This window comes from Hemicordylus capensis, chromosome 3 (genome assembly GCF_027244095.1).
Source record: "Hemicordylus capensis ecotype Gifberg chromosome 3, rHemCap1.1.pri, whole genome shotgun sequence".
NCBI classification, from domain to species: Eukaryota; Metazoa; Chordata; class Lepidosauria; order Squamata; family Cordylidae; genus Hemicordylus; species Hemicordylus capensis.
Window position 1 is genome coordinate 127,511,726 of NC_069659.1, and position 144,179 is coordinate 127,655,904.

General features: G+C 42.7%; 1 pseudogene; it reads right to left on the bottom strand.

Moving 5' to 3' along the window:
• Positions 1–23,265: 23,265 nt before the first annotated feature.
• On the bottom strand, positions 23,266–80,247 carry LOC128350510 (uncharacterized; annotated as a pseudogene).
• Between the last annotated feature and the right edge of the window lie 63,932 nt (positions 80,248–144,179).

Consider the following 144,179-nt stretch of genomic DNA (forward strand, 5'->3'; position numbering starts at 1 on the left):
GCAGAGCTAAAGACGCTAGGTCGTAAGACCAGGGAAAAAATGACCATCAATCATGCGCTGCGCCCCCGCCGTGATGTAGATAGGCTATACCTCCCTGACAGTTCAGGTGGAAGAGGAATGCTGCAAGTCCATCAAACTGCAGAGGAGGAGAAAAGAGACCTTGAAGAATATATCGAGGACAGTGAAGAAGATGCACCTCAAGTGGTCAAGAAATTATTAAACACCAATGAAACAAAGCAGGCCTACAAGAAAGAACAAGTCAAGAACCGAGCAGAAAAATGGAAAAAGAAGGCACTGAATGGTCAATATTTGCACAATATAAATGGAAAATCAGACATCAGCAAGACCTGGCAATGGCTTAAGAATGGCAACTTGAAGAAAGAAACAGAGGGTTTAATACTGGCTGCACAAGAACAGGCACTAAGAACAAATGCAATCAGAGCAAAAGTAGAAAAGTCAACAACAAACAGCAAGTGCCGCTTTTGTAAAGAAGCAGATGAAACAGTGGACCACCTAATCAGCTGTTGTAAAAAGATCGCACAGACTGTCTACAAATGAAGGCATGACAAGGTAGTAGGGATGATACACTGGAACATCTGCAAAAAATACAAGTTACCTGTACCCAATTGGTGGGACCATAAAATTGAAAAAGTTGAAGAAAATGAAGATGTAAAAATATTATGGGACTTCCGACTACAAACAGACAAACATCTGCCACACAATACACCAGATATAACTGTAGTCGAGAAGAAAGAAAAACAAGTTAAAATAATTGACATACCATAGCAATACCAGGGGATAGCAGAGCAGAAGAAAAAGAAATAGAAAAAATCACAAAATACAAAGATCTGTAAATTGAAATTGAAAGGCTGTGGCAGAAGAAGACCAAAATGATCCCAGTAGTAATTGGTGCCCTAGGTTCAATTCCAAAACACCTTGAAGAGCACCTCAACACCATATGGGCCACAGAAATCACCATCAGCCAATTACAAAAAGCCTATATTCTGTGACAATATCTATAATAATAACAGCAATAATATTGTTCTAAAAATGCAGCCATCCCAGGTCCTTGGGAAGGACTCGATGTCTGGATAAAGCAAACCAGTCAATAGCACATGTCTGACTGTGTTAATAATAATAATAATAATAATAATAATAATAATAATAATAGACCTAGTAAATAGCTTGAAAGCAGACAAATTATTCTGCCTCACACCATTTTAGGTTTTATTCCGGAAATGCTGATTCCATCTCCATGTTATGCTGTCACTATATATGTATATAATTCACATGTCATTTAAACAAAGGATCACAATGGAAGTAAGAGGCTATTAAGCAATGCGTGAAGGAGCGCGTTAAGCAATGCATTGGAGGAGGGATCCCCAAATCCCATTGTTTGCCTGGTTAAGCTTTATTGTTATGCTATGTTCTCCCTTTTGTACTCATCTTCCCTCCATCTGCTGCTCAGCTAGGCCAAACTGAAACAGCAGTGTCAATTCAAGGGTCACAGAGGTCAGCAGTGACACCAGATTTAAGTGTTATTTGCTCTGATGCCATGACAAGATGGATATAGCATGGCCTGACTAAAGTGATGTATGTTAAATTTGTTGCAAATTACTGGCCTGATGGATCCATTGATGACCCATTGCAGCTGTCAGGATGTCTCTATCAGTGTCTCACTTTCGCTCTCCCCTGATGCTTGCTTCCCATCCCCCTCCACTGCCATCAGGAGCATGCTGCTTTTGCAAGCAAGCACTGAGCACCTCAGGGTGGAATATAAAAAGATATACTGCTGTGGTAGGTGGGTGTGCAATTGCAAGCCTGCCAGGGGAGGGATCTAAAGAAACTTCCCCAAATGTAAGCAAGTGTTTCAAAAAGTAAGTGTAGGCTTTGACATATACCATGTTACCATTCCTTTTTCAAATACCCTCATAGGATTGTTACTTCTTGTGGATGCCAGACAGCTGCTATTCATGCCAGGGGGTGCCTAGAGGGTCTTGCTTATTTGCACAGTTAGTAAGGCCCTGAACTTACAGGGGCCTTGTGCAGGCTGCAGCACAGCAACAGAGACTCTTCTAGTTCCAGCAGAGCTGGAACAATATTGATTCATTATGGAGGACCCTGTACAAGCTAGAGACAGTCTTGGTGGGGTGACTAAACATTGTCAAGATTGACTGGCATAAGCTTAAAATAATGTGATTCATTGTAGGGTCCCCTGCAAACGATTCTTGCCCTGGGCCCTGTAAAAGCTAGAGATGGCTCCAGTTGATGTTATTTGTAGACAGGGCTTGGAAAATATGTGGAATGCTTAAATGACACCATCAAGATCTTAAGGAGTCCAGGCAACATACTTTGGTGCTGGCTTTGCATAAAACCAAGTATTAAATCGTGCTTAGTTTAACCAGTTCATTATCCAACCATGTACTGAAGACTATCAATCCCTGATACCCATGCTTGTGTCTCTGTTTCCCCACATGGAGGCACATTTTTACAGTCATTAACCACGGAAGAATTACCATGGTTTTGTGATTAGAATGCTCTGGAAAAGATATATATTAATATATTTAATATATTAAGCTTATACAATATAAAGACATAAATAAAATTAGACCTAGGCATAAAAGCCACATAGTCAAATTCTACTAGTGTCACATTCAACATCTATTGAAAGGGGGAATCTTCATGAATAAAAAACATGAACTTTGCTCTTAAAGTTATAAACATTTTATAATAGTAGTAGTCTCCTTGTTGAGTAATGGTGCTTCTTACTGAATTACTGTGCTCCGTTTCACAGGCAGATCAGCAGACACAGCTGATACAATAGTCCAGTGGCTGCTGTGTATCATCTGGTTTGAGCAACTCGCCCAAACCAGAGTTAAAGGAGGAGGCTCCTCCCACTACTAGAACTCAATTGGCTGGTGCAGGTTTCTGTCATAGATCAGATGAAATCCACACAGCCAGTTCCGCCCCAGATTGCAGATAGATCGATCTTTCTGTCTGTCTGTCTGTCTGTCTGTATGTATGTATGTATGTATGTATTTAACATTTATATCCCGCTCTTTCTCTGAGGCGCTCAGAGCAGTGTATATGGTTATTTTTATCATCTGGGAGCATGCTGGGATTCTCAGATGGAAACTGCAGGTCCATTGAACCTGAGTTAAAAGGTACATCTGAAGGCGCCCAATATATAATGAGAGTTTCTCCTCTAAAAACAGACAGCTGTCTCTGATAAGGATCTTGGAGATGTTCTCACCTATAATAAGATTTTCAGGAGAGCTTGTATTTACACATGTGGAAGGGTACATCAGTAAGTGATAGCACAAGGGGGGGGGGGATTTGCTTACAGCAAAGTACCAAGTAGTGGGAGAAAAGGGCAGATGGGCCAGTGAGTCACAATGCAATATGGTGTCTAGCATGTGGCCAACTTCACCCATTGTGGAACCAATTATGTCATCAGGCAATGATGATGCTCTTGGTCTCTACCTCAAGCACAGGTACCATAGAGCTATGCCTCATCCTCTCATTCCCTGCAGTTGCTCAAAGGCAATTGTTTGTAAGTTCATAGCTCCATCTCCCACCCCTCAATGTCCAAGCAGAGCATTCTACATGATGCCTAAATATGCTTACTAGGCAGAATGCCCCATTGACCAGAATGGACTTACTTCTGTGTAATCATGGATAGGATTGTGCTGTCATTGTCAAAAGATGACTGTGATCCTAAGCATACCTATTTGGAAGTAAGTATCACTATGAGTCACTGACTTATTTCTGAGTCATAATGTTAAGAACAGTTCTAGACTTGTTCCTTATTGGTCATTTAAGCCTTTCCAGCTTTGCTATTTATCAGTCAGTCCACCTATCCATCTAAAACCCACCCACCAGATTATTTAGAGAAGGGTATCACTTTTCAGTGGCAGTTTTCAGTTCTGTGTGCATTATTGAATAGGACTAAGAATAATCCAGACCCCATGAGAATGTATTAAACACCTTTAGGAAGGCTACTAGTCAATGATGACACAAACAATGGTTGTATTAAAATTTATCATAGCAATTACAATGATGAATAATATTTCTTTTTTAAATCAGAAAGAATCCTGTGCTAGCAAAAAAGGAAAAAAATCACAAAGCAATGACATAAACCAATAAACAGCTTTCCCTCAAAACATAGTCCAAATACATGACTTTACATAAAACATGGCTACTATTGTGTACTTTGCTGTTTAATTTAGCAACCTCTTTTGTCATGCTACTATGGTCAGGTCATCAAATGTGTTCATACATACTCACTTCTATCTGCTTAGATTTGTGGTTAGACCCCCTACAGAAATAGCTGTGGGCTCCAGGAAAGGAAGTACTAGGGGAATTACCAACCCATTCCCACTTTCATTTCTAGCCAGCCTTCCCTTAGCACTGATTGCAAGACAGATTTTTATATGAACATATGAAGTGCCTTGATACTGATTAAGACCTTTGGTCCATCTCGTTCAGTACTGTGTAGAACAACAGGAAGCAGCTCTCTAGGGTCTCGAGCAGTGGTCTTTCCCAGCCCTGCTACCTCAGATATTTTTTACTGAAGATGCTGAGGATTGAACTTTCAACTTCTGTTTGCAAAGCATGTGCTCTAGACATGCCCCCTTACTCTTCCTCTATTCCCAATCTATAAGAAACAAACAGAAGGGGTGAACAGAAGTTCCTGATTGCTGGATTGTTCTCCTGCAGGCCCATATAATAATCAGATATGTGCCTAATTCAGAGACTATGAGTGCAAGCTTACAACTCCAAAAGTGGGGAGGAAGTCCCACTCCACTGCTGTCACTCAACCCTCCTGTCAGCCGCTCACAATTAGGGCTCCATTTGTCTGAAGGGGGGAGTGCCAAAACCTTGATAGCTGGCACTTCTGCTAGTGGCAACCTGGATTGCCCAAGGTTGCTGCTCATGGAAGGGTCAGCCATCATGGTTACAGTGCTCCCCCTTCAGACAAATGGAGCTGTAACAATGAGCAGCCAGCAGGAGGGGTGAGTCACAGCGGTGGAGTAGGACTTCCTCCTCACTTTCAGAGTTTCACAGCGCTCATGGTGTCTGAATTAGGCTATAGTGTTATCCAGCTATTAGATATGGGCAATCCAGGACTCAGAAACATCTGCTTTCTCCCTAAATTTCTGCCCACTCAGACTTCCAGTTGTGCCTAGGCCTAATCTAAGGTTTCCCCCACCCCTTGAGGGGTAAGGTTTTTTTCATGCTTTCTAAAGCTCTCCACTTGCAGAAAACTGCTTCCTGCTTTTTCTTACCAAATTGTAGCATTCATTCAAATGCTAATTACAGGATAAAGTTTTCTTTATGGCAAAGTTCACAAGCAAATGCAGACAGATCTGGCCGTAGCTACCACAAGTAAAACTCATTTCTGTAGTTCATTGTTTCGGGGACTGCTAGTCAGGAGCCATGGCTAATGCCCTATGGTTAAATGTGACCAAACCCTTACCTCACCAATTATCCCATAAGGTAGCCTTATGAAGGGAATTTGTTTTTTCAGAGTAACCGACTGCTTCAGTAGCATAACAAGTTAAAGCCAAAATACCTGAGATTTAAGCATATAGGAGCCTCAATATTATGTGGTTATATTAATTTAAGTGGACTTAAATCCTCATGTTTCAGTGGTACTCAATTGTGGCTACAGCGGCACAAGTGGCAACTTACTCTCAAATGTACTTTCATGTATTACACAAAGGATGCTTGCATATTGGTGCTCTGCCAAAAGGAATTATTAAAGAACTATTAGGAATAACAGGTTTTTAAAGTTGGCCCAGTGGAAAAAAATATATACCAAAAATTAAGGGCAGCCCATCCATGAGGCAAGCTGAAGCAGTCAGCTCAGGCAAGTTATTGGGGCACCAGAGAGAAAACAATACGCCATTCTGCCCTCTGCTTTTAAAAGGGGGGGGGGAATAAGAGGGAGACAACATTGGTGCCCTGCCTCAGGTGCAGATATCTTGAGCCGTTACTGCCAAAATGAGCAGTGAGCTAAACCTGTCTTTAGTATTAATCAAAACTTCCTGACAACTGTCTTTTAAGGCATGAGAGCTAGAGAGGAGACATGAAGAAAAATGTGACAGTAAGAAAAGTTCAAGTTGAGAAAACTTGTCTTGGCCTGTGGTCTGAAGGCATTCTCAAACCATTCACAAGACCAGTGTGTGCATTGATATCCACCACCAGGGATGGTAAAAACAGCTTAATGCTGTGGAGAAAAGTCAAATCAATCTATCCTCACTAACCCATAGACAGCCGCATTTGAAACCATCCCAGGCAGAATCTCTATAATCCCACAGTCAGCTCTTCAAACTAGAATGAACTTTGAAATATGTTCTCTCTTCCCCACCCCCCACCCTCCATTCCTCTAGTCTCTTTCATGCACAGCAACTTCTCTCTGGATAGTAGGTATAGTTAGTATTTTCATTTGCTGCCTAAGTAGCAAATTACCCTGTAAACAGCCCACAAGCGCGGCTCTGTAATTGAATTGCAACTGTTGACTTTGGACATTTGGTATATTTGCTGCAAGAAGTAAATTTTCAAAACTTCATCTTGATGCAGTCAGACAAAATGAAAGGTAATATTCTTTATCTGCCGCAGATTGCTGCAGATGAACTGCTTTCATATGAGCTTAAATAAGATTTAGAGTTATTCCATCCTTCAGCTGGCCACAATTGAAAGTGATCAGGATCAATATTGCTGCCCCTTCATGCAGCCCGGTGCTGTGCATTACAATAGAGGGAGATGGGTGTATTAAAAAATTTTCCTGTGTCAAATTAATTTCCATGTTATCCCCAAATTCAATTAGATGGGAACCCTGTGTAACTAAAAAAGTGTCCAACATCCCTTAGTGACAAATTACGGTGCTTAGTGTGCATATCATGGCGAAGTGTTGAGCCTTGCTAATCTTCTCACTAATTCTCAATTACCGTAAAATGAAGCCATAAATCACACAGACAAGGAATCGATGGGAATGTTGTTTTCAGGGTGATTGGCAGCCTCCCCAAAGGTTTCCTGTAAGTTGGTTTAAGGTTACCATTCTCTAAGCGGGGGAAGGAGCGGCTCGTCTTGCTCAATCTCTATGATATAGGCCCATTGGGCCTTTGGGGGAGAGTGTGGAGGGACAGCACCAATTTCTGCCCATCAGACATCCAATTTTTCTCCTTTTCATACCTGCTGTAGTAAATGAGAAACAAATTAAATTTCACTCCACTATCTCCACAGAAACCATTTAAATTTTTCATGGAAACTAAATTGTCCCTAGACAAATAGCCCCCTGATTCTATGAAAATATACTGGAGCGCAGGGGGGACAGAAATAAATTTGTGTCACTCTGGATATGCCATTCTCTGTAATGTCATTCACTGCCGACCAATAAATGAGTCCCTCCCGGAACACAATGGTGAAGCATTGCGCTCGGGTGGATTTGCATTGTTCCTCCACTCTTGAGCGGTCTAATATTCTCCCTGTTATTAATTTGCAGCCTGGGTTTTACATTCATGAGGCCAAGATTGAAATGTAAATGAGGCACAAAATAAGTAGTCAGCAGTAGCCCTGGTCGAGCTGCCTGTGTCATAGACTCATGGACTTACATGAAAATAGTTATCACTCAGAGAGATTAGCAGCTCAGAACATCAATCACAGGTGCAAGGAAACAATGAATAAAATCGCCCAGACATGTGGAAGGAAATTACAAGAGCTTTAAAGTGGAAAGGGAATATGTAATGGTGCTACCTGTTGTTGAAGCACTAAGATGGCTGTAATAAAAGAAACCCTATTCCTTCTCCCTCTCCCTCTCCTTCAGCTTGATCACTCATATTCAAATTGTGCAATTTTTGTCATCTCTATTTATCATCTAAATGAGCTGCACTTCTCGGGCTAGAGGCATAGGTGGCTACTGGCTATACTCCCAAGAATGCTGTGAGGTTGAACCTGTTTTTAAAGCATGAGGGCCAAATAGATCTTTTGAGATACTATAAATAAATAAAGGGAATGGATGCCCAGGTACAGGACAAGCTACAATGTTTGTGAGCTCTGTGACTTCCTGCTTCACAGCAGCCAAGGGATTCACTGATAACTATTTTTCATATAGCATGGTGCAGCTAAACCCAAACATTCAGTGTGCACATATTTACACATATATGTTTCCTTTTCAGAGCAATTTGTGACTTTCATAACTTACATTTATGTTACAGCCCCATTGAAATTCCTCCTAACATAATTAAAGGTACAGAGATTCCCTTTCTATGGAAAACTGAAAGTTTCAGCAGTCATGTCAGAGTCGGGATTCTAGAGCTGGCAGCCCTGAAATCCTTGGCCCCTTCATACCTCAGTTCCCTGGCTCCTGCCCTCTTCCCCAAATCTACTCCTCCTTCATCTAACCCCTCCTTGGATTCCTGTTTCTGAGTTCATTTTCTGCAACATTTATTGAATTGTAACCTGCTTGGATGCCTTGGCGGAAGGCAGTATATACTGTACATGCAATAAATACATTGATGGCAAATAATGCTACTCTCCCAGTTCACCTCAGCCTTGAACTAGCTATATGATTTGAAGCAAGCCGCTATTATCTCACCCCTCACACACAACCGTTAAAAGAGAGATAAATGTCCTGCTGCACTACCCTACAGAAGAGGGCTAGGCAAGGACCATGAGCAGCTGTACCCATATCCAGACATCCTGTTCCTGCCTTCTGTAGCTGTTTATAGTGTGCACGGTAACAGCAGCAACTGGCAAGCTTTGCCCCACTCCATCGATGCATAACACACCTCCTCAGTGACCACAAGTCTGAGGAGACAGACACTGTACTTCAGGGAGAGATCTTTCCCATGAGTAGGAACACTGGACACCAAGCCAATCCTTAAACATTTTCCAGTCTAGGATCACTGAAGTCAGTTGCTGGGGTTGAGGCTTTGCGGTGTCAACTTTTAATTTCAAAAATGGTGGTATCTGGGTAGAACCAAAGGTAATGCCTTGTGGACTCCAGGCCAGAGAGATTTAGAGGGGAGATCTGCTTATCCACCCAGCAGCAGAAGTGCACAAGAAAGGAGATCCATGCTAATCAGTATTGTCTGGAGACATGGAATTAAAGTTCTAAGTAAAATAGTTTATTTCAGAAATACCTCAGAGGGATAAGAAAGGCCTACACACCTAGCTGATTGCTACAACAGGAAGAGGAAGTATGAAGAGGAAGAATGCAACCTGAGACTATGGCTGCATTCGCATGTAATGGGGGACCAGAGTTGCAAGGACCTGTGGATTCCTTACCGTTATGTCCAAATGTGTGCAACTCCAGTCCCATCCGTTGCATGACCCGAGGTTGTACACCAGAGATTCCAATTTGAACCCTCCATTTATAGTGCGTTTTGCTGCTCCAAACTGAGGGTAAATGGAGCCTCCCTTCTGTCCAAATGCAGCACTGGGGCTGTATTGGCCAGAATGGGAGTTAAGGGAGGAAGCTCTTCCCTCTCTCCCTCCCTGATTGGCTGTGCGGGCTGTCCTTCAAGCAAGAAGAAAGCCTGCACAGCCAGTTCCTCCTCCTCCTCTCTGTAGTCTCACAGTCTGCAGAGAGGACGCTTTCCCTGTTGTCCGAATAAGGACAGGAGAGTGTGGGGTTGGGGGGAGAACCCCACGGTTCCATGTGATGTGTGAATGCAGCCTATCAGTCTAACAAAGAGGAAGTAGAGGAGGGAAAGCGTAGTCAGAGAGGGAATTCATTTACTCACTGCTCACACACTCATTACTTACTACCTCTAGTGCCCCTAGTGGCCAATAAGGTTGCTGGTGCTAAGAGTTGATGCCATCAGGCGCTGCATCTCCAACAGGGCCTAGAGGACTCTAGCAGGAAAAGAGTGAGTAGCAAACATCTTCTGTTTGTTCTGTCACTGATGCTTTATGATAAGGCAGGAAGGCTGAAGTCCAAACTAGAGGAAATTTGTTGATGTCTCTGTGTTTATTTTGGGTTTTGTTTTAAAGGAAAAGTAGCAACAGCTCTGCTTCAGTTCTAGAACAGGATGAAAGGGCTGCACAGGGAAGTGGGTGTACAAATTACCCCTGCAGCTGCCTTTGCTCTGCCACCTCTCATTCCCAGGGACTTTCCTGCAGCAGGGTGTGAAAGAGTTTGCCGGAGTTGGACTCAACACTCCCTGCCTGGAAAGGGCTCTGAGTCCTGAGTAGTGACGAAGCTCAGTCCCTGCCATTACAGCTCTTGTTCAAGCTTTGGGTTCTCTGACCCAGGGAGATTGTCAAGATTACTAAGACAATGTATGCACATGAGGCAATTTGAACACTTGAAATGGGCTGTATAAATGCTAAGTATTGTGTGGTGCCTAATGGCTAGTCTCGGAGCCTCACGAAGTGGCCCATTTTTCTATTCTTGGGATTGATACTGTGAGGGTTAATGGGCAGGCATTTCAAAGGCACCTTGAATCATTGGATAGGGAAACTCCACACATGCCAGGTAGAATACCAGATATAACCTTAATATGTGCAATGCACAATGGGTGCTGCGGTCAAATAATCTCTCAAGAGCAAAGACTGAGAGAAACAGAAAGGAGCAATATCATTCCTGAGCTATTGTGTCTTAGAGATGCAAGAAATCCTCTCTTTTTCACAATAGGATGCTGCCCTTTTTTTTTTCTTTATTCATTGATGAAGCACAATAAAATTACATTTTGTGGGGCCAGCACTAAAAATGAGATATCTGGAAATCTGTCCAGTGTTAACCTTATCCTAATCTTTGCTATCACCATTTAGTAGGGATAATGCATGCATCTAATAATGTGAAGGAAGCTTTACAAAAAGAAAACGATATCTGGCAGAAGCAAAAACCAATGTCCATTACTTTAAGCCACTCAGCCATACATTTGCAAAGCAGAATAAGCACCAGTGCACGATGGTGCAGCACAAACATGGTTGTCCAGCATCGCCTCCATATATTTGACACCTAAATGCACCCAATTCATGCAATTTGTGCAGCCCTCAATTTGACAGATAAGAATTACATCACTTATGCATGCAAGTATTTACAGGTGTATGCACCACTTTTTTATTTTTTTTAGAGCAAAGCACTGAAGGTGGTTCACAACAATAGTAGAATTAAACAAGATAATCAACTACACACACACATATATATACACAGACACACACACATCATAGACACACATCATAGACATACATACATACATTTTTTTTTTATTTACTTACACAGAGAGAGGGAGCAGTATGGGCTTAATTTAGGCATTACATCAAACACATGGAGGCTTCTGGAGATGGTCAAGGCTCATTACAGAGCCTGACCATGCAGTGGGTTTTCCTAGACTATGTTCTCACAACCAGCATGATTATGGCTAAATCCATAAGCCCCACATGCTCCTGAGGAGCATGTTGTGAGAACCCAGGCAATCCTGGTTAACTAGGTTAGCTATTCTGTTTGAATGTGGGTTAACACAGCAATTTAACTGGTATTGCCTGGAAATTCTTATTTCTCACAACATGTTCCACAGGAGTGCATGGGGCTCGCCAATTGTGGTTAACTGGTATCTGATCAAGTCCAGGTAGTTTTGGAAGATACTAATTATCTAGACCCATTTCAAACTGGCTTTCGAGCCAGCAATAGGACTGAGACAGCCTTGGTCAGCCTGATGGATGGTTTTTTCAAGGAATCAACAAGGAGTGTGACACTGTTGGTTCTCTTGATTTCTCTGCAGCTTTTAATACCATCAACCATGGTATCCTTCTGGATCATCTGAGGGATTTGGGAGTATGGTAGATTCTCGGGTATCTCTTGGGTAGATTCCAGATAGTGTCACTTGAAGACAACAGCTCTGTGAAATGGGAGCTATTGTATGGTATCCCTCAGGGCTCCATCCAATGCTTTTTAACATCTACATTAAACCCCTGGTTGAGATCATCAGGGGATTTGGAGCAGGGTGTTATCAATACACTAATGTCTATTTCTCCATGACATCATCATCAGGAAATGGCATAGTCCTACATGCCTGCCTACAGGCGGTAATGGGATAGATGAGGGATGATAAAATTAAAGCTAAATCCAAATAAGATAGAAATACTTATGGTAAGGGGTCATAATTAGAGGGATGTAAAAGAACATCCTGTTCTGGATGGGGTTGCATTCCCCTCAAAAGAACAAGTACATAGTTTGGGAGTGCTTCTGGACCCAGATCTCACCCTGGTGTCTCAGACTGAAGCTATAGACAGGGGTGCTTTCTAGGTTGATACAACAGCTACAGCCATTCCTTGAAGATAATGATCTCAAAACTGTGGTTCACTCACTGGTAACTTCTAGGCTTGACTACAGCAGTGCACTCTACATTAGGGATGTGCACAAACCGAGTTCTTGCTCTCTCCTTCTCTCTCTCTCTTTCTCTCTCTCTTTCCCGCTCCATTTCATTCCCTCTCTTGCCGCCACCCCCACCCCCACCAGTCCACCAGAGTGCACCACTTCAGCTTGGAACAAGCATCTGTTTTGGAACAGGCATAATATGGTCTCTCCAAGAAACCCTAGAGACCAATCTGGCTGCTGCATTTTGAATTAACTGACGTTTTTGAACTACATACAAAGGCAACCCACATAGAGTAGGGATGTGCATGAACCAAGGTTCGTGCACAGGTTTGGCACCAACTCAGTTTGGGCAAGGTCTGAACCGGTTCAGTGCCACCAGGGGTGGGAATGGTGAGCGGGATCTTTTAGAAGGAGGAGAGCAAGTCCTTACCAAGAACCCGTGTATGGCACTGGCACACACATGGTATCCATACATGCACAAACACCATGTGCATGCCGGCACAGCGCAGGATGCTTGCATGGAGTGCCATCGCAGCAGGTAGCTGCATGAGGCAGCAAAGGGCCTGTTCTCCTTCTTTTTAAAGATCCCACTTCCCCCCCAGGTGGCATCAGACTAGTATGGTTCTTACCCAAACCGGTTCAGCACCAAACCTGTGCACAAACCTCAGTTCATGCACATCCCTGCTCTACTTGCAACTGCCTTTGTATGTAGTTCAAAAACTTCCGTTACTTCAAAATGCAGCAGCCAGATTGGTTTCTGGGGTTTATTGCAGAGTCCATTTTAGGCCTCTTCTAAAACAGTTGCACTGGCTGCCAATATGTTTCTGCACAAAATACAAAGTGCTGGTAGGACCTTTGAAGCCCGAAACGGCTTAGGACCAGGTTACCTGGGAAAGTGCCTTCTTCAGCGTGACCCCCACTGCTCATTAAGGTCATCAAGAGAGGTCTGTCTCCAGTGGCCACCAGCTCATCTGGCAGCAACTTGGGATCACGCCTTCTCTGTAGCTGCTCCTGGGCTGTGGAATACACTCCCTATACATATACAAAGCTTAAGATCTTTGTCAGCTTTTAAAAGAGCCCCAAACCAAATCTTTTTAGTCTTGCTTTTAGTGATTTTTAATGGCTTTAATTTTTAATTGTTTTAATGGGTTTTATTTGCTTTTATTTGTGTGAACCACCTAGAACTGTTTGAGTGAAGCACTGAACTGATATTTATCCTGACCATGATGTTCTGACTCTGCTACCCTCCAAAATAAGAAATCTAGACAGGGAAACAGTACAGGCTTAGGACAGATGGTATGCATACCATAGGATCTGGATGAACCTCAGAGCCTCAAATAAACGGCTCATACAAAAGAAAATATTGTATCACAACCTTTCTGTCCTGGATACACAGGCCAAAATCAGGCACAATGAGTTATCAAGGGGTTTGAAAGACCTCCAGCAATGTGCAATTGTTGACGAGGGAATAGCTGCAATGCAATCTATATTCCAAGCAGGAGACCCCTGCTGCCTTACCCTCCTCCTTTCTTCCTGTTTCCATTGTCTTTCCTCTTAGTGTCTGAGAATATCTTTTTAATTGCTTATCAAATGGATAGTTATTGTATCATAAAATCTTCAAAGCAATTTTCCAGTCCTGTTCAGTTGTGGAGCTGAACTTTTAGACGATGATAGATCACAATGGATTATGCTAATCACCCTGTTAATAGCTCTCGCCGTGTTAACTTGGAGCATTAAAACAAACTGGTCTTTACAACAGCTTGGGAAATGTTTTATAAGACATGTGAGCTATGAGCAGCCATGACACGGCCAGTAAATAATAGCGGGAGCTGGGGAGACTAAACAAATACTTCGTTAAATTATTGATGCATTAATCAAAAATACAGTTGTTAAGCAATATCATTAGTTCAGTACTAATTGTTTTATGGATTTGTGATGAATGACTTATCTGCATACAGAATGAACCTTGGTCAATTCTCACAGCATGCCTTCCCCCAGCCCAAACTGTATTTTAAAAATATAATAATCCTAAATTTAAATTACATCTTGATTTTTCTAGATACAGATTTCTCTTCTTAAATATATTTCTAAATGGTGTACAACTATGCAAACATTACAAAGTTTTTGTTTGAATAAAGCTGTAATAAAGCAAGATTTCATTTACATTGTATTAGAAATAGGATACTTTTTTCTTAGAGTAAATAATTCAGTTTCTATTGATGGGGGAGGGGGGGCAGATAGAGAGATTTACATTGGTGACCACCAATACCATCATCCAGAGATAACAAAGTAATTATTATACAAAATGGGAAACATTTTTTTTTAACAAAAACTGTAGTCTTTTAACATTAAAAATAACTCTGGGACTATTCATGTCCACTTAATTGACAGCTGTTCTAACCTGTGACTAGGGATGTCACAGTTCAGAGTTCACAATCGAACTGGACCACTGAGAACTGGGCCATTTCGAGTGGTTTGATTGCAAACCACATCAAACCACTTTGAGCTGGTTCATCGAACTGACCAGCCCAGCCAACCAGTTCACGTGAACCGGTTTGCATTTCCACGGTTTGGTCCAAATTCGGACTGAACCACCCCAACCAGTTCATGCAAAACCCTGTCTGTGATGTTAATAATATATGCAATGAAAAACAGAATGGTTTAAAAATAAAAGAACATGGAAAAACCATATTCAGAGCTCTGATGTTCCATATGCCACTTTGTCTTTTCTGCCTCACATAAGCATACAGAGCCAGATAATTAGTTCAATGCTATTACTCTTTTCAATTTGCCTTTACATACACACACACACTCCTCCCTCTCTCTCTCTCTCTCTCTCTCTCTCTCTCTCTCTCTCTCTCTCTCTCTCTCCAGGCAGTATTTTTGTCATAAGTGAGACACTTGAAGGACACATGATCATTGAGAGGTCAGGGCTCCATCCAAGATGGGGTGCAAAGCAGAGCAGACAATAATAATCCCTGCTGAAGCCTTTTGGTGCTCCACACATATGACAGTGTTTCTAATCCAGGTGGCTGCTTCACATGTCCGCCATAAGCCCCACCCCATCTGGCTGTCCTCCAAGGCCCTGGATGCCTTCCCAGAAGCCCCAGCCCTGCCCCCAGTCACCAATCCAATCACACTGTCCCAAAGGCACAGTGGGTGGCGGCAACAGCTCTGAGCACTCTCCTAGGTCTGCAGGACCTTTGATAGTGCTTTGGAATCCCACCCAGGGAGGTGGGGGAAGTGTCTGAGAGAGCGGCAGACTCCTTTGTCATGAACCCTGTCACTTTTTGTGATCTTCTGGAGAGGTCGGGTTACGGTTGCCACCAACCCATCTGGTAGCAACTCAGGACTGGGCTTTCTCTGTGGCTGCCCCAGGGCAGTGGAATATGCTCCCTGCTAAAATAAGAGCATCTTCTTCTCTGTTTGTTTTAGGGAAGACCTTCAAGACTTTCCTGTTCTTACAAGCTTTTAATTAGAATTAATTTTAATAACTTGTTTTATATTGTTTTATTGTGTTTTATGTATTTTAATCTGTGATTTTTAATATTAAAATGTGTACACCACCTAAAGATGTTATATTATATTTTATTTATATCAGGCAGTATAAAAATATGATAAATAAATAAATCATCATCATCATCTTAATCCCGTCCCTGCCACATGCTGCTTAGGCAGGTTGCAACTCAGCAAACCTGTATGTAGATCACCCCTCTGGGAGACAACCAAGCAGAAAGGGGCTATTCAGGACTGCACAGGCAGACAAACTGTGCAATCAGCAAGCCCCATCTGAACCCTGGGATTGGATTAGCCAAATGCACAGACCCCGGGATATCCTGAACAGCACCTCACCCAGCATCTGACATCCTACTAGGGCAGTATCAGTGGACAGGATGGGCAAGGAAGCTGCCTGGATGGAGGGGTCTGTTGCCTGTCTGTTCACTATCAACAATCCCAGGGAACCTCCTCTAACCAAAGGCATCCTTGGAGTAGGGCATGCCAGAAGCAACCTGCCCAGTACATCACAGTCCTGTCCCTCCCATCACATTTGTGCACTCACAGATATCCCCCCTGTTCCCCAAGTTGACAAGCAACATCCCATGCCACTGGGCCCACAGGCACTAGAGATTGCTGCTGTCTCATGGGCAGCCAGGTCCCCCTGCTGGCATCTGTCAGTGAAACATGGGCATGGCATGCTTTGCTTGTAGCTTGAGTGTAGGTGTTGGGGCAGGTGGGTGAAATGGCCCTTGGAACTCAAAATGGTTCCAAGGTGGTTCTCCATCTCCTGGATATCTTGGAGGGATGAGTCCAAGATGCACCTGGAGACACCATTTGTCATCCAACTACCTCAGGGCAGGAGGATCTTGGGCTGGGGCTGCAACTGCAAGGGGAGGATGAGCACCTTCAACTGAAGTAGCTGTCGCCTTAACCTAGGCCACTGCACCAGGCGCAGGGCGTTCTGCTAGGTGGCCTGGTGCCCTGGCAGCTGCAGTGCCAGGAGTGGGCCCAGAAGTGTGAGCACCTTAGGGGGTGGAGCCGCTCTGGGAAGAGCAGAGGGTTCCAAGTTCCCTCCCTGGCATCTCCAGGATAGGACTGAGAGAGATTTCTGCCTGCAACCTTGAAGAAGCTGCTACCAGTTTGTGAAGACAATACTGATCTAGATAGACCAATGGTCTGACTCAGTAGATGGCAGCTTCCTGTGTTCCTATGTTCCTTAGGAATGTTGGTAACTGACGTCACACTAGTTGTGATGGGAGGCCAGAATTACAAGTATGCGTCCCAGAGATGGGGTGTCTCAGATTGGAAGGAGTTCTTGGATTTCAAGAAGCTGCTGCCAATCAGGAGGGTTGGGAGGGTCACTCCCAGACCAGCGACTTTCTGCACACAAAGAGGATGCTCTACAACTGAGGTACAACCCTTCCCCAGAGAAAAGCAGCATAGAAATGATACAAATATAACAACAGGTGTTTGCCTTTCTAGTCTGAGGAAGAGTACGATAAAAAGGCTCCACAAATGCTGTTTTATGATAACACAATGATTTAAAAGAGCTTACAGGACAGAATTGGCGGGGGTGGGGGGAGCATGTATTTTTTTTTAAAAAACCCAATGAAGTAAGTTATCACTTCCCATTACACTCTGGAGATGGAGCCTGTGATGTCTTTAGGAGCTCAGTCTAAATAAAGCCCTATCCTCTCGTCTCTTTCACATTATGAATAAAAACATGAAATTAGTTTTATGTCAGAAGAACAACCCTTAAGACACTTGTAACTTATAATTATAATTTCTAAGCTGTTTGGCTTGTCAGTATCAAGGAATTCACAGCTTAAGACTTCCAGGGCTTTATAGGCTGCGACATGCTGCACTGGCTCTGAAAATTAACTATGAATCGCTCATCTGCATCCTGATTTATTAACTACAGTGGAAAACAGAAAGTTAGAAATGTACTGTACATTCGCCGAGAGCTAGCATAGAGGAAGCACTTAGTTGTGCTTAGCAGCAAGTTTGCTGCTTGATGAATGGGTTTTTCTTTACTCTGAGAAAGAAAAAATAAATATAATTACTCAACGATCCACATTAGTTAGAAGGGGTGTTGCTGTATTTCACTCAAGACTGTAGTTGGTCAACAATGATTTCAGAATTTCCATAATTTTTTTTTCATTGTGAAAGTAAGGAAATTAGCCATGATCTTCTGTAAAGGACCAGATTTGGGGGGGGGGGGACATTGTATCATATGGTTTAGCTTTCTAGGATGGTGATTATCATCATTATTAGAGTTTGCTACTATTAGCATCATCTCATACTGCGTGGGAGGAGGCAATGGTAAACCCCTCCTGTATTCTACCAAAAGAAAACCACAGGTTTCTGTGGGTGCCAGGAGTCGAAATCTTCTTGACTTGACGGCACACTTTACCTTTACTTTTATGACCCACCATAATCTCCCCAGCCAGCTGAGAGTGGCCTCTACATAGATCCCTCTATATGATAGTTTTGAATAGTGAGGATACATACATAGAAGTGTTCTCATGGCTTTTCCAGAAGTTTAGAAGTCTTTTCTCCCAGACTGGTCTAACAAAACCTTAGCCTCAATATTTTCTGCAAGCAATGCAAAGTCCTTTTATTGAAGGAAGAATCTTGGGGAGGATCTGCAAAGGTTTTCTATGTAATTCTTTTAATAACTAATTTTAATGTAAACATTTTATAGTCAAAACATTTTGTTAGTAACTGCTTTTAAATGTTATTACCCACACTGAAATGATAAATAAATATTTGTATACAGATAGTTCAGTTATTTTTCCTTATGGAAGAAATCCACAAATACTTGTTTGGTTGATTGATTGATTGATTGATTGATTGATTGAGATAAAATGCTTGTTTAACTTTTGGATGTGGCAAGGGAATAAACCAGATTAAAATATTTTCTTACACATACACACATGCACACGCACAGTCAGTGATTCTTTTACCCTTACACAGAAATATTTCAGTTCATCTGTTCTGCATGTACAAGTTTCGGTATCAGATTAGCTCAGCTGTTGCTATGAACCTGGATACAGTTCCCCTCAAATGCAGGATACAGATAGTACATGTACTATTGCACATGTGTTAAATATAATGTGTGAATAATTATACATGCATACAGATCTGTATGTATGTACACTGTACGCACATTGTAAACCATAATGTATGAAGAGAACTTCGGTAACAATTACCCATATTTTGAATATAGGTATAAAACAACAATCTGGTAAAGGTACAGTGTGCCGTCGAGTCGACATCAACTCCTGGTGACCACAGAGCCCTGTGGTTGTCTTTGGTAGAACACAGGAGGGGTTTACCATTGTCTCCTTCCATGCAGTGTAAGATGATGCTTTTCAGGATCTTCCTATATTGCTGCTGCCCAGAAGGTCTTTAATTTCACATAAAAATAAGTAGTGATACCTATATGAGTGGGAGGGAGGGGGTGTATAGCCGTTAAGATAATTTTTCACCTAGATCTGAAGTGCCAGCTACTAACTTGTGATAGTTCATTTATTTTGAATGTAAATTTAATTGATAATTAGTAAGTGTTCTTTTAAACACAAGTAATAGTGTGGTTTAGAGGGTTGTTTTTTTAGAGTGGTTTAGATGTTAAATGTTTTCACCTGCTTCTATTCCCAATGCCCATTTCCAGCTTATATATACTGTTTTGGGTCAAGTATTCAAAAGAAAAATAACCTGACACTTTCTGTTATCTTGCAGTATCAGAGTAATGCCTACAGAACTATACTGAATACTTAGCGCATATCTCTCTCTTTCTTTCTTTCTCTCTCTCTCTCTGTGTAAGCACAGGCACACACACACACACACACACATACACACACACTCCCTCCAGAGAAGCAGATGTTTGACTTGACTCATGTAAAAGACAAAAATTGAGTTATAGCTCCAGAGTGCAAGATTTGCAATGTTTGCTACAGTTTATTAACGTTAACCAAATAAAAATGACATTAGTGAAAAAGATCTACATGAGACTTCAGAACTCCCAAGATTAGGCCAGATGGTCACTTCTAACTGATCTAATCTTGTAAACTCTGTTGAGAGACAGGCTATTGATTGAATTTCTGACTTTAAATGCAGGCCCCATATCTACACATGTCCAAACTGATATCACTTCTTTGAAATCCAATACAAGGTGTAGATTGGGAGATGATGTTAGTTGCTCCCTATTAAAACTGTCAATTCCATCTGTTGTCTACCATATTAAGATGCTACGTGTGGCTTTTAAGTAGATAAGTATTAGATTTAGATGCTTTATATGAAGGTTTTTTTGAGGTGAAGAACATGGATACATCTTTAATTACACAATACAGTGGAACAAGAGGCACACACACTCATACACACACACACACACACACACATGATATGTAGTTGCCAGATTTTTTTTTAAATGACACAATATCTAGCATCTAATGTCCAGAGTTAAATGAAGGTGTTGTGTTCTGAAACAAGGAACTCACGCCCAATTAAAATAAATGGTAATTTTGTCATTGACCTCAATGTCACATGTATCATGCCATTATTAAGGGGCTGTGATCTTCCAGAATATGGAACAAGCCCTAGATGTAGCATTGGAAAGAAAGGCCATGGATTTAGAATTGCATCTAACAACAGACATCTATAGTGTGAAATAGCAGAGATATCAGACGTCCTTAAAAAAACATTGCTATTGAAATTCTCTGTGGAGCCCAAGCATCGGATGATTAAAATGTAAAGGTATTATTATCCTGCCATACACATGGATCATCTCTGGGTACTTCTGTGACCCTCTGAACATCTGCCAAACTGCCATTCTCTGATGACATTCCCTGAAGTCCTGCTTCAGACGGCTGATGACAGCACCATCAAAGCAGCAATTTTGGAACTCTGTAGTCCTGAATGACCACCAATAACTTTGGTAAATATGGCTGCTCCCTAGTGACAGGCAGACAAATGTCTGGTAGAAAATGAACACCCTTTTGGTGTGTGTAAACTAAAATAGACAGTTTGCTAAAGGTTGAAGGAGAAGATAGGGAGAGAAATAGAGAGCTTTTTCCAGAAGAGCCAATATGACACCAAACAGCTGTTGCTATTTAAATTTCATCAACAAAGGAAGGGGGCCATATGGACCAGTGCTAGAGCAGGAAACAGATAATGAAGAGGGCAAGGTACACTGAAAATCAAGCTTTAAAGGAGATAGTTTTATGTAACTGATGTAACTTACAGGACTTAAGTTTTATATTAACTACTGCAGAACACTGTGAGGAATGTTGTTCTTAGACTTAATATGAATGCCAATATACAATCATAAGAGGATATCTACACTACAAATTTATGTCGGCTTTAGCCAGTTTGACTATCATGGTTTCCAGTTAAAGAATTCTGAGATTTGTAGTTTTGTTAGGGTTCTGAAAATTCTTTGTTATAGATATTCATGATCCCGTTGCCTGCACATAGAATTACAGTTCCCAGGGGAGAGACAATTAACATTAAACCAGTTTAAGTCTATGGAGTAGATGGGGACACCAGGATCCCTGGTGGCAATACCTTAAATACAAGAATTCTGCACTGCTGAAGCCTTCAACATAAGCACACCCTGCTGCCACACTTGTGTCTTCACAAGAATTAATTGTGGCATGAAAAGAGGAATGCTGGCATCACTGTGGAGAGAAATATTCACATCATGCACTATTTAAAATCAATATGATAAAACTGGAAATTACTATCATCCTACATACTAAACTGAAAGTTCTACTGCATTAACTCCTCAAACTGAGTTCTTGCAAATCTCACAACTAATTTCTTTCTTTTCTTTCCCACCAACTGTCTTGGATTTTTAAATTTAAATAATCTGTCACGTGAACACAAACAAATCAAAAAGAAAAGTAGAACAAATGATTAAAAAGTAGATTTATTTTTTTTCTTAACCATACCATGCAGAAATATACAATTTCAAAAGACTAGCAATAGAGACAGTTAAAGAAACTCAAAATAAAATAATTCAATTTTCAAAAGTAACTTGAAACTCTATTGATTTCATGCTAATACTACATAATAAATAATTTGAAGATGGTATCATTTCAACATATATTATTTAACAGTGGTATAGTCCCCCCAACTTGAGAAATGTTTACTACTGAGAAGTCCCACTGAACGTAGTAGCACTGATTTGTTTTTTAAGTGTACAACCTTAGTATTTATTAAAACCAGTAAACAAAATATACAACTTTATAGGAAATACATAGCCTTCAGAATAATATATCACAATCTCACCAAAATACAAAAACTCAAACATTTAAATGTTCAAAATTGATCCAAAGAGGAAACAAAACAAATCAGATCCAATCCGATCCTTCCTCATTCAAAGCTATTAATCCTGTTTTCATAATACTGTTGACATTCCAAATGCATTCTCACAATGTTCCCATAGATATGCATTAACAAGAAGGTTTATAATTTCCATCCCCATGTTGACAGGTAGAGATCTAAGGCTGACAGTTATAATCTATCCAGTTAGATGCTGAGTAGCAGTGCTTTAATACAGTACTCTAAGAAACTGGCCTTCTAATTCACATTCATGCATAAATTTGATGTTTTAATTTGTATTTTACTGTAAGCCACCCAGAGACGTAAGTTTTGAGTGGTATATAAATATGCTCAGTCAATCAATCAATCAATCAATCAAATCATGTTCGGGCATTTCTGCAGTCTAATGGTGATTTAATAGTAATTCCATCTTCCCAGGGAACCCTGGGAATTTTTTTTGTTCTGTGAGAGGGTGCTAGGAATCTCTAATTGTCAGCATCATAAATCTTCAACTCACAGGATGCTCCAGGGAAAACCATGACTATTAAAGTGATGTTTCCAATGCTTCTGGGGGAAACCATGACTATTAAAATGATCTAAAACCAATATTTTTATATAGTGCAGATATGCCCATAGGTTTCATTAAAATCGATGTGCAGCCTTACGGTCCAGGTTTATGCACCACTGCCCTGGTACAACACAGAGATTTGCGAGTAAGAAATTAAGAATCTCAGTTCTTCTGGTACATGCACATTCAGTTTGGGCACCTTCTCAGTGCTTCAGAGGGACCCCCAATTCAATTTGATAGCTAGCAGGGCAGCCCAGTTACCTTCAGGCCAATTTAAATGGATCACTTCGAATCAGGCCAAAGCTTTTACACACATGCACCGTTGCCACTCCCCTGACCCCTGCTTAGTATTTACTAGGGTGTTTAGTATTTACTATTTACTAGAGGAAAGACTCATTTATTTTATCTCCTGGTCAGCAAAGGAGCATTGGCTGCAGCAGCACAGCTCAGTTTCTAAAAGGATTTCCTGGACTCTTCCCCCGCCCCCTGCCCCCCGCCATCTTCCTGCAGCACAGGGTATGTGGAGAAATGTACTTCTTTTCAGAGGCTACTGCATAAATTTCCCAACATACCATGCACGTTTCCCAGGACTGCAGAGAAAAGAAGCATTGCGGGAGTCTTTTAAAAAACTGCAGCCATGCCACAGCAGCCACTGCTCCCTTACGATTGGGAGCAAAAAGAAATGGAATCTCCTGATCCAGCCCAATAAATACTAAACAAGGTCAGAGGAGTGGTGAAGGAAGGAGGAAGGCCAACATTTTGTCTCCAGTCATGATTCCACCCAATTCAACCTGAAATAGGCTTTGGTTTTATTTGGGTCTAATTAGATGAAAATGGGCGGAATCAGTGTGGCCCCCATCCAGACACTGAAGCGTTGCACACTCCTATTGGACACGATTTTGTCCTGGAGCCGTAACCCAATGTCCAGGCAGTAGGAGTAGTAGCGATAGCACTATAGAGCCAGTTCTTACCCCTCATCATTGCTGTCATATATTGCAACAGGTTATACCTTCTTGCATAGGACTGAAAGAAACGAGGAGAAGGTGGGGAAGCCAGACTCCTTGAATCTGAGTTTTCTGACTTATCACAACTGGAGAGGCTACCCAGCCCTGCCCTTAGGTAGCTATATTTAATACTAGGAAATGAGAGAAGGATGGATCTAGCTTTAGCCGCACCTGCACAAGTGCCGCTATAACCAGGAGCATAGGTATAATTGGGGGGAGGGGACAAATGGCCTTCCCATCACCAAACTTGGGGACTGCCTGCAGCCTGCCCACCATGTTCTCTGTCCTTGTGCAGTGCCCCTGCACCGGGAGTCTGATTTTGCCATGCTGCATCATATCTAATCCGGTACTTGTCCCCTAACCACCCGCCACTTCCTCCAACCCTTGCACTGGGCTCGTGCCACTCAGTCCCAGAGCCGGCCATGCCATCAAGTCAATATGGAGCTTCCCCATCCCAGCAAGAACAGGTGGATCTTTAAAGCAGGCCTGTTCTTGCACTGGCACAGTAACGTTATAAGGCTACTTCAACACAGCAGGTGAGGAACTGGGGTTGAGCATGGAATTCAGCTCCAAAAGATTGGCACTACTGGCAAAGGTAGGCTGGCAGTAGCAAGCAGGCAGGTGGGTGGTGCCATGGGGAGGGGCAAAAGGGGGCCACCAGTCCACCAAGTCAGGCAGCGGGGGCGGGAATCCCATCCTCAAATCTTTGTGGGGCTGCTTTTGTATGTGGTCCAGAAACTGCAAGTAGTGCAAGATGTGGCAGCCAGGTTGGTCTCTAGGTCATCTCAAAGAGACCACATTAATTTTATATTAAAAGAACTGCACTGTCTACCAACACATTTCTGGGCAAAATACAAAGCCTATAAAACCCTAAACAACTTAAGTCCAGGGTATTTAAAGGAATGCCTTCTTTGTTAAGAGCCACACCACCTGTTGAGATAATCTGAGGAGGTCTGTCTGCAGTTACTACCCGCTCCTCAGAGATGGGCCTTCTCCATCATAATTCCAGGGCTTTGGAATACGCTCCCTGCTGAAATAAGAGCCTCCCCCTCCCTGACAACTTTTTTAGAAGCTGTTAACCATTTGTTCACCCAGACTTTTGATTGATTGATTAAGTGCTATCAAGTCAGTGTCAACTCTTAGCAACCACATAGATAGGTTATCTCCAGGATTATCTGTCTTCAGCTTGGCCTTTAAGGATGCTCAGTGGTGCATTCATTGCTGTCGTAATCGAGTCCATCCACCTTGCTGCTGGTCAGTCTTTTCTTCTCTTGCCTTCAACATTCCCCAGCATTACAGACTTCTCAAGGGAGCTGGGTCTTCGCATAATGTGTCCAAAGTATGATAGTTTGAGCCTGGTCATTTGTGCCTTGAGTGAAAATTCTGGTTTGATTTGCTCTAGGATCCATTTGTTTGTTTTCCTGGCTGTCCATGGTATCCTCAAAAGTCTTCTCCAGCCCCAAGGTTCAAAAGCATCAATGCTTTTTCTATCTTGCTTCTTCATAGTCCAGCTTTCGCATCCATAGAGTGCCACAGGGGAAACCATTGTCTAAACTATTCTAACCTTTGTAGGTGTAGACACATCACAACATCTAAATATCCTTTCCAAGGCCTTCATTGCAGTCCTACCAAGTGCTAATCTGAGGCATATTTCTTGACTGCTGGATCCTTAACTGTTGATGGTCGATCCTAAAAGCCAGAAGCTATCCAACACTTCAATATCTTCATTGTCAATTCTGAGGTTGGTTGCTGTTCCATTGTCATTAACTTAGTCTTCTTTACATTTAATTGTAGTCCCATTTTTTCACTGTGCTCCTTGACTTTCATTACTAGAGCTTGCAGTTCATCCTCATTCTCAGCTATCAGAGTGGTGTCTTCAGCGTAGCACAGGTTATTGATGTTTCTTCCTCCAACTTTAAAACCAGGCTCATCTTCCAATCCAGCTTCTCTCAGTATATGTTCAGCATATAAATTGAATAAAGAAGGAGAAAGTATACAGCCTTGTCTTACTCCTTTGCTGATCTGGAACCAGTCTGTTTCACCATGTTCTATTTGGACTGTGGATTCCTGCCCTGTGTATAGGTTTCTCATGAGAACAATGAGATGTTCTGAGATTTATTTATTATTTATTTATTTATTTATTTGATTTATATACCGCCCTTCCAAAATGGCTCAGGGCGGTTCACAATTAAAACAACTTATAAAACAGTAAAAAGCTAAAACAAATTAAAACAATAAAACAGCTAACAATTTAAAACATTTTAAAACAAAAATAAAACATTATCCCCAGACCCCAGCTCAAGAAAACATAGACTCAGTATAGAGGAAAAGGGCCACAACTTTGTTAATTATTACACACAGCATGGCAGACTGGAACACCAGGTGAATTAATCACCCTTAAAGAACAGTGCGGGCCAATAGAAGCAGGTCAGAACTCTGAAATCCTACCCAGCACCCTACTGGGGCGGAGACATCCTGGCTCGGGAATGGGCAGGTACATCCCACCCAATTCCTTCAAAGCCAACCCCCCCTTCTGTAAGAGAGGGTCTGGATACTTCTAGGCATTCGTCCACCCCGGACCGCACAGCCCAAAGGTTAGAGAAGTCCTGAAGCAGGGTTCATGGCAATCATTCTCCCCGTGCCGCACAGGCTACAAAGGAGCGATTAACCAATCACCCCTTTTACATATCCAAGGGTGCTCACCGATGTTCTAACCCTCAAATTGCCACCCCGCCCGCACTGTTCCTGCCATTGTGGTTGACCTAACTCTAAATACGCACCCAGGACACAGAACGGAGTAGGCGAAAAAAACCCCAACAGTGGCCAATGCGTTGGGAGCAAAAAATTCCTACTCGGCCCCCTCAGGCGGCCAGTCGCTAGACCCGCTCTGCACCGGGGAGGGAGGGAGGGGAAAGCCGCTTCTCCTGTGATTGCCTGACCCCAACTGAAGAGAGAATGGAAAATGGAGGATGGGGCCGGGATTGGTCAATCCTGGCCGAAGCCCCGCCCCTTGACCAAAGAGGTCAAACGGAACCCTTCCTGGGCTTCGCGCAGGACAGGCTGTGAAAAACTCCCTCCCATCTGCACAAGGCGGGGGGGGTTATTAAGTCATTAAAAACACTAAATCAAGTTAAAAATTAAAAAATTAAAAGATTAAAATATATATATATACATACATATACACATATATACATATACATACATACACACAAACACACATACACATATATATACATATATATATACACACACACATATATATATATATATATACATATATACACATACACACATATATACATTTTAAAAGCCCTGAAAGGCCAGGCCAAACAAATATGTTTTAAGGGCCCTCCTGAAGGCCAACAGAGAACTCGAATTACGGAATTCCGCAGGGAGCGCATTCCACAGCTCCGGAGCAGCCACAGAGAAGGCCCGCCTCCGAGTCGCCACCAGACGAGCCGGTGGCAACTGGAGACGAACCTCCCCAGATGACCTTAATGTGCGGTGGGAATCGTGCAGAAGAAGGCGCTCTCCAAGGTAACTTGGACCTAAGCCGTTCAGAGCTTTAAAGGTAATCACCAGCACTTTGTATCTTGCCCGGAAACATATCGGCAGCCAGTGTAATTGTTTCAAAATAGGCGTAATATGGTCTCTCTGGGTTACCCCAGAGACCAATCTGGCTGCCGCATTCTGAACTAACTGAAGTTTCCGAACAACGTACAAAGGCAGCCCCACGTAGAGCGCATTGCAATAGTCAAGCCGGGAGGTTACCAGCTGGTGCACCACTGTTTTGAGGTCATCCTCCTCAAGGAATGGACGCAGCTGTCGAATCAGCCGAAGCTGATAGAAAGCACTCCTGGCCACGGCCTCCACCTGAGAGACCAGGGTGAGGCCTGGGTCCAGGAGTACTCCCAAGCTGCGCACCTGCTCCCTTCGGGGGAGTGTAACCCCATCCAGCACAGGGAGATCTAACTCACTCCTCAGATTCTGAGCCCCCACAATGAGCACCTCCGTCTTGCTTGGATTCAGCTTCAATTTGTTCTCCCTCATCCAGCCCATTACTGCCTGTAGGCAGGCATTTAAAGACTGAGTGCCATTTCCTGAAGATGAAAAGGAGAAGTAGATTTGGGTGTCATCAGCATACTGATAACACCCAGCACCAAATCCCCTGATGACTTCACCCAGCGGTTTCATGTAGATATTAAAAAGCATTGGTGACAGAATGGAGCCCTGAGGGACTCCATATAACAGCTCCTGCTTTGAGGAGCGACTGTCACCAAGCTCCACCATCTGGGATCTGCCCGAGAGATAGGAACGGAACCACCGCAAAGCGGTGCCCCCTATTCCCAACCCCTCCAGGCGACCCAGAAGGATACCATGCACATCTTCCTAAAGATATTCCACAACTTGACATGGTCGACGCAATTGAAGGCGTTTCTGTAGTCAATAAAGCACATATTGACTTCTTTCTGGTATTCTTTGGCTTTCTCAATTATCCAGCATGCATCAGCAATGATGTCTCTTGTTCCTTGGCCTTTTCTGAAACCAGCTTGAACATCTGGCATTTCCCTTTCCACGTAGAGCTCTAATCTGCATTGGATGATCCTGAGCATTATTTTGCTAGCTTGTGAAATGAAGGCTATTGTGCGATGGTTTGTGCAATCTGTTAAGTCTCCTTTCTTTGGTATGGGTATGTAGACTGACCTCTTCCCATCTGTTGGCCACTGTTTTGTTCTCCAAATTTGCTGGCATAGTTTAGTTAGAGCCTTGACTGATTCTTCTTCTGTTGCCTGCCATATTTCTGTAGCTATTCCATCAGTTCCTGTAGCCTTCTGAATTGGTAATGACCGGAGTGCTGATCTAACTTCATCTTCACATACTAGAGGTTCTTGCAAGTAGAGAAAATCTTCTAGAGTATCTTGGATGTTGACATCCCTGCTGTACAGATTTTCAGTATACTCTTTCCATCTCTGTTTGATCTTCTCTGAGTCAGTTACTATCTGTCCTTTGGCATCTCTTAACATACCAATTCAAGGTTGGAACCTCCCTCTGAGTTCTGAGATCTTTTGGAAAATTTGCCTTGTCTTTCTGTGTCTGTTTCCATACTCAAGGTCTTTACATATGTCAATGCAGTATTGCTCCTTGTCTCTTCTAACAGCTTTCTGAAATTCCCTATTAAGTTCCTTCCTACAGTCTTTATCTTTCTTGACTTTGGCTTCTCTCCTCTTCTGGGCAATTTCCACTGTCTGTTCTGACATCCATTTTGCTTTCTTCTGTTTCTTGGTCTTTGGCAGTCTCTTTTCACATTCATCCTTAACCACTTCTTTGATTTCATCCCACAGTTCTTCTGGTTCCCTATCAGTGAGGTTCAGAACTTCAAAGTGGTTCCTGATGTTGTCTTTGAAAATGGTGAGTACATTCTCAAGATCATATTGTGGAAGCTGGATAGCTTAGTTTTTCATCTTTAGCTTGACTTGGAACTTCCACATGAGCAGTTCGTGATCGGTTTCATGATCGGCCCCCAAACATGTCTTTGCTGTTATAACTGAAACTCTTCCACCTCGTTGCAACAATAATGTAATTAATTTGATTTCTTTGTACTCCATCAGGTGATGTCCATGTGTATAGGCGCCACTTTTGGTTGTTTGAAGAATGTGTTAGCAATGAAGAGATTATTGGCTTGGTAGAAACTAAGATGTTTGTTCTCCTGCTTCTTTTCTGTTTCCTAGGCCATATAGACCAACTGTGTTTTCCTCCTTACCTTTTCCAACTTTGGCATTCCAGTCTCCAATCATCAGGATCACACCTTGCTTTCATGTTCTGACAATTTCAGACTCAACTTGAGCATAAAACTTATCAACTTCCTCTTCTTCTGCATCGGTCCTTGGGGCATAGACTTGAAGAACTGTCATGTTAAAGGGTTGTCCATGAAATCTAATTGATATTAGTCAGTCACTGACCGCATTGTACCCAAGTGCTGTCATTGCTATATCATTCCTGACTATGTAAACAACACTGTTCCTCCTTTGGTTTTCATGTCCTGAGTAGTAAACGGTATGATTTTCTAACTGGAAGTGTCCCATTTCAGTCCATTTTAATTCACTGATGCCCAAGTTGTCAATCTGTAGTCGATCCATTTCATCTTTCACTGTGTGGAGCTTTCTCATATTCATGCTTCTTATATTCCACATTCCCATTGTAATTCTGTCTTTGCCGCTTCGGAGTTTCTTTTCAGCAACATCAGCTGCTAGACGTCCAAAAGGCTTTAATCTAACCGCATCATCAACACCGTCGGTACTCTGAGAGATCCTCAGCTCTTCTTCAGTAGCATGTTGAGTACCATCCGACCTGAGGGGCCCATTATCCGGCACTATATTTGTTGGAAGTGAAGGACTTTGCTCTGTCTCTTGTCTCAAAGACAGTGGAGGATAGACTAGTGAGTCAGAGGGCTAGAGGGTCAAGACATTGGTCATCCCTTCTCTACTGCTCTGACACTATCCCTTTGGAATGTAGATTGCTACTTTTAGGGACTAACTTCCTTCCTTCCTGCTTTGCACTTCCTCTCTCCCTTCTCTTCCTGTTCCTTTTGCCTTGCAACATGCAAGCTCCTCTCCCCTGCACCATGTGTGCAGAGATGCAGAATCCATCTGCATCCAGCTAGCTAGCTAGATTAGAGATCCTAACTCCTCACTTTCCTATCCAGAATGGAGTTCTCTAATAAATATCATTTATATTCATTTGAAACTATGAACTGGCTCCAAGTTACTTTACTCTTAGCATACACACATGCCTAACTAAATTCCGCTGTGTTGTGCCTCTGTGCACTCTGCTATAATGAAAAAAAGTTTCTCTTACCAGAGAGAATTCCCAACAATATCGACAATCATTTCATTTTGTTTATCCATGTGGTTTTCTTGGTAAAATACAGGAGTGGTTTACCATCACCTTCTCCCATGCAGTATGAAATGATGCCTTTGTCATTGTCACTGAAGTGATTGTCTGCCTCCAGCACCGTCCTGTATTGCTGCTGCCCAATATAGGTGCCTGCTTGCTTTAGTTGGGCAGCTGGGATGACCTTTGCGCTTTGGGTAACCCTACTGGGAGTATATCTCCCAGCGTACTTCGCTCATCCCTCCCAGGAAAACACACACACACACACACCAGCCACGATAAGGCTACATAGCAGGACTTGGGGGGACAAGAGACTTAACTTAAAAGTCTAAAGACAACAAAAATTATATGTGTTGTTTTATTGTAAACTATGCAGAGATGTGAGTTTGGGGCAGTATATAAATATGTTCAAATAAATAAATAAATAAATAAATAAATAAATAAATATCTTGTCCTAGGGCTGCCTTCCATCTCACTAGACTTCTGCATCTAACTATTTGTATAGCTGAAGCTAAAACTGATCTTTAGGACTGAGCAGCTCAACACATGAGTTAATTTCTGTATTATTTTTGCGTGAAAGTTTATTCTGTGAAAATCTGACTTAATTTCTGACAATATGAAGTTCTGTTTTTTATATTTATACTTTATTGCGCTTTCTGATCTTCTTTGGATATACATTTTTAATTTTGTTTGATTTCTTTGTGTCATTTCTTTGAAAAAACGCAATTAAAATATCATTTTAAAAAAGAAATGCAGCATCCAGCCACTTCTTACCTACAGTGAAGCTCATATAGGTCACTAATAGTATGGAGCATATGCAGTATACAGTCTATCCAGATTTGAAGGGGTAGCTTTGCTGTGGTGGGACAAACTTACTGTTCATGACCCCACCCTCCTGGTAGCACATATCAACAGATTGCTACATAAGCATTTTTGCACTCATCCTGAAAAGAGGTTTTGTATTGAATTTGGTGGTTTTTGTTTGTTTTTTAAATAAGATGGCCAGAATCAGTAGGGCACTGCATAATTCTACAAATCATAGGCATTGTTTCTATAGGTGCCCATGGCATCTGCTCAACTTTGGTACACGTGGCAATGTAGCAAAAATAATACTCTTTGTTGTGTTTCCCTATTACCAAGATCTTACAGTTTGAATGGCAATAAAATGCAAGGATGGGTTTTCTTGGGTGAATATGTCTGGTCCACCTGCACTTGATGAGCAAAAACTGAGCTTTGAATACCATTAAAACAATCATCTCTATCAGCCCTTAAGTTGCATACAGAAGTGTCCCTTTGTGAAGTGGCTGCACTGGCTTGAATCTAGGAAAATCACCAAGAGCTATATCTTTTCATGGTTCCTTTAATTTATGGAAGGATAAAATATCACTCAAAAGGTAGCATTGCTTCCTTTCCTAGTTTGTTCTTTTAATTTATCACGATTGAGAATATCTAATTTGCACTTTACAGTCTGAGCGCATGCAATGTGATCTGCATACACAATTCTACACAGGCTGGTTATTCACTTTAGATGGAAATAAGTTCCTTATGAAGACAAGATGCTAATTAAAGCATGGGTGATAATGATAACAAAATTAAGATAATTAACCCTGAAATTAGAAGCAATTACATAGAGAGTGCACTTATCTACAACAAATCGCATGGAGGTGAACATGGCGTCTAAATGGATCTTGCATTTTTTTAAAAAAAAATCCATAGTTTTATATTTTGCAAGAGCTTAAAGTTATTATCACGAGCAGCCTGGCCTAGGTTAGGGTGCTCATGTGGAGCACCAGGATCACTCCAGATGCTCCTGCCCTGCCTAACCCTACTTTTTGCCCTGGCCTTTAGCCAGGGTTAAGGGCACAGGTGCACCCTTAACCCTGGCACTGGAGTTGTGTGTAATGCTTGGGCTGCACGCAAGCCAGGTGGCAAGAGCCGGATCCCTCAATTCACCATGCTCCTGGAGCAGTGCATTGAGGGATGCTGGAGTGGATGCCTCCTCTGGCTCCCTTGGGGGCTGCCTCTTCTGACTCCCTTGACCTAGGCCACCCAGATGTCCATTGTGCTGGTGCAGCGGCCTCCAAAATAGCCACAGTGCCAGTAGAAAGGCCCGAATGGTCCGAAGAACAGCTGAATGGGCCGGATTTGGACGGATGGGAGGCCAGCGGGTGGAGGAAGCCATGGACCTGTAATTTTATTTTTAAAGCTTACAAACTCCCCACCACCCCCAGACTGAACTGGAGTGGGGTTCAGGGGGTACTGGACCGAACTGGCCCAGCCCAGTTCAGGTCCGGACTCGAACCAGACTGGACCAGCCAGTTCCGTGCACACCCCTAGCTGAAAAGCAATATATAAATAATAATAATAGTAATAGTATTAGTAATTTACCTTCTCCTCTAGAATCCCAGGTGTGAGCATGCACATCCCCCTAAAATAGCCTTGCCACCCATACTTTATTTCCAAAAACAGTTCTTTATTTGGCATTAACATGTAGGTTGTGCCGTCGAGTCGGTATCAACTCCTAACCGGGGTGGAGCCACCATTGGGAGAACGGGTTCAAAGAACCCAGGCCACCACCAATCAGGGGCCCCGCTTGTGCCCCAGACACACACCCCATGTCTGATGTCAGACACGGGGGGCATGATTTCACTCCCAAATGGGGCCACATGGCCCCATTTGGGAGCACAACTGGCCAGCGCTCCATTCGCAGCATGGCCAGAGCTACTCTTCCTGCCTTTGAACGGTAGGGAGAGTCACTCCGGCTGCACTGTGAATGCAGCGCTGGCTGATTGAGCTCCCAAATACTGCCCTGCGGCCCCGTTTGGAAGTGAAATCACACACCCCGTGTCTGATGTCAGATGCGGGGTGTGTGGCTAACCGCTCTCTGCATCGGACATCAGGGGGCAAGGCTGGGAGAGCTGTGGTGGAGGCAGCACCCAGACCACCACTTGGTTCCCTCCGTGGCTGCTCCTAGTGATCACATTCTATGTGGTTTTCTTGGTAGAAAATAGCAGTGATTTACCAGTGCCTCCTCCCGTGCAGTATGCGATGATGCCTTTCAGCACCTCCCTATATTGCTGTTGCCCAATATAGGCGCAGTCTGAGAAGCACACTGGAGGGAATTTGAATTAACAGCCTCTTGCACTCTAGGCAAACTGCTTCCCCACTGCACCACCGCAGCTGATAGCATTAGCATGTACCTGTTCTTTATTGACTTAATAAAGAACACAGTTTCTTCTATATTTTCAGCACTCTAAACAAAATGAGTTCATTTAGTTGTCTAAAGTGCATGATAATGCTTTGAAAGCTCATTGCAATGTATGCAAAATAGACTCTTTAGTTTCACACTGTGGAGTGTGTGAGGTGAAGGATGTCCAGCATGCAGCTAGAGAAGGTCACGTTCACAACATTGGAATGAGGGGCCAAAATCAAGCCATACCCAAGTTTCTAATTAATGAAAGTTCATCAGAAGCCAATAGGGTATCTCTTTTTATCATCTCTTGTTGTTTTACCAGTTAAAAGAAAGTAAAAGAAATTTGAGGGACTCTCTCGGGTGACAAAGCTACCCTCACTTTATATGAAAAATGTTAAGCATGATCCCCACCATTAAGGTCATCTGAGGAGGTCCGTCTCCAGTTACCACCAGTTCGTCTGGTGGCAACTCAGAGGTGGACCTTCTCTTTAGCTGCTCCTGGGCAGTGGAATACACTCCCGGCAGAAATCTGCAATTTGAATTATTTGCTGGCTTTCAGTAAAGCCTGGCCTTCCAGGGTTTTAAATAGTTGTAATTGGTTTTAATGTTGTAACCTGTTTTTCAGGGTTTTTTAATTGTTGTGATCATTTAATTGCTGTTTTATGATGTTTTAATTGTTAATTGTTTTATACTGTTTTATAATTTTTGTTTCGTTAGCTGATTTTAATGGTTTTATTTTTAATTGTAAACTGCCCTGAGCCATTTTGGAAAGGCAGTATAAAAATAAAATAAATAAATAAATAAACAAACAAACAAACTAGTCTTTCTTCTATGCTGCTAATATTTTTATATTACTGAGCCTGGATGTTTGCATCAAGCTTCCTTGTTTTATTTATTCATTTAAACCTTTGTGTCCCACCTTTCTAGCAAGCTAGAACGTAGGAAAATAGGAAGCTGCCTTAAATCGAGTCAGACCCTTGGTTCATCTAGCTCAGTATTGTCTACACAGACTGGCAGCAGCTTCTCCAAGATTGCAGGCAGGAATCTCTCTCAGCCTTATCTTGGAGACCCCAGTGGGGGAACTTGGGACCTTCTGCATGCAAGTGCTCTTCCCAGGGTGGTCCCATCCTAAGGGGAATATCTTATAGTGCTCACATCTAGTCTCCTATTCAGATGCAAACCAGGGTGGACCCTGTTTTGGAGACAATGCATTCTTGCTATCACAAGACCAGCTCTCCTCCCAAGCTATTCAAGGCAACTTACAATACCAATACAATACTGGTCTTGTAGTAGCAAGCATGACTTGTCTGGTTAGCTAAGCAGGGTCTGCCCTGGTTGCATATGAATGGAAGACTACATGTGTGAGCACTGGAAGATATTCCCCTCAGGGGATGGAGCTGCTCTGGGAAGAGCATCTAGGTTCCAAGTTCCCTCCCTCGTATCTCCAAGATAGGGCTGAGAAAGACTCCTGCCTGCAACCCTGGAGAAGCCACTGCCAGTCTGTGTAGACAATACTGAGTTAGATGGACCAATGGTCTGACTCAGTATATGGCAGTTTCCTATGTGCCTATGTTCCTGTGTTCCACTGAAATCACTGAGTGATCTTTACTAAAGGCTCATAAATTTCAAAAGAACTCATTTATGGCTAACCTAGTCTGAATGCTACTCATGAATTCTTAGAAAAGCAGTATCTTTTCTAGTCTGAATGCTACTCATGAATTCTTAGAAAAGCAGTATCTATATATTTAATTCTCTTAGCGGGGCATGTGTGCCCAGGATTTGGCAGCGGAACTCTCGCGACACGCTGCGAGAGTTCCAGCATTAATAATGGAGGCAGCCTGGCCCGGCTGAGTGAGGAGGGAGGAGAGGGGGAAGAAAGCAGTGGTGGGTGGGTGGAGAAAAGGGGTGGCAGGTGGATGGGGGGGAGAGAAAAGTGGCAGCGGCAGCCGGATGGGGGAGGAGAAAAAACGGCGGCGGCGGGTGGGTGGACGGGAGGGAGAAAAAAGCCACGGTGGGGGGGGGGCGGCAGAAAGGAAAGGCTGGTGGGTGGGAAGAAAGCGGTGGTGGGCGGGCAGGAGAAAGTGGCGACTGGCGGGTGGGCTTGGGGGGAAGGAGGCCAGGGGAGGGACTAGAGGTGCAGAAGGTCTGCGCCTGGTTCAGCTAGTATAAACATATTAGATAAATGTAATACATTAATACATTACACTACTAATAAATTATTGTTCATGTTCTGACAAACACATGTAATTTTATTAGGATCTTATAGTGAAGCTATTCTTACATGATGCCTAACCCAGGCTTGCGCATGAAACTGCACATGAGAACCACCATGATTGGTCCCTATCCCAGCGGAGCAGCACCACCTAGCCTGGCTTCTAAGCCTAGCTGTTAGCCGAGATTAAGGGAGCAAACACTACTTTAACCCTGTCTGCCTGCTTATGTGCAAGCACGGTGTGCTTCTAGCCCAGCCGCACACAGAGATGGGCTCCTAGGAGCCCCATCTCTCAGGGGAATCCCCCAATGCATTGCGTGTGTTACATGGTGCATTGTGGGATTCCCGGAGACCAGGATACGTCATCCCGGCCTCCAGAGCTTTATGCTGCACCATGCAGCGCTGCTGTCTGTGTTCCCAGGAACATGAAATCACTCATCTGGGGGGAAGGTGAGTTTAAGCAGCATTCCCACCCGCTGGCCACCCCGCTTGTTCTTTATTTTGGGGCTCTTCATTCAGGTGGCAAACCTATCCTAAAATTGTTGGGAATTCTCTCTGGTAAAAGAATCCCTTTTTCATTATAGCAGAGTGCACAGAGGCACAACACAGAGGAATTTAGTAGGCATGCGTGTATGCAGAGACTAAAGTAACCTGGAGCCAGTTCATAGTTTCAAATCAATATATATGGCATTTGTTAAAGAACTCCATTCTAGATAGGAAAGTGAGGAGTTAGGATCTCTAATCTAGCTAGCTAGCTGGATGCAGATGGATTCTGCATCTCTGCACACATGGTGCAGGGAGAGGAGCTTGCATGTTGCAAGGTAGAAGGAACAGGAAGAGAAGGGAGAGAGGAAGTGGCAGGAAGGAAGTTATTCCCTAAGAGTAGCAATCTACATTCCAAAGGGATAGTGTCAGAGCAGTAGAGAAGGGATGACCAATGTCTTGACCCCCTAGCCCTCTGACTCACTAGTCTGTCCTCCTATGTCACTGAGACAAGAGACAGCGCAAAGTCCTTCACTTGCAACAAAAATACCTTATGACAATCTGTTAACTTATTACTGATATCATCTATATTCTCAGCTTGGCACAGATCAAACTGCAGATGTGCATGAAAAAGCAAATGGCTGAGTGGATGCTGGCTCACATGAGTAAAAGATAAGCCGCAAGACTTTTCCCAAGCTTGCCATTTTAAAAATCCTAGTTAAGAAAGCTGTTGCTTTGTTCTGCCTGTTGTTTACTGGTTCTGGTTCCAAGGTGTTTAAGCTCGCATTTAGAAATTTGGAATCCTGGATCATTCCAAATGTGCATTACTGAACCAGTTATTACATGCAAATAAGCAAGGGGCTGGACTTCCTCTCTCCTCCTCTGGGAGGAGTAGCAATATTAACCACATCTGTTGTGTCACTGCATGCAAGGAAATGGTCTGTCACGAGTTTGTGGGGATAATTTTTTATCTTTATTTTTCTGGACATCTTCATAGAGTGTTCTTTGGTTTGTAACTGCCTGTGGTCACGCTCACCTCTTGTTACCCTTGCCTCTCCCTCTGTTATTCTCCCTGCAACACACCAAATTTTTATTGTATGCTTCTCAGGGAAGAAATCACATTTTGCTCGTGTTGCCTGTTAAAGTTCCATCACCATAAACTGTATGCCAGTGGCACTCAATAATTATAATCATAATCATAGCTTAAACCTTGAAGTAAGCAAGGCTTAAGCAAGTTTAGAAATAAGACTTAATAGATTAGTAGTAGTAGTATGTTTATCAAATATATGTAAACATGGACTGTACATATTTCTATGAAGACAGTGTGTTGCTGATTAATGATCTGTGTTTAAAAAGCAAACTAGTTGATAGCATACATTATAATGAATTTCCTGTTAAATACCTATTTCCATACCTATTTGTCAGTTGGGCAAATGTATTGTTGATGCCACAGACTGAATTTACAGATTAAATTAGGAATTTTCAGAAGGAAACATTGTTGACAAAACCCAAAAATCCTGTGGCTTGTTCTTTGTTGAGTTCCCATACACTGCCCAGGTTTTGTCTCCACATAAATGAAGCCAATGGAATTTACCTACAGCAGATCTTACTGCAGAAAACTTTTCAGCTCCTGGGTTGCTGTCACTAAATTGGACAGAATATGCATCAAGAGGGCAAACTACATTTGTAATTTATAATTAAGAATAATCTTTTCTTGCATTTGAAAAAAATCAGTAGAAACATGGAGCTCCGTAACATGTTGGGAACTGCAATACCCTTTTGGCGAAGACAAGCTCTAAATAAATACACAAAGCTGGTTTTGATTTTTTTTTTTTAAGAAAACTTATTTTTGAATTTGTGCTCCAAGACAGATATAAACCTAACATCTCTGGGGCTATCAGAGCGTAATTATTCCCCACCTTCTCAATTACAGTCTTCCCAGATATCAAAAATATGGTTCAGATATCAATATACATCGGTCTAAAATTTAATAAGCTTTTATCCCCTTGCTATTAGCATTAAGCTGGATCTCCTGGGCTAGTTTGGGGTTAATTGCCAAAAGATTTTATGGTACATCTAATTGGTTCAGTCATCTTTCTATGCCATAAACCCTAACAGAGAGCCAATAGGCCCTGAACTCAGACACAAGGCCAATAGCCTACCTGTTATTTAGTATGTGTTAGACGTAGGCATTTTCCTTTTCTTTTTCTTTTTTTCTACTTCACTCCATGTGAAAAGAGTTAACCACACAGAAAAGGTACCACCCCTCCACTTTGCAAAATGGTGAAATTAAATTTTCCATACAGCTACCAGGGGACGGCAGTAAATTACCCTGGTAAGAGAGTTTACATTGATTCTGAGGAGGAGGAGGGAAAAAAGCACTTGTCCATATGTAACAACGATAACCTTTTAGTAGATTTGGAAAACAAATCTGACACCCCATTAAAAGGCAAATGATTTTTTCTCTACTCAAGAAAAAGAAACTTTTAAAACACAGAAGGCTATTAATAAATAATGGAGCTTTTAAAAATAAGGAAGACTGACATGAAAGCTAAGGCTATAAACTGTATCAGAAGTAGGATTTTGACTTGTGTGGTATATTTGTCAAAGATGTAACATGGGATACAATTTTTATTAGCTGTACAAAAGATATTTTATTGAATGTCACATTGTAATTTGATTTTAAAAGAAAGACAGAGAAATTACATTTTCTAAGGTATATAATACTGCAAAAACATGCTAGCTTTACTAACCACTAGCCACAAAAAAGAAATAATTAGGTCTCTCCCTTCTAACGCTCTTTTGCCAGGAACATTTGTTTCCTTATTTCAATTGGATATATTTCCATGAACGTTAACTTCCAATATAAGTAAAGGGAGTTCCTTTTCCATTATAAGTGAATAGATAAAGCATTAAACATTTTTAAAAAGTTTTGTATTTAAAAAAAAATAGCAATAAACAACCAATCAGTGAGGAGGTAATTTTTTTCACCTAATCCTTAGTCAGAATTTTAACAAAATCAAATCCTTAGAGTTTTAACAAAAGTTATACAATTAAGATGTTAACTATAAAACCTATTTGCATATTGCAAATTAAAACAAATGCCTGAAATCCTTTTAGTTTGTAGTCCTTAAATTCCAACTACAAATATCTGTATACCATGTTTGTTTACCTTTCAGAGTACATGTTTTGAATCATAAGAGCAGTCTGTATGGAGTGGCTGTACAGATTTTTTGCTGAGATGATAGTGTCACAGTGACCTTTTTTCCATCTTAGGGATCCTTATAGCTCTCCAGTCCAAGTGATTTTTCTTTATATTTCACAGGGGCACAATTTTCATTTGCATGATTGCATACTCTAAATAAAGATCCTTGGGCTAGAAAGAGTAATTACATTGTGCATGTGTACACACAGACACACACATGCACGCACCACAACACAGATATTTTTAAAAGATTTGTTAATTTAAAATTCAACCACTGCAAGTTCAATTGCTCTAATGTAAGGGCCATAAGAAAAAAAGCATCATGTTGGTTATGCAACATCATCCTTAATATGCACCACTGCAATACCACTCAACAGGAACCTGGTGGGATGACAATCTATGAAGCGATAGCTTGCCACTGTGGGCCGGTTTGGACAATACTATTTCAACCCATGCAATTAAAAGGAGGATGTGCCAAGAGTGCACCCATTGTGACATCTTCCATGGACATCCTAATGCCCTCCTGGCATGCAGTACATGTTTAGTACATGTGCTAGTATTCTATGGGTCATGACTAGAGTTGTTCTTTGGAAAACCAGCTCTCCATGTGATAAAGGAATACTCTGGGAGGGCATCTGGAAAGTATCATCCAAATGGCCCTGTGTAAATGTAACCATTTGGTAATCCTGCATTCTGTATCAGGTAAGAAGAAGTTATCGCACACTGGGTGCAGATGTGTGGAAAAGAGTCATCTCTACCCACACTCTCTTATCTGAAAGAAACCATTATGTATAATAATGAATAATAAATAAATAAATAAATAAATAAATAAATAAATAAATAAATAAATAAAGGTTTCCACGGCAGCACATGCTCAGCAAGCCAGTTGGCTGAGAATTGATGCAAGCATAGTGGCCATAGAGACTACCAAGACCTGGATGCCTGCAGTCTCTTTTTAAAGAAACTTATTTTGAAATTATATTATGATTACAGACTGGGAAAACAGATAATGATAAAGAAAAACAATAATTTCCAATTACAATACTATTATATGTGAATCAGATTTGCTTAATAGAGAGAGAGAGAGAGGCGCTTCCTTATCTGTTTCAGTAATCAAATTCAAGCATACATAAGTTCCAGTACTGAAATTTGGTCCATTATATATAACACAACAGTACTAAAATTCCGTCAGTAACAAAAAACCAACCACTCTTCTTTAATAAGCTGTTAATTTTATGAGATACATTAAATCCCACACTTTTTGTAGCAATTCAGACTTTGTAAGGTGAGTCTGAACCTTCCAAAGCCTAGCATAAACTATTGCTGAGCAACTAGTACTTTTAAAATTAACTCCTGAGATCTTACTAGTACTGTATGCTTTACAAAATTCAATAGATTCACATGCCAGAGGTCCAATGGCAACTATATGGCAACCACTTCTTGGATTTCTCTCAATGCCATTCTAAAAAAAACACAAATTAGCCTCTTATAGAGGACCAACACCTATTAGAAAAGTCGTCTTTACTCCGATAACAGTCAAAGCAATTTCTTTTATCCAAATTATATATATTTGACATTATCAAGGTTATAAGGTGCTATGGTATCACCATTTTGTAACCAGTCTCCTTTAAAATTGAAGCTTATTATGTATGGAGATCTTTTTGTGAGAATAAAAGACCATGCTATTATCGAAATAGTTCACTGTAAATCTTTCCCCCACTTTCTCAAATAAATTTGCAACCAACATATTCAATCCCTCCCCCACAAAATAGTGACTGACAGCCAGACTAAGTTACTCAATGATATTGAGATGATATAAGGACTTAATTTCAATAGGACTTTCATCAGGTAATTTAGTCAGACTGTCAGTCAATATATTTTAGATAAAATTTTCTTTTTATCTAAGCCTGTAACTATTTCTCAAATTCTGTTGCCTCTAAGGATAGTATGTTTTCTCTAGTGCATATATAGCAGGTTTTCTTGAAAATATTGCTCAAAATGCTCACTTTATGTCTTTGTCTACCCATCAGCATAAGGTACTACTGCCTCATTACCATAGAGATCTTTCTATCAATATATCTTATATTGTTCCCATGATGTAAAGTTCCTAAATTGTTGCTTGAGATTAAACCACGTTTTCTGTGTAACAGAAGCAAGCTGAGATATGTTTGTTTGTTTTTGTTTGTTTGTTTGTTTGTTTGTTTGTTTGTTTGTTTAAAGATTTAATATACCGCCCAATCCACAGACTCGGGGCAGTTTACAAATAAGAACAGCATCTGAGATTAAAAAATAATAATAATTAAAGGGCAAACTCCTGGCAGAAAAGAAATGTCTTCAATAAGGTTTTAAAGGCTGAAAGGGAGGAGGCAGACCGAATCGGGTGTGTGTGTGTGTGAAGAGAATTCCAAAGTGAAGGGGCAGCAACAGAGAAAGCCCTTCCATGGGCCCTAGTACTATGGACCTTTCTGAGACCAGGGACCGAAAGAAGGGCAACCTGAGAAGATCTCACAGGATGGGACAGGAATGGCCAGGAGAGGCAGTCCTGCAGGTAAGCAGGTGGTAAGCCCTGAAGGGTTAAAGCCCTGAAGAAATAAGATATCAGCTTATATTATTCAAAAAAAAAAGTTATATTATTCAAAAAAAGCCTTTGTGTCTTTGTTTTTTCTTACTGTATGCTCATTCTAAGTGAATAAATGATTGATCTCCATATCCTTGTAACAAATCAAGAAATCAAACCATCTTGGCAGCAAAATAATAGAGCTAGATACTAGGATCACAATAGCCACATTTCTCCTACTAATGTCTGATCTGACTATTCCTTCTTTTGTATTAGATCATGTAATCATTTTTGCCACTATCCTGAAATCTTATCCAATGGTGTATTACACGGTAAGAAAATAAATTTTAGTAAGATTGCGATTTAATGGCATTATTTATTTAATGCATTTATATACTGCTGCTGCTACTACTACTGCTATGACACCTTTCTGCCAATGTGTTCAGTCAATCCACGCATCCATCTATCTGTCCTAAAAAGATTAAATTGCGGGGGGGGGCGGAGATATTGTCTTGAACTTTTTTGCAATATCCTCACTTGTTAATTGCATGCTAAAATATTGAATTTGTCATTTTGTAAAATTAAGCTTATCTAAAATCTAAAAAGGCTTTACTTCTACCGGAATCCCAGTGTGTAAGCAGTGTAAAGTCACTAAGTGGAACTGGTGAAAAAGAAATCCAGCAATATGAATTTAATATTTAGGGCTGTTTTAAAATTAATGATGTCACAAAAATGTATCACATGTCATTCAGCAGATGAAATTTATTGCTAAATTCACTTCAGAAACATTCAATGTGTGTTCTTAGTTCTTGCAGTTATATGATCCCAGTGTTGGGATCCTCCTGGATACTCATGCTTGAAACTTGAGCCGTCGCTGCCAGTGCCATTCCTTCCTTCCCTCCTTCCTTCTCTCTGTTCAACTGGAACCAGAACAAGTCTGTAGCCAGCAAAAAACTATCTCCTAGATCAAGCCTGATTGGGACCTGACCAATAATTAAGCCTGACTGGGGATATTTAGAGGGCTCAGGAGTATCATGGCACCTGCTCTGGCCTAATGGTGCAAAAAAGCTTCTTTGGATGGTATTAATGGTCTCCCTGCAGTGCCCTCCTTTGACCAGCAGTAGCGCACAAGCTGAATCTCTGTTTGAGTTGTCGAAGGCCTGCTTCAGGCTTCTTCAAGACCTGCTTCAGGCTCAAGTCCTGACACCTTCCTGCCTTCCACGGGCAATACGCTTTCAAAAGATGCACATCGTAAGAATAGCTGGAAGTGCACTGCTGCCGAGCAGAATTTCCCCCTTCATTATAACGAAAGACATGCCAACTATCTTTCAGGAAGCTCCTATTAGGTGAGAGCTCGATTGAGGCCTAAAGACTCCTTTTGTCGTCTGTGTGATGCCTTTAAAAAAAACTTCGCGTGATAAAATCAGCAAGGACAGGACCATTGTCATTGCTCATTTCATGACCTCAGGCATTGCCACACTGCCTCAGACTGTCTTGGCACCATTAGTCCCTAGACTGTTTCTGCTGATTTTAAAGAGGCTTTTGTTGGTAATCAGTACAGACTTTGGAATCCCAGGACACCCATAGTAGTCACACTGAGCTCAAATCAGAAGGAGAACAGGCAGTAACAAGCACTGAGGCCCATGCTGACCCTTAGCAGCTATTTATTTGCCATAATAACTGAGCAAATAACTTTCCAAATGAAAAGGCATATTTTTGGAACTGATAATAAATCAATCTTTAAAGAACAAGAAATACTTATTAGCTTTATGCTCTGCCAAGTTGTAAAAAAAAAAAAAAAGGCAAGCCAAATAAGTACCCCGGCTACAGAGCCAGACAGCTTTCCCATCTATAGAGATTTAAAGGGGCCGCACATCAAAAGAGGGCATTTTAATAGTGTTCACATGACTGAGGAACACTACTTCATTTTTGAAAGCGATATGCTCCAGCTTAATGAAATCTTAAACTTTGGGGGGAAGGAACTCAAAACAACCTGTAGCAATTAGTAAAAACAAGAATGTGTCAGTTCTTAAGAGTGTACAAGAAATAACAAACGACACAGCTCTGGTGGTGTGATTTTTTTTTTTTTTTTTAAGATAAGGACAAAAAATAGCAAAAGCTCTGTTCTTATTTCAAAAGAAGTTAGAATGTGATTAATAACAGAATTAAAGGGGGAAAACATGGAGCAGTAAAAGAGAACACTGCCCTGTTCCATGCAAGATAAAACAGCTTGGCTAAGCAAAACCTGCCATGGAAAAGAGGCCTTTGATCCAACTAACTCCTATAGAGGAAACATTTTTAATGATTCCACTAGGATTAGGCCCGTACCTTATGATACAGATGGTGTTTAATGGGAAGGAATATATTTGCTTGTGTAAAAGGTAAAATGCGTGCTTTGCATGTTGAAGGACCCACGTTCAGCTGCTGGCATATCCGATCAAAGGTTTCTCATGTGTTGGGGGTGAGAAGGGCTTTAGCTCAAGTCCCTAGAGAACCACAAGGTGAGTTCAGATATCATGGCGGTAAGTGAGTAGAAGAAACCCACCAGCTTCTAGTGAGTGCACACTCATCAGTACTTTTGCCCCTTTCTGTGTTTTCTGAACCCAGAAATATCAGGTGGAAAATGTCGGGTCCCCCCTGCCATCTGGAATTATCTGCCCAGCTTTAAGTGTAGGTTACAAATGTTCGGCAAATATCAGGGGGGAGAGGAAACCTGACATTGTCAGCATATGAAAGCATATATTCTACTGTTTATAGAATCAAATATCTGAACATTTAAGAACATAAGAAGAGCCCTGCTGGATCAGGCCCAAGGCCCATCTAGTCCAGCATCCTGTTTCGCACAGTGGCCCACCAGATGCCACTGGAAACCACAGGCAGAAGTTGAGGGCGTGCCCTCTCTCTTGCCATTACTGCCCTGCAACTGGTACTCAGAGGCATCCTGCCTTGGAGGCTGGAGATGGCCTATAGCCCTCCAACTAGTAGCCGTTGATAGACCTCTCCTCCATAAAGTTATCAAAACCCTTCTTAAAGCCATCCAGGTTTTTGGCTGTCACCATATCTTGTGGCAGAGATGAGATCACGCATTGTGTGAAAAATTACTTCCATTTGTTGGTCCTAGATCTCCTGGCAATCAGTTTCATGGAGTGACCCCTGGTTCTAGTGTTGTGTGAGAGGGAGAAGAATTTCTCTCTCTCCACTTTCTCCACACCATGCATGATTTTATAGAGCTCTATCTGTATTTATTCTTGCTGTTGCTTTTTTTAAATATGCTGGCCTTGGGCCGAAATAAACAAATAATATAGACCTCTATCATGTCTTCCCGCAGTCATCTTTTTTCTAAACTAAAAAGCCCCAGGTGTTGTAGTCTTGCCTCATAAGAAAGGTGCTCTAGGCCCCTGATCATCTTGGTTGCCCTCTTCTGTACCTTTTCCAGTTCTACGATGTCCTTTTTAAGATGTGGTGACCAGAATTGTACGCAGTACTCCAAGTGTGGTCGCACCATAGTTTTGTATAAGGGCATTATAATATTAGCCGTTTTATTTTCAGCCGTTCCTAATGATTCCTAGCATGGAATTTGCCTTTTTCACAGCTGCTGCACATTGAGTCGACACTTTCAATGAGCTGTCCACCACAACCCCAAGATTCCTCTCCTAGTCAGTCACCAACAGTTCAGATCCCATCAGCATATACTTGAAGTTAGGGGGTTTTGTTCCAATGTACATCACCTTACACTTGCTAACACTGAACCATTTCAACGCATTTGCCATTTTGTCACCCACTCCCCCTCTCTGGAGAGATCCTTTCGGAGCTCCTCACAGTCCGTTTTGGATTTCACTACCCAAAAGAGTTTGGTATCATCTGCAAATCTGGCCACATCGCTGCTTACCCCTGCTTCTAGATCATTTATGAATAAATTAAAAAGCACCGGTCCCAGTAGAGATCCCTGGGAGACCCCACTTCTTACTTCCCTCCATTGCGAAAACTCTCCATTTATACCTACCCTCTGTTTCCTGTCTTTCAACCAGTTAGCAATCCACACATGCACTTGTCCCCTTATCCCATGACCACTAAGTTTCCTCAGGAGTCTTTGATGAGGAACTTTGTCAAAAGCTTTTTGGAAGCCCAGGTAACTATGTCAACTGGATCACCTTGATCCATACACTTGTTGACACTCTCAAAGAGCTCCAAAAAGTTGATGAGGCAAGATTTACCTTTGCGGAAGCCATGCTGGCTCACTCCCAGAAGGGCCTGTTCTTCTAGGTGCTTTACAGTTTTACCCTTGAGGATGTTTTCCATCAATTTGCCTAGAACGGACATTAGGCTAACTGGCCTGTAATTTCCCGGATCGCCTCTGGATCCCTTTTTGAAAATCTGTTACATTTGCTACTCTCCAGTCCTCTGGTACAGAGCCCAATTTCAGGGATAAGCTGAAAATTTTAGCAAGGAGGTCGGTAATTTCACATTTGAGTTCTTTGAGGACTCTTGGATGGATGCCATCCAGCCCTGGTGATTTGTCAGCTTTCCGTTTTTCCAGACAGTTTAGAACATCATCTCTTGTCACTTCTATCTGACTCAGCTTTCTAGCCTACATCCCTAAAAAGCCTGATTCAGGAACAGGTATATACTCAGTATCCTCTGCCGTGAAGACAGATGCAAAGAACTCATTCAGCTTCTCTGCAACCTCCATATCCATATCTGCAACCTCCATATTTGTCTATTACATTGTTGTAATAGACAGTTCTGAGCAAGCTCAGGGGTTCCCAGTGTTGAATCCCTAGATGTTGTTGGACTATAGCTACCATCATCTCCAGCTACAATGGCATTCAAAGGTTGAGAATTCCTGAGCTAAGTGGTCCAGTATTTAAAGGCAGCATCATATCTCTAGCCATATTGGTACAAGACACTCTGGGGGACAGTCTAGGTTTTCTAAGGATGAGATGATTTGTTTTATGGGGCACAACTGATAATATTTCAGCTTTCCTATTTCCACTCTGCCTACACAATTAGACAGAATTTGAGGAGCAAGATCACACAAGGAGTTTCTGGTTACACCAAAGCCTTGGGCTCCATGGTAAAAAGGGAATAGCAATTATTTCTTTCTTACTTCTATAGTCCAACCTTCCTCCAAGGACTTCAGAACTGTAATAACGTTTGCCTTGAAACAACACTGTGAAGTAGGTTAGGTAGGAAGATAATGACTTGTCAAAGACAGCCAGTGAGCGCCATGGCTGAGCAATGCAGGGATCATCTGAAGCTGAGTTCCCCACATCCAAATTGAATACTCAAAACACTGAATCATTCCAGGTTACTGAAAATCTGGACTGCTAAGGAAGCATTAGCTTAAAGGTAAAGAACCATAATTGAAACTCTAAACTTTTGTTTAAATATCTGTATTGTGGAATAAAAAGTGTGTGTCTGTGTTTTTAGATCACACAGGGAAAATTAAAAATATGTATATTTTAATTAAATATCAATTAATTAATTATTTAATTTAATTAATATTGTTTTAATTGTTTTAATGTTATTTTAGAATATTGTTTTTAAATTTTTAAATTGTTGTATTTTAAATTTCTCATTTGTGTTTTTAACTAATGTTTTACTTTCTGTTTTTATCTTGTAAACCGCCCAGAGATGTGAGTTTGGGGTGGTATAAAAATATGTTAAATAAATAAATAAAATTAGTTTCTGCCACCATGAAGAAGAGATGCACGTGCACTGGTATGGGCACCAGGCAGTGCTCCCCCTAAGGTGCATGTGTGCGCATACTCGCATGGTTTTTGATGTCTGCTCAGTCAATTTTAGATCGTGCTTAGGTTAAATCAGGAAGGTCCTACTCTGAATATATGTGCACGCACACTGCCTTGATATGGTTGCCCAGAACAACTCATTCCGCACACAGATGAAAAAAATTAGAGAGAACACTTGCACCAGGATAACTTGTGTGCACAGATGTTCCCAGTTGTTTCAGTGGAAGGTAACAGTATCATTTGCTGCATGTGCACATGAACATGTGCACAGACTGGCTCCTTTCATTAAAAGCAATGGGCAAACTATTTGGCTCAGGGAAGCAGCATGCATGAGAGCTTCTGCATCCAGAAGTATCATTCAGGTTTTGACTTAAAAAATTAAACTGACATGGCTTCCCTTCACCAAAGAACCCTCGAGATTGAGACAGAACTCTCAGGACTCCTTGGCTGGGAATTAGGAGAGTTAAATCAATTTCTAAGTGATCTACATTCATACTGTTGATGTACACCAAGATATATGTGATAATATTTTATGTTTTGCAATAGACGACTCTGTTCTGAACTCATGGGAAAACATTCTCCACATGATTGGCCTAGTATTTAATATTGAAGTCATTAAAAGTGAGTGACCAGCATATATCTACCATTTGTGTCCATTTGCAACAATATGTGGGACCTCCTGCTGAGGTCCACATACCAACCTGCACCTCTTCTACCACAGTCAACAAAGGCTCTCCACCACAGTCTTATTCTGATCCAGCAAGTGCCTAGAGACAGAGCATCATGTTATCAAAAATACAGTAGGACAAATGTATTAAGCTTTTCAATTAAAGTCTAAAATTGAATGTGATCATCATGCAATAGAATAAAATATCGGAATGAATAAAGAAAATAGCTAACATGAAATCTGACACACACACACACACACACACACACACACACACACACACACACACTTAATGAGAATAAAACCATACCAAATGAAAATATTTTTTATTTTGACTGTAAATGTCAATAAATAAAAAATACCAGTCTAGTGCAAGTTGTCTACTGCAAGTATATCATTCCATGATGTATATCTCAGCATTTAAGTAATCACATAGCAATTGAAACAGCATTTCTTCTATTACACCATAATCCATCTTTAGATCCTCAGACCCTAATAGGATAGCAAAGAAAACCAGTTAAAAGCTATGATAACAAGGGAAGCATAAAAAGATCAGCAGCTTAGAAGACATGGAACAAAGTCGTATGGCAAGTAGAGAAAAGCCATACACTTTAAAAAAAAAAAAACCAGTAAGACCAAAGAAAGACATTTAATGAAAGCTGGTAGATTATTCTCTCCAGCACTCCCAGTAGCATCAACACTGTAAGACCAAAGCTTTACAAGTGAATTAACAACCCACATTTTTCTTCCAAGATAACTTTTCTTTCTTTCTTTTTAAATTATGGGCGGCTTCTCACAATCACTGGTAAGTACTTACAAAGTGGGTAGGAGAGCAACTGGAGATCCCATGGCATGTGGGCCCCCATGTGGTGTATGTCATGTGAACCCACTCAAGTCCAGCTGGCAATCAGCCAACCAGACATGTTACCAACTTCAACCCAAATTCTGTAACTAAGGTTTGAAGTCAGCTTAACCTAATTGGTAACATGTCTGGTTGGTCAGTTACCAGCCAGACCTGAGTGAATTCACACAACATGCCACCCAAGAGTGACTGAAGACCTCCAGTTCCTCTCCTACTGACTTTGTAAGTACTTACTGGCAATCAGGAGAAGTGCACTATGGGTGCTCCTGCCATGATGTTTTCTATACACCTTGCATGGTTAGGAAACTCTCTTTTTAGCCTACTTTCCAATAGGCTTATGAGATCACCCGGCATTCTCTGTGTGTGTCCGTGTGTCCACCCCTCCCTCGCATCAACTTTGCAACACCTGGACCAATATGAACTAAATCGGGTACAGCTGTAGGGACACATAAGGTTGCCCAAATGGCATAGTGTGTGATGATGTCATCCACTCCAATTCGAGATGGAGGCCACGTGAACATCTGAGGCACAAGCGGGCTAATTTCTGGACTGTGTAACCAATTTAAATGAAATTAGGTACAGTTGCAGTGAGTGACACACAGGGACACCTCAATGGCATAGCCTGTGATGATGTCATCCACCCTGATTCAAGAAGCCGGACACGTAAACCTTAACTTTTGAGGCGCAAGTGGGCTAACTTGTGAACCACCTAACCAGTTTGAATCAAATTTGCTACAGCTGTAGGGGCACATGGGGACACCTCAATGGCATAGTTTGTGATGATGTCATCTACCCCAAACCAAGATGGCATATGGGTGAATGTTTGAGGCGCAAGTGCGCTAACTTGTGAGCTGTCTAACTGATTTGAACCAAATTAGGTACAGTTGTAGCAAGTGACACACAGAGACACTTCAATGGCATAGTTTGTGATGATGTCATCCACACTGATTCAAGATGGTGGATGTATAAAATTGTGAGGCACAAGTGGGCTAATCTGTGAACCACTTAACAGATTTGAACCAAATTTGCTACAGCTGTAGGGACACATAGGGATGCCCTAATAGCTTGATGTGTGATGATATCATCTACCCCAATCCAAGTTGGCAGATGCATGAACATTTGAGGCACAAGTGGGCTAACTTGTGGACTGCCTAACCCACTTGAACCAAATTGGGTACAATTGTAGTGAGTGACACACAGGGACACCTCTGTGGTGCAGTTTGTGATGATGTTATCCACTCTGATTCAAGATGGTAGAACCATAAACAAGGCATAAATGAGCTAACTTGTGAACTGCTTAACTGATTTGAACCAAATTTGCTACAGCTGTAGGGACACATAGGGATGCCTCAATGGTGAAGATTGTGGCAATATCATCAACCTCAGTTCAAGATGGAGGACACGTAAACTTTTGAGGTGCAAGGGCACTAACTTTTGGACAGTCAACGCGATTTGAACCAAATTTTCTACAGCTGAATGGACACATAGGAATGCCCCAGTGGTGTAGTTTGTAATGATATCACCCACCCAATACAAGATGGCAGATTTGAGGCACAAGTGCACTAACTTGAGGACTGTCTAACCAGTTTGAACCAAATTTGGCACAGCTGTAGTGAGTGACGCATAGGGACACCTCAATAGTGAAGTTTGTAATGATGACATCTACCCTGATCCAAGTTGGCGAACACATGAACATTTGAAGTGCAAGAGATCTAACTTCTGGACCTCGCAGGGACGGAGCCACCATTGGGTAAACGGTTCAAAGAACCTGGGTCACACTCAATCAGGGGCCACGAGCGTGGCCCCAGACAGGCCCCCCGCGTCTGATGTCAGATGCGTGGACGTTATTTTGGTCCCAAATGCGGCCGCGTGGACCAGTTTGGAGCCGAAATCGGCCTGTGCTGCGTTGGCAGTGTGGCCGGAGCAACTCTCCCTGCCTTAAAGGCAGGGAGAACCGCTCCTAGTCCCTCTGCCAATGCAGCGGGGCCAATTGATCTCCTGCCCAAATGGGGCCACGTGGCCCCATTTAGGAGAGAGATTGGCCTGCGCTGCATTGGCAGCTTGGCCAGAATGGCTCTCCCTGCCTTTAAGGCAGGAAGAGTTGTTCTGGCATGCTCTGCTCAAAGCAGCATAGGCTGATCTCCTTTCCAAATGGGGCCACATGGCCCTGTTTGGAAGGGAAACCATGCCCCCACGTCTGACGTCAGATGCAAGGGCATGGCTAGCCAGGCGCGTCTGGTGTCAGATGCAGGGGCAGGTCCAGGGGGCCACCGTGGCCACACATGGGCCGCCACCAGCCTGGCTCTGCTCCTGGGACCTCGATTTGCACCAAATTTAGTCCAGATGTAGAGACAGTGAAAGGGAAGTAGGCTGATTAGTTCTTACTAGAACAACTTGTTTTCTTATACTTATCATTGGGTTTCACTAAACAACCTTCTGTCACCAGTATTCTCTCATATATATATATATATATATATATATATATATATATATATATATATATATATATATACATACATACACACACACATATCTATATCTCCCTCCCTCTCTCCCTATCTCCTTTTATATCCATCTATACATGCATGCAGCTTACATTCTGCAGAGATACATTCCAGCTGTCCTCTCCCATGATCCAAAACTGGATCCAGTGCAATGCAGTGCAGGAAGCATGATCCCACAGACCTATCCATTTGATTGCATGAGTAGCCTGGCCTGCTGTCTGCTTCTATGACAAGGTTCATCTCTCAGATTTTGAGGAACACATCCCATTTGCAACTATCTCTGCTAATCAAGGTTTCTTGTGGTATCTTTACAAAGTGAGTGAGACTCAAGCATCTTTACTTATAAGTATAGTGGCTGACATATGGAGTGAGGGTTTGCCAGAGCAATGAAAGAACAGTCTAACAGAACTTCCCAACTAATGCACTGGAGCTTCCCCAGACGGGAAGCGGGAATTTTTGATGCCCTCCTCTTCCCCAGGAAGTCCTCTGTGTCACTAGAAATATGTCCCTGATAGTTGCACAGCCCTAGGGACATACTTTGGGATGGCACATCCTGTTGAAGAGGAGAGAGTAAAAAATTGCCACTTCCCCAGTATTCTGATGCAGTTAGTTGGGAAGTTTGGTTAGGCTGCTCCCTCAGTATAGCCTTGCTCTGCATGTCAGCCAGTATTTTGAAAGGTAAAGACAATTTAACTTGCAGCATGGGCAGCCATTTGCTGTTACTTACTAATGCAGCCTTGTGTAACTTGCTAGAGGAATGCTACCATAATTCCTGTCTCAACAGCTGCTGAAATGAAACCAAGAGCATATTCACAACCTAGAAGTCAGAATTCAACTATGACTTCTGGGATCTGCTGGCCACAGCTAGACCTCTTTAAAAAAAATCATAGCACTTCCAAGAAAAACAAATTAAAGGAGTGACAAGCACAGGGCATTTAAAGGACAGTATGGAATACTCTCATCTATATATGACTTAAACTTGGCCTCTTATTCCCATAACTGACGACAGCAATAACAACAAAATGTTGAAGACCAAACCTTTTAATCTGAGGTGGGTTACTGGCCTTTATTATATAGCCTTTTTATTGATCTAATGGGAATACATTATTTGACACAAAACAACTTGGGATCCACAGATTAGATTTATAGTCACCACCCTCAAGTTGAGATATTACTGATGTATTAGAAGTCTGCAGTTACCGTTTGTTAATGTGTATTTAGTAAGAACTGCATGCGCCCTGAACAGACTAGACAATTCCCAACACTGAAAGGTTATAATGTAAATATATTCATTGATATAGCCCCGGTATAGAACAATAAATGGTGTGCAATGCACCACTATTGGCCCCACAAAGCTTGTGAACTCCTCCCTACCCACCTACTTCCCAGGCAAATGGAATGGGATAAGCTTTAAGGTGGTTATGCATATTACATTTGTTGCAAGATAAACCAGTGTTACACCATTGTTTCCTGCAGCAAACACATAACATGTGAACATCTTGTTTAGATCAGCTTGATGCTGCAGGAGAAAAAGAACCTGATGAAGAAGTTATGTTGACTTCTGTTCATTGTCAACAGAGAGATTTAAGGATGGATATCTGGGAAAGAATCATGAAGGTCTTAGGATTAATTTGTAGCGTGAACAACTGATGTTAACTGTTGTTTTAATATCATGAGTTTTGGCCAATGTAAATTGTGATTACATATACTAGTTTTACTGTGTTTTAATTCTTTTAACATTCACCCCAAATCTAAAATTCAACACACAGCAACATACATGTGACATGCCTCTGGGAAACCTGGCCTGACCAGGGGTTTTAAATCTGCACGTACATTTGGATATGACATCCACACTTTACATGTTTTGCAGGGATACAAATATTACAATGTATAGAGCTGCCTTTAGTATGAGTAAAGCATGATTCAAGGAGCTGATGAGACATTAAAGCCCTACACAATCTGGGTCCAAAGTACTTGAAGGTCTAAGGCATGGCCCCCGCACAAATCTGCCTGCCCAATAAGAACATGTAGACCTTTTCTGCAAGTTCTGACACCTTTCAGGTTCATCCCAGGGTCAAACAGGAGATGGCCTTTTCTGTTGTTGCCCCCACAATTTGGAACCCCTCCACACAAGATCTGCATGATATCTTCTCTGCGAGTCTTTAAGTCTTTAAGCATTAAACTAAAGGCTTCCTTTTCCCCCAATGACCTTCGAATGAATTTGCAAGGTGGGTTTTATTTTCCATTTATGAATATTTTTCTGTGTCTCTGTTTTTAATCTCTAGTGTATTTTTAATTGTTCATTGTTTTGGAGTTTGATACCTTTTTTGATACATTTAGTGGAGAACTAATCTCATGTTTTCAGAGAAAATAAATAAGCACAAAGTTGTTGTGTTGTTTTTGCACTTATCAGCCATATACCTACATTTGATCATCTGTTTTTCACATATTGCCTTCACTCTTCATTTTTCTAGTAGCCATAAGGCTGATATTTTTAGTCACATTGTTCTTAGTACATCTTTTTCTAAGCTTGTATCCAATTTTAATAATATGTATGTTAGATTTATGTTAGAAGACAGTAATAGTAAATAATAGTGGAAGAACTGAAGCTTAACATCAGGCATCTCAATCATATCCAGATTTTTGGACTCCACTCTTTTTAAAATATAAATGTAAAGCTAGTGATTTTGATATTTGAGAAGTTCTAAAGCAAGTAGTGTAAATGTTGCCAACTGACTGTTTCCCACCATTGATGTAAGTTGAACAATGTATCAGTACTTAGAATCTGTATTTATTTACTGTGTAATACATAAGATTGGAGCAAGCCAATGGGAATCTGAGCAGCCAAAAGAGGAGCATGTAATTTAGTGTCTTCTGTTAACTGAGACGTGATCCAGAAGTGCAGATCCATCAAAATGGTTTGAAAACTAATCCTGAAAACTTTATCCATATATTTAAGGAAGTTTGTCATTTCTCTTTTCACTGTGCTGTCTCATGTTGCATCAGCAAACGTAACTTAATATAAACTTAAGTAAGACTGTGATGAATTAGACATTTTGGAAAGGAAGCTATTCAATCTCTTTATCAGTTATGTTGTTTGTATTACACAGCCTGATGACAACCCATTGAAAACAGACTTGGGAGATGGGCAATGAGGAAAGGAAATACACCAGTCTTGGGAGGCAGCATACCAAGGGCTGAATCGGATGTTACATTTCCCTATTGAATAATTGCTACTGCAAGTGACTACCATGCCTAGATGCCTGTGAAAACACAAATGGCTGCAGTGCATCAGCTTCAATGTATGTATGAACCCTTTTCTGTACATTTTAAATCACCTTTGAATTCAACTTTGGCTACCAGCTGGATATATTTATAAGAAGTTTGATTAACAGAATGTTTTGAATTTTCACCATATGTCTGGAGACAACTATTTTCCCTTTGAAAAGTACTGATTGCTTCTATTTATTTACTTTTTTTAATCTTGGGGACCAACTTGAGATTTTACCCTTAACTGCCAGCCCAATCCCTCCCCAGGACCTTACAGTCTGAGAAGGTGGGGTCCCTCAGTCATTTGATTCTGCAAATGGGCAATGCTAATTTACTTGTGGAGGATTTTCAGGGCAATAAAGACTAAAGGTCTGAGGACAATTAGGTTACTCTGCAAATGGCAGCAGGTGACAATGTGGTTTCAAGTAGAGGCCATCATATTATAATGTAGAAAGAGTAGTGGGTTAATAAAGACATACTGGGCAGTTGGTTGAGGATCAAGCCACTGCAGGTGTGCAGCTTAACAGGGTGTTAATTGGATAGTAGGTAACATAAATAAGAATCACAGTGGGTGTATGCAACTCATTTGACATGGAATAACAGTGTAAATGGTCAGCTTAGTATGCCAGACAATGATTTTCTCCCTCTGGACTTCATTGCTAGTACTTATGTTTAGGCTGCAATCCTTTGAATTCCCTGGAACTTACTTGCAAATGAAAATGCAGAGGATTCAGCTGTTGGGATAATTAGCTATATGTTGCAGACTCCTTCCAGTCATAGATTGTGTCATTTCTGATGATGCATTTACATGCTGAGTCAATGCAAATGACAGACCACTAGCATCCAAATAACTGTGTCTAAGCTAGATCAAATCATCTCAATGGCCTGCCATCCAGAAAGATCACTCACTGAAGGTCAATATCCTCATAATGGATGGGCAATAGGCCCTGGCAAGCATCTCCAGTTTCTCAGTGCAACCAATGGAGTAGGCACCAGTTTTTGGCAACATGTTAGCATGCAGTGGGATTATAACTCCACTTCAAGGATGTGGTGGCTGAACAACTCCAGGCAGTTTTGGATGATAGTATACTGATTATCTGGATCCATTTCAAACTGGCTTTAGGGCAGGCTGCGGGGTGGAGACAGCCTTGGTTGGCCTGATGGATGATGTCCAATTAGGAATCGACAGAGGGAGTGTGACTCTTGGTTCTTTGGGGCCTTTCTGTGGCTTTCAATACTATCAACCATGGTATCTTTCTGGAGCACCTGAGGAATTTGAGAATAGGTGGTACTGCATTGCAGTGGTTCCACTGCAGTGGTTCTGATCTACTCTATCTCTCCAGTAGATTCCAGATGGTGTTGCTAGGAGATAGTTGTTCTCTGAAATGAGACCTATTATATGGTGTCCCTCAGGACTCCATTCTGTCTGATGCTTTTTAACTTCTACATGAAACCTCTGGGTGTGATAATCAGGGCTGTTATCAATATGCTGATGACACATGCTGATGATATTGGAGGGCTGTTATCAATATGCTGATGATACCCAAATCTATTTCTCCATGACATCATCATCAGGAAATGGCATAGCCCCCCTAAATGCCTGTCAGGCAGTAATGGACTGGATGAGGGGTAATAAATTGAAGCTGAATCCAAGGAAGACAGAGGTAATCATGGTGAAGGATCATACTACAAAAGACATGATAGATCTTCCTGTTCTGGATGGGATTGCACTCCCCTCGAAGGAACAGATACATAGCTTGGGAGTGCTTCTGGACCCAGGCCTCAACCTGGTTTCTCAGGTTGAGGCTATGGCCAGGAGAGTTTTCTATCAACTTTGATTGATATGACAGCTGCATCCATTCTTTAAGGATAATGATATCAGGACTGTGGTGCACTCTCTGGTAATCTCTAGACTTGACTACTGCAATGCACTCTACGTGGGGCTGCCTATGTATATGGATTGGAAACTTCATTTGGTTCAAAATGCAGTGGCTAGACTAGTCCCTGGGGTGTCTCAAAGAGACCATATTATGCCTGTCAGTTGCATTGACTGTCAGTAGGTTTCCCAACAAAATACAAAGTGCTGGTAATTACTTTTAAAGCCCTAAATGGCTTAGGACCAGTTACCTGGGAGAGCGCCTCCTTCTACATGGTCTCCACTGCACATTATGATCATCGAGAGAAGTCCGTTTCCATATAATGCCAGCTCATCTGGTGGTGATTCGGGAGTGGGCCTTCTCTGTAGTCACTCCTAGGCTGTGGAACGTTCTCTCTACCAACATTCGTGGTTTAACATCTTAAGAGCCCTTAAGGGCCCTTAAGACACATTTTTTTATCCAGACTTTTAGTAATTGCTAAGTTTCAAATTTTTAATTGTTTAGATTTTTAATTGCTGTAATTTTTGAATGTGTTAGATTTTTATTTCTTGCTTTAATAGCTGTTCTTGCTTGTTTTTGTTTTTATGAACTGCTTGGAGCCTCTGAAGTCAGGCAGTATATGAATAAAATAGGTAGGTAGATAGATAGATAGATAGATAGATAGATAGATAGATAGATAGATAGGAAAAGGAAGAGGCGCCTCTGCAAAGTTCGAATAGCATTCTCCAGTGGGCTGCCACTTTCTGTGATCCCTATGAGAAACATGGGTGTCTTTCCTGAAGTCCAGTAGATAAACAGCAAACTTTAAACCTCGAAATATATCCAATTACCCATTATTCAATTGCACACTACTGTTTCAAGTTCATTGTTACAAGCTAGAGTGGATATCCATCAGGCTTTCAAAGAGGGGCATTGGAGTGGCCTGGCTTTAACATTTCCCTGTCCCCACGTTGTGGCATCACTATGTAACCTGAAGCCTTGAGATTGTTCAGCAGACAATGGGCCCATTCACATAACTGTTAGGGGGTGGGCTAGAGGCCAGGCAAGCTCCTTACCCATCAGCAGCACATGAGTAGCACCTCCGTTTGAGTCTGCAAACCTGGCAACCAGACTATCACAGCTGGCATTGGGTCTGTTGTTGCACATGGCAGCTGCAAGTCCCGCTCCTCCATGGAAGGACCTCCAAGGGTGGGTATGCCTTCCCAGCATGCTTTGTGCCACCCACAAACTGGAAAAACTTCATTACAGTGGCTGCCCTCCTTTTGAACATGAAGGAGCAGGAGGTGGATGCAGGCCTACAAAGCTGTTGAACTTCAGGATTATAGAATGTGTTTTGCAGGGTAGCACATCCATTGATGGTGACCTCTGTATGCTCAGCTCTCTATGGTTTCTATGTGTGGGAGGACATGCTGAGTGCTGATAGCTGGGTAGAAGAGGGGCAAGAGTTCTCACAGTCAGGAAAACAGGGTAGGAGGCTTCTTCTCCATCCTTGGTTAAAAAAAATTGGATAGCCTTACTGAGAGCAACCTGGGCTGGAAGAAATTGCATGGGTTCTGACAATCATGCAATTCAGGGTTGCCCACCTTCTACCCCAATTTTAACAGTCCTAGGAATGTAGCTTTCTGTGCAATCTCAACCCCAACATACACATGGAAAACTAAAGTGAGCATAGGTCTATTGTTGCATGGGTACATAGATGTGTGTCACTCTTTGAAACCAATCTATTTAAAACTAACTCCTTCGAAAATGAATACTGGTTTTAGAAATGGTGAATACACTCGTTTCTACCATATACCCTTAACATGTAATTCTAAACCTCATCTCTCCAAACTTATGAGGTTGCTGAACCACAGCAGCATAAAGTCATTCCTCTTTGAATACTTAGTAAAAACCACCCCTGTCAATCTACTGTAGCACAACTATTCCACAGACAACCAGACTAGGTTAACAATTCAACCATTCTGCCCCACTTATGGTTAGAGCTTTCATGTGGCTATTGAAAAGTATTGCTGGGCACTCTATACAAAAAGCTTATTATTATAAAAATACATTTGGTAAAAGTGTAGCAGCTAATGGCAACATAAAAAGGGATTAGGCTAAATATTAAGCATTGAAGAAAGTACCTCTTTAAGTCCTTTAGGGTATTTTGCATATAAAAAATCTTCCATGCAATATTTATTTTGGCTGTAGTTTGGAGCACACAAGACGGCTGTTTCTCCATCCTATTACTATATTTCTGATTTCAAGAGAAATCCTGTTTGCAAAACTTGACTTCAAGGGCATCATAAACTATAAACTGAAAGAACAATATTTTTATATACATGTGAGGTAAAAGGAATCCTTAATCCCAGATTTAAGGGGACTAGAGATAGAAAAGAAATAATAGTCCAGCTAACTCCCTTCACCCTGCCTGCTGAAGACTGAGAAACCATTCTTGCACTTTCTTCAGGCCACCTTCATAGCACAAGTAAGGAAACTTTTGAACTCTTTGCATCTTGGGACATTACACCAGAGAAATTAACAGGAGGAACTTATTACAGTAGGTTCTTACCAAAACTAATTTTTAAAAAATGAAAATGAGGAGACACTTTTTTGTATCAGTAAGTTATAGGAAGTGAGCTTTTATTTATTATTATTTATTACATTTATAAACTGCCCCATCCAGAGGCTCTGGGCGGTGTACAACAACTTTCTAAAAAGACATAAAACCCACAATTTAAACACAATGCTAAAAACAATATTAAAACAATTCAAAAATGATTAAAACCATTTAAAACCAATTAAAATACTTTTTAAAACAACAACACTTTACAAGCCTTGGAAGTCCAGGCCAAACAAATAGGTTTTTAGGGCTCTCTTAAACGCCGACAGCGAGCCTAAACTGCGGATATGGGAGCACATTCCATAGACTAGGAGAAGCTACAGAAAAGGCCCAGTTCCGAGTCGACACCAGACGTACCAGTGGTAACTGGAGACGGACCTCTCCAGATGACCTCAATGAGTGATGGGGATCATACTGAAGAAGGCGCTCTCTAAGGTAACCCGGTCCCAAGCTGTTCAGAGCTTTAAAGGTAATAACCAGCACTTTGGTAATAACCAGCATGCCCGGAAACATATCGGCAGCCAGTGCAGTAGTTTTAAGACAAGCATAATATGGTCTACGTACAAAGTTCTCCAGGTTACCCCAGAGACCAATCTGGGAGCCACATTTTGAACTAGCTGAAGTTTCTGAACTACGTACAAAGGCAGCCCCATGTAGAGCGCATTGCAGTAGTCAAGCCTGGAGGTTACCAGCTGATGCACCACTGTTTTGAGGTCATCCTCTTCAAGGAATGGACACAGCTGTCAAATCAGCCGAAGCTGATAGAAAGCGCTCCTGGCCATAGCCTCTACCTGAGATACCATGGTGAGGCCTGGATTAAAGAACACTCCCAAGCTGCATACCTGTTCCTTCTAGGGGAGGGTAACCTCATCCAGCACAGGAAGATCTAACTCATCCCTTAAATTCCGATCCCCCACAATGAGCAAATCCACCTTGTTTGGATTCAGCTTCAATTTGTTCTCCCTCATTCAACCCATTACTGACTGTAGGCAGGCATTTAGGGAGTGAATGCCATTCCTGATGATGATATGAGGAGGAGGAGGAGGAGGAGGAGGAATAGATTTGGGTGTCATCAGCATACTGATAACACCCTGCACCAAATCTCCTTATGACCTCACCCAGTGGTTTCATGTAAATATTAAAAAGCTTTGGTGACAGAATGGAGCCCTGAGGGACTCCATATATTAGCTCCCATTTTAAAGAGGAATTGTCACCAAGCTCCACCATCTGGAATCTCCCTGAGAGATAGGAGCAGAAGCACTGCAAAGCAGTGCCTCCTATCCCCAATTCCCCCAGGCGATCCAGAAGGATACTATGGTCGATGGTATTGAACGCCGCCGAGAGATCCAAAAGAACCAACAGAGTTACACTCCCTCTGTCAATTCCCCGGTAAGAGTCATCTATCAGGCTGACCAAGGCAGACTCAACCCCATATCCCATTCTAAAGCCAGTTTGAAATGGGCCTAGAATAATCGGTTTCCTCCAAAACTGCCTGGAGCTAGTTATTAGCCACCACTCTCTCAATCACCTTGCCCAACCATGGGAGACTGGAGACCGGCCTATAACTGTCCATCACTGAGGGATCTAGGGAAAGCTTCTGAAGAAGTGGTCTAATCATTGCCTCCTTCAAACAAGGAGGCATCCTACCCTCACTCAGCGATGAGTTAATGATATTAAGTAAGCCATCTCCAACAATCTCCTACAATCTTTTGAACATGTTATCTGTTGGGTATTCAGAGCAAAAATAAAGACAAATTATATGCTCAGATGTCCCTTCTTGTTCTGAACATTTGATGTGTGTAAAGCAAATATAGAATGTACAATAAAGGAAAAAACTAACATTTACCACATCATGAAAAACAATATGAAATTAATGTTTTCCAGGATATGTTAGGTGATCCGCCAGCGCTCCCCCCAGCTATGCCCACGCACTGACAGGGCATCTCCCAGCTGCGGGCACATCCCTTTAAAGCAGAGGAGAGCAGCTCCTCCTCCGATCGCTGCCATTGCCATAATGTACATATGCATAGAGGCCATATGTGTGTAGGCATCACGCAGGGGCAGCTGGGAGACACCCCGCTGGCATGCAGGCATAGCTGGGAGGAGTGCCGGGATTACAGCAATAATGGCGATCAGAAGAGGAGCAGGTATGGAGCTGCTCTCCTCTGCTTTAAAGGGGCTGTGTAAGCTCTCATTTTTGAAGAGATGTGTCCGCAATTCAGACACTTCATAACACTTCATAATTTCATGAGGAGAGGTCTATCAATGGCTACTAGTTGGAGGGCCACGTCCAACCTCAAAGGCAGGATGCCTCTGAATACCAGTTGCAGGGGAGTAACAGTAGGAGAGAGGGCATGCCCTCAACTCCTGCCTGTAGGCTTCCAGCGGCATGGCCACTGTGTGTAACAGGATGCTGGACTAGATGGGCCTTGGGCCTGATCCAGCAGGGCTGTTCTTATGTTCTTTCTGAATTGCATTTCGAGCACATCCCAACCCCCCTCAGCCTCCTTGCTACCCCTCTGCCCTTCCTGTGTGTTTTTCACTTTGCCAGCCCCACCCCTTGCCTCAGTGGCCCAGACGTTGCCTTGCACCAGCTTCACCATCAGGCATGCTCTACCCTCCAGCACCAGTGGTCACTCTCCCTCCTGCTGCTACTTCAGCACCAAATTTGGTTCAACAATGAAGAGAAGCCAGTGGGACACTATAGCTGCTGGCTGCAACTGTAAACAATGGTGTGCGCCACCTGAAGGGCAGAAGGTGCTAGAAGATGAGGTCAGCACAGGGGGAAGAGCAGCAGCATCTGGGCTGGTGAAGCGGGGGGGGGGGCAGGCAATATCAGCACCAGTTCAGGGTATGGGGGGCAGTGATGGAGGCAGGGTGGCGCATTGCCTTCACTTTTAGGGGCACAAGCCAATGAGCTGACCCTGTTCATTCCCCAAAAATATTCTTAATACTTATTGATCTGCCATCTCTGTATTTAGACACAATTTTTAAAACCTCTTTTTTGTGCACTCTAGCATTCTCCAACTAGCCACTCCAGTATTATTTCATTTCCCTTTTTCTGATATTGTCAGTTTGTGGGCAGAGCTTGTCTCTGTTTAATCTTTATGCCTCATAAGTGATACAAGTATGGATGTGCAACAAAATCTTTAACCTTTAGCCTCATAAGCAATACAAATATAGACCAGCAACAAAATGTTGCAGTATATTGCTGGTGTGCATAGTTTACTTGAGCCTGTGGTTAAACATGGTGAAAAAACAAAAGTTAGTAACCCAGACAGGAGTCCCTGCTCTATCTTCCTGTGCAAATTTTAGTTTTTCTGTTTTTGGTGGGGGTGGTATTGTGTGGGAGAGTACTGGTGCTAGTCCCAGGACCTTTCCATCCATTCCTAAAACCTTTACGAGTTAATGTTATGAAGCAGGGCTCTTTTGTTTTGTGTAACGGCTACAGAGTGGGCTAAGGCATGATTCTTCTGTTAAGTCTTATTGTGTCTTAGAATGTTCCCACAAAGCTGAACAGTTGTGAGGAAATTTCCTCAAAACCTCCCCACCAGCACCTGGAAGGGCAATACTTCACAACACCAAGATATGAACTGTGCCAAACTCCTTTCCCTTCAGAAATAGAACCGGGTTACCTGACTAGTGAAAGAACCACAAAGTTTCAGCATTTTCTTTATACTATTAAGCAGCTTTTCCACTCAGAAGCATACCTTCTGGCCCAGGTATTTGTAGGGGGGCGGTATTTAATAGTGGGGCTTCTGTTTTAATTAGTCCTGGGTGAGATTGTTTCAGAATGTGTCTGGGCTTACCTGTAGATGGAGAGACAGGGAGTGTGGCCACTGACGGTGGGGCAGCAATTCCGGTGGTGGTGGGGAACAGGAGAAGTAATGTTGGCAGATCAGCAGACCTTTACAGGGGAAGGGAAGTTAGAAATTTAATAGCTGCTTCCTCTTCTGGCTGTCCTGCAAGCTCTTTGACCTTGGAGAGCAGTACCAACCTCCCACAGACCCTCCGCTTGCTCCTCTGTAATGCCAGGTCGGTCCAGACCAGAACAAATCAGAAATAATAAGTGATTTGATTCTGGATGAAGGTGCCGACCTGGTATCTATTACAGAGACCTGGCTGGGGGAGGCTGGGGGCCCAGTGTGATCCCAGCTTCTGCCTCCAGTGTACTCTGTTGAGGAGTGGAAGTGGAACTGGGGACGGGGAGGTGGAGGTGGAGTGGCTGTGGTCTATAAGAATAATATCTCCCTTACCAGGATCCCTGTTAGAGTGTCGGACCATATCGAGTATGTGTACTTAAGTTTGGTGACCAGGGATAGACTGGGACTTCTGTTGAGGTACTGATTGCCCCGCTGCTCAACGGAGTCCCTAACTGAGCTGACGGACTTGGTCTCAGGCTTGGTGTTGGAGTCCCCCAGGCTTGTGATGCTGGGGGACTTCAATGTTCATTTTGGGACTAATTTGTCCGGGGCGGTTCAGGAGTTCATAGCAGCCTATGGGCCTATCCCAAGTGGTCTCGGACTCACATTGCTGGTCACACGCTTTATTTGGTCTTTCACTCTGATCAGGGTGGTGTTCTGTGGGTGGGGACTCCAGAGATTTCCCCATTGTCATGGATGGACCACCATCTGCTTAAGGTTGGACTCACAATTACTTCCCAGCTTCACAGGAGTGAAGGACCTAATAGAATGGTCCACCCAAGAAGGTTATTGGATCCCATAGGATTTCAAGAAGCTTTGGAGGGATTTAGTGTTGATCTGCCAGTGATCCTGTTGATGCCCTGGTGGAGAATTGGAACAGCAAACTCACCGGGGTGGTAGACATGATCGCTCCTAAGCGTCCTCTCCAACCCGCTTCAAAACTGGCCTCTTGGTATACGGAAGAACTACGAGGTCTGAAGCGGTGAAGTAGACGACTGGCGTGCAAGTGGAGAAAGACTCGGCTTGAATACAACAGATTGCATCACAGAGCTCATTTGAAGACGTATGCTCAGGTGATGCGTGCGGCAAAGAAGCAATTCTTTTCAGCCCGTATTGCATCCGCAAGCTCATGTGCGGCGGAGTTGTTCAGGGTTGTGAGAAGGCTAGTATGTGCCCCTCCTCCCTTGAATCCAAATCTGGAACCATCAATTACCCACTGTGATGTGTTTAACAAATTCTTTGTGGGGGAAAATCTCTCATATCCAGGCCGACTTAGACTCCATCTCCACAATTGCTTCAGTGTATTATTATTATTATTATTATTATTATTATTATTAAGAAGAAGAAGAAGTTTATTTGGTCATTGACCAGCAAATTATTATTATTATTATTATTTTACATTTATATCCCGCTCTTCCTCCAAGGAGCCCAGAGTGGTGTACTACATACTTGAGTTAGGCTGAGAGAGAAGTGACTGGCCCAGAGTCACCCAGCTAGTTTCATGGCTGAATGGGGATTTGAACTCGGGTCTCCCCGGTCCTAGTCCAGCACTCTAACCACTACACCACGCTGGGGTGTCCAGCAACTCCTCTTATGTGATTAGTCTGGATCAGTTCCAGTTTGTGACTCCTGAGGATGTGGACAAGCTGATTGGAATTGTGCGGCCTACCACCTGTTCTCTTGACCCTTGCCCAGCATGGCTTATACTATCTGGCAGTGGGGTTGTTGTAGAGGGCCTGCTGGAGATGATAAATGCATCTGAGGGAAGGTAGGATGCCTCCTTGTCTTAAGGTGGCAATTATTAGACCACTTCTGAAGAAGCCTACCTTGGAATCCTCAGAATTGAGCAACTACAGGCCTGTCTCCAACCTTCCGTGGCTGGGCAAGGTAATTGAGAGGGTGTTGGCCTCCCAGCTCCAGACAGTCTTGGAGGAAACTGATTATCTTGACCCATTTCAAACTGTCTTTTGGGGTGGCTATGGGGTGGAGACTGCCTTGGTCGGCCTGATGGATAATCTCCAATTGGGAATTGACAGAGGAACTGCGACTCTGTTGGTCTTTTTGGACCTCTCAGCAGCTTTCAATACTATTGACCATAGTATCCTTCTGGAGCATCTGAGGGGGTTGGGAGTGGGAAGCAGTGCTCTGCAACTTCCAATACTACCTCTTGGGCAGGTTCCAGATGGTGTCCCTTGGAGACTGCTCTTCTTCAAAATCTGAGCTTTTGTATGGTGTCCCTCAGGGCTCCATATTGTCTCCAATGTTGTTTAACATTTACATGAAACCACTGGGACTGATCATCAGGAGATTTGGTGCAGGGCGCTATCAATATGCTGATGACACCCAAATCTTTTTCTCCATGTCAGCAGCATCAGGAGAGGACATAACCTCCCTAAATGACTGCCTAGAGGCAGTAATGGGCTGGATGAGGGATAACAAACTGAGGCTGAATCCAGATAAGACAGAGATACTCATTGTGTGGGGTCGAAACTTGAGAGACAATTTTGATCTGCCTGTTCTGGATTGGGTCACACTTCCCCAGAAGGAATAGTTATGCAGTCTAGGGGTGCTTCTGGATCCAAGCCTCTCCCCCGTGTTCCAGGCTGAGGCAGTGGCCAGAAGTGCTTTCTATCAGCTTTGGTTGATATGTCAGCTGCGTCCGTTTCTTGAGATGAACAACCTCAAAACAGTGGTACATCTGCTGGTAACCTCCCGACTGGATTACTGCAATGCGCTCTATGTGGGGCTGCCCTTGTATGTAGTCCAGAAACTACAGCTGGTCCAGAATGTGGCAGCCAGGTTGGTCTCTGGGTCATCTTGGACAGACCATATTACTCCCGTACTGAAGGAGTTACACTGGCTGCCAATATGTTTCCAGGCAAAATACAAGGTGCTGGTTATAACCTATAAAGCCCTAAACAGCTTGGGCCCTGGGTATTTAAGAGAGCGTCTTCTTTGCTATGAATCACACCGCCCATTGAGATCATCTGGAGAGGTCTGTCTTCATTTGCCAGTGGCTTGTTTGGTGGCTACTCAGGGACGGGCCTTCTCCACTGCTGCCCCGAGGCTTTGGAATGCACTCCCTAGTATAATAAGAGCCATCCCATCTCTGACAGCTTTTAAAAAGTCTTTAAAGATGCACCTGTTCACCCAGGCTTTTCATTAATATTGTTTTAAAGGGTTTTAATGGTTTTCAGGGTTTTTTAATCGTTCTGGTTGTTTAATTGCTGTTTTATGATGTTTTAATTATTAACTATTGTTCTACACTGTTTTATAATCACTATTTTAATCGTTAATTGATTTTAATGACTTTGTTTTAATTGTAAACCACCCTGAGCCTTTTTGGAAAGGTGGTATAAAAACTGAATGAATGAATGAATGAATGAATGAATGAATGAATGAATAAATGTGGAAGGGGTTGTTCAAGCTGAGAAACCTCCTGCTCTTTTCATGGAAACCCTCCTTTCCCCCCTCCTCACCACTAAGTTCTGTTAGCGCCACCCACCTGATTGACTTAACTGTCTGAGCTCACAAACATTCTTCCCATTTACTAATAGGGGGTTGGTCCCCTTAGGCCTTTTCTTCCGATTTGTGTGAAACCGATGTATCTGTGGGTCACCCCGAGTCTGCTAGGTACCTCCCATTTGGCTGCAGATGCTCTGACTCTCCATCCATAAGGATTGTAACATTTCCAGCTCTTTGGAAATTGTGTGTGTGTGTGTGTGTGTGTGTGTGTACACACACACACACACACACAAATGAGTAAGTAAGTGAGTAAATAATATAGCTTGCAACTGAATAAACAAAAGCTATTTCCATTATCAGAGGAAGAAATCATCTTTAATATTTTCTTTTTCTTTTTCATTCCCTATTACAATATATAAGAGCCAAACAGCTTCAAAAATAAAAAATAAAAATGTGCAATTCATGCTAACCTTACCAATTAAACTTCTCAGGCACACAGAGATTAGGGGCCCAATGTTGTGCTCAGCAGTGCTGTAGGACATTATAGATATTCCATTCTTATTCCCTTTGAGCAACAAACCCAAGATATATCTCAGATCCATGTACTGACTTTCCCCATTGCCCATGCTCTTTCCACCAATTCTGCTGAACCCCGGAGGTGCAATTTGAGCTTAAGTTTCAGGGCACAAGAACTCTGTTCCATCACTGGTGCTGTTGTGACTGCTGTGCCCAGTGGCATAATGGGGGGAAACGGCGCCCAGGGCAAGCTCTGCCCCTGAAATTGCGCACTCCCACCACCACTACCCCGCCCCCCCAGGCCCCCACATACCTGTGCCGGCGCCCCCTGAGCGCGGCGGTGGCGGGTGGCGGCAGATTGCGCGGCGTTGGTGGGCGGTGGCGGATCGCCGAGTGCGGTGGTGGCGGCGGATCGCTGAGTGCGGTGGTGGCGGCAGATCGCCAAGTGCGACGGTGGCGGGTGGCGATCCTGCCAAGTGCGGCGGTGGCGGCGGATCGCCGAGTGCAGCAGAGCGACGCCGAGGCCTGCCGTCTGGCCTGGCGTTGCTTCCCCACTGCACAGGTGTGCCTGCGCGGTTCAGGTGCACCTGTGCAGTTGGGAAGCGACGCCAGGCCAGACGGCAGGCCTCGGCGTCGCTCTGCTGCACTCGGCGATCCGCCGCCACCACTGCACTTGGCGATCCGCTGCCACCGCCGCACTCGGCGATCCGCTGCCGCCACCGCCGCGCGATCCAGGGGGGTCGGCGGGGCATGCCACTTTTTGGCATCCCCCCCACGTAGCCCACCAGAGTGGCGCCCAGGGCACGTGCCCTGCCTGCCCCCTCTATCGTTACGCCCCTGGCTGTGCCCAATTGCACCAATACCCAGTTAGGGAACCAGACAACCAGAAGCTGCAGTTCTGGGTCCTGTTAAAACCACTTTCCTGGCCATAACACTAGTATCACCCAGACAAATACTACTCTTATGCAGCTGCCATTCATTTCAATGGGAGTTGCACAGGAGAAATTTCCATTGGATTGTACCTCACACCTTTGGCTGTGATTAATCTGGCAGTTAAACCAACCACAGCTTGCAGCTATTGGTCGAAATAGCTTATTAAATAAAAGTGCAGTGAACACAGGCATGTTTATCTTGAAATGCAAAGCTAACCTAATTGGTATAAGAGTACAATGAGAAGAATTTAGAATAAGGAGTTCTTTTAGCTTCTGGGTTTTTTAGAAAATAGGCAATAAAGAAGTCGGGACTTAAATTCTTTACAAACCATCCATGGACATCATGAATGTAACATCCAAGACATTTCCTTATTGTGTTTTAAGCCCTTCAGCACTAAAATTTCTCAGTGCACAAGTCAGGTTTTAAATAAATGTAACAATATTGTTTTCTTAAATGGGTATGCTACAAGTACAAGAAAAAACTACTGAGTAGGATTAACATGGAGAGAGCCTGTGTTAACACAGTATATTACACTTTAAAACACAAAATTAAGGGCATTGCTGTCTAGTTTTTTATCATTAGCAGCCCAATAGCCTATTTATTTTGGGAAAGAGTGATTGAATACCAGCTGCCAGGTAATAAGGTTTTTCCTAGTCTGTTATAGGAATTAAATTATTAGCAATCAGTGGGGTTCTTGATAGCCATGTATTATGTGCTCGGTGCACTAGCTGTCCCTTAAATCAAGATGTATCTTTTAATCAGAAGTATTTCCTATTTATAAAGGCTTCAGAGCTGGCATAATTCAAGCTGGTTTTTAAAAGAAAAAGAAAAACTCCTTTTGAGTTTAGTGCATCCAGAGATACAACAAAATATTGGTGGTAAATTCTAAAACAAAAGCCTAGAAAGAAAGGCCAGTCAAATGTGCCCTTCAGTCACTTCCTTGTTACAAGGAATAAGAACATTTTTAGATATCCTAGAAAGAAACTTAGAATCTTGCTTGTTGGTGCTCCTAGGCCTCAGTCCGACACATTGACCATGGAGAGGGAGTGTCTATTTAATACAGCTCTCCCTTAGGGCTGTTTCTACTATTAGGCAGGGTGAAACATTGATTATTACACTTTTCTCACCATGGGGGGTGCCATTTGGATTTTCTGCCTTAGGCACCAAAACGTCTTAAGCCGTCTCTGCTTTCCCACAGTGCATCTGTTCGTATCTGCCACAGACGAGCCATGATTGTTTCCTGGTAAGGTGCGCACAGACATGCTGGATTTAAACATCTATTTCTCTGTCATAGTGTCAGAATGCAGGTTCATCACCTGGGCCTTGGATGGTTGCCATGGTTTCTTAGGGGAGCATGTAAAATCGGCCAAAGTGAGTAATTAAGGATGGGCATCCTTCCAATAGACAGGTGAAGAAGGGGGGGCACCTATGGATAGGGCTGCTGTGAGGAAGGTGCATAATAGGCTGATGGGTAAGGACAAGTAGGGGGTTATTTTGGGCTGGTGTGTATATAGACACCCCAGAATGTTCCTTCCCTATACCACATTGTTTTTCTCAGTCCAAACTTGATTAGTAGAACAAAGAGATATTCATTCAGGCTGAAGTCTCATTTTTATTTTCAAGGTGGTTAATTAAGTCGCTGGTTCAAATTTCATGTATTCAGCCATGAATATATCAGTAAGTGGCCTCGAGGCAAACCACTACCTCCTCCTGAGCCACCCCCTCTGATCTGTTATTTGGAGATAATAATCCTGACCTAACTTCTAGGGATGTTTTAAGGATATCTAAGCTTCTGAAAGCAAAATGTTTGGAAGACTCAAAAGACTCTAAAAAGTAAAGATGTTTAACCTGGCATTTTCATGTGGTGAAATTTCTTCTGGAAAAGTATTCATTCAACCCTTGGGGGGGAGGGGGCATTATTTTCCATCCATTTTGTCACCAAGAACTGAAAACAACCATGAATTTACCATATCCCTGGAGAATTGATTTCCAATGGGATAAATAACTGATCTCACCATGTCGGACCACTTTCAGGTTTTGTACACATGAACAGCAGGAAAAATCACCTCATGATAACTTTATCATGGCAAAAATTAATGTGAGAATTGGTACTCATCCAGATAGTACATGGAAGCAGCAAAAACACTTGAGTGTCAGCTGTTATCAGCTATTCAAAGATTTGCTGTTTGTATCATCTCATATAAAAAGAGCTGAGAGTTTCCAGGGCTTGTAAACAGAATTTTAATGTTAAAAGGTTTTACCAGGTACAAACAAACTTTTAACCCTGCAGGTGGTGCTGATTGCATACATAACTGCACAAGAGATTTTCAGAACCTTTCTTTCCTCTCACTCGGATCCCCTAGGACTCTTTGAGTCAAGGGCTGCTTCATACATGATGTTTGTCAGATATACCCCTAGAATTCTTTAAGTATACACATCGAAGTGTAAAGTGTGGATGAAACAAGCACATATTTGGGAACACCCAGAGGCTGTTCTCATGAGCAGCCAAGGCCAGGCTTGGCTGCCCATGAGAACCTCCTGGAGGCACTTGGTTCCTGGAGGCACCTCGGTGGCAAACCTGCCTAGGGAGCCCGCCTCTTAAACAAGGTTAAGGGAGTGAGCGCTCCCTTAACCCCATTCAAGTGATTGTCTGTCAGCACCGGCTGCTTTCAGCCAGCACTGCAACACTCAAAGGTGCCCGCCTGTTGCTAGGGGGATCCCCACAACATACCACACACTCATGCACTGCATTGTGGGATTTCCAGGGGCTGGGACAATGAGTCCTGGGCTCAGTGCGATCAGCCCTGCTCTGCACTGCATGGAGCAGGGCTGATCATGTGGGAGCCCAAAGCACGCTCCCACCAGAACAACAGTGATTGTCTGGGGGGAAGGCAAGGCTTGGGAAGCCTTCTGCCCACCCAGTAGGTCGTGTGAATGGCCTTCCAGTGTTGCTACCATGTAATGTGTGGAATGGCTCTGAGTTTTTCAAGAGAATGAATGGATATGGTTTTTGTCCATTTAGTTCTGGATTTTCAGGGGTAACTGGTTCTCCATATGTACCCAAATAGATCTACCTAAATATAACATGGTTGATGACAGGTTCAGCTAATCAAGCACTGACAAGTCACTTGATGTCCTGCAAAATACATATGCAGGGGCAAGAGAGGCAAAGGGGAAATGAGTCTGGAAAATAATCTGAATTTTCATACAGCTAGAGCAGAAGGGGTAAACTTCCCCACTAGACACCTATCACAACTTTAATGGGTAGGGGGGAGAAAATCACTAATTTCTCAACTGCTAGCATTTCATTTTCTCCTATTAAAATTCTTGACTTGGAAAGCAAATGCTTGGCTTTTCTGCCGCATGCCCCAGATGCCCTCTTTGAAAGTCCCCCTGCATGATATTCACTTTAATAGGTCTAATTATAAAGAAATGCACTTTTTCAATCAGTACCAAAGTACCAGTAGGTTTTCTTCTTTAACACGCCAACCAGCTGTTTTGAAACATACATCTCTAATCTCTTTCCCTCCACATGTTCAAACAGATGAAAGTAATTTTGTGCTCAACTGTCTATAAGTAATTAGGCTGGGATGTAAAGGAGTCTTTATATATATCAGTTCAGAAAGAGCTACACTCTTAGCATACAGAATAATTATTGGCAATCTTCTTCATCTGTAAGGTATACCTAATGCATTTTACATGAGTCCCCATTATTAACATAACCTGACTATCAAAGCTCTATTGAATCTGGTGTCTTTTTCATGTAACTGACTGAAATCCCCCAGAAATATAATAATTTGGTAACAGTGGTGCTGATGATTTGTTTCAGCTGTAATTTGTTATTTTTCTCCCCCCCACCTTCCCAGCTTTGTTGTTTTCCTAGGAAAGACCTGGTAAGCCAGCGAGGCTCCAATATACATAAACAAGTGTTCAGCTTTCGCTACAAGATGGATGTTAATATTCAATAAGGGTCCTAGAATGCTGCCTTTTCTCAGATTCCCAGGCTAAATTCCCTTAATATTATTAATTAGGAGGTCACAAAAAGAATACATTAATGGGAAACAAATTGGCATGTACCCTAAAGATAGGCTCTACCAGCTTCAGAAAGTCGTGGAGAAGCATCTTGCAGGGTCTAGGACCCTGAAGGAATTTTTTTTTCCTTCCCCTGTCAAGACATCCTGATGTCAGATGCTTGAACTCTGCTTAGAGATTATCGTTAATTACTTGGAAGTCACAAGGGCAGGGGCAGCTTGTTATCTCCAACCCAGTTCTAAAAGGGGTTGGAGTATGTCATGCTAAGGAAGAGGTAGCCTGGGATAGAGTTGCCCTACTTGTCTTATGATGAACCTAGCAGTGGGAGCCAGACCATCTTGGGAAGCAGGAGGGTTTCCCAGAGAGTGGCTCTGACCCAGCTAATGAGTCACAGGAGCCTGGAGTGGACTCCCAAGCTGCTAATTATATTGGGCAATATTTTACACAGGGCTACATTCTGTCACTTCTCAGATGCTTTAATGCCCAAACAAAAATCAAATTCTGTTGTTGGATTCCCCTACTAAAAAGTCTTGGAGTCATTGTTTTAAGGGAGGTTATGGCTCCACTTTGGATTTCAGTTGAGGTGAGGGGCAAAGAGATTTCAATGGGGAGGCAAGTTCCTCAACGAGATATATCTTGGATATATCCAAAATATATAAAAATTTAAATTATATACAAAGCTTCTTGGATATATACAAGTTTAAATTACAGCTGAGTATTTGATCTCCTGTAGTTATTTTTTGTACCTCATAATATCAATAGCAATGTTATCAATGGCCACATTCTCATGACCAGAATGAATTCAATTAAAGAGTTAACCAGGATCAGCACACTCTGTGGAGTGTGAATGAGAACTTGGGATTTCTGAACAATCCTTGGGATTTCTGAACAATTCACAGTAACCAGTCACTGTGGTTAACCAGCATGTAACTAGGATTGGATCCTGGTTAGTAATCCCTATTAAATACTGGTTAACCACAGAGCTTGGAATTGAAATTGCCTGGAAATTCCAGGTTCTCACAACATGTTCCACAGGAGCACATGGATCTTGCCAATTGCAGGTAACTCTTGCTCATTGATCATTCTGGCCATAAGAACACAGCCAACATATACCAAACTGCTACATTTTTACAAAGCAAACAGATTCTTTGACCCCATACTGAGTCCTGAATTTAAATTGTCCCCTGAAACTGCTATTAGCCACAGAGGACGTAATTTATGAGCACAAAACTTGTTTACTTAGGTTTTCCCCATCAAAGCTAATACAGTAGCAGTTTCAGGAGTCACCCTTTAAGCCAGGGAATCAGTGTAGGGGGGGGAGAGATTAAACCCCCTTCCCTATGCCATGAGCCCACTCCAAATTCCCCACCCTCCATCCTGCCATGGCTGGTTTTTTTAATATGGAAAAAGACGTTAGGAGTTGCAGTCTATGTGCGATTATAACTCACAACATTACCAGCTACAGTGGCCTTTGCCTGGGAATTGTGGGAGTTGTAATCAACAATATCTGAGAATCCTAGTTACAGGAAACACTGCCCCCATGTCTTGTCTAGTTGGTCCTCAGTTGCCCAGAAATATAGGCCCTCCTGAGGGATAATACATGTTTTCTGAAACATAGGGGAATTATTTCTTCTGCCCATCCAAAATGGTGCCCCTGTATGGCCACAAATATTTTCGCCAATCTACCCTAGATGTTCACTCCAGTCTGCATGTGTAGTTCCGGTATATGTAGGCTACCCCAGTCATTTCAGCTAGTGGAGTAGATCTATGTATCTAAAGGGATGAGTACAGAAACTTGCTTCTGCTATTGGAATGAATGAGGAAGCTTTGCCTGAAAGAGAATGTTGAGTTTATATCTCCACATATCTATGAAAAATAACTGGATTAGAGTGTGTTTGATTCATTCATTTACTTATTTGGATTTATAGAGTGCCCTGAACGAAAGCCTCAAAGTGGATAATAGTACAATTGGAAAATGAATATATCCCATTACAGTTCCATTAGAATCCAATGAAAACAAAACAAATGCCTATCCTGTCTCCCCGTTTCATTCACAAAAGTTTGCTTAAACAGAAAAGTCTTACAACAACTTTAAAAGATGTTCAGGTTTGGAGAAATTTCAGGAGAGGAAACAAACACCCATCTCAATATGTTAACCCCTGCTAACTTGGCAAAGAGGCACCTTTTAACGTGGTGATTCTCTTTGTTTAGCAGGGGGAAAGTAACTGGTCCTCTCCACCCCCAGCACAGTACCTCCAGTGACTGTTGCTGGTTTCTATCTTGTGTTTCTTTTTAGATTGTGAGCCCTTTGGGGACAGGGAGCCATCTTATTTGTTTATTATTTCTCTGTGTAAACCGCCCTGAGCCATTTTTGGAAGAGTGGTATAGAAATTGAATGAATGAATGAATGAATGAATGAATATACTTGCAACCTGTGGGAACTCCATTGTAACTGCAGTCACCTGGCACAATTCTACTATTGCTGTGACCAGGAACTGGTTTTATCCATAGTGCAGATTTATTTCCTATTAGAAACCAGGGCCATGCAGATGGCTAGTGTGCATGCACGGTGGCCTCCAAAATGGCCACCACCAGCACAAAGAGGCCAGGAATGGGCCGGAAATGGGCCGAACCAGGCCATTTGAGACCAGGGGAGGCCAGCAGGGGAGGGGGACCAGTGGAGACCATCTCGTAGCTGTGGCAGCACCCTCAGAGGCATTGAGTGTTTTTTTTTAAATTCTATATTAGAACCCCCCAAACTGGGTTGAATTTGAGCAGACCTAGGGGGTCTGTTCACGGGGGCAAAAACAAACATGCCCAGTTCAGTTTGAGTCCAATTTGGACTCAAACCAGACCAGGCAAACCAGTTTTGTGCACACCCCTAGTTGTCATTAGGTGTACACCCCTAGTCATCATCATTGTTAGGTATGTACAGTAGCTAAATCTTTGAATTCAGCCAACCTGATCTTAAACATTTATACTAGTGTATCCTTTAGCACAGGGATTCTCAAAATTGGGTCCTCAGGTGTTATTGGACTTCAACTCCCATAATCCCCAGCCTCAGTGGCCTTTGGTTGGGGATTATGGAAGTCCAATAACACCTGAGGACCCAAGTTTGAGAATCACTGCTTTAGCATATGCTTTATCCTAAACATTTATTTATTAAAGTAGCAAGCCTGAAAATCAAGCCATGGAGCCTCCTTAGATACTGATCTCATTGGACCGAAAAATCAGGTCTGAGGTGATGCAAGCCTTATTGTGACTTAAAAAAAAAAAATCAAAAACTATTCCAATGAAAAATGTCTCCAATATCAGTAGGTACTGGTATTGTATCAAAGGATGAGGGGGATTACCTCTTAATGAAGATTCAGCTTCTTTGAAGAAATCAGTTGCCTTCTGAGCAGCCACAGAGGCAGTGCTTCAACGTGCTGCCTTTCTTTTCCAGGTCTTGCGCTATAATGTGTTAGAGAGATTTGGAAGAATGATCATTTATCTACCCCACCCTCAGCAAAAGTGCACAAGTAAGGAGAGCACTGCTAATTAATATTGTATGGAGACATGGAGTTAAAGTTCTTAGGGAAGTAGGAAATACATCAGAGAGATAGAAAAGGTCTATATGCCTAGCTGTTTGCTACAACAGGAAAGGAGAAGGACGGAGAGGAAGTCTCTATTTCAGGATTCAGGATGAAACCTGAGCCTATCCATCTAACAAAGGGGAAGTGGAGTAAAGAAAGCATAGTTTGGGCCCATGATACCTGATGGACCGCCTGCTCCCAAGGGTTGCTGCCCACTTGACGAGGTCATCTGAGGGGGCTCTGCTCCGGGTGCTGACAATGAGGGAGGCTCGGTTGTCATGCATGGGGGACAGGGCCTTCTCTGTTGGTGCCCCCAGACTCTAGAATGCTCTTCCGGTGGCTCTTCGCTCCTTGGTCTCCATCACAGCTTTTAGAAAGCATGTTAAATCATGGCTTTTTACCCAGGCTTTTATCTGATTATCTCTGCTGCTGCTCTTTGTACTCTGTATTGCTTTTTTGCTTTTGTTTTAAATTTTTAATCAGATTTGTTTTATATTTTTAGCTTAATATTTTAATTGTGTCTTTACAATCTTGTTTTAAAATTTTGCTGCAAACCGCCTTGGGATTGTTTTTAATGAAAGGCGGTATATAAATTAAATAAATAAATAAATAAATAAATAGTCAGAGAGGGAATTCCCTTGCTCACTATCTCTACCCCTGGTGTCCCTAGTGGCTAATAGGGTTGCTGGGGCTTAGAGTTGATGCCATCAGGAGCTGCGTCTCCTACATGATGCACCAGAAAAAGAAGCAATGTCATGAGGTTGTTTCCTTTTCCTGGTGTATTACTGGATTGGAGGTGGGGGGAGGGAATGGTTATGCCTTGTAACCAGGGATGTGCATGAACCGGTTTTAACCCTGGCTGGCTCCAAGGTTCGACGGGGGTGGGGTGGGGTGGCTTTAAGGGCAGGGGAGGATGCACTTCCTCTCCCCACCCACTGCCACATTTTCCCCACCGCTGCGTGATTCCCCAAAAGCCTGTTGGGGCAGCAGCGTACCTCCCTGCCACCCTGTCCTGATGTTGACTGGATATAACCGGGAGTACTAGCTGTGTCTGCGTGCAATGGATGCATGACACATGCAGGTGCAGCTAGTACTTCTGGTTATATCCGGTCAACAACAGGATGAGGCGGCAGGGAGGTATATTACCCCGGATATTTTAGAGAATCGCGTGCCAGCAGGGGAGGGTGCATCCTCCCCCGCCCTTAAAGCAACCCCCTCCCCATCGAACCAGCCCCTGCCAGTTCTGTGCATATCCCTCCCTGTAACTATAAGGCATGGCCATTTCTCCTCCAGTAATTATTTTTCTTCAGAGAAATCAAATTTGCATTAAAGGGTAACACACATAGACCCATCCCAATGCACTGAGCCAATTATTGGTTTGATGTGATCCAGACCATTATGTGCATGATGCAAGTATGGCCTGGATTGTTATCAGGATCGGGCCAATAATTTGGCCCATTGCACAACCCAATAAACATCACCATTTCTTTTCTATTGTACTGGTATATCACATGCAGAAAAGTTTTAGTTCCATTGGTTCACCTGAATTATTATAAGGGCAACATGAGGATCTACTATAGCAATAAGAAATTATTTTTAAATACAAATTGATAATACATAATTGCTGTAGTTAAATGTGTAAAAACCAAGTCTGTTTGGGATTCATGCCTCCTTACATCTTTCTTTTTGTTAGAGGTTGTTGATTTTTACCCACAATAGGTAAAACAGCAGAGCACTAAGGAATGAGCATACACTCCAGTTACAGAGTAGGTAGCAGAGGATGGTTTGGATATTGCAGCTATTTAGATAAAACACATGGAGATCCTTGTGTGACTAAACACTAAACATTTATTGGTTAAATACACTTAGACAGGAAAGACCTATATCTAATCTAAAGGACTACATAATGGATAGGTAAGGAGAGAGAGAGAGATGTGTTTCCATCTGCTCTCTAGGAAGAAAGGAAGGATTGTGACTCAGCACAGGAAGTGCTGCAGAGTCAGTTCAGGGGTCATAGAGTAGGGACAGATAGGGAGACCCTTACTCACTGTCTCTACCCCCAATGCCCCTAGTGGTCATTAGGACAGTTGATGCAAAAGGTTGATGCACTGGAAGTTCATCTCCAACAGATATGTGGGGATTGGTTGTGCTCTATTATTTCACATGCCCAGACACTGAGTCCTGACACTGAACTCGATTCATGGCTGGCTAATTCCATTTCCAGCAAAGCCCAAGGGGCTTTTACACATAGCAGGCTGTGGGTTTACTGGGAGGCTTTACTGTGAACTTGAAGTTGTTCCCCCTAAACGATGCAAATAGTGGATTTTTTTACCCCGGATATAAACCAGGCTACGCTCTAATGCACAGTGAAAAACCCGAATTGTGTGTGAGCTGTTCCCCAATAGCTCGCAGGGACTTTGAGGTAAACCTGGCCAATATGTGAACGCACCCCTCCATTCCGGAGGAGATGGGAGTTTAAACACCCCGTGTGAAAAACTTTCAGGTACTGAAGGAGACGATGAATGGTCTCACAAAAAATGGGACATCCAAATTGGGACAATTATTAATAAACCATGTAATTGATAATATGCACAAGAACATAGGAAGCCTGCTGCATATATTTATTTTTTTACTTACTTAACTTATTTTTTAACACATTTGTATAGTTAGTTAGTTATTCGATTTCTATACCGCCCTTCCAAAAATGGCTCAGGGCGGTTTACAAAGAGAAATAATAAATAAAAATAAGATGGAACCCTGTCCCCAAAGGGCTCATGATCTAAAAGAAACATAAGACAGACACCAGCAACAGTCACTGGAAGTACTATGCTGGGGGTTGATAGGGCCAACAAGCAAGTCTCTGGGCAGTTTACAACAAAACAATAAAAACAACACATAAAAAGACTAAAACATTACAACAATTTAAAATTTGAAACATCTACAACAACCTCCCTGCCAGATAGTATTAGCTATGTCGGGCTGTGAGTCCAACCTTAACCAGATGGTGGTCCATCCATGACAATGGGGAAATCCCAGAAATCCCCACCCACAGAACACCAAAGTGATCAGAGTGAAAGACCAGATCAAATGTGTGACCTGTAATGTGCATCGGTCCCGAGACCCTTTGGGATAGGCCCATAGTTGTCATGGCTGCTATGAACTCCTGAGCCGCCCCAGACAGATTGGTCCCAAGATGAACATTGAAGTCCCCTAGTACCACAAGCCTGGGGGACTCCAACGCCAAACCAGAGACCAAGTCCACCAGCTCAGTCAGGGACTCCATCGGGCAGTGGGGCAATCAGTACACCAACAGAAGTCCCAGTCTATCCCTGATCCCCAAACTTAGATACACACATGCAATACGGTCAGACACTTCAACAGGGATCCTGGTCAGGGAGAGGTTATTCTTATAGATCACAGCCACTCCACCTCCCTGCTCACGTCCCTGTACCTGCTCCTCAACAGAGTACCCTGGAGGGAGAAGCTGGGACCAAACTGGGCTACCAGCCTCCCCTAACCAAGTCTCTGTCATACATACCAGGTCTGCCCCTTAATCCAGAATCAAATCATGGCTGGTTTCTGACTTATTCTGGGCAGACCTGGCATTACAGAAGAGCAACGTGAGGGTCTGTGGGAGGTTGGCACTGCTCCCCAAGGTCAACGAGCTGTCAGGACATCTGGAAGGGGAAACAGCTAATAGATTTCTGACTTCCCTTCCCCTGTAATGACTCACTGACCTGCCAACTTTACTTCTTCTATTCCCCACCACCGCCAGACTAGCCACCCCACAGTCAGTGGACGCACCCCCATCTCCCCATCCCCAGACAAACCAAAACACGTAGGACCTAAAACAACCAACAGAATCCACAAAATACCACCCGGCCCTCACCCTCGTTGCCCCTTGGCATCAGGCCAAGGCCTAGCTTGTTCAGTGTCCTGTTTCTCAGAGTGATCAAACAGGTGCTTCTGGAAGCCCACAAGCAGCAAATGGGCATAACTCTCTTCCATCTTTGTTCCCCTGTACAATTTCATCAGCATTCTTTTTGTGTGGTGTTTACATTAAGAGACTGTACCAGAAAAAAAAACTGAGGTACCGTGGGGCAAAGTGCGTTTATGGGTGGGTGAGCTGTGCCACACATATTAGATTTCTGAAACAGAAAGGTGGGGCAGGTGAGAGGGCAAGTCACTTGTCTGGGGGGAGCGCTTGCCCACCCACGCCTCCAGCTGAAGCCTCCCTTCGTCTCCATTGCAGAGAACTGCACATGTGCAAGAATATTGGTGTGGTTATGCATGCATACGATCTCATCAAGATTTTTCTATGCTGTTATTTGTCAATGTGTGCATGCCCATCAATAATGTGGATGGAGAAAATATGCAGATGAACTTAAGGAAATGAATGCTAGAACGAAGTGAACACGCTCCAATTTCAGAATTATGTTCACAAAAACTGCAGGTAGGTGATTAAGGGGAAAAACCAAAAGTAACAATAGGATACCTTTATTGGATCAGCTAGAATGTCAGCAAGTAGTGAATAAGCATTTGTGTTCCTCTGAAGTATTCTTTCATCTGGAGGAACTTGAAAGCTTACTCACTCCTTGCTGAGATTTTTGTTGATCCTAATGCAGTTATTATCCTACTGTTACTTTCAAAATTAATGTTAGACATATTCCTAGCAAAACCAGAGTTTTGGAAGAGTGGAATACCAGGCAGAGTAGACCCACAGAACAGTAAAGGAATGGAGTGGGGGAAATCTGCTCATCCCTAACCAAATATCATTACAGCCAACATATCCACCACAGACCAGAGTAAGTGTTTCAGAAATGCTGTCCTGCATAAAAGTAAAAAGGAAGCACTATTACTCCCCCGCCCCCCGCGCGCGCGCTTTTACCAGTGAGGACAAAAGTTTCATTAAAGCTTAATCTCCAGATGCATACATGGTTGTGATCCACCACATGGGAGGGAAAGAATGCTGTGCAATAAAAATAGTTTCTGAGTGCACCACACATGCACTTTCCCATTAGAAACCAATTAATCTACATCTGCCAGAAAGTTCCTCAAATCATCTGATATGATACATACTACCTAATGTATTCATGGCAATAGTATATAAGCAGCCTGCAGGGAGACAAAACAATAATAAAGAAGAAGAATATTGGAAGAAGCAATGGGTGGGAACTGAAATTGTTGCAATCATTTGGCCATGATAGGGCAAATGTGTGTGTTGTCCATCTCAATATTCCATCCCTGCTAATAACAAAAGTGAATTACATCCAGATTATTTAGGGCAGTGGTTCCCAACAGTGGGGCTTCCAGGGGTTACTTAGAGTCTTTCTGCCTAACCACACTGCAGTCATGCTATTTGTTCCCCATTTGAGAATTGCAAGCTTGAAGCGGATGCGTCATCAGTGATGTCTCTGCTACAGAAGAGGAGGAGGAGGGTGGAGGCCCTCTTCCTCTGCTTTTGATTGGCTGGCTCTGTGGTGAAGCTCAGCCTGACTGATAGACTTGAAAAATTATCACTGAGTACTCCCATTGAAATTTATAGGACTTGTCCCATCAATTTCAATAAGATTGCTAATGAGTAATTTAGTGAGAATGTAAGCCAGTGGCTGGAGTAGTCTGTCTTCTTAACTGTAACACATTTGTTTTAATGTATGCATATGTACTTACACACACACAAATTTAAATGTTACAGTTATGAGATGGGCTACTCGAGTTACTGGCTTACATCCAGATTAAGTTACTCATGAGTAATTTAAGGAGGAAGTGTCCAGCAATCCCTCTTGCAGTATTAGATAGGATCAGTTTCAATCTGTGACTCTTGAGGATATAGACAAGCTGCTTGTTGCAGTGCGACCTACCACGTGTTCTCCGGATCCTTGCCCGACTTGACTGCTTCTATCTAGCAGGGAGGTTGTTGGAGGTGGCCTAATTAATATCATAAATGCATCGCTGAGGGAGGGTAGGGTGCCTCCTTGTCTGAAGGAGGCAATGATTAGACCACTCTTAAAGAAGCATTCCCTGGACCCCTTAGCGATGGATAGTTACAGGCCAATCTCCAATCTCCCTTGGTTGGGCAAGGTGTTTGAGAGGGTGGTGGCCAACCAGCTCCAGGCAGTCTTGGAGGAAACTGATTCTATAGACCCATTTCAAACTGGCTTTAGAGCTGGCTATGGGGTTGAAACAGCCTTGGTCGGCCTGATGGATGACATTTACTGGGGAATCGACAAAGGGAGTGTGACTCTGCTGATTCTTCTGGATCTCTCAGAGGCATTCGATACCATCGACCATGGTATCCTTATGGATCACCTGGGGGAGTTGGGGATAGAGGACACTGCCTTGCAGTGGTTCCGCTCCTATCTCTCAGGTAGATTCCAGATGGTAGAGCTTGGTGACAGTCACTCCTCAAAACGGGAAATGTTATATGGAGTCCCTCGGGGCTCCATTCTGTCACCAATGCTTTTCAATATTTACATGAAACTGCTGCGTGAGGTCATCACAAGGTTTGGTGCTGGATGCTATCAGTATGCTGATGACACCCAAATCTACTTCTCCTTTTCATCTTCAGGAAATGGCACTCATTCTCTAAATGCCTGCCTAAAGGCAGTAATGGGCTGGATGAGGAAGAACAAATTGAAGCTGAATTCAAGCAAAATAGAGGTGCTCATTGTGGCAGCTCAGAATCTGAGGGGTGTGTTAGATCTTCCTGTGCTGGATGGGGTTACACTCCCCCAGAAGGAGCAGGTGAGCAGCTCTACGTGGGGCTGCCTTTGTATGTAGTCCAGAAACTTCAGTTAGTTCAGAATGCGGCAACCAGATTGGTCTCTGGGGCAACCCGGAGAGACCATATTTTGCCTGTTTTGAAACAGCTACACCGGCTGCCAATATGTTTCCGGGCAAAATACAAAGTGCTGGTTATTACCTTTAAAGCCCTGAACAGCTTGGATCCAAGTTATCTTAGAGAGTGCCTTCTACATGATCCCCACCGCACGTTAAGGTCATCTGAGGAGGTCCGTCTCCAGTTACCACCCGTTTGTTTGTTGGCGACTCAGAGGTGGGCCTTCTCTGTAGTTGCTCCTGGGCTATGGAATGCACTCCCAACAGAAATCTGCAATCTGAATTCTTCAGGAGAGCCCTTAAAACCTATCTGTTTGGCCTGGCCTTCCAGGGTTTTTAATTAGTTTTAATTGTTTTAATGCTCTAACCTGGTTTTCAGGGTTTTTTAATTGTTCTGGTTGTTTAATTGTTTTTATGATTTTAATTGTTAATTGATGTTTTATATTGTTTATATTTTTGTTTTAACTTTTAATGGTTTTGTTTTAATTGTAAACTGCCCTGAGCCACTTTGGAAGGGCAGTATAAAAATAAAATAAAATAAAATAAAATAAAATAAAATAAAATAAAATAAAATAAAATAAGCAATCTTATTGAAATTAATGGGGAAATTTTGTTTTGATTAATTTCAATGGGATTACTCATGAGTAATATAGTGTGACTGTCAGCCTGTAACGACACATGGAGGAGAAGGGTGGAAAAGAGAGCAAGAGACTGGGAGCACAGCCTCAGCAAGAGAAGAGAGAAGAGAGAGAGACCAGTGTGCCCACAGAGCATGGCAAGGGCAGAAAAAGAGGGAAGAGGAAGAGGAAAGAGAGAACACATAGGGAGCACCATGACAGCAGGAGAAGGGAGAAGGGGAGGATGGGGGAGAGGGAGAGCGCATGCCTTAGGTGGCCATAACAGCAGTGGCTGAGGGTCTAGAGGGGAGAGGAGACGAGTAAACTAGGGTTGCCATGTCCCCCTGAATGTAGGGTAGCCCCCGTATTTTGGCTCCTCCACCTGGCTGCTAAATTCCACCCGGATTTACACGGATTTCAAATGCGCTGTCATTTTGTCCAGATTTTACTCTGGATCTGATCATATGGGAGGGCAGTGGTGGAGGGGAAAGTATACAAATCTGTCAAATAAATAAATAAATAAAATGCAAATTAGTTGTTGCATAATTTGCATAATATGCAAATTAGGCCTCCCAGATTTGGTAAGTTTGCATATGGCAACCCTAGAGTAAACCCACCCTTACCCCTCCAGAGAAGGGGTAAGGGTGGCTTACCTTACTGCTTACCTCACTGCCCCACCTACAACTCCCAGAGAAACATATTCTTAAGTATTTTTCAATGTCGAACATGTTCGACATTGAACGTGTTTGGTTCAATGGTTTGGGGTCGAACCGAACCATCCCCTGTTTGGTCCAACCTTGGACCAAACACACACACACCCCTGACTTTTGGGGTTTTCGTGGACTTTTTAAAAAAATTACCTTACCCCCTTTGAGGGAGTTGTTGGAGGACTCAGGGGTCCGTGGAGGTTCCTCCTCCCACCGCCGGCCTCCCTTGCAGCCCAAACCGGCCCATTCAGCCTGCTCTTCAACCCGTTCAGGCCTTTTCCCTCTGGTGCAGTGGCCATTTTGGAGGCCTCCGCACCTGTGCAATTGGCCTCTGCATGGCCTGGGCCAGCCAGTTCCAAGCATACCCCTAGTCTACATGCTGAGATCTAATGCAAACAGGAGCAACTTGTGCATTCACCACAGCAAAGACCAGGTGTTTTTGTTTTGTTTTGTTCTACCTTTCCCATGACTTTGAGGGCTATTTATGATAGAAAGATATGGAATGGAAGATACGCCGTTTATATGGCCAGCAACATTCCCAGTGGAAATGAACATTTGAAGCGGCACAATTTTCCGCCTAGACATGCTCATAGTGAACTTATCTTACAACTCGTTCATTTTGCAGCACATAATTACACAACCAACATTCCAGTTCACTGTCGGGTTGTCCTGAGACCAACCTTATGTATCCGGTGAAGACTATATCTAAAAAGTGGCATGAGCTTATTTTTCCAGTTGGCAGATTACATTATGTGTCTTTGGAAACATTTCTAGTCTCTCTCAGGCTGAGTAGCAGTTGCAGTTCTGAGAAACTGACTTACACAGCCCCTGGGCCAACCCTGATGACCCATTAACATGATATATAATTTTGACACCCTACAGTGCACAGAAAACTAATGGATAATTTACATTCTGTTTAATATGCACTAAGCAGTAATGATAATGGATTTGTGACTTTTTGGCTCTTTGTCTTTTTAATTTTAAAATGCATCTTTAATTAGGTTTCTTGCCTGTCTAAAAATAAAGATTATGAATAAAGATTGATGAGAGCAGCAAACTCTGCATCTATTATTCAAGCTGCCCTCTCTTTGCAGATGTCGTCCGAGTGTTTGTCTGATTTGTACTCCATTTCTGGGCCATACTTTGCTCTTTGTGTCAGATCATGCCCTTGGGTCACCTAAAGTTCCTGGAAAGCCAAGTCAGCTTCAAGAGCAGACTTCTTTCTTCTTGCATTATGCTTTCCTAATTATTTTTAATTCATAATTATTTCCATGATGAAGTGAAGACCAGTAGAGCCTGGGAAATACAAAGAAGCCAGAGGTAGCTCTTGAGATCATCAACCATAATATTCTTCTGGATCGCCTTGCAAGGATGGGGCCTGGAGCTGCAGTTTTATGTTGATTCTGGTCCAGGGTAGATTCTTGCTAAGTGTCTTGACCTATGGCAATCAGTTCCACCTGCCATGCTTTTTAACACCTTCATGAAACTTCTGAAGGAATACTGAAGCCTAGGTTAGTTATCACCAATTTGTGGATGACACCCAATATGCATCTCTTTGACTGAGTCTGTGGAGGGTCTGTATTGCTGTTTTGGATCAGTGATGAGCTGGATGAGCACAAACTGATATTTATTGTTTATTATTTATTTAGGATATGAATTATTTAGCAGATTTGTATACCGCCCACTACTGAAGTCTCTAGGCACTTTACAACATTAAAACAAAACAATTTCAAAAAACTTAAAACATATAAAAATTCAAATTAAGATTGCTAAAACCCACTAAATCACTAAATAACCACTAAATATTAAATCCTGACAAGATGGAGGCACTGTTTGTTTAAACATGCATGCATACATACATTTATATCTCACTCTTCCTCTCAGGAGCCCAGAGCAGTGTACATGGTTGTTTATCCTCACAACAACCAGCTCTCTTGGGAAGAGAGCTGGTCTTGTGGTAGCAAGCATGACTTGTCCCCTTAAGCTAAGCAGGGTCCAACCTGGTTGCATATGAATGGGAGACTTGATGTGTGAGCACTGCAAGATATTCCCCTCAGGGGATGAAGCTGCTCTGGGAAGAGCAGAAGGTTTCAAGTTCCCTCCCTGGCTTCTCCAAGATAGGGCTGAGAGAGATTCCTGCCTGCAACCTTGGAGAAGCCGCTGCCAGTCTGTGCAGACAATACTGAGCGAGATGGACCTATGGTCTGACTCAGTATATGGCAGCTTCCTATGTTCCTATGTAACCATGTGAGGTAGGTTATGCTGAGAGATACATGACTGGCCCAGAGTCACCCGGTGAACTTCATGGCTGAGTGGGGATTTGAACTCAGGGCTCCTCAGTCCTAGTTTAGAACTCATGGCTCCCCAGTCCTAGTTCATTTTAAGCACTACACCCACTGGCTCTCCTGTTGGTCAGGAGATTAACTGGTTCAGTGAAGGTGTGTCAACCTATCCTTGATGGGGTTGCACTTCACTTGAAATATGAGTTCACAGTTCAGAGGTGCTCTTAGATGCAGCCTTGCTTAAGATGAGGCCAGAGGCTGCTGTGGCCAGGGTGCCTTTGCCCAGTTCTGGCTGATACACAAGCTGCATCTATTCTTAATCTGGTCAGACTGGCCAAAGTCACCCAGGCACTGGTGACATCAAGCTTGGATTATGGTAACACACTCTATGTGGGGCTGCCTAGGAAGAATGGCTGACATGATGCGCAGCGCTATGGAGCTGCAACGCTGTGCTCTAGGGCTGCTGCAGACTTCCGAGCCAGCCCCAGCACTGTTCTGAAGCAGCAGCTGCAGAAAGAAGTGGTTCTGCAGCAGTTCTCCCCTTTGTCGCACATGAGGGGAAACTGCAGAACCGCTGCTTCAGAACAGCACTTGGGCTGCCGTAGGTGTCCACAGTAGCCCCAGGGTGCAGTGTTAGGGCTCTGTAATGCTGCACATCATGTAAGCCACTGTTTGGAAACTTCAGCTAGTGCAAAAGGCAGCTGCCAAGTTGTTCACTGCCACCAAGAGTCATGACTATGTCACACCCTTTTTGTGTCCTCTCCATTGGTTGCCAATTCATTTCCAGGCACAATTCAATAAGCTGCTTAATATATTTAGAGACCTACATGGCCTGGGACCTACACATTTGAAGGACTACCTTTCCCCCTTATGAGCCTGCTTACCCCCAGAAGTTATCAAGAGAAGCCCTCTTGCATGTTCTATCACTACTGGAGATTTGGTTTGCATGACAGAGACTTTTCTGTAGTGGTGCTCCATCTGTGGAACTCCTTGCCATGTGATGTTCAGTATGGTTCCACTCTATAAGTGTCCAACAAGAATGTGAAAATTTTTCTGTTATAGCAAGCATTTGGTTTGATTAAGGTTCTCTGTTTTGGGGATATATATATATATATATATATATATATATATATATATATATATATTTACTGTCCTTTTAAAGATCAAGGAAGACTCAAAACCTTTAAAGGAAAGGTGAGATATACATGTTAATATCAAACAAACAAAAAACTTGCTCAAAAGAAATAGAACACAGGATGAACTGAATTGTAGCAAGCACCAATTTCATAATAGGAACTTTCCCAAATCCCCAGCTTTTCTATGACAAGGCTAAAGCACAGATTTCATTTAGAACAGGATACCTCCCAAAATACCTTGCCTGTGGTAAGTTCTTTATTTTATTTATTTATTTATTTATTTATTTATTTATTTATCTATCTATCAATCAATCAATCAATCATATTTTTACACCGCCCAAAACTTACGTCTCTGGGTGGTTTACAACAAGATTAAAAGTAAAACATTAATTAAAAACAAAAAAATTAAAAGCAAGAAATTTAAAACACAATTTAAAATTTTAAAACAATATTCTAAAAACAACATTAAAACAATCAAAACAATATCAGTTAAAAGTCTGGATGTAGAAATGCATCTTTAGAGACTTTTTAAAAGATGTCAGAAATGGGGAGGCTCTTATTTCACTAGGGAGAGCATTCCAAAGCCTAGGGGCAGCAATGGAGAAGGCCCGTCCCTGAGTAGCCACCAGATGAGCTGGTGGCAAATGCAGACGGACCTCTCCTGATGATCTCAATGGGCGGTGGGGTTCATAACGAAGAAGAATTCACAATTCTCGCTGTTTTCAAGTAGTACACACACTGATGATTCACAGTCAAACATGGTTTCCGAGCACATCTATAAAGAGCAAAAATATGTGTGTGTTCAATCACCAATCACCACACATGACAATCTAGGTAGGCATTGTTTTGATGGGGTTTTTTCCCCATCAATGCACAAAACTATTTGACACGGCTGTAAGCCAATAGTTTTGTTTTACCATTCTCTACATATGCATTGTTTGAGATTCTAAACCATGATACATATTACATTAGATATATTAACATACATTTTCAGCCTACTTTCCTTAAGGCAAGTAAGCTTATGAGATCACCCAGCATTCTCTCCTTACACATGATTGCCCAGGCGGGCAGGAAGGGGGAAGGCAGGGTTAAGCCTACCTTCCCCACGGATGGTCCAGACTGGCCCAGTTGCACTGCACCACCATGTACATGATCGCCATGGCGGCAACCAGTGCAGCATTCCAGAGGCCTGGGGAATCCTACAATGCACCCTGTGATGAGCATAGTGCATTGGGCGATTCCCCCTGGAGACCAGTGCTCTAGGCATTTATTTCTGTGTCAGCACAAGTTCTGAGCAGCCCATGCTAACACACGATCCCGGAGCCTGGGTTCACAGTGTGCTCACTCTGTTAACCCAGGCTAAGATCCAGGCTTTGGTGCTGGGTTTGGTGCTGTGGCAGCACTAGGAGCCACATGGATCCTGGTGGTTATCACAGGCAGCCTATCCCAGACTTGGCTGCCTAAGTCCTGGCTTGGCTGCTCATGAGAACGCTGTCTATGTCTTTGTCTCTGTGTGTGTCTCTATCAACTTCGCAATGCCTGGGCACATAGGGACACCACAACAGACCATTTGTATTTATGTATTGTTTATTTTTCTATGTAAACCATTTTGTGAACTTTGGCTGAAGAGCGATATATAAATATCAGTAGTAGTAGTAGTTTGTGATGATGTCATCCACCCTAGTTCAAGATGACATATGTGTGAATGTTTGAGACACAGGTGGGCTAACGTGAACCAAATTTGTTACAGTTCTAAAAACATTTGAGGCACAAGTGGGCTAACTTGTGAACTGCCTAACCAATTTAAACCAAATTTAAGGCAAGGAGGCATCCTGGTCTCCCTCAGAGAAGAATTTATTATCTCTACTAGGCCTTCTACAACAACCTCCCGGCCAGATAGTATTAGCCATGTCAGGCAAGAGTCAAGAGAACAGGTGGTAGGCCACATCGCTCCAGACAGCTTGTCCACATCCTCACAAGTCACAAACTGAAACTGATCCAGCCCGACCACATAAGAGGAGTTGCTGGACACCTCCAATTCAGACACGGCAGTTATTGTAGGGTCTAAATCCAAGTCAGAATAGGCCCAGAAAGGACCAAAAATGTCCGAACCGGGTGATTTCTAATAGAAGGAAGGCCGGTGAGGGGAAGGAGAACCTCCCTGGACCCCACCCCCACCCCATCACCTTGGAATGTTTAAAAATAGAATTTTTTTTACAAAAAATATTTGTCGGACCCCCAAACTGGGGGTGGGTGGATGTTCGGTTCAGAGTCGAGCCAAACTCGGGGTGGTTAGGCTTGACCCTGAACCTTCAAACGGATTCTAGCAAGTTTGCACACCCCTAACTCAAGCCCCAATGGATTCACACAGCTTTTTGACCATTCACACATATCACTTGCTTCATAGTTCAAACACAAAATCAACTTGGACATATAGTACATTAGTTAGGAAAATAAATTAAAACCACAACACATGCCCCTTGCTTCACAGTCCTCATGAAGATCTTTTGGATCACAAGCCAACTTAAGCACTGTGCATTTGTAAAAAGAAGAAGAAGAAGAAGAAAGATGTTGTTTGTTTTTTTCAGGTGTAACACACAGTTCCACTTTCACAAGATTTGAAGTATTCTATAGATAGAGATATCTCTTTCTGGCAGCTTTACTGCAGTAGGGGAAAATTCATTAAAAACCACAAGATTGGTTTCCCTGATTTCCCTGAAATAAAAAATACACAGTCCTGCCATCTTGGGCTAGATGTGTGCCCAGTTTCAGAAGTCTAAGCCCAGTCATTCCAGACATGTAAAGGGTTGGGCAAGAAGGGGGACTTGTTGCAGTTTTTAAATGAAGGCTAAGGGCAGAATCCAAGGTGTGTGTGGCGGGGGGTGGGCTTCAGCTCCAGAAGTTGTTTGTAATTTCTACAAGGAAACAAGCCACTTATAGGACTTTTTTCTTGGATTTTTTTTTAAATTTAAAAAATCATTCAAAATCTACAGATTGACCAATCCACTTCAAGATAAATACACAGTGTACTGCTAACCTGGCCTACATCTGTGCCCAGTTTCAGAACTCTAGGCCAAGCCATTCTGGAAATAAAAAAGAGGATTAAAAGCGGGTAATACTTACCCTATATTTATGAAGGCAATGGACAGATTCCTCCACATGGAGGTAGAATGATGGTCCAGGGGGGCAGGCAGGCTTCAATACCAGAAGTTTTTGTAATTTTCTGCCATGAAACAAGCCACTTATAGGACTTTTCTGAAGTTTCTTTTAAAAGCAGGAAATCATTTAAAATCAATGGATTAACCAATCCTCTTCAAATTCAATACACAGAGTCCTGATAACCAGTCCTTCATCTGTGCCTAATTTCTGAACTCCAGGTCAAGCCATTCTGGAAATAGAAAGGGGGCCCTCTTTTCCCTTGGGAAACACCATGAGTCCTCTAGAAGAGTGGGCACATGGACCTGGGGCCCCAGGCCTGTGCTTAACAGTGTCACTGACTTGCAGCTCACAGCAGGAGCATGCACTTGCAGGAACCTGAGGTTTCTGCCAGGTGCACTTGCCAGAAATCATGTGAACCCGCCCTTAGAATTCTCCTTTTACCCCATCGGACCCACATTCATTTTTTCTTTTTAAAAAAACGTTTTATAAGTTTCAAAGACAAAATATTGTTTTTACCATTTATGTCCATCCCTTCTTTTCCTACACATTCTCTTTATCTGAAAAAAGTATATGCAGATGAAAAATAAAATGATGCTACTGCAACTTTAAATCAGGGAATAACCTGTTGTGAGTCCCAAGTCAATATTTTAAGACCAATGCCCTAGTTTTCCCTGTCTGATAATTGTATAAAAGGCAATATAAGTGGTAGAAGAAAGCCACGACTTCACCTCCTTTCTCTTTCCTTTCCCTCTTGTTCTTTCTCCCTCTTTCTCCTGTCTACAGATGGCAGGTCAATAGCAATAATGCAGAAGACAGTGTCCCTTTGAAGTCCATAATGAAATGTTTAGCTGTTTAGAGAAAAGAAAGATGGGAGGATGAAGAAACATTTCACTAATGTTGTGCTGAAAGACATTTTTAAAAATCAGCCAAAAGATATTTGTTCAGTGGATATCTGCTTGTCTGTATCAGTTTAGGTTCAAGCTCCTTCCAGAACAGACAATTTGTCTCTTCTTAGAAATTCCCATAGCTCTGTTTCTAATTGAGGACTTAAACAGAATTTTTGCCAATCCAGATGGTAACCCCAGATTGTTCAACTATAATTGGAAAGTGCATTCCAACACCCAGCCATGCATCCCAGTCTTGTGCTTGGAATTTAATGTGAGTTACAGCAAGATAAATATGCGTAGGATTGGTGTTAAGACTAGACACTTACCTGTGAGTAAGGTCCAGTGAATGCAATAACTGACATCCAGACTAAAGGATCTCTGGTGCAATGAAATAAGCACCAGTGTACTGCCAGTGCTTCTGAAGAGTTCCAGAATAATGTTGCATTGGTGCTAGTATGTGTGTCAGGGAGGTGGATTTCAATGACCTCCCCTGTCCCCTTCACCTGGAAGCCATCTTAATCACCTGAAAATATGTCCCTGAGAGCTGTGCAACCCCCAGGGGCATATTTTCATGTGGCACATAGTGCTTCCAGGTGAAGAGGATATCATCAAAAATTGTCCCTATAACTGAGCTGAGTTAATTAAACTTTTCAGAAGCATCTGTTGTGTTAAGCAGGATATCAGCCACTAAGTTCCTACAACCATGCTGGGGAGTGTTAGTGGGGTGGCCAGCTCCTACCTGCATCCCCGCACATGATCTCCATTCCCCAGTAAGCTCTGCCACTTGCACAGCATGCAAACAGGTGAGATGGGAGCCAGAGAAGGAAGTCCTCCAGCATCCCACAATGCACTGCATTGGAGGATTCCCCCGCTAGCTGCTGGGCATTCTTGCAGGCAGCCCAAGCATTCACATGACTGGGAAATAGGTTAGAAGTGTGCAATCACACCCTTGTGCCTCATTATTAGCCCAGGTAAAAAACCTGGGCTGCCCCAGTGCAGAGTGCCAGGACTAGTGCTTCACATGAGTAGCCCTTCCTGAGAAGGTCTGTGCAAGCCTGGGGAGGGCCGCTTGTGTGAATAACCTTACTGTGTTTTATTGATGGATACATGTACATAGGATCAGGCTGCACATCTGTTTTGCTGCAATATGAACCCATTGTTTCCTGGTCTTCTATACCCTCCATTTTCTTTAATGAACTGTTTTAGAAATTTGAAATCTCTTTACTTTAGAAGAGTTTCTACACATGCCCGTTCCTTGTTTTCCTCAAATGTCGGGAGTTCCACACCCTTTATTAGCTTGTCTGTTTTCAACAAATTGTATGTTTTGTCAAATGTGGTGGCCCATGACCCAACTGTTGTTTGTTTGTTTATTTTTAAAAATTGCATGTATTGAGCAGCATCCAGAATCACATAGCCCTGCACTAGAATGCTGTTTGAGTGCAATGATCCCTCAGGGCCCATTTGGGGCTAGCAGTGGTAAGGAAGTTCAGGAAAAATAGATGCATATGGACAATGTCTAATGCAAGGGCACCAGTCTGGATGGTGCTCATGGTGTATTGAAGATGCAGGTCTTTCCAAAGTGCAACACATATTTGTGTTTGTTGGATTCTCTTTATTGCTTTCACTTCAGAAAGTCAATTTATCAAAGTCACATGGACTGTTAATCTTGCCCTTGCCATTTCTCCCCATTTTCCAGCAGCTGTAAATTTGAAGAGAATGAAGTTCCTGCCTTAGGGGAAGTGAGTGAGATAGAACCATCTTTATTTCATTCCAGTCCTATCAGTCTATGAGCATATCCTGTGTCCACATCATCCAAGTCATTAATAAATTTGGAGCAGGACTGTGGCCATTGAAGCTGTGCTCACGCACACAATAATCTAGGCTAGGGAAGCCCAGCCTGGGTTAGGCTGCGCATGAGAACGGCCAGGATCAGACTATGTTCAGCCCCAGCAGACACAGAGACAGGAACCTAGAGCACCTGGCTCCTCGGGGAATCCCCCAATGGATCATGCATGGCGCACAGTGCATTGTCGGATATTCGGAGGCTGGGATATGTCATCCCAGCCCCACAACGTGTCATGCAGTGCAGATTGTCTAGGAGTGCAGTCCACACTCCCAGCAACAGTCGCTTATTGGAGAGGGAGGGGAGTTCAACCAGCCTTCCCCCTCCCACCCATCCACTGCCCTGCCCACTGCCCTGCACATCTGGTCATGTGAATGACCTCATTGTATCCTAGTAAATTTTCATAATGCAGCACAAGCTTAACAGCTGCTCTAACAGCAGTGGTTTGCATTCCTCACAAGCTTTTCAAAAGCAACTAAACCATCATACACACTCATACATACACACTTGCCAATGTATATACAAATACCAGTCCCAGTATACAAACCTTTAAGTGTCATGGGACTTCCTTAACAACAACAAGAAGAAGAAGAATGAAGGAGAAGCCTCAACTTCATATTTATTTTTTCTCATAAATATGCATTTTCTGCCTGACCTTTCCTCAGTCTCAGCACAGAACTGATTTATTTTTCATTCATCATTTAGCAATGTCATCTCATAAACAACCACTTCCAGTAAATGGCCATGAAATTGCATGCCCAGTTGAGCCTATAATTTCTCTTAAATAATGATTTTTTTCCCCTGGTGCAGTTATCACATTGGATGCTAATTAAGGAAATGCTTTCTTTCTTTTTCCCCCCAGTACTGTCTATGTCCTTTTAGTCTCTATGCCCTATGTCCTCTATGCGCTATGTCTCTATGCCCTATGTCCTCTATGCCCTATGTCCTCTATGCCCTATGTCCTTTAGGCACGGAGCCAGACGAACGACAGCCTGTGTCTGGCCCTGCCAGTCAGCCCCTCTAGTGATGTCCCGTGAGTGTGATGTCACACACATGGGGGCGTGGCTCGGACTCCACGCCCAAGCGAGCTCTCCCCCCCATCCATTTCAGGCAGTGTTTGCAGCCTGGCAGCCTTTATTTCCCTTTCTCTCTCCCCAGCGAGGGAGATAAAGAGAAATAAATGCTGCCTAAAATGGATGGGGGAGAGCTCACTTGGGCTACTCCAAGCTCAAGCCATGCCTCCATGAGCATGATGTAACATTCAAAGGGGGCATGGCCTGGGCTCAGGATATCCTGAGCGAGCTCTCCCCTGTCCATTTTAGGTAGCACTTGACTGCACCTGACCGCATTTATTTTTCTTTCTCTCCCTCACTGGAGTAGGGGAGAGTTTGCTCGGGGCTCTTCCAGAGGCCAAGCCACACACCCCCTGCAGGCTTCGGCAGCCTTTTTTAAATTAGCGGCCTGCGTTCTTTGAACCCATTCACACAATGGTGGCTGTTTAAATCCAATACTCTCTTAAGTCCTAAAAGTTTCTGAAATTACAACAAACGTTTTTCAGAGTATGGTTCTGATGCTAATAAGGAAAGATAGGTTGGTACCAAATGCAAGAACATAGAAACATATTTTGAATAGTATCTTCTTTTTTATTTCAGGAGTGTTTACCAGTTTAGATTAATACATTCCTTAAGAAAATAACTTAAGTTGCTCTTTCCCTCCTTTAAGTACCCTGTGATGATCACAGTCATCATAGCTAAAGGAGAAGAGAGATTGTGACCAGTTATCAAGGGGGTCGCCCTTAATTAGGAGTACCACTTCGGATAGGCTAATACAAGTCCAAAAAGAAAACAGATCCCGGACACCAGCTGGATTTAGTTCATCAGTTTATTATTACACCCTAAGTATTAGCTAAACTATAGTTCATTCACTCACACATGCATACTTACCAGCCTCACTTAAAGGTGACCAGTCTTTAATGGGGAGTTGGGAGAAGCTGGAGGCCCCACGATCTTCTGTGCTTCTCAGAGAAAACCTCTGTTGATGCCTGACTTAAAAGGGTTGCCTGCCTTTGAAGCTGTTTGCTGTTACATGTTTGCATCCTTCCTTCTCTCAGGACTGACCATAGTCCTTGTTTTCCGAGCAACTCCTTTTCTGTTGTCTTCGGCATTTTATCCAGTTTTCTCTGGTCCTTTTGGGTCTTCTGCATTTCTCTCCTAACATTTTACCATGTTTTGGGGGCTGGTATATCCTTTGCTTACTCGTACATTCTTTCAGACACACACACGGTTCCTTTTATCATTTGTTTATACAGAAGTAAATCATTCTATTACGTTTGCAGACAATCCTTGAAGTGGGAGCAATTCCCCTTATCAACATTAATACTTCATTTGGTTATACACGTAGGCTATAGAACTATGATATAAACAATCACTTTTAATCAAATAATTATACTAGCTGTATTATATGTCAAGATGATTTAAGTATTATAAGGATGATAGCATAATCGTGAAAAATTTACCCTGAGTCGAGGTGGATCTTTGGTAGGCAGAGTCTGGTGTGTGGAATTTGGAGAACTAGCCACCACTTTCTCCCCCCAATCAAAATTTTCTAAACGTAACATTCAAGCTCCTGTGGGTGCTTGTATTTGTATGGGTGCTGTCATATCACAAAAAAGGCTGCTTGATACATCAGTGGTCCCGGTGGGACAGTGTGCCTACACCATTTGCAGTCCTGTAGAAAACAATAATGGTAGTTGTTCTTATGATGCTTCTCTCTTTTCTTTTTCCTTATGAGTGACTGAGTAAGTAGGAATGGATTGTGTGAACTGAATAATTCTTTAGCAGCCTTACATGCAAAGCAGAATGCCTCTCTAAACAAGTCAAGATTCAAGAGGTTTATCTGATCAATAGCATTCCAGTTCCCATACCAGTACCTACTCCAGGGTAATAAAGTCTAAGGATGAACTCACACATGTGTTCACTGAAATTATATGAGTTTTGTATGCATGAGAAATGCATGAGAAATGTATGCATGAGAAATGCATACTCCCCCCACATACATATCATTACACATGTACAGAAGCATACAAACCTGTAATTCCAGTAATTTCTGAAGCCATCCTTAGGGCTACCACACCACAAAAAGTAGCTGCAGGATGGCTTTTTTGTAGTATGAGATCTCTCTGAGTTCTGATACAAAGGGCCTGTATGAGTGTGTGCCTGTATGTGCAGTGGAGGGGGTACCATACATATGGGGCCTTCAGGGTGACAAATGTATATGCAAATCCATCCAAACTTGATTAAAGTCAGGTGCCAAGTAGTCATTCAAAACATGTCTTCTCTCTTCTTCTATATTGCCTCATTGGACATGCTTCAGCATCCAGATGCAACTGGGAATATGAAAAACATGTGACATTGAAATGCTATGCTCTGACCTACAGGGGCAAATTAATGCATAGGCAAGATAGTCACTTGCCTACTGCAGCAAATTCTTAAGAAGTGGCAAATTCGGGGGGTCAAGGACAACTTTTTCAACTGCCACTATGTGACGGGAATGGTAGCAAAAAAGGGGCAGGTGGAGGGCGGTGGGCACTTGAGGAGGTGAGGGGGAGCTGTGGCAGAAGAGGTGGGGGCAGCGGCAAGAGCTCCTTCTCTGAGCCCACCTGCCTCCCAAATGACAGATCGGACAGTTTTCAGCCTATTTGAGGGCTCTCTGCACATACGTGTGCATGCGCAGAAGCCCGAAATGGGCCACAAATGGCCCAACCTATCATTTGGGAGGCAGGCAAGTTCAGGGAAGTAGTTCTTGCCACCATCTCCACCACTGTAGATGGTGCCAGAGGCAATGGCAAGAGCTCCTACCCTGAGCCTGCCTGCCACTCAAATGACAGGTCGGGCCATTTTTGGGCCCATTTGGGGCCTCTTTGTGTGCAGAGAGCCCCATAATGGGCCCAAAATAGCCCAACCTGTCATGTGGGTGGCAGGAGGGCTCAGGCAAGGAGCTCTTGCTGCCACCCCTGCCTCCCCCACCTCAGTCTCCCCTCACCTCCATGTGTGCCCACCCCCGCTGGCCACCCATATCTGCTACCATCCCCGCCATGTAGCAGCAGTTGAAAAAAGTTTTAAAATAGATTTAACTTGTCCCTGACCCACCCGCCCCGCCCCCAAGCCCTCGAGCTGGAGCAGCAAATCTTTTTTTTTACTACAGGTGGCAAAAAGCTTAATCCTCCCCCACTGACCTATTGGACCACTTCAGATGTCATGCAGAACCACTGTAAATTCATGGTTCTGCACAATGTCCCTGAACCTTGAGGGTGCACACTCCTCCTTTCTCAGCCTATGAAAGTCTCAGCAGAATTCTACTTCAAATTAAGGTTTTAAAACAAACCAAGATCAACTGTAATGTCCAAACCAACTGATCTTATGCTAACACGATCTGGTCTTGGAGAGGAGAGCTGGTCTTGTGGTAGCAAGCATGACCTGTCCCCATAGCTAAGCAGGGTCTGCCCTGGTTGCATATGTATGGGAGACTTGATGTGTGAGCACTGCAAGATATTCCCCTCAGGGGATGGAGCCGCTCTGGGAAGTGCAGAAGGTTTCAAGTTCCTTCCCTGGCTTCTCCAAGATAGGGCTAAGAGAGATTCCTGCCTGCAACCTTGGAGAAGCCACTGCCAGTCTGGAAAGACAATACTGAGCTAGATAGACCAATGGTCTAACTCAGTATATGGCAGTTTCCTATGTTCCTATGTTCCTAACAAATTTCCTCAAAATAAATCGAGACCTGAAGCCAAGGCTTGAAGTGGGTTTCAGATCTTGGTTTATTTAAAGGAAATTAAAACAAAACCAAGATCAGTCAGTTCAGATATCATATCCATTCTTGCTTTGTTTTTAACTGGGTTTTTTTTAGTAATTTTGTCAAATTACATAACATTACAAATTATAATAAAACATACAAAAGCAGCTTATGGTATAAGATAAAAATCCCAAGTGATACCCACCAATAGGGCACATATGCCCAAGTATATCAATGCATCTAAAGTAAATGTTTTAGCAAATATAGATAGATGTAGCAAGAAGTCCCCTTATTGCTCAGATTATATATAAAACATCCCATGCCTAGGGCAGATATGATGGAACTATTTTACCAAGCATACTTATCTTTGAGATTGCTAGAAGGAACCAAAGTGGTGTTCTTGTTCTCCAGGTAAACCAGGAGAAAGGCTGCCATCTCAGAAAAAAAAATTCATAGTTTGGTTGTTGACTTGTTTTAAGATACCAGCATGTTTTGTCCATCTCTATTACGTCCCATAATTTATTAAACCACTGTTTGATGGACAAATGACCAGACTTCTTCCACTTAGGGTGTTTGCTTTTTACCTCAGTCAGTAGAATTCAACTGAAGTTCTCATGGGAGGAGGAGGAATATGCATTCCTGAGGCTTCGGGACATCACAAGGGATCAAGATTTACCTATGCTTCAATGTGACATCTGAACCATTCTAGGGATGTGCAGAACCAGTTTGACTCAAACCAGGTTTGAACTGAACAGGCCCAGTTCGACCAGTTCAAACTCAAACTTCAAACTCAAACCCAACCAGCTTCAAATAAAGGAGGCCAGTCCAAGTTCGAGCCAAACCGGGCCCGGTTCATTATGCACTGGTTTGGCGGGCTATGCTTGTAAAGGGGAATCCAGTGATGATCCAGTGACGATCCCCCTTTACAAGCAAAGGGGAATCCTGCCTTTAAAGGCCTCTTAAGGGCAAGCAGAGGGCAGCAAGAGGGCACCTTACCACTGGTGGTGGTGGCTCCTCTAAACCCCAGCTCTCCCTCCAGCAGTATGGCCAGTGTAGTGGTGGCACAGTTCTGGCCTCTGCACATGCACAGAAGCCATTTGCAAGACCATGCAAATGTGTGTGGTCATGCAAATTGCCTCCGCAAATGCGCGGAGACCATCCAAATAGCCTCTGCACATGCACGGAGGCCAGAAGTGTACCACCGCTGCATAGGCTGCACTGTTGGGTGTAGCACTGGGATTTAGAAGAGCCGCCACCGTTAAGGTGAGCTCTCACCCACACACCCCGGTCACCCTTAGAAGCCTTTTAAAAACAGGATTCCCCTTTGTTGTAATCCAGTGGGAATCCTCATCAGATTCCCCTTTACAAGCATAGCCTATTGAACTGGGTCAAACCAGTTTGACCTGGTTCAATTGAACAGACCAAACCACCAGTCAGTTCGACCGAACTGGTTCATGAACGGGTGGTTTGATTCAAATTTGAACTGAACCGCAAAAACCAGTTTTGTGCACACCCCCAAACCGGTCCACAGAAACTGTGTTGCTGTTCCTTTTGTCAGACTGTGCCTATTCAAAGCAACCCTGCACTTTCCCACACATTTTGGTGAACACATATGCATTTCACCTACAATAAAGTACCTTTTGAATAGGACAACTGGCTTGCATGAAACAAGGTGTAAAACCAAGTTATAACATCTACTTTGCGCCTCTTTGAGATAAAAATATATATATTGGAAATTCCTTTGTTAAATGATTGTGCCATTCACATACCTATTTTCCCCAACTGTACAATTCTTAATGCTCAGTAAATGAGACTCATAAAACAGCATTTGCCTCAGCATTAACTGAGGATAATTCTCACAAATTATCTTTTCTCTTTAAAAAGAAAAGAAAAGAAACACTGTTCACCAGCACTAGCAGCAGTTGTCTCTTTCACCCCTTCTCATCAATTTGTTGATGGTGCTGCCAAAGTATACATTTAGGATCCATTGTTTTTTTACTCATCAGACTAATTTAGACAATCTTGGGTTGTATTCATTTAAAACACGTTATTTATGAGTGGGGGGAAATTGTATCTTTGTTGTTCAATGTAAAACACATGTTCCTGAAAAGGCTAGCTATTCTCAGACTTTCATTAGTAAAACAAGAGCTCTGGAAGATATCACTAATTTCAGAAGATATCTGAATTGACATTTCTTTTCTCTAAAAAAAAAAAGAGGAGGGCAACAAACAAAATATTTAATAACCAGTTTAAATTATTGTCTGTAGACAAGTGAGAGAGAGCACAAAACAGCTGTAACAAGTGCAATGTTAATAATCTTTTCTTATGTTTGGGATAGGAGCACAAAACTAAAAGTCCCTTTACGCTAATCATGTAAAGCCTTGCTGATTTCCCATCTTTAATTCATGGTGTCATATTCTGATGTGAAGCAATTAAACTTGTTCAGTGTCGCTAGACCCAAAGCCAGGCAATCTTCTTTGCATGTATGGGGATTACTATTTGATTCACATTTATTCTAAGTGTTTTTCAAAACATAAGAACAGTTTAGGATAAATAATAATCCTTTTGTGTGTTGAATTTCATGGTGGGAAAGGCAGGACATGCTCTCTGACATCTGGCAAATTTAGATCCGATTAAATCTAATATTGAATGTTAGATATATTATGTGGTTTTAAAAGTTATTATTTCTTTGTATTCTTGGACCATTGCACAAATAAAATGTGGTGAGAGATGCCACAAAGTACAAGATAGAAGATGCTGCAATAGAAGTCCTGCAGCATCAGATGAGTTGATTGGCTGGCACCATAAACCTAAACAGATCTACTTGCAAAGTAAGTATGCATTAGATCATGGTGTTACACCCAATCCAACAAACCACTAATCTGAGACAGTGATCGGGTCTTGGTACTGGCCTGAGAGCAATGTATAATTATTTTCTCAAAATAATAATTGAAAAAGCCCGGCTCTTAAACTTCCTTCTCAAACATACTAACAGAGGCTTGCGCAGTTTGTGACCCACCAAGCTGCAGATAAGAGATACATTTATCTTGACAGGTCCAAGCTGTACAGGTCCACATTAGATTTCAATGAATCCTTGGGAGCTGGCTCTTTTCTGAGACTACAATAAGAGTAATTTTGAGGTTACTAGAGTCCTTTTCAGACATTTGTGAGCACTACTGTTCTTACAGTTACAGCTGCAAAAGCAGAGAGGACATCCGCCCAGGAGCTGTCACTTGCCCCCTCCTATGGAGTGCTCACAGTTACGGATCTGTTTTTGTGAAAGGGGAAGCACCATAACAATGATGGCCTGTGCTTCTGTGAGCAGCAGCTGAGGTGGCACTGGCCATTATGGTTCCAGACGTTCCCCTTCACACCTCTGTCACTGAATGGCCTGACCTTCACTGACAGGGGTCCTATGCAGGGAGGGTGCACAAAGTGCACAGAATTCTCCTGATCCTGGCAATCATTTTAGCGGATCTACTAGCAAAAATATGTAACTTGTCCCTACAATCAGGCTCTGTAAAAGTAGCTAATGTAACTCCCATTCTCGAAAGGGATCCAGGGGAAATCCAAGAAACTAGCTTAACTTCTGTGCTGGGTAAATTGATGGAAAGCATACTTACAGACAAAATAGGAAGAACAGGCCTTGATGAACATATAGAAGAACATACGGAAGAACATATCTTGCTGAAGGAGAACCAGCATGGCCTCTGCAAGGGCAAGTCTTGCCTCACTAACCTTTTGGAGTTCTTTGAGAGTGTCAACAGGCATGTGAATAAAGGTGATCCGGTTGACACAGTATACTTGGACTTCCAAAAAGCTTTTGACAAAGTTCCACACCAATGGCTCATGAGTAAACTTAGCTATCATGGGATAAGGGGACAGGTTCAAGTGTGGATTGGTAACTGGCTGAAGGACAGGAAACAGAAGGTAGGAATTAGGGGTGTGCAATTCGGATTTTCGGGTGATTCGGCTCGGACCCGAGCCGAATCACCCCCGTTCTGTTTTGTGCCCGAATCTGGGTCACCCGAATCACCCTTGATTCAGTTCGGATTCGGATTTAATCCGAATCTGAATCCGAATTGATTCGGGGGGGTTAAAAGGGGCCCAGGGGCAAAATTTTGGGGTGGGGTGGTAGTGCCCAATGGGTAGAGTCTACCACCCCAATTTCAGGGGGATTGGGCAAAGTCCTGATTTTTTGTGAATTTTTAAAGTTTTAGTGACTTTGGGGCAGTTCGGGGGCATAGCATGGGATTTGGGCAAAAGGAGTGGGGTGGGGTGGTAGTGCCTAATGGGTGCAGGCTACCACCCCAATTTCAGGGGGATTGGGCAAAGGGCTGATTTTTGGTAAATTTCTGAAAATTTCATGTCTTTGGGGCAGATTGGGGCATATTGGGGCAGAAAGTGGGGGCTGGGGCAGAATAGTGGGGTGGGGTGGTAGTGCCTCATGGGTGCAGGCTACCACCCCAATTTCAGGGGGTTTGGACAAAGGGGTGATTTTTTTGAGAATTTTTGAAGTTTTGGTGACTTTGGGGCAGTTTGGGGGCAGAAAGTGGATCTGCTCCAAAATAGTGGGGTGGGGTGGTAGTGCCTCATGGGTGGAGGCTACCACACCAATTTCAGGGGGATTGGGCAGAGGGCTGATTTTTTGAGAATTTTTGAAGTTTGGGTGTCTTTGGGGCAGATTGGGGGCAGAAAGTGGATCTGCCCCAAAGGAGTGGGGTGGGCTGGTAGATAGTGCCTGATGGCTGGAGGCTACCACCCAGCCCCAATTTAAGAGTGATTGGGCAGAGGGGTGAATTATGGTGAATTTATTTGTATGAGGTTTGTCTTCATAAGGTGAAGTGTGCTAAATTGATTACTTCCTCATATTATTCATAGTAAAGGAAAGTGTGAAAAAGTGAAAGTGGGGTCATGAGAGTTGTTTAATTGAAAAAAATCTCATTTGCTATGATAGAATGAGAATTCACACCTCAGAAACTTCTGAGGTGTGAATTCTCATTCTATCATAGCAAATGAGATTTTTTTCAATTAAACAACTCTCATGACCCCACTTTCACTTTTTCACACTTTCCTTTACTATGAATAATATGAGGAAGTAATCAATTTAGCACACTTCACCTTATGAAGACAAACCTCATACAAATAAATTCACCATAATTCACCCCTCTGCCCAATCACTCTTAAATTGGGGCTGGGTGGTAGCCTCCAGCCATCAGGCACTATCTACCAGCCCACCCCACTCCTTTGGGGCAGATCCACTTTCTGCCCCCAATCTGCCCCAAAGACACCCAAACTTCAAAAAATCTCAAAAAATCAGCCCTCTGCCCAATCCCCCTGAAATTGGTGTGGTAGCCTCCACCCATGAGGCACTACCACCCCACCCCACTATTTTGGGGCAGATCCACTTTATGCCCCCAAACTGCCCCAAAGTCACCAAAACTTCAAAAATTCTCAAAAAATCACCCCTTTGTCCAAACCCCCTGAAATTGGGGTGGTAGCCTGCACCCATGAGGCACTACCACCCCACCCCACTATTCTGCCCCAGCCCCCACTTTCTGCCCCAATATGCCCCAATCTGCCCCAAAGACATGAAATTTTCAGAAATTTACCAAAAATCAGCCCTTTGCCCAAACCCCCTGAAATTGGGGTGGTAGCCTGCACCCATTAGGCACTACCACCCCACCCCACTCCTTTTGCCCAAATCCCATGCTATGCCCCCAAACTGCCCCAAAGTCACTAAAACTTTAAAAAATCGCCAAAAATCAACCATGAACCGAATCACCCGAATTTTTTGTGCCCGAAATTCGGGTGATTCGGCTCGTGCCCGAAAAAATTCGGGGGCATCGGGGGTGATTCGGTTCGGCCCCGAATCACCCGAAATTGTTCGTTTCGGGCACAGATCGTTCTGTGCCCGAAATTTTTTGCACATCCCTAGTAGGAATAAATGGACAGTTTTCACAATGGAGGGAAGTAAGAAGTGGGGTCCCCCAAGGATCGGTACTGGGATCACTGCTCTTTAACTTATTCATAAATGATCTAGAAATTGGGGTAAGCATGAAAGTGGCTAAATTTGCAGATGACACTGAACTATTTAGGGTAGTCTACAACAGATTGTGAAGAGTTCCAAACTGGGTGAATGGAAGACAAAATGGCAAATGCAGTTCAATGTAAGCAACTGTAAAGTGATGCATATTGGGGCAAAAAATACCCCAACTTCACATATACAGGTGAAACTCGGAAAATTAGAATATCGTGCAAAAGTCCATTAATTTCAGTAATGCAAATTAAAAGGTGAAACTGATATATGAGACAGACGCATTACATGCAAAGCGAGATAAGTCAAGCCTTAATTTGTTATAATTGTGATGATCATGGCGTACAGCTCATGAAAACCCCAAATCCACAATCTCAGAAAATTAGAATATTACATGGAACCAATAAGACAAGGATTGAAGAATAGAACAATATCGGACCTCTGAAAAGTATACAGTGTACTGTGCTTGATTGGCCAGCAAACTCGCCTGACCTGACCCCATAGAGAATCTATGGGGCATTGCCAAGAGAAGGATGAGAGACATGAGACCAAACAATGCAGAATTGCTGAAGGCCACTAATGAAGCATCCTGGTCTTCCATAATACCTCAGCAGTGCCACAGGCTGATAGCATCCATGCCACGCCGCATTGAGGCAGTAATTGCTGCAAAAGGGGCCCAAACCAAGTACTGAATACATATGCATGCATATACTTTTCAGAGGTCCAATATTGTTCTATTCTTCAATCCTTGTCTTCTTGGTTCCATGTAATATTCTAATTTTCTGAGATTGTGGATTTGGGGTTCTCATGAGCTGTACGCCATGATCATCACAATTATAACAAATTAAGGCTTGACTTATCTCGCTTTGCATGTAATGCGTCTGTCTCATATATCAGTTTCACCTTTTAATTTGCATTACTGAAATTAATGGACTTTTGCACAATATTCTAATTTTCCGAGTTTCACCTGTACACTGATGGGGTCTGAGCTGTCAGTGACTAACCAAGAGAGAGATCTTGGGGTCGTGGTGGACAGCTTGTTAAAAGTGTTGACTCAGTGCATGGCAGCTGTGAAAAAGGCAAATGCTGTGCTAGGGATCATTAGGAAAGGAATTGAAAATAAAAATTCTAATATTATAATATCCTTAAACAAATCTATGGTGCAGCCACATTTGGAGTACTGTGTACTGTTATGGTCACCGTATCTTAGGAAAGACATTGTAGAACTGGAAAAGGTGCATAAAAGGGCAGCCAAGATGATCAGGGACCTGGAGCATCTTCCTTATGATGGAAGGCTACAGCATCTGGGGCTTTTTAGTTTGGAAAAGAGCTGACTAAGGGGAGACATGATAGAGGTGTATAAAGTTATGCATGGAGTAGAGAGAGTGGACAGGGAGAAATTTCCACCCACTCTCCCACCTCAGTAGAACCAGGGCTCATCACATGAAACTGAAGGTTGGGAAATTTAGGTCCGACAAAAGGAAGCACTTTTTCACACAGCGCATAATTAATCTATGGAATTCTCTGCCATGGGATGTGGTGATGGCAACTAGCTTGGATAGCTTTAAAAGAGGCTTAGACAGATTCATGGCAGACAGGTCTATCAATGGCTACCAATCTAGTGGCTATAGGCCATCTCTAGTCTCAGAGGCAAGATGCCTCTAAATACCAGTTGTAGGGGAGCAACAGCAAGAGAGAAAGCATGCCTTCAGCTCTTGCCTGTGGGCTTGTCAGAGGCATCTGGTGGGCCACTGTGTGAAACAGGATGCTAGACTTGATAGGCCTTGGGTCTGATCCAACAGGGCTGTTCTTAATAGGGGGGGAATCAGTATTCTACCATCAATTTTAAAATATCTGCTTGTGTCAGCTCTGGAACATTTCTCCAAAGGTAATGCTGAAGCTGCCACGAGTGCTTCTTCACTTCTCCAGCCTACATCTCTATGGCACAGCAATACTGTGCAAGATAATGACATAAGTCTACTGAGAATAGGAGAGGTCAAGCTAAGAACTGTCCCTGATGAAGGTCATCACTTTTATTCCTTTCTCATTTCAGTCACCATGGTAAGGTAGTTACAGTGATGGACCACTTAGATGGGGTCCAATCCATCCAATATGTCCCATTGGTTGCACATGAGAGAACCAGGTTCAAATCCAGATTCGCCTATGAAGCTTGCTGGATGGCTTTCTTCCAGCCTAACCTGCCCAACTGGGTTGTTAAGGGGTTTAAATGCTACCCTGGCGTCTAATGGGAAATGACCCACCCAGAAATTAAATTGTATTTGTGCTTCATGTTGTCTGACTGCTGCTTTCTGTAAAGTCCTGACTGAGCATCAGTGCTGTAGTCATAAATGAAATCTACTGCATTTGAAACCTTGGGTTTCCCTTAATTTCTTATTCAGCATCTAATACTCCTATGATATCTGTGACAGAAGTTTGGCTTTAGCCATAATTAATGCCTGCCACCCAAGATATTTTTTCTTCCTATTAATAGCAGCTTGCATCACAGTTGTGGGATGTGCAAATTACTCTGATGCCATCCCTTAATGAGAACAACATGTGTTCTTGGCCTTCATTACCTGGTCTTCATTACTCACACAGCACTAAAATTTATAGAGGACAGCTAGTTAATTGGAGGAACAAGCAGGAGGAAAGAATAGGCTGCTGTTTGGTGCACGAACTGCAAATGGATCAAAAGTGGCGGCCTGAATTGTATTCTCGGGAACCTCGTCGTGGCGGCTGAGTCCTGAAGTTTGGTCACATTAAGGGAATATGTCAGCAGGGAAGAACTTTCTTCACATCAAATAGGCATACTGAAATCACATGAAAACCCTGACATTATAAATACGAATACATAGATCACATAATGAGATCATTCACACAATCAAAAACTGCGTCCTACCCAGGTTTGGGAGCGTGTGTGCTCCCAGTTTTTGGCTGTGTGGAAGCAATGTAGGACGTAAACCTGGTAGAAGGGATTGTGTGGAAGCAAGGTAGGAGGAAAAGCTTTCTCTGGACACAGAGTCTCTATTTGGCTATCTTGGCTAATAGCCATGCATAGACCCATCCTCTTTGTTCAATCCTCTTTAAAGAATGCTAAGGGTCAAACTAGTCATGCACATAAATGTGTACTAAAGAGGCATACTTCCAATCAGAAATCTCTCTTCTTTCACTCAAAACAGTCAAGGGAGGCCCAATCCTGATAGGGAACACATGCACATGGCAAGGTAGGAAAACTCTTACTTCACACTATTTCCCCACTATTTTTACCTTCCCCAGAGTGGCCCTTTGTCCCCAAAGTAGCTATTCCCTACAAACAGCCACTTTGGGGGCAAACAGCCACCAAGGGACTGTGTGTGTGTGTGTGTGTGTGTGTGTGTGTGTGTGTGTGTGTGTGCGCCAACAGTATAAAAGAAAATATTAATCTCCCACTCCCTGCATCTCAGTCCCAATCAATCCCCCAATGGGATGAAAGAAGGAGCACTTCCCATTGGAAGAATGCCTCTTTAGCACACATTTGCATGCTCATCTAGTTTGACCCTAAACTTTGCTTAAAGTAAGATTCTTGGTTAAGCTGGAGGTTCTTTGGGCAATAAAACTAACAGAATTCCTCCAGGAGGGTTTGTACATTCCTCAGTACAGCACCTCCTCTCTGTGCAAATACAGAGCTGGCCTACATGCATATGAATGGGGAAGCTCTTGCAGGTGAAAGATCTCTGCATGCACACACAATTGAGGAAGATCTCATGACATCTGGGGATCCAAGTTTAAGAAACCCGGCAGTTAGATGAGATTCCTTGGGGCTGTTCACACGATCATGTGTGCGGTCATGTGGGAGCAAGGAGGCAGGTTTCAACCTACCTTCCCCCAGAAGACTGCTCACAGCCTGGGCGGCACACAAACGACACCCACACAACCACTGCTGCCAAGCGCAGCAAAAATAAATCTCCACACCCCTCACGGCAGTGCTGGAAAACAGAGGCCAAGACTCATCGTTCCATCCTCTGTGAATCGCACAATGCACTACGCAACATGCACAATGCATTGGGGGATTCTCCCAAGAGACAGGCATTCTGGGCACCCGTCTCTGTGTGTGTAGCCAGGCTAGTATCACTCGGTTCACACATGAGCCCATAGTCTGGATTAAGGGAGTGCTCATTAACCTCAGCTAATAACCGGGCTAGGAAGCAGGGCTAAGTGGCATTGCTCTGCCAGGATCGGGTCTGATGCCGATGGTTCTCACACACAGCCTAACCCTAACATCCTTAGGCTGGGTTAGGCTGCACGTGAAAACAGCCTCCTTGGCTCCTACAGAAGCTTCTAGATTGGGTTTGATCACACTTTGTACAACTAGGGCTTCATACTTACCTACTACTACTACTACTACTACTACTACTCGTACAGAATAGCCCTTAGAAGACCAGGGGAGGCTGGCGGGGGGGAGAGAAATGGTGGAGACCCTCCCATGGCCACAGAAGCACCCCACAAGGCCACCAGACCCGACGGTGAATGTTTTTTTAAAAAAAAAATGTGGTGTTTATTTGTTTGTTTACTTTAGAACCCCTGAACAAGCTCAAATTCGAGCCAAGCTGGGGGTTTGTTTAGGGGCACAAAACTGAACATGCACAATTTGATTCGAGTCCGGTTTGGACAAAACTGGGGAAACCGGTTTTGTGTACACCCCTACTGGGCAGGAATCAGGTTTGACAACAGCAATTAAATGAATCCAATGATTTCCTAAAGTTTTACAAGTATCATGCACGTGAAACAACTGCCCTTCAGTTATGTGAGACTATTGGGCACTTTCATTGCTCCACACGAAGCAGGAATAATCTCCAAACACAATTGCACAATTGCCTTGTGTTTATTAAAAAGAAACAACTTTGATGGATCAGAGAACTGGTGTAGAGAAGGATGATTTGGAGTTCATTCATGAGCAGAAGAGCCAATGACCACGAAGGATTCAGACAATGTGAAATGCTGTTTACAGAATATATTGTATCTCTAGTGGAAGTGTGAAGCACAAACCTTCCTGCACTGTCAGAAGACTAGGAAAGGAAAGGAAAGGAAAGGAAAGGAAAGGAAAGGAAAGGAAAGGAAAGGAAAGGAAAGATTGTGCCATTGAGTCAGTGTTGACTCCTGGCAACCACAGATCCATGTGGTTTTCTTAGTAGAATACAGGAAGGGTTTACCATTGCGTCCTCCCACAGACAATATGAGAGGATGCCTTTTAGCACCTTCCTATATCGCTGCTGCCCGATTTGAACTGACAGCCTCTTGCTCCCTAGGCTAGTTGCTTCCCTGCTGTGCCATTAGGTGGCATGTCAGAAGACTATACCCAGCAGTAATTAAAATAATTACTTTTCCAGGGACCATCAGATTACCCTAGGCAGATGGGTTAGACTGAATATCAGGTTTCTATGTAGATCTATAGGTTTTTAACAAACAAACAAAAATACACTTTCAAGACATTTGTTTCAGTATGAATGTGTATAGAAGCATTATTATTTAGCAAGTGTCCAACATTGTTTTTGTTGCTGAAGAACCATAGAATTAAATTGAAACAATATCATTAATCACAAAAGCACCGGGTGACATTTTCAAAGTATGTAAAGGGAGATGAACAGATGGAGCCTGTGTGCATTTCCAGAGTTGTGTTTTGAACTTGCAGCTCAAAAGGCCTAGGGGTAAAATTAACACTTAATAAATATGGTGCTTTCAAATATTCATTGCTTTGGAGGAAATGGCTCCTAAATAAAAAGACTTGACACTAGTCAAAATAATCCCAAAGAAATGTCTTTGTCCAGTCCTCAGCAGATCTTGAAAACCTTGACATTTTTCCTGACTTTTCTCCCCCACCTCCACTGCATTGTTTATTTTCATTGAATTATTGTTCAAGATTTAATAGAGCGTTCAATATCATGAGTCCATCCAGATGTGGAAAGGAGTCATATTGGTAGAAGGACAAAGGGGACCTCCACCTTCGCTGCTGCCAGCCTATCTCTTCCACTCATCAAGTGGGCACACTTCTGGACTTATTCCCAACAGATGCAAATTAATTCAACAGAGGGCCAATCTGCACAATTAATTCAGGATGTGGGTGGAGTTCAGCATGTGGCCAGGCAGCTGCCTGATTGCTACAACTGTGCACCCCAGTTTACATCTCAACCACATTTAATATGCCACAAAAAGTCGCTGTATTGAGCAGTTGCCCAGTAAATTCTTTTCCATTTGTACAACTTAACGTGTGAACAAAGGGTTTCTCCTCAGCAGATACACTTTTTACACTTCATGCTGCAGCTAAGTTCCACCAGCATTTCCTAGTGCAATTAACATGACATGTCCACTGCATGTTCAGGAAAATGCAATGCCGTTCGTACCTCACATGATTACTGCACAATCTACTGGTGAAAGCTGACCCCTGCTGAGTGAAGACAAACCTTTTAAAGTGGTGATTCTCTTACATTTAGTAGAGTGAGAGCAACAAGGGTAGTTGATGGTGTCTACCTTATGTCTCTTTTTAGATTGTGAGCCCTTTGGGGACATGAAACCATCCTACTTAGTATTTATTTATTTTCTATGTAAACTGCTTTGAGAGCTTCTGTCTAAAAGCAGTATATAAATATTTGTAGTAGTCACAGACTGCTGCATAAAGTGTGGAAATGTTCTGACATTGCCTATACCATATTACCACACCTGATAATAATAAAATGGTTATTATCTGAACTCACCACTTCTGAATTGTCAAGGCGGAGAAAGGAAAAATCAATCACATGAAATTATGTTCAATTTATTTAATGCAATAAAGTGGGATTGTGCTCAGTTACGTATGGAGGATGGCTGCAGGCACAGTAGTTTCTTGCTTCTTCTGTGCTCTTTGTTTTTTGATATGGATCTAATACTGTTCTAAGATGTTTTATTGTGTTGCAGTTTATCTGTGTGTTTTTTATTGTGACTTGTCTTGAATGCCTTGTTTTCATCTGAAAGGCAGGATATAAATCATTATCAGATAAATGAATAAATGAAACAGATATTTTTAAAATGGTTGAAATCGCCACCAAAGCAAATAAAGCACGGCCCAGATAAAAACCAATTAAGATTACAGTTTAAAAACAAATAGCAATAGCAATAGCAAAAAAAACCCTCATTACTGGATTAAAATGCCTCCTATCTGGCACTGAAAAGACATAGCACTGGTGCCAAGCATACAGAGCTAAGGAGGTTAGTCGGCAGATGGGATGCTATTACAGAAAAGGTTCTCTTCAATGATCAACCAGCAGCTTTATGTTAAAGTTCAGGAGGCAGGCTGGAGCCCTGCAAAAGACCATAGCTTAAGCACCACGGTGCAAAGCAGTGGTCCCCCCAGCATCACCTTCTGTCAGAAAGGAATGGAGCCACTAGAATGTGGTGTCACCAACCCATCATAACATAGGAGTTCTCAACCATGGGCCCCAAGATGTTGTTGAACAACCACCAAAGGCCGATATGGCTGGGGATGATAGGAGTTGTGTCCAAAAACACCTGGAGACCACTGCCGTAATATATAACATATATTGCATACTGTCAAACAGGAGTGGAGCGAGGCTGGCAGCGGCCCACGTGTGGCTGCCGCTGTGGCCACCTAGCCCCACCCACCCCCACATCTGACATCAGACGCAGGGGCCTGGCTAGCCACACCCCCACGTCTGACGTCAGAAACGGGGCTGTGGTCTCCCTTCCAAATGGGGCTGCCCAGCCCCGTTTGGAAAGGAGATCGGCCCGTGCTGCATTGGGCAGCATGAGCTGGAGCGACTCTCCCTGCCTTATAGGCAGGGAGAGTGATTCTGGCCGCGCTGACAATGCAGCACAGGCTGATCTCTCTCCTAAATGGGGCTGTGCAGCCCTTTTTGGGAGGGAGATCGATTGGCCCTGCTGCATTGGCAGTGAGACCAGGAGTGCTTTAAGGCAGGGAGAGTCACTCCGGCCGTGCTGCCAACACCGCGTGGGCCAATTTCGGCTCCAGAGAGGACCACACGGCCCCGTTTGGGACCGAAATAATGCCTGATGTCAGATGCAGGGTGTGTGTCTGGGGCCACACTCATGGCCCCTGATTGGTGGCAGCCGGGGTTCTTTGAACCCATTCGCCCAGTTGTGGCTCTGACCCTGCTGGCAAATGTTGATGGCTGCAGTATGTCATCTGTCAGATCTTGTCAAATGCAAATGGCTACATTTTAAAAAACCATTTATATCCCACTCTTCTTCCAAGGAATCCAAAGCCGTGTATGTGGTTATGTTTACATGTCAGGCATTACTCCGTGGTGACTGCTTCTGCATGTTGGTGTCATATCTTTTGATCTGTTTTCACTCTGAGTTTCATTTTGTTGATTTTATTGTCATTTTGTGTATTGCTTTGCTATGGAAGGTTGTCAGCCGCCCTGAGAGTTTCTGTAACTGAGGGGCAGCATACAAGCCTTTCAGACAAACAAACCATCCTGTGAACTATTCACTGCTCCATGTCAGATACTGTAAAAATCGGATTGCTGCTGCATGCCAGCTGTCAGATACTGTGAAATGTTGCAGAATCTTTGGATGTCAAATGCAAAGGATGCCAAACATTTGGTAAATATTTGCAAACTCAGAAAATATTCTCCCTCAATATTCACAAAGGAACATTTTGAAGATAATTGTTCAGGGCAAATTCAGTTCAGCACTAGCAGCACACCTGTATTCATGATCATGTTGAGACATTTAAGTGTGAACTAATTTCAGGCTTCAGGTCCCAGTCTGTAAAATGGAAAATTGCACTCCTAAAAGAGCTTTTGTGAAGATGAAAGATTGTCAGTCACTTGCTCACTATGTGGGGATGGTGATTTGAAAGGAGATTCTTAAAATGGACCCTCCTGAGTTTCTCTCAAAAGTCACTAGTTACCCATAGCTATGCAAGCATCATAATTATAATCACTGAATTAGAGAAGCCCAGGAAAGTGTTCAGCAATACAAAATGAGAAATGCTTACATAGAAGGTATTAAAGGCGATATTTTTGTAGCAGCAAAGTTCAGCTAAAGAAGTCTCCTATAGGCCCTAATAAAAATGACTTCAAGTGACCCTGATGTCAGTTTTTAAATTAACTCCCAGGTAGTTTCAGTTGTTAACCCTGTTAATCTCTTTGCTAGAATGCTAGAATTATTTTGCTAATGCTTCATTATTCTGAGTGTTTTTGTATGTTGATTATCTTTATTTGTTTTTGAAAATTCATAAAAAGTGTAAATAAAGAAAAATTACAAATAATTGTAATTCCTGCTATGTGTTCTACTGTGATAATTAAATAGTAATTACAGATAAAACAGAAAAATAATGGAAATATGTAGAAGTGCCAGAAACCACCCATTTGATTAAAATTGATTAGGGTGGTACATAAACCACATCGTACAATATTGATTTCATTCTAACTATAGAGGATTTCATTACTACGTGACATTTTTCTACAGTAATAAGATGTTTTGCTCACTTGAAACTATTTACAGAGTTTGGGTTTTTGCAAGATTTATAGTACTGAACAGGTTTTTTAAATCTGATAAAAAGAGAGAAGTGGCCCGAAATCTCTCTCTCTTCATTTTTTCCTCCAAGGCAAAAAACAGTGTGTTGTACTGCAGAGAGTCCTGGATTTGAAGTGGAGGAACCTGATCTCAAATCCAGAAAGCACACTGAGGGACCCTGGGCAAGTTATCATTGGTGTACTTAACTGATCTCATACAGGCGGCCCTCGTTATCCATGGTCCCAGCACCCGCAGTTTCAGGTATCCATGGTCAGGCCATGTACACCCAACCTCGTTTTTCACGGATACAAAAAGGGTTTAATTTGCCTATCTGCGGCTCCTAGATGGCTGTAAATGACCTCCGAGTTCCTGTCCGACCGCCATTTTGCTGACAGGAGGCATTTCATGGCTCTTTCTTTTTCAAAAAAATCCCTGTGATTTTTCGTTGGAAAACGGTGTAATTGGGGGTTGGGCAGGGTATTTCTGGACAGCTGGAGTCCTGCAGAGCATGACATGGTATATTAATTTCTGCCTTTTTAAAGCCTTTTTTGATCGTTTAAAATCTTTTTTCGATCCAGAGGAACTTAACACACACATACCGAATTCCCATTGCCTCAAGGTCTCTTTATCCATGGAAACTGGTAGGAACTGAACCCCTGTGGATAACGAGGGCCACCTATACTGTTGTGAAAAACAAATGCAGTAATTCCTGTGTATGCTCCTCTGATAATTTAATAATCATACCCAATGCATATTATTAATTATGGTATAAAATCATACCAGAGTCTTTTTTGTTTCTAGGAAACTTTGTTTATAAAAGAATATAAAAAGAGTAACATAGATTTGTTTTTCCTTGATAAATAGCCTTTTTTTAAATAAAAAACCTACAATAAATAGATGCTAATTTAAGATTTCCTGTCCCAAATGGTATCAGTGACTTCACAATGACTATCTGACAGAGGTACCATTTAAAGGAAATAAGTGTGGCAACCTAGTTCAATAATAATAGCAAGATAAGTGAAAAAAATTAAAAAGCAAGGTCTAGCAGTCCCACAAAGGTTAAACATGTAAATTGCACCAAATCCTTGCAACAGTTCAACAAGAAAAGCAATATTTTGGGACAATAGTACAGCTTTTATAATGAGCCTGTAGGATTCATTCCATAGAAATGGCTATAGATATATTATACCCCATGAATTGTTACAAAATTAAACTTCATAAGCAATATGCCAGGGCTTTGTGTGATGCATTTGCTAAAAGAATATTTTGATGTATCATCTTTTGCTGAAGCATTATGAGAAACAAGGCCTGAATAAAACTCATTTCATTAGGCTACCTTATTACATGGCAAGTTAAGATCTATACACTAGAAACATTATTCCATCATATCCATAATAGCACTATCTGATGAAGTAAACACCCAGCCCTAGAAAGATGGCCTTATGATCCTACACTAATGATCTTCAAAGCATAAATTTTCTCTGAAGTCCTTATGGTCATAATGTGACACTCGTCTTGTTACAAAACACCTCTGTGTACAAGGGAGATGCTCAAAATATCACCTCTCCTTCACCCCAAAACACATCCACCCCAACCCAGCAAGAGTCCCCTAGTTGGTAGGGGTGTGCACAAAATCAGTTTGCCCAGTTTGGTTTGAGTCCAAACCGGACTTGAACTGGACTGGGCGTGTTCTGTTTTGTCACCCTGAATGAGGGGTCCAGCTTGGCTATTATTCGATCCAGTTTGTGGGTTCTAGAGTTTTAAAAAAAAATTTAACTTACCACTCGGTTCAGCAGTGGCCTAGAGAGGTGCTGCCATGGCTGCAGGGGTTGGATCTCCAGTGGTTCCCCCTCGCCAGCCTCCCCCATCTCCAAAGGGCCATTTCAGCCTGTTTATGGGCCGCTTTGGCCCTTTCTGAAGAGGCGGCGGCCATTTATGGAGGTTGCCGTGCATGTGCCTTGGCCACTTGCATGGCTGGGTCACCCAGCCGAGGACCCCATTCGAGAACCCCCAAACCGGCTCCAAGCCAGCCCAGGGGGTTTGAATTGACCTCAAGTCGGACCAGTTCGATGGAAGCCTTTGGATAGAGTGGTATAGAAATGTAATAAATAAACCCAAGACTAATATAGATTTTTCCTTTAAAATGATTTCGATACTGGGGCTAAAATTGAGCTCAGCGAAGTCAGGAACTTGAACTTTGCTAATCAGGCTAACTCTACTAGCCTGCATGCATACATGACTGTCAGTGAAGATTATGTAATTATAACAGAAAATAATGGCAAATCACCAAACCATCTTTAAATATATCATTTTAAGTCAAAATTGGGAAGAAATTTCCAGACATGGTTGACGCTTATTAGGGTTGATGGTGGACCCTTTTTAGGACTTGAAACCCACCCCCATTTCAGGCAGAAGTACCAGTGTTGTATGAGATCTCCTGGCTGGATGCTATGTTGTGAAGACCAAGATTCTAGGAGCCTCTCAAACATAAGCAGCTTTATTAACATCTGACTAACAATAGACCTTCATTCCTGCTAGGCCTCCTTCACCAGATCTTTAACTCTCCCTTTCTCCCTTAAGCCCCACCCATCCTATCAGCCTTAACCCTTAAACCGCCAACACAGCTGCTACATGAAAAATTTAAAACTCGGGTTTTGGGGTAAGCAAGGTTTATGGATGCTCTTTACAAACAATTAATTAAAGAAAAGCTTAAACTAGCTATACAATGTACTTGCAATATTCTATGACTCCAATTGATTACATTTCACTGAAATTGCCTACAGGTGTCTCATAAGTATAATATCAGTGTCCCACACATTAAGCTCTTAGTGCAACATCTATTTTTCAGATAATAACTCACAGTAAATACTTCTGGTCAGTGTTGGATTGATGGAGTTAGATACAGATGACATCCCCTGTGGGAACAGACATTTGTGAAGCTGCCAAGAGAGGTCATTCTTTGTGCTCCAAAGTCTCCCACTAACCTACCCTCAAACTAAAAACTTGTTGGCAATTCAGATGGCTAGATATAGTTTTTGAATAATACCCATCTTAGAGAAATTACTAGGGGTGTGCATTTCGTTTCAGATACAAGATGTTTTATGCCCCAAACAGGCCATTTCATTTGTTTTGTAGCCGAAACAAAACACCCAATGCTCAAAACAGAAAATTTTGTAGCCGAAACAAAACGTCCCTGTTTCGGATACAAAACGTTTTGTTGTTTCAGCTGTTTTGGAACTCCATTTTGCAATCGCTAAAAGTCTTTCTCCTTCAGTCTCCATTTTGATGTTTGACATCTGTTAATTTCTGGTTGACATGTCTTTGGGGCAGATTTGGGGCAGAAAGGGGGTCTGAGGGGCAAAACAGTGGGTTGGGTGGCAGTGCCCCAAGGGGTGCCTGCCACAACCCAGATTCCAAAGGAATAGGGCAAAGGGCTGATTTCTTAGGAATTGTTGAAGTTTACTGCAGTCCTGTTCTGGATAATATTGCCAACCCCAACTCCTTCCTACTTAAACTTAGAATGTTCCAACTACCTAGATTAACTTTGTGACTGCAGCCCTATTCAGACATTATGTTGTACATTTTTTCAAGTGACATTATGTTGTACATTTTTTCATGTACAAACATGTACATGATTTTGTGTGAACGATTGTGCATACATTTCTTTGTAAAGTGAACCTGAGTACAGGTCCACTGATATGCAGGAAAGATAGAAATGTAAGTACTGCTGTCCTTGCATTCAACATAACATGTGAAGAGTTACATGAGTCCACGTACTACATGCGTATGTGCATGCACTGCACACAGATTGTACATACATTGAACATAATGAGGCTGTTCTCATATGATCCCTAACGCAGGCTAGGGAAGCCCAGCCTGGGTTAGGCTGAGCGTGAGAATTGTTGGGATCAGGCCCTAACCCAGCGGGACACTGCTGCCTATCCAAGCTTTTTAACCCGGGTGAAAGGGTGTACAGCTCAAGCGAGCTGGGGCGAAAGTCTCAAGTGAACCCTTAACCTGGGCTCCAGGATTGTGTGTTTGTTGGGGCAGTGTTCAGCCCCAGTGGACATAGAGATGGGTGCCTAGAATGCCTGTCTTCTGGGGGAATTCTTCGACGCACCACACATATTGCATGGTGCCTTGTGGGATATCTGGAGGCCAGGATGCATCGCCTCAGCCTCTGGAGCTCCTCACTGCGTCATGCAGCGCAGATCATCTGGGAGCTCAGTCCATGCACCCATTAACATTACAGCGATTGTCTGGGTGGGAAGGTGAATTGAACCAGCCCGCCCCGCCCAACCACCCACCAACCACCTATTCTCCTGGTCATGTGAATGGCCCCAATATATGAATAGGGTTTGACATTAAGATTCTACTTGTGACTGTAAGTTACTAATAAATAGTATACAAATCTTTATGCTTCCATGATAAAGCCTCTTCGAGATACAGTCTTTTTGAGAGGACAGATACCCTTTGAAAGGAAGAAATTGTAAATCTGTGTTTGACTGTATCTGTTATACATATGTAAACAGCATATAAGAGAAATGTGGGCAAGAGTCTGTGTTTGTATTTTTGCTCACTGTAAAACTTGAATACTTGCTGTTTGACTGCATGCACACAAAACCCTTGGGTCTGTGATCCACACATAACTGCTTTATTAGGAAGCACGGAACTTCAACTGGAAACAATGACATGCCTGTTAGTCAGTAATTCATAAATTAGAAAACTGCCATAAAATACTCTGCTCCCTAATTCAGATTGACAGCTGTGTATATGTTTTTCTTTCCATTGTCTCCTACTCAGCCTGTCAAAGGTAGAAAGCATGACAACTGTTTGAATTAGTAGTGGAGAAATTATCCTGTTTGCTAATTCTGTTAGGGATGTGCAAACAGGTTCAATATTCAAGAAGTTCAACGTTGAACCTGTTCAGTTCGAAGGTTCGGGGTCGAATCAAACCATCCCGTTTGGTCCAACCCCAGACCGAACACCCTGTGACTGTTTGGTGGTTCACAGACCTTTTTTGGTTTTTTGTTTTGTTTTGTATTTAGGGGGGGGGGAATTTAACCTTATCCCTCGTGGGGGAGTTCCTGGAGATGGGGGGAGGGGGTTCCATGGAGGTTACCCCTCCCCCTGCTGGCTCTCTCTTCAGCCAGTTTTCGGCCTTCTCCCCTCAGCACAGCGGCCATTTTGGAGGCCACACACCTGTGCAATTGGCCTCTGCATCTTAAAAAAAAGGTTCACGAAAACCACCCTGGACTGGACTGACCTGGGGGGGGTTTCAGGGGGCGCGAGAACAAACTGGGCCAGTCATGTTCAAATCCAGTCCAGACTCAAACCGAACTGGGCCAGCCGGTTCCATGCACATCCATAAATTCTGTAAGCAACATTTTGGTTGGAAATTTTAAAATCCCTGACGCCATTGACCTATGGATGTAACAGTCTTAGACTTTTGTTCAGGTTGTAAAACTAAACTGTTTCAAAGTGAGTTTCATGCTGGTGCAGCAGTTTGTGCTGAACTGTTCCCAAAACCATTTTATATTTCACTCCAGACATGGTCAGTCCAAATGTTCAGCCTACCAGTGTCCCTGGGTGGGTTGTCTGCAAAGGACAGACAATGGAAGATTATAATTATTCAACACACACACAAAAGTAGGATTGTATATAGCCACTTCCTTGATCACCTGTAGTGAGTAAGAATCACCTCTGGGTGACTAGGCAAGGAAGCTTTCGTCAACTGGACAGAAATACCTGAACTGTTTGTTACCGGTGATGTAACATGATGGTGTTATTGGTGGTGAATTTCTCAGTGTGCTGATGCACAACACTGGTTTTTACTGGTTCCTCCTCCAGATAAGGACTGGAGACTAGAGCTGAAATCTTACCTGGAAGTAAGACACACTTACCTGAAAGTAAGCCTCATTTAAAGTAGCAGAACTTACTACTGAGTATACATGCAGAGGACTTGGCTGCAAAACTGGAAAAGTAGCGTGACTTCAGTCTTATGCTGTCTACTAGGCAGGCAGGCAGGCAATACTATGCACTCAAGATATTTCACAAAAATTAGTGGGTTCTTGACTCCAAAATTAAAAGAGTCATTAAGATTGCACAGAAATCTGTCTCTGTTCTTATCACTCATGGCTATCTTATTAAGCAACGAGGCTGCTCTTACGTGCAGCCTAACCTAGGCTAGGGATGCCTAACCCAGGTTAGGCTGTGTGCAAGAACCGCCAGGATCATGCCCAATCCCGGTGGGCCAGTGCCACCTAGCCCCACTTTCAGACCCGGCTATTAGCTAAGGTTAAGGGAGCAAGAGTTCCCTTAACCTGAGCTAACTGCTCATGTGTTTGCTAGGGCTATGTTTAGCCCAAGCGGACATGGAGACTAGAATGCACATCTCCTAAGGGAATCCCCCCAATGCATCACATGTGTAGTACGGTGCATTGTGGACTTCACAGAGGCTGGGACAATGAGTCTCAGCCTCAGATGAATCCCTCCTGCTCCACACTGCACAGAGCAGGACTGATCATGGGGGGAGGGGCATTCCACATTCCCACTAAGGACCGAATTATCATCTGGGGGGAAGGCAAGGTTTGGGAAGCCTTCCTCCTGCCCGCCCACCTGGAAAGTTGTGTGAATAGCCCCAATGTGGCTAAATGCACATTTGCACCTAATTTGAGTTAATTTCTGTTGGGAATTCTCTCTGGTAAGAGAATCCCTTTTTCATTATAGCAGAGTGCACAGAGGCACAAAACAGCGGATTTAGTTAGGCATGCATTTATGCTGAGAGTAAAGTAACTTGGAGCCAATTCATAGTTTCAAATCAATATATATGGCATTTATTAAAGAGCTCCATTCTAGATAGGAAAGTGAGGAGTTAGGATCTCTAATCTAGCTAGCTAGCTGGATGCAGGTGGATTCTGCATCTCTGCACACATGGTGCAGGGAAGAGCAGCTTGCATGTTGCAAGGTAGAAGGAACAGGAAGAGAAAAGGGGGGGAGAGGAAGGAAATGGCTAGAAGGAAGGAACTCCCTAAGATTAGCAATCTACATTCCCAAGGGATAGTGTCAGTGCAGTAGAGAAGGGATGACCAATGTCTTGACCCTCTAGCCCTCTGACTCACTAGTCTGTCCTCCTATGTCACTGAGACAAGAGACAGTGCAAAGTTCTTCACTTCCAACAATTTTCCCCACTGAAGCCAAAACCTACTCATGAAGGGTGATAACAACCACATTTCAGAGGGTACAGTTTCAAACATTGTAACATTGTGAAATGAGAACAATTCTGTGAAACAGTTTTACATCATTTCTTTCCAGTTCTGCATCCAGGTCATATAGTGTTATTTTTCCTGAAGTCAAATTCTACATGTCGTCACTACATACCTTCAGTTCCATGACCAGTGCTGGCTTGAGAAAGGAACATTTAACACACACACACACACACACACACGTGCTATGCTGCCTCATCGTGGTGGTGGTGGGTGGTGGTTCCTGGGAGGGATGAGTGAAGAATGCTGGGAGGTATACTCCCAGTAGGGTCACCCAAAGCATGGAGGTCATCCCAGCTGCCCAGCTAAAGCAAGGAGGCACCTATATTGGGCAGCAGCACCTATATTGGGCAGCAGCAATACAGGAAGGTGCTGAAGGCAGACGGTCACTTCAGTGACAGTGACAAAGGCATCATTTCATACTGCACGGGGGAGGCAATGGGAAACCACTCCTGTATTTTACCAAGAAAACCACATGGATTGACAAAATGGAATGATTGTCAATGTAGTGCTGGATGATGGGCCCTCAAGGTCAGATGGTACTCAACATGCTACTGAGGAAGAGCTGAGGATCCTTCAGAGTATGAATGGTGTTTATGACTAAAGCCTTTTGGACATCTAGTAGCTGATGTTGCCCTGTGGGAAAATAAAATCTAAAGCTGCAAAGACAGAATTATAATGGGAATGTGGAATGTAAGAAGCTTGAATATGGGAAAGCTTAACACAGTGAAAGATGAAATGAATCAACTACAGATTGACATCTTGGGCATCAGTAAATTAAAATGGACAGGAATTGGACACTTTCAGTTAGAAAACCATACCATTTACTACTCAGCCCACGAAAACCAAAGAAGCAATGGTGTTGTTTTCATAGTCAGGAAGGATATAGCAATGACAGTACTTGGGTACAATGCAGTCAGTGACCGAATAATATCAATTAGATTTCATGGACAACTCTTTAACATGACAGTCCTTCAAGTCTATGCCCCAACGACAGATACAGAAGAAGAGGAAGTTGATGAGTTTTATGCTCAAGTCCAGTCTGAAATTGACAGAACATGCAAGCAAGATGTATTAAGAAAGAATGTGAAAAGAGACTGACAAAGACCAAGAAACAGACCAAAGCAAAATGGATGTCAGAACAGAAGGTGGAATTTGCCCAGAAGAGGAGAGAAGCCAAAGTCAAGAAAGTTCAATTTCAGAAAGCTGTTAGAAGAGACAAGGAACAGTACTACAATAACATCTGTTTAAAAAAAAAGGTATGGAAAAAACACGAAAAAACAAGGCAAGTATTCCAAAAGATCTCTGAACTCAGAAGGAGGTTCCAACCTCGAATTGGTATGTTAAGGGATGCCAAAGGGCAGACAGTAACTGATTCAGACAAGATCGAACAGCGATGGAAAGAGTATACTGAAAATCTGTACAGCAGGGACGTCAACATCCAAGATACTCTAGAAGATTTTCCCTACTTGCAAGAACCTCTAGTACGTGAAGATGAAGTTAGATCAGCACTCCGGTCATTACCAATTCAGAAGGCTACAGGAATTTATGGAACAGCTACAGAAATATGGCAGACAACAGAAGAAGAATCAGTCAAGGCTCTAACTAAACTATGCCAGCAAATTTGGAGAACAACACAGTGGCCAACAGATGGGAAGAGGTCAGTCTGCATGCCCATACCAAAGAAAGGAGACTTAACAGATTGCACAAACCATCACACAAGATCCTTAATTTCACATGCTAGCAAAATAATGCTCAGGATCATCCAATGCAGATTAGAGCCCTATGTGGAAAGAGAAATGCCGGATATTCAAGCTGGTTTCAGAAAAGGCCGAGGAACAAGAGACAAGATGCATGCTGGATTATTGAGAAAGCCAAAGAATACAAAAAAGAAGTCAATATGTGCTTTATTGACTACAGAAACATCTTTGATTGCATCGACCATGTCAAGTTGTGGAATATCCTTAGGAAAATGGGCATCTCAGAACATCTCATTGTTCTCATGAGAAACCTATACACAGGACAGGAAGCCACAGTCCAGGCGGAACATGGTGAAACAGACTGGTTCCAGATCAGCAAAGGAGTAAGACAAGGTTGTATACTTTCTCTTTATTTATTCAATTTGCATGCTGAACATATACTGAGAGAAGCTAGATTGGAAGAAGATGAGCCTGGTTTTAAAGTTGGAGGAAGAAACATCAATAACCTGTGCTATGCTGAAGACACCACTCTGATAGCTGAGAATGAGGATGATCTGCAAGCTCTAGTAATGAAAGTCAAGGAGCACAGTGAAAAAATTGGACTACAACTAAATGTAAAGGAGACTAAACTAATGACAATGGAACAGCAACCAGCCTCAGAACTGACAATGAAGACATTGAAGTGGTGGATAGCTTCTGCCTTTTAGAATCGACCACCAACAGTTAAGGATCCATCAGTCAAGAAATACACCTCAGACTAGCACTTAGTCGGTTTGCATTGAAGGCCTTGGAAAGGATATTTAGATGCCGTGACATGTCTGTACCTACAAAGATTAGAATCATTCAGCCTATGGTTTTTCCCGTGACACTCTGTGGATGCAAAAGCGGGACTTTGAAGAAGCAAAACAGAAAAAACATTGACACTTTTGAACTTTGGTGCTGGAGAAGACTTTTGAGGATACCATGGACAGCCACTAAAACAAACAAATGGTTCCTAGAACAAATCAATCCAGAATTTTCACTTGAAGCAAAAATGAGTAGGCTCAAACTATCATACCTTTGACACATTATGCAAAGACCCAGCTCCCTTGAGAAGTCCATAATGCTGGGGAAAGTTGAAGGCAAGAGAAGAAGAGGATGACCAACAGCAAGATGGATGGACTCGATCACGACAGCAATGAATGCACCACTGAGAGACCTTAAAGGCCAAACTGAAGACAGATCATCCTGGAGAGAATCTATCCATGTGGTCACTAAGACACCAACTTGATGGCACACACACACACACACACACACCATAATAAAAAAACATGGGGACACACATATTTATTTTACCTAATGTATTAACAAAAATCATATAAAAATACAATATAGTATTGTTGCATCCTATATAACAATCTGTTCTGTTATTTAGAAATTTGTCCCAGTGGGGATCCTGTAGAGAGTGTGGAGGGTGGAGTCAGAAAAAGGAGAGGGGGAGCAATTATAAAAGCAGTTCACAGGGGAAGCAAATATAAAACAACCATATTATAAGACAATTTTAAACATTACAGCATCATCACACAACAGTTTAAAAACTCCAGCAACAAAAATATTGCAGTTAGGGTGACAATAAAATAGCACGTTCCTCAAAGGGCCTCTGAAACAACCAAGTTTTTATTACCAACCAAAAGGCAAACCATGATGGAACCAAGTGGATCCCACCTGAACAGGTGGGACTCAAAGCTGAGAAGATCTAGAGGGGCATTTCACAGCTGAAGTGCCACTGCTGAAAGGGCCCCATGCAAGTACGTACCTGCTCTACCTTAACTGGCAGCACTCAAGGGGATTAACTCATTCTGTGTTCCTTACACAGTGCCCTAGCTAGCTGCTATTATCATAACCGCAATTCTCACCTTGTGTTCTTGTTGTGATGACACACAATACACAAACATTCTTCCTGTGATCAAAGCAGTTGCTGCATGATAATTGTACCAAGAACAGTAAGCCTTTCATGTAAAAGATTGGCATTTTCAGCAAGAGACCCGCATCCAAACATACATCCTGGTGTTTTGCCACCAGATCTGTTATTCAAAGCCATCAAGTGATTATGACAATATTTTTCTTTTGTTTTTTCTTTTCTGTCATTGGCTGAGTTATGTTTCCATTAGACATTTCCACTTGGAAATCTCCTCAGCATAGTGCCGTGGTAAGAAGACAAATAGGCCTTTGTGAAATCTACACTATTGCCACTATTTGTTTTGCCACCAGTTGACAACTTTAGGAAATTGCTCATAATTGGCTGCTCTGTTGAAGCACAGAACCCTGTGCCATTATTATGATATTGATTTTCAATAATTCCTTTCCCACCCCTCTCACTCTTTCTTCTTTTTGCTGCTTTTGTGTTTGTGCCATAAAGGCCTGCAAAGAAAGTAGCTGAGTAGGGTCTGTTGTACATCTGGAAGTTCCATGTCGAAAGAAACCCATAAAATGCACATCAGGAACAGCTGAAGTAGATTTTTTCCCCCTTGAAGTGTTACATTTTCACACCGAAAGAGAATAGAATTAGCATGTAACTAAACAGGATGGCAGTCCCTGTAGGATATTCATGTTAGTCGAAAGCTGAAGTGTATTACCATTAAAAAAAAAACTCCATGGGGTTGTTTTAAATATTCATTAGGTAACATCCAAGCGTGTGTGTGACGGCTGGCGACTCCAGCATTTTTATTATTGAAAACTGGACAACTAAAATATTTCTCATTTACATGAGGGGAAAACACTTCCCATCCCATTTCTCTTTCAATGTGAATCCTTTATTTTATTAATTGATCTAAATGAATTTCCTACAAGAACCGAAAAACACACGTATACCCTACTATTGTTATTTGGCATTATTCATTACCTGCTACTCTTCTGTGCATTCTTTCTCCGTCTCTGTTTCCCCCCTTTTTATTCAAAGCATATGCAATCATGCCTGTGGCCCCAACGATACAACATACTCCTGTTCTTTTTCTTTCGGTTCCCCCCCCCCTTCTCCCTTCCAGATGAAAGGCAGAATTTTGCTTGGAAGAAATGTAAAGACAGTCTAGCTGGTGCTTCTCAACAGGTAGACAATTTTTTAAAAAAAATGCTGACAAGCATAAGCACTTAACATAAATGCAGGAAGACTGTCAAGTGATCCTATTTAGAGATATAATTCACCCTTCCACTAATACACAACTCAAAGATCAGAGGCAAAGGGTGATGCTCGTTGCTGCTTCTCCCTTACATTTCATGCCGGAAACCTGCCCCCAAAGCCTCCATGTTGACTTGGTTTCCTGACCAACCTTTTTTTTCCCTTTCCCTTTTTTCCCCTTGGAAGGTTACAAGAGAACTGTTTGAATTTCTCTCCTCATCACTTTTTTGCTCCTGAGATGGCAAGTGATTACAATGAAACACTGGAAAAATCAAGTTCTGAAGATTTACCCCTCCCAGGAGATTTTTGCCCAGATCTGCTATAAAACTCCATCCAATCTTTGATCTTCCAACAACTTGTACTCTTCTCTGTTACTCGAAACCCAGCATTATTACTAAGCTTAAGTCGATGGCTTTAAACTTTTCAAATATTTACTCTCCTGCCTCCCAATGGGATGTTAACAATAAAAAGAGTGAAGGGCTTCTACATTTGTTTTTACTTTACATAAACGAATTAGGCAGTTTTGACTAGTCCGGTTTATACCCTCAACAATGTAAACTAAGGGACATAAAAGGGACTCGGCACCCTTTGGTGCTGAATAAAAATCATGAGATTGCAAGAAGGGTTTTACCTTCTTTCCCTTCCTAAATGTGAGTAAATGTACTGGTCTCTCTTTTCATAAAGGAAACATGCAACACTAACAGCCAAATTGTTTGCTTTCATATTTTTTGTTTAAAAAAAAAAAACTTCAAAGGGGTTTCACTTGATTATATGCCTTCCCTGCCCCCATGTTTCATCCCTCATAACCATTGTTTAATGAATTTTTATTAGAAAAGCATGGCTGCACTTATGAAAAAAAACCTTTCTTTGAAACCAGGACAAGAGAGTGTTTTCCCTAGCATTAGCCTGTTAGTTTTTAATATCAGGTTTGCACTGGGGTTGACTCCTGGTGCATTTTGGAATCATAAGCCAACAAAGTGAAACTAATAGGAAAGGAAATAATGTAGGAGGGTGGGGGAAGAGTCCCTTTTGAAGTGTGGGCAGGAAATCTGCACAACTTTCTCTTTCCTCCCCTCTCCCTCCAGCTCCCTTCATAAAGTAGAGTGTTATTTGGGGTTTGTTCTTTTCCCCAGTCTTTGCATTAAAGAAAGGATCAAGCTTAATCTTGGTTTAGGAGGGGGGAAAGACCCACAGAAACTGAAAAGCATGGATAACAGCAATAATAATTAAAATAACAACATTAGACAGGGCTTGCTTACAGGGAGCTAAGAATGGTTCCTTACTTCTGTTTCTAAGCCCCAGTCCAAGAGCAGGATCCCACACAAGAGTTGCGTGTGCTCCTTATTTGCGCTCTGTAAGCGCTGATTATCCACTCATGTTCAGTGATGGATCAAAATCAGGATACCATTCAATAGAAAAGAACCTGCACCACCAGTTACTGAAAACACAATGCTTTCTTGATCAAGTTTTAAATTTTCAACCCTGTCCTTTAATTTAATTTGATTTGATTTGATTTGATTTATTTATCTACCTATTTATTTATTTATTTAGTATTCCTATTTTAATACCGTCTGATATGTACATCTCTTTTACTTCTTGTATTCATTTCCTCTGAGGCCATCCCATCTTTAAGATGGTAGACACCTTTTGCAGCGGAAACTGCCAAAAGCACTGCCAAGCATTTTCTCTCCTCTTGCCCCTGGGAGGACATGATACAGCACTAGTGGTCTGCAGGAAGAGCTCATTAAAACAGGCCATGGGATGGTGCTTTGAAGGGCCTGAGCAGTGATTGTGAAACTGACCCAGAAGAGGCAGGGTCAAGCTGTAGATCCCCAGGAAACTGCAGCTCCATCTGAGAAGGAGTGGACTACAGGAAGCAGAGCATATTGCTGTATGTGAGTGAAAAACACATAAGACAGAACTGGCCACAGTTACCCATGCCTTAGCCACTTTTTGGCTGGATTACTGCAGTGTACTTTACATGGGGTTGCCCTTGAAGAATATTTGGAAACTGGTGCAGAATGCAGCTGCCAGGGTTCTCTCTGGAACTGTTTGTTGGAAGCATATTACACCTATTTTGAAAGAGCTGCACTGGCTGCCACTTTGTTTCCAGATCCATTTCAAGATGCTGGCTATTACCTTTAAAGCTCTTAATGGTTTGGATCCTGGATACCTGCTGAAGGACTGCCTGCTCCCAAGGGTTTTTCAGAAGGGCCTTTGCTCTGTGTGCCAACATTCAGAGAGGCTAAATTGTTATGCACATGGGACAGGGCCTTCTCTGTCATTGCCCCAAGTGAATGTCCGCTTTCTGTGACATCTGTGGCTGCTTTTTAAAAATACAACTAAAGATCTTTTTATTTGTTCAGGTTTTTACCCCTTAGGGGCTGCTGGGGTGTCTCAGCTTTCCAGCTTCTGTCGTCTTTTTAATGGTTGTTTTTTGGTGTTTTGTAGGTTTTGCTGTTTAACTGATTTTATTATTTATTTATTCATTTTTATTTATTTAATCTTATTTCAACACTGCCTAATATAGACATCACTGGATGGTTTACAAAGTTAAAACATAACCAATATAAAAGCAATATTAAAACAATAGAAAAAATTAAATTCATAAAACAGGTAAAAACAATCTCAGTGGATAAAAACAGATTAAAATTAAAATTTCAGTTAAAAGCCTGGGGGTACATCTTGGGGGTCTTCCTAAAAGCAAACAGAGAAGGAGATGCTCTTATTTCAGCAGGGAGCAAATTCCAGAGCCCTGGGGCAGCCACAGAAAAGGCCCGGCCCTGAATCGCCACCAAACAAGCTGGTGGCAACTTTAAGGTTTTTAATGTGATTTTGATGGAGTTTTGTTGTATTTTAACTTTTGTATACCACCTCGGGATGTTTTATGAAAGGCGGTATAAAATTGAAAAATAAATAAATAAATAATCCACTATTGGACCTAGATCCTGAAACTAGTAGCTTAAAGCTCCCAAGTGAGAAGCCTGTGCTTTCTACCACATATATTCATCAAGTGCCCAAGTGTTCATACTCCTCTGCAAATCCTTGGCTGAAGCATGAACTTCAGCAGCAACAGAGTGTGGCATGAAAGTAAGGCTGCAGGGCAGAGCATGGCCCTGTTCATTTCCCACTGAGTGGTGGGTCTTGGAACAGTCACCAAGGTCTTCACTATAATATTAGTTGAATCAACTTGTCTGCCATCTTGGAGCTGTCCATGGTCAGGCAGCTCCTGCCTCCCAAACAGGCTCTTTATGAGCTACTTTCCAAGTCTTATTGTTGACTTCTTGCTACTGGTTATTATGACCCACTGCATCAAGCTTGCTTTCATTATGATTTCAGCTCATTTTCAGAGTATTTCACCTACAGCTGTTCCAAAAATTATCTTAGAAGCATTTCATTTTCAATGAAATTTGAAAGTGTGAAGGGTTTGGGGATGAAACAAGGCAATGGTGGGGGGGGGCGGGCGGGGGCAGTTTTGTGAAATTTCTTGAAAACATTTCTAGGGTTGTTACCACCATTGGGTGGTAATGACAGCACATGCAATTCTTTCTCTCTCTCTTTTCTTTTCTTTTCTTTTTTCAGTCCAGGATCCATGATAGCATAAGTGGCTGCTCTCCTCATGCAAAGGAGCTTGTAAACTTCCCCTTTGAAGGTTGTTGGTCCTCTGAAGTGGCACATTATTTTATCATCTGAGGGCAGTTCTTGATTTTTAAATGTATCTTGGAGTTCGTGTTGGAGATGGACTTCCAGTGCATCGACCTTTTGCACCAACTATCCTAATGACCACTAGGGGCATTGGGAGTGGGTAAAGGTCTCCCTGACCGTTCTACCTGTCTCTACTCTATGACCCCTGATCTGACTCTTCCGCACTTCCTGTGCTGAGTCACAATCCTTCCTTTCCTCCTAGAGAGCAGGTGGAAACATCTTTCTCTCTCTTTACCTCTCCATTATGGAGTCCTTTAGATTAGGTTTAGGCCTTTCCTGTCCAAGTATATTTAACCAATAAATATTTAGTATTGAGTTCTACAAGGATCTCCATGTGTTTTCTCTAAATAGCTGCAACAACTAAACCATCCTCTGCTACCTACACTGTAACTGGAGTGTGTGCTCATTCCTTAGTGCTCTGCTGTTTTACTTATTGAGGGTAAAAATTAACAACCTCTAACAGGTCATCTTCTTATGTGAGTTCCTTCTCAGAGGCAGTTTATGCAATCTGTGTTTAGAAAAGAAACCCATTAAAAATTCTCCTTAAGGTAGAATTTTATATGTAGATAGAATTTTATAAGGTAGTAGAGCCTCCCATCAGAAAGAATGGTTGCCCTCGTTATGTATGAGTGGAAGTGTGTTTTGCTTGATATACCTATACCCTTTGATGCAAATAGAGTTTTATTTAACAAAGCAGACACACCGTCAGAAAGGATTTGAGAGTGGAAATTCCCATCTACATTGCAATGCAGGTGTAAAGCTGACTCTATTCAACCTTAGCACAGCATCCCTCCAGTGGCTGTTGCTGCTATCTGCCTTGTGGGATTTTTTAGATTGTGAGCCCTTAGGGATAAGGGACCATCTTCTTCTTATTGGCCGACATGATGCACAGCCTTGTAGAGATGCTGCAAAGCACGTGCCGATTTGTGAGGCAGCCTCGACACTGGAGAGAACTTGCAGTTGTGCACACAGCACAGCTGCAATGGGGGCACTTGCCACAATGGGGGGAACTGTGGCAGCACTTCTTGTTCAACCATGCATTCTCTACAGCTTCAAGACTGCCTTATGGGTCCACAGCAAACCCTACGTGGTGTGCAGGGTCTCCACAACCCTGCTCATCATGGTAGCCACTATTATTATCCTATATAAACCACTTTGAAAACCTTTTTGTTGAAAAGCAGCATAATAATAGTGGCTTACATACTGCACATCACCCTGCCATTCCCAAAGCGGGGTGCATGCGCTGGGTCCATGACATTTCAAACCCTGTAAACACTGCTAGCAAGCTTGCAGAGACTACATAAGAACTGCCCTGCTGGATCTGGCCCAAGGCCCATTTAGTCCAGCATCCTGTTTCCCACAGTGGCCCATCAGTTGCATCTGGGAAGCCCACAGGCAAGAGGTGAGGGTATGTTCTCTCTCTCCTGTTGTTGTTCCCCTGCAACAAGAGTTGCTCCTACTCCTGGACTTCCGGGCCAAAGTCCTGGGCCTCCACAGCCCCTGGGGGCCCCCAAATCCTCTTTAATCTGTCCCGGGTGGTATGGTTACCCAGCTAAGCATGATGATGTTTAATTTGCAGTGGAGTGGGGGCCTCCAAAGGCCTTTAGGTCCAGGCTCCCAAATTACCTAGATGCACCTCTGCCTACAACTGATATTCAGAGGCATCCTGCCTTTGAGGCTGGAGGTGGCCTATAGCCCTCCAACTAGTAGCCATTGATAGACCTTCTCGCAATCTGTTTGGATTTCACTGCCCTAAATAGCTTGGTGTCATCTGCAAATCTGGCCACCTCACTGATTACCCCAACTTCTAGAGCATTTATGAATAAATTAAGAAGCACCAGTCCCAGTACAGATCCCTGGAGGATCCCATATCATACTTCCTGTTCCTTCCATTCAGAGAACTGTCCATTAATATCTACCTTCTGTTTCCTGTCCTTCAACCAGTTCCCAATGCACACATGAACCTGTCCCCTTGTCCCGCGACTGCTAAGTTTTCTCAAGAGTCTTTGATGAGGAACTTTGTTGAACTCTGAGGCAACTAAGAATCGTGTCAGCACTGAAGTGACAATTTACTCATCCGGGGGCATCTGGGGGCAAAGTGGGCATTCTCCCCACCCTAAGATTGAGCCAGTTCTCATTGAATTCAAAGGCGCATACTCCCAGGTAATTGGATATATAATTGCTGGTTTTGCCCCCTCCATCTGCAGAAAACGTCTGACGAGAACGTCCTGCAGATGCCCATATACCCATCATTCCTAATGGGAGAAGCACTGCTTCAGCACTGACACTATTCTAAGTTGCCACAGACCCTCTGCAAATTTGCTAGCAGTGACCACAGGCTTTAGAATGGCACAAAAACAGTGTGGGGTCATATTTTCTCTTCCATCTGAATATGCAGCCATTACTGTACAGAAGTGCATACAGATGTGTGCCCACATCCAGTACATGCACAGGTCCCAGTTCAGCAATGCAATCCATAAGCCGCTTCTTCCTTCTTCTGAGTGTCTCTCTTGCTAAACAGGGGCAACAAGGCTGAGTCAAAAATTGTACCTTATGCCATTTAAAAGACTGGTTTTTAAAAGGCGAGCCAAATGAGAAAAACAATGTGGCTTCATTCCCCAAGAAAAGAAACACTTCAGAAGAGGGCAAAGAGAAAAAACACACCGAAGCTCATGAAGAACTAGATGATGTGAAAATGTTTAAAATCAAAGCAGCAGGTAAAGCTGGAAATAAGGTTATCCTCACTAAGGATCTCGATGTACCACAACCACATTAATGCTTCATTTCCTGCAGACTATGGATAAATCAAAGCCTACTTTGGACTTCCATATCTGTCTAAGATCTCATCTCCAAGAATTTATTATTTTGGCATTTCCCACATCAGTATTACCTCTGCTCCAAATTTGGGTAATGGAGTATAACAACATATTAACCAGTAATAAGCGTGAAATTTTTATCCCATTTAAAATGGATACTTAAGTGCAAAGGAAAACAAACACATGAAAAGTGTGAACGTTTCCACGGTAATAGGCAATCGAGAACTGAGCAAACAAAAGGCTTCGGTCAAAAGTGGAGAATGAAAAAGAAAAGTCGAGCTAATTGGTGGCACTTTTGCTGTGAAAGAATGTGAGGAGAACTCCAAAGCTACTCAGGAAAAGCAAAACAGATGTCTGCAGTGTCTGGCTGAGCTATTGTTTTAGCTATGTAATCGCCAATCACTGATTTGATTTCGTTTAAACGAGGGATTACTTTAGCAGGCAGTTTGGATTAACAGCAACACATAGGAATAAACATGCTACTCCAAAAACTTAAATAAAACCCTAACAAAAGGCTGGACAACAGGCACCAGAAACAAGATTATCTTAGACATCCAAATTATCAACCTACACACAGAGAGGCTATTCACACACGCATGCAAAACCTGGCTAAGGGAGCCCAGCCCTGTTTTGCACACACGTGTGAACCACTGGGTTCGGGCCCGATCCCAGTGGCTACACGGCGGCAAACCCGCCTACCTAACCTCCCATTAAAACAAATTAGTGCATTATTAGAGCTCTGGCAGGTGGGGTGATACGGGTGGTGCATCCTGGCACCCTGACCCCCGGAGCTGTTCGGCAAGTTGCTGGTTGTCTGGGCAGGTGATCCGCCCACCCAGGGAAGACACAGAGATCTTGTAAGTTAAATGGGTGATCCGCCCACCCAGGGAAGGCACGAGAAGTATGTTAAATCCATCTTCCACACAGACCGCCCTGGAGCTGTTTTCACCAATCGTAAGAAGAGCTCCAGATAATGAGAAGGTAGCTTTAAAACTCACTCTCTCTCTCTCTCTCTCTCTCTCTCTCTCTCTCTCTCTCACACACACACACACACACAGAGGTCCATACACTCCCCAGGATGGTGCCATCCAGTGTTCCTTCTAACAGGAATTCCCAGATGTTGTTGATTACAACTCCCAGAATCCCCAAGTAAAAGCCATTGCAGCTGGGGATTCTGAGAGTTGTAGTCAACAATATCAGAGGATCCGTGTTAGAGGGCACCCTTGATATAATATCTTAATTGGGCATTCCACACTGATTACATGGATGAAATGCAATTGATTTCTTTTACATGAGGGTATCACATGTACTGACCATCAGCAAGGAATGCCTGGCTCATGGTGACACCATCTGTATGTTGAAGGGAAGGGCCATTTTGATCCTCCACCATGTGAAGGTTTGGGTAAGCAGCTGAACTGGGCTAGAATCAGCCATAATGGAATAATTATTACATGGTTATTAATTCACTGTGATTGAACATATGTACTTATCAATATCATGGGATAAGGGGACAAGTACATGTGAGGATTGCTAACTGGTTGAAAGACAAGAAACAGAGGGTAGGTATAAATGGAGAGTTTTCACAATGGAGGGGAGTGCCCCCCCTCCAGGGATATGTACTGGGACTGGTGCTTTTTAATTTATTCATAAATGATCTAGAAGTAGGGGTAAGCAGCAAGCTGGCCAAATTTGCAGATGATACCAAACTCTTTCGGGTAGTGAAATCCAAAACAGATTGCAAGGAGCTCCAAAATGATCTCTACAAACTGGGGGAGTAGGCGACAAAATGGCAGATGTGCTTCAGTGTTGGCAAGTGTAAAGTGATGCACATTGGGATGAAAAATCCCAACTTCAAATATACGTTGATGGGATCTGAGCTGTCGGTGACTGTTCAAGAGAGGGATCTTGGAGTTGTGGTGGACAGCTCCTTGAAAGTGTAGAATCAGTGTGCGGCAGCTGTGAAAAAAGCCAATTCCATGCTAGGGATCATTAGGAAGGGGACTGAAAATAAAACGGCTAATATAATAATGCCCTTATACAAGACGATTGTGTGGCCACACCTGGAGTACTGCGTACAAATCTGGTCACCACATCTAAAAAGGGACATTGTAGAACTGGAAAAGGTGAAGAAGAGGGCAACCAAGATGATCAGGGGCCTAGAGTACCTTTCTTATGAGGCAAGGCTACAACACCTGGGGCTTTTTAGTTTAGGAAAAAGACGACTACGGGGAGACATGATAGAGGTCTATAAAATCATGCATGGTGTGGAGAAAGTGGATAGAGAGAAATTCTTCTCCCTCTCACATAACACTAGAACCAGGGGTCATCCCATGAAATTGATTGCCAGGAAATCTAGGACCAACAAATGGGAGTACTTTTTCACACAACGCATAATTGGCTTGTGGAATTCTCTACCACAAGATATGGTGACAGCCAACAACCCGGATGCCTTTAAGAGGGGTTTGGATAACTTCATTGAGGAGAAGTTTATCAACAGCTACTAGTTGGAGGGCTGTGGGCCACCTGCAGCCTCAAAGGCAGGATGCCTCTGAGTACCAGTTGCAGGGGAGTAACAGCAGGAGAGAGGGCATGCCCTCAACTTCTGCCTGTGGCTTCCAGTGGCATCCGGTGGGCCACTGTGTGAAACAGGATGTTGGACTAGATGGGCCTTGGGCCTGTTCCAGCAGGGCTGTTCTTATGTTCTTAATGTCCTCATGGAACAAAGATTCATGAGGGCTTGGGCCTTAGAGATCACCTGTTTCTATATGAAACGGTACCATCACCACCTTCTGAGGTCATCTGGGGAAGCCCTGTTCTGTGTTCTACTTCCATTAGAAGTTAGGCCAACAGCTACACAGGGAAGGATCTTTTCTGGCATGGTGCCATCTTAATGGAGCTCCCTGCCAGGAGAAGTCAAATAAACTCAATCCTTATTGACTTTTAGAGAAACTGGAAGCACATGTTTGTTCTACTGGGCCAATTGTCTAAGCTCATTTGAATGCTTGCTGCTGATTATGTTGTAAGCTTCTCAAATTGCTTGTTGTTATTTGATAGAATTTTAAAAGTCCATAATATACCTTGGGGAGAAAAGTAGGATATTTTGGAAATAAAATTAGGTTTTTCAAGGCACTGCAAGCTGGAGGCTTTTGCCAGCAAAAGGATCACTGAATCAGTATATGTGGCATCTCCAAAGTGTATGGAGTCCAAAACTCTGCTGATCCAGTTCAACTGTAGTGCTACAGCTACACTATAGGAAATGGACATCCACCAACAGCCTCAGATGAGCTCTATGTTTGTTTTTTGGTACCAAGCCCTGCCATCATGTCACCTAAGTTCATCTGCTGTCCGCCATCATGCAATCCAATGCCTCTGAACTACTAAAACCTGTTCTCCCCCCCCCCACAAAGCTACTATTTCTGCTAATAATATCTATATACCATTTTTCAACAGAAGTTCTCAAAGCAGTTTACACAGAGAAATAAAGTAAAGAAATAAGAGATGCTATGCCATCATGCAACCTAACCCAACAAAGATCACTGAATACTTTCCAAACCATGAGAATAATTTTCAAGCAAGGTTGCCACCTTCCAAACAAGGCAACCTATCTGAGTGGTGGGAGAAGTTGCTGCCAGTGCATCTCCATCTTCATCCCCTCCTGGGTTCCATTGCTCTCCCTTCTACCCTAACTGCTGTGGAGCAATATCAGTGTCCCACTTGCTGGATCAGAGGAGGAGAAAAGTGAGCAATGGGATCCGGGAAGGAACTGGGCAGGAAACAAAGCAGCAGCAACTGTTAAAGGCACAGCTTATTTTTCTGAGTCCAAAGATGGCACTCGTAGCTTGCAGTTCACCAAATATGCACCGTGATTCATAGTCAGAGATGGAGCTCTCTACCTATTCCCTTTCAGCCTCAGGAATACACTTCTCTTAAGACACAGCTAGACTTGCTCTGAAAGAAACTGGACTTTTTGTCATATTTAAACATTACAATCTGTTGCTTTCTCTGTACGTTAACTTACTTGATGTTTGTACTGAAAGTCCATCAGGCTGCATTTGGCAGACTTGTTTGTATCCTTTTCTTTTTCTGGCAACAGGAAGTACAGAGTGACGAAGCCAGATATGGCCTGCACTACAGTGTGGTGGTGCCAGAATGTTAAATACACCTGGGTTTCATTTCAGTTCTTAGATGTATCGTATAAAAATAAGTGTTTCCCCCTACACTGCCTGCTCTATCAGTGAGCAGAGTATTCCAAATCATGCTGCAAACCACAGAAATGAGTAAAGGAAATTCTTCGGTGATCTCTTCGAACCCAGAATATACCAAATAATATAAAGCAATCTACACAGAGAATGCTTAATTGCCATTACTTGATGTTTGTACTGACTGTACAAAGCATCTGGTCTTTAGAACAAGGATGAAATAAACTTGAAATGCCAGTCCATTGACTGTAGCTTTGCACAGGCCAGCAGGCCAAATGTTAAACATATATAAATCTAGCCCCAACAATGTTTAGATAGCAGTTTTTAAAGTTAATGGTGATTTCAGTGGTCAAATGTGGGCTTTGAACTGTCAAATGCCACTCCTGACAGTGGCAATTTCACATTTCACTGGTGAAACTAATTTCTAGTTGCTGTAAGTTCAGATATCTTTTACGTACAAAGGCAGTCCTGTGTAGAGCACATTGCAGTAGTCGAGCCTGGAGGTTATCAGGTAGTGCACCATTGTTTTGAAGTCATTCTCTTCGAGGAATGAATGCATCCAGCCCATTACTGCCTGTAGGCAGACATTTAGGGACTGAATGCCATTTCCTGATAATGATGACAAGGAGAAATAGATGTGAGTTAGGGATGTGTCCAAACCATGGTTCAAAGTGTGGCCCAACACTTTTAGGGAAATTGTACCTGGAATGTTAAGAAAAAGGAAAGCAAGTCCTAAGAAGCCAAACATCTGGCAGAACAAAATAAAATCCCCATACTGATTAAAAATCCACTAATACTTCAAGAAGAAGGATTATATTGCATGGTTAGGAACATAGGAAACTGCTATATACTGAGTCAGACCATTGGTCTATCTAGCTCAGTATTGTCTTCCCAAACTGGCAGTGGCTTCTCCAAGGTTGCAGGCAGGAATCTCTCTCAGCCCTATCTTGGAGAAGCCAGGGAGGGAACTTGAAACCTAGATGCTTTTCCCAGAGCGGCTTCATCCCCTGAGGGGAATATCTTGCAGTGCTCACACATCAAGTCTCCCATTCATATGCAACCAGGGCAGACCCTGCTTAGCTTAAGGGGACAAGTCATGCTTGCTACCACAAGACCAGCTCTCCTCGGGTTCAAATGGTTCAAATAATCTAGACCATTTAGGAAATGGCTTTACACAATAAACTTCCAATATAGAGCAGTATGCATGAGGTGTGCTTTTTGAGCGGCAACTATGCTGCCTTTGTAACATCTGGGTTGGGCTTAAATGTGAAAGGGTTAGGTATTTAGCAATTACTGGATATTTTATGTTTTATGCCAGGTCATTAAAAAACTAGTAACAATTGAAATTTATCTTTTAAAAAGCAAATCTTTTCAGTGCTGTTTGGAAGGGTTAACATCATGCTGACCACACAAATGGTATCCGTGTATGTGTGGATGCCAAGTATGTGCTGGCGCCATGTGGAGTGTTATCGGGGTGCACCCCACCCCAGCAGGAAGCTGCATGGGGTTGTGGAGAGCAGGTAAGAACCTACTCTCCTTTTTCTTAAAGTTCCCAGTACAATTTCCCTAAAAGTGCTCAAACAGCACCTCAAAACACATATCCCTAATGTGAGTATCATCAACATACTGATAACACCCTGCAGCAAAACTCCTGATGATCTCACCCAGACTTGAGGTCCTTATTAAAACAACCAATGCTCTATCTTCTTTTGCAATGTAGCCATTGCCTTGAGGATTTAATTCACATACTGACTAAAAATTTATTCTTGTTGCCCCTCAGTTCCACAAGGAAAACTATACGACTCAAAATATTGATCAGTATGGTTAATCAATGTAGTAACAGTCAAGAAAGACAGAAATATTCTCATTGAGTCGTGCTGTGACCAAGACTAAAGCCCTTATTACATGTTATGTTCAATCCATGTACAATCTGTGTACAGTATATACATGTACAGATCTATACACATGTACATTTATTCACACATTATGTTGAATGTACATACAGCAGTAAACTTCCTGTCTGGGAACTCAGGTTCACTTTTAAAATGAACACATGTACAGTCATTCACACAAAAACATGTACATGTGTTCAGATGTTCTGACACCTTAATGCACATACAACACGTACAATGCCTGAACAGGGTTTATATCAGACAACTTGGTGTGCCTTCATCTATAGAATGGCTGTTTTGGTTCTGCATTGTCCTTAAGCTTTTATGCATCTTTTAATCTGTATATGAGAAAATACACCAAACCTGGTTCTCTGTTGTAAAATGCAGTATGAAAAGCAACCTCACAAACAGCTAATACATGCAAACAATGCAAAAAAACAAAACAAACCACCATCACTAGTGCGGATTGAAACAAACCTATTCCTTCTCTCTTTCACTTTTGCCTCAGGAATGAAATAAAAAGAATATTTAGTGTGCATGTTTAAAAAAACAAGAGTTGAAAGGTTTAATATACCTCTAGGGAAATTTAGGCATTTAACATATCCTGGCATATCATATTCATAGCATAACAATAAAAGGTTCTTAACTGGCTGGTGAAACTCCACAAAGTGGCTTAAATTTATTAATACTCTACTGTGACTTGAGTTGCAGAAATCTAACTACTGGCCCACTAAGTCTAGCTTTCTCTTTATCATGCCAGCTTTGAATGTTCACAGAGTTTTTAAAGTGGAATAGCATTCAAGCCATAGCCATCTCCACAGTGGTGTAGCAAAGTTGAAGGTAGCCCAAGTGCAAACTCTGAAGCACCCTGTTACCCCTTCGCATGTCACTTCACTCCCTCTGCCACCCCTTCACTGGCCACTCTGCCCCCCCCCCCAGCAATGTAGAGACATCTCTCTCTTTTTGATAAGATTTTATTAATTTCCAATACAAAGAGTACAAAAGGCAAGGGAAAAAATTAAAAATTTAATCAGAAAGATAAAAGGCATCTCTAAACTTCTATAATCTAAGGTAAAGTACAATTGATGAGATACAAATTTACTGTCTTATTAGAAAAAAAGAAAAGAAAGAGAGAAAAAATAGAACAAGAAGAAAGCATAAGAGTTTATCATGTAATCTCCAGCGGGCTCCAGCCCCTACAATGCAGCCATGCACTCCAGCTGGGTGGGCAGCTGGGCCTGGGAAGTGGCAGCGGGCAGCAAGAGCGCTGTGCGCCCTGCTGGGGATGAGTAGCGCTGCCACCATGGCGCTGCCGCACACTGGCCAGTAGGGGAGGGGAGGTGGACGGAGGGGAGCGAGGCAGCTCTGCGTGACAGGGTGGCCCAGGTTCTTCGAACCCGTCCAGCATATTGTAGCGATGCCACTGGATCCCCACATCTGTGGTCTGATATGGAACAGCCTAGAAACTGCATCACATGACTGCTCCTCTTGCATGTTTCAGACATGATCTCATAAGTCAATCACACTTCTGAAGGCCCTGCCTTTTCATGTGTGTGTCCGAATCATCTCACAGAGCAGATATTACTTTTTTAAAAAAAAATTAAACCGGGGTGTGTACACAACCAAAGAGAATGAAATATTTTCTTCAAGTTAAGGTTTGGGCAGGTTCAGTCTTGATTACACAGTGGAACTCATAAACATGGTTGAAGTGGGTTACATGAGAACAAGGCGTAGCACTTCTGATATTGGGAAATGAAGCTATAGGGTCATTTTGCCTCATATAACAACATTATAAAATTAATTTTAATATTTCCAACAAGACATTCAAGCAAGAATTTAGAGTTTGTGAATGTTTCTCAGGATTTTTAATTAAATACAATAAGATGGGAAGCCTGTGGCAAACAACAGTTTAATCTGGCCATCTATCAATATGTTGAAACCTTTCCTTGATCAACAATCATAAATAGGAAGGAGCTGGACATCTGAGAAAGCCAAGACTGAAGGGAAAGGGAGAAAGCCAAAGGAAGATGACGCAGAGAGGATGAACATTCAGGAAAAGGGATAGGAACATAGGAAGCTGCCTTATACTGAGTCAGACCATTGGTCCATCTATCTCAGTGTTGTCTATACAGACTGGCAATGGTTTCTCCAAGGCTTCAGGTAGGAGTCTCTCCCAGCCCTACCTGAAGATGCCAGGGATTGAACCTGGGACCTTCTGCATGCAAGACAGATGCTCTGCCTCTGAGCTACTTGGAGAGAGTATCTCTCTAATGCTGGTAAGTAAGATAAGTGGAATCAGTCTTCTTAGTTTTATTATCTTTAGGTTCCATGGAAAATACTTCCATGGAAATATTTTACTTTTCCTTGAAAAGTAAGAAAAAATATGTCAGATGGCTAAGATTTAGGTAAAGTCATGGCCTGAGGAAGATCTCAGCTGAAATTCAAAATATAGGTCTTTAAAAGAAAAACTTCATGCCTCTAATCCAACCTTCGATATTGTTTCTGGTTAATTCTGTGCTATCCATGTCCAAAATATAATGGCATCCACTGTAGTACTTCTGAGTAAGTATGCACATGATTGCATTACATGTCTGTAATCTTGTGTGCATTAGTCCATTGAACTCAGTCGGATTTACTTCTGAGTACACATGTTTAGAATCAGGCTGCACAGCTGCAGTTTTATAGGCCTGTGCATGGTTGAAAAAAATCAGATTTGGATTGGATTGGTTTATATCTGGAATCACAAATGTCAGTTCAGGTCCTTTGGGGCCCTTATGAACCCAAGCCATCTGTACCACCTACTAGGCCTGTGCGACAAGAGCTCAGGGGATGAGAAATCTGAAAGGAGGCCAGAACCCCTTGCTGTACCCTTGAAGCACAACCCCAAGGGCCCACCCAGTGAATCAGAGCTAACAGTATCAGAAGATGAGGAAGGGAATGCAGGACAGCTGGCACCACTTGAGAGCCTTGATCCAGAAGAACCACCACCACCACCCCGCCTTGCCCAGAAGATACGAGGTCATCTGAGGGGGCTCTGCTCCAGGTGCCGACAATGAAGGAGGCTCGGTTGTCGTGCACCCGGGACAGGGCCTTCTCTGTTGCTGCCCCCAGACTCTGGAATGTTCTCCCGGTGGCTCTTCGCTCCTTGGTCTCCATCACAGCTTTTAGAAAGCATGTTAAATCATGGCTTTTTACCCAGGCTTTTATTTGATTGTCTCTGCTGCTGCTCTTTGTACTCTGTATTGCTTTTATGCTTTTGTTTTAAATTTTTAATCAGATTTGTTTTATATTTTTAGCTTAATATTTTAATTGTGTCTTTACAATCTTGTTTTAAAATTTTGCTGTAAACCGCCTTGGGATTGTTTTTAATGAAAGGCGGTATATAAATTTAACAATCAATCAAACAAACAAACAAACAAATACTCCCTTGCCTCTGTCTTCTGACTCTGAGGACTACCTGGAAACACAACCAGCAGAAGATTTATCACCACCCCTTCAGAGAAGCTTGCATCTAAGGAGCAGGTTGTGGCTCCTTTAAATGACTTCTGCCTCTAGAAGAGGTGGAAGCAGGCTTGAAACCTGGGTCCTGGAGCAGACCTATTTAAGAGCTCAGTCTTGAAGGAGCAGCTGCTGAAGCAATTTCATTGTAAAGCCTTCCTGCCTGCTACTGAGCTTGTGCCTTGACTCCCTGGTTCCAGACTTTCTGCTTGCCTGACTTCGCCTTTGTCTCCTCCTGTATACTATCACTGGCTACTGACCTGATTGCGTGTCTGACCACACTTCTCACCCACCTCTGTTGGACAGCCTACTGGTACTGAACTTTGCATGTGACCTCAACCTTGCCTTATCCTACAGACTGCTTTCCAGCTTCAAACCTTGGCCTGATGACTTTGATTTCATGGACCCCTGTTAACCCTGACTGTCTCACCAGTACATACCAAACATAAAACCTTCAGAAGGTTGGGGTCAGTAAAGTCAGGGTTGGTGAAATCAACAAAAATCCCCATATAAGTCCATGGAGGAATAAAAATCAATGCTGAAAAACCTAGCTAGTCTGGGAGCTCTCAAAACTGGCACCCAAGAAGATAAGGATGGTTAGACTCCATGTATTTAATTAGAAGGAATCCAATCATCCTTTGATTTGAAATTAATTTTTAGAAGTAAACAAGAAATTGGACTCACAGGATAAGGAAGAAAAGTTACATTACATCCAAGAATCATAGAGGAAATGAAGTAAGATCAGAGAATCTCAAAATAAGTGACCTAACATCCGAGAATCTTCCACTTTCTATTTTAAGTTGTAAGTAAAGTTAAAGGCTAAATACTTCTTTAAAAATTTTAAAAATGCATGGGCAGGCTGGCTGGCAGACAGGCAGAGAAGCACTAGAAGGGGGCTCCCCTCTCCTCCAGCCACGATCCGGGGTTGAGAGGAAACAGATTCCTGCTGCCATTTGGAGCTTTGAAATGTTCCAATTTTTTCTGAATGGGGTTGGGAAAGTCCAATCCAAACTGGGCTGTAACAAGTTCAGGTTCTGATTCTCTCTGAACCCTTATGATCTGAGTAAAATCAGGCCATGTCCAATTTTACCAATCCAAATTTGCACAGGCCTACAGTTTTATGCATGCTTACTGGGATAAAACCCCAATGAACTCAATGAAAACTTCTTCCAAATAAACATGCATAGAATCTCCCTGTAAGGCGTCAATCTTAAACTCACTTACTAGGGAGTAAATCTTATTGAACACACTGGTACTCAAATCTAAGTAAACTTGTTTAGGACCATAGTGCACGGCTTTAGTTAATCAAGCCACCAGCTGAACTGATTAAAAGTTTGCAAACCCAATATTTATTTTATTTATTTATTTACTTACTTACTTAAAATATTTCTATACCACCCAAAACTTGTGTCTCTGGGTGGTTTACAGTCAAAATCATTTAAAACATCAAATCAATTAACAATCAAAATCATTTAAAATGTTTAAAACATTAAAAACCTAGTTAAACATTTTAATACTATAAATCTAATTAAAAGCCTGGGTGAATAAATGTGTCTTCAGTGCCTTTTTAAGGTTTGAACAACAGAGCAATGTAATTTGTCAGCAACTTGTTCACCTCTGCTAAATGGGTTGGACTCAACGCAGTCAGTATTCAACAGGCCTATTGCCAGACTGATAGATCTGCAGTGAACCACATGACAGACCTCCTTATGAAAGGACCACACATTGAAATCCACATCACTTTGGAAGTAGATGACCCCCGAAATACAGGAGTTGGGGGCATGTTGATACAGTGGCTTTGCTCCTACCTGGAAGGTCAAACTCAGAAGGTGGTGTTGGGGGATGCCTGCTCCACCCCTTGGCCTTTTGCCTATGGGGGTACCACAGGGATCTATTCAGCCCCCT